Below are 115132 nucleotides of genomic sequence, written 5' to 3'. Positions count from 1 at the left end.
AGTCTATCTCGATGGGGCTAGCATCACAATTGACTCTATCCCAAGTGAGCTTCAAAGGTGAAAATCTCAACACAATATCAGTGCCTTCATGTTTAAATGTAGCATGCCCTAGGGCATGATAGTGGTTACAAGTGGAGGCCATTAAGAAGATCAAGGGCAAGGTCGTGTGTGCTTCCAACAATAAGATGGTGGTGTTGTGGAGGTGGTGGGTCTCTCCAAGCACTCCAAGTACAAGAAGCACATTGAAGTACCACTTCCATGACGAGGAGAATTGGTGCCAAGTGGGGGCATTGTCATCAACTATCAACAAGATCAAGGTGGCATTCATGGTGGGGCATGTCACACTCATCAACTACACCCCCATCAATGAGACCAAGGTGAATTCGTGGTCTCCAAAATTTCACCAAACAAAAAATATTCCAAGAAGACGACCTCCTCCCCCTTCGAGTCAGCTTTCTTTACATCTAAGCCTCCGAGTATGTGCCCTCAATAACTTCCATTTTGCTATTAGGGTTTTGTGTTCTACTTTTGGGAGTCAAGAGCCTTTTGTTTCTTAGGCTGAATTTATACTTTTAGGTTTTTTTTAGCTCTTCGCATTTTGAATGATTTTAGAGTTTTGGTTTTCTATGCTTTTTGCTTTAGGGTTTTTGTCAGATTTTTTGTTCTACTTTTAGTTGGATTTTCTATTTTTTTTTGAATGAATGACAAGTTTGAGGATGTGATAAGGCTTGTAGATGTCATAGCATCTTGTATAATAGCAACCATTGTTGAGGGCCAGAGACACATAGCAGAGAACTCTTCCTTTTTTGTCTACCACATCAAAAGATAGATCACCATGTTGGGCACTAGCCTTCTCACTCTTAGTTAGCCATCCCTCACCAAATCTTCATAAGCACTATATATATATATATATATATATATATATATATATATATATATGGGTAGTTTTTCTTTCTATCCCGTACAAAATTTTGAGACACGGTTTTTTGGAGTGCACTCATCTTAGGCTATACATAGCTTGGTGGAGGATGCACTACATTGAGACACTCTTTTCACAAGATGCAACTAGAAGGTATTTGACAAACTTGGCCTCAATAATCTCTTCACTCAAATCCACATCAACCCTTTTTTTAAATTATTTTATTATTTTCTTGTATTTTTCTATCACCCTCTCTCTCTCTCTCTCTCTCTCTCTCTCTCATCTATCTTTTTACAAATTTTAGATTTTATAATATAGACAATAAGAAGAAACTATGTGCAAAATAAAAGGCACAAAAAACAAGACGTTCAAGTCTATGACAATGTAAGTACAGTGTTCCATGTTATGCACTATTGTGAAGAATCCATTCTCTACACTTTTAACAAGATGTTCCAAATGGGGGAAGGACACGTTCCTCTATGTTTATAAATTTAAGGAGAGAATTGTGTCACATCTCTGCCCGTATGGTCTTTTTCTTTTTCTTATTTTCCCATTCACACACATATGTACAAAAGATATGTTTATAAATTTAAGGAGAGATTTGTGCCACCTCTCCGCCATACCTTAAAAAGAGTAATTATGATTAGGGCTTATAGTTTACTTATATACTTGGACCCTTGTTTCACACTCACTTATTCTTTGGCCTCTATACATGTCTAGCCTCCTATATCCATGATTAGGGCTTATAGTTCACTTATATACTTGAATCCTTATTTACACTCACTTATTCTTTGGTCTCTATGCATGTCTAGCCTCCTATATTCACCTTGGCCTTTGGCCCCATACACATAACCTAGGTTAGATTTATGCATGCCCATGGGCTACCACATTGCAATCCTATTGCCCACAGCTTGGGCATGCATGGGTAATTGTTGGTGAGCTATGTGTATTGGGTTTCCGCCCATTGGTTTGTTTTGCTCATGTTTTAACCTATAACACAAATGTTTAGGCTTCATGGGTAGGGCTGTGTGTAAAGGTGGGTGCCTAATTTGATAGCTATCCATTCTTATCTTATTGCCCACAGCTTGGGCATGCATGGAGGGCTATTGTTGTCTATCTCTATATTGGGCCTTAGTTCATTGGTGCTACTAGAATTATTTCTTCTATTGATGTGGCTAGTGATGATGTCATTGCTCTTTAGTCAATTGATGTGGCTAGTGATGGCATCATCATGTTCTATAGGTTTCTTGCTGCACCCTTTGTAAGGCCTCTACAAGGCCAAATGTGGCTAGTGATGGTGTTATCACGTTCTATAGGTTTCTTACTTGGTGATTGCAAAATGGCATGCTAGTGAGCTTTGTAAGGTATCTATAAGGTGATTGCAAATGGTGTGCTAGTGTTCCAATGCTAGAGTGAGGGGAGGTGCTTCCCATGTCCTCTATGCACTTGCTAGTCATGATATGTGCCTTTCATTTTTACATTCTTCATCCTCCATGGGAGTCATGCCTATGTAGATTAAACTACCAATAGGAGCTCCTTTTTGTATATTATTTTGCCGGCACCACCTTCACGCTTTTGATCCTTATAATTTTGCATAGAGTCGATGCTATGATAAAGTGAGCAGGCATTAAGAGCAAGTAGAGTGGTGCTACACCAAGATAGCTATGACAGTCCATGTAACGCCAATGGGATCAAGAAGCCAGCAAGTCTATCTCGATGGGGCTAGCATCACAATTGACTCTATCCCAAGTGAGCTTCAAAGGTGAAAATCTCAACACAATATCAGTGCCTTCATGTTTAAATGTAGCATGCCCTAGGGCATGATAGTGGTTACAAGTGGAGGCCATTAAGAAGATCAAGGGCAAGGTCGTGTGTGCTTCCCCCCAACAATAAGATGGTGGTGTTGTGGAGGTGGTGGGTCTCTCCAAGCACTCCAAGTACAAGAAGCACATTGAAGTACCACTTCCATGACGAGGAGAATTGGTGCCAAGTGGGGGCATTGTCATCAACTATCAACAAGATCAAGGTGGCATTCATGGTGGGGCATGTCACACTCATCAACTACACCCCCATCAATGAGACCAAGGTGAATTCGTGGTCTCCAAAATTTCACCAAACAAAAAATATTCCAAGAAGACGACCTCCTCCCCCTTCGAGTCAGCTTTCTTTACATCTAAGCCTCCGAGTATGTGCCCTCAATAACTTCCATTTTGCTATTAGGGTTTTGTGTTCTACTTTTGGGAGTCAAGAGCCTTTTGTTTCTTAGGCTGAATCTATACTTTTAGGTTTTTTTTAGCTCTTCGCATTTTCAATGATTTTAGAGTTTTGGTTTTCTATGCTTTTTGCTTTAGGGTTTTTGTCAGATTTTTTGTTCTACTTTTAGTTGGATTTTCTATTTTTTTTTGAATGAATGACAAGTTTGAGGATGTGATAAGGCTTGTAGATGTCATAGCATCTTGTATAATAGCAACCATTGTTGAGGGCCAGAGACACATAGCAGAGAACTCTTCCTTTTTTGTCTACCACACCAAAAGATAGATCACCATGTTGGGCACTAGCCTTCTCACTCTTAGTTAGCCATCCCTCACCAAATCTTCATAAGCACTATATATATATATATATATATATATATATATATATATATATATATATATATATATATATATATATATATATATATATATATATGGTTAGTTTTTCTTTCTATCCCGTACAAAATTTTGAGACGCGGTTTTTTGGAGTGCACTCATCTTAGGCTATACATAGCTTGGTGGAGGATGCACTACATTGAGACACTCTTTTCACAAGATGCAACTAGAAGGTATTTGACAAACTTGGCCTCAATAATCTCTTCACTCAAATCCACATCAACCCTTTTTTTAAATTATTTTATTATTTTCTTGTATTTTTCTATCACCTCTCTCTCTCTCTCTCTCTCTCTCTCTCTCTCTCTCTCTCTCTCTCTCTCTCTCTCTCTCTCTCTCTCTCTCTCTCTCTCTCTCTCTCTCATCTATCTTTTTACAAATTTTAGATTTTATAATATAGACAATAAGAAGAAACTATGTGCAAAATAAAAGGCACAAAAAACAAGACGTTCAAGTCTATGACAATGTAAGTACAGTGTTCCATGTTATGCACTATTGTGAAGAATCCATTCTCTACACTTTTAACACTTGAAAGAGATGTTCCAAATGGGGGAAGGACACGTTCCTCTATGTTTATAAATTTAAGGAGAGAAATGTGTCACATCTCTGCCCGTATGGTCTTTTTCTTTTTCTTATTTTCCCATTCACACACATATGTACAAAAGATATGTTTATAAATTTAAGGAGAGATTTGTGCCACCTCTCCGCCATACCTTAAAAAGAGTAATTATGATTAGGGCTTATAGTTTACTTATATACTTGGACCCTTGTTTCACACTCACTTATTCTTTGGCCTCTATACATGTCTAGCCTCCTATATCCATGATTAGGGCTTATAGTTCACTTATATACTTGAATCCTTATTTACACTCACTTATTCTTTGGTCTCTATGCATGTCTAGCCTCCTATATTCACTTTGGCCTTTGGCCCCATACACATAACCTAGGTTAGATTTATGCATGCCCATGGGCTACCACATTGCAATCCTATTGCCCACAGCTTGGGCATGCATGGGTAATTGTTGGTGAGCTATGTGTATTGGGTTTCCGCCCATTGGTTTGTTTTGCTCATGTTTTAACCTATAACACAAATGTTTAGGCTTCATGGGTAGGGATTCTTATCTTATTGCCCACAGCTTGGGCATGCATGGAGGGCTATTGTTGTCTATCTCTATATTGGGCCTTAGTTCATTGGTGCTACTAGAATTATTTCTTCTATTGATGTGGCTAGTGATGATGTCATTGCTCTTTAGTCAATTGATGTGGCTAGTGATGGCATCATCATGTTCTATAGGTTTCTTGCTGCACCTTTTGTAAGGCCTCTACAAGGCCAAATGTGGCTAGTGATGGTGTTATCACGTTCTATAGGTTTCTTACTTGTGATTACAAAATGGCATGCTAGTGACCTTTGTAAGGTATCTATAAGGTGATTGCAAATGGTGTGCTAGTGTTCCAATGCTAGAGTGAGGGGAGGTGCTTCCCATGTCCTCTATGAACTTGCTAGTGTTCCAATGCTAGAGTGAGGGGAGGTGCTTCCCATGTCCTCTATGAACTTGCTAGTCATGATATGTGCCTTTCATTTTTACATTCTTCATCCTCCATGGGAGTCATGCCTATGTAGATTAAACTACCAATAGGAGCTCCTTTTTGTATATTATTTTGCCGGCACCACCTTCACGCTTTTGATCCTTATAATTTTGCATAGAGTCGATGCTATGATAAAGTGAGCAGGCATTAAGAGCAAGTAGAGTGGTGCTACACCAAGATAGCTATGACAGTCCATGTAACGCCAATGGGATCAAGAAGCCAGCAAGTCTATCTCGATGGGGCTAGCATCACAATTGACTCTATCCCAAGTGAGCTTCAAAGGTGAAAATCTCAACACAATATCAGTGCCTTCATGTTTAAATGTAGCATGCCCTAGGGCATGATAGTGGTTACAAGTGGAGGCCATTAAGAAGATCAAGGGCAAGGTCGTGTGTGCTTCCAACAATAAGATGGTGGTGTTGTGGAGGTGGTGGGTCTCTCCAAGCACTCCAAGTACAAGAAGCACATTGAAGTACCACTTCCATGACGAGGAGAATTGGTGCCAAGTGGGGGCATTGTCATCAACTATCAACAAGATCAAGGTGGCATTCATGGTGGGGCATGTCACACTCATCAACTACACCCCCATCAATGAGACCAAGGTGAATTCGTGGTCTCCAAAATTTCACCAAACAAAAAATATTCGAAGAAGACGACCTCCTCCCCCTTCGAGTCAGCTTTCTTTACATCTAAGCCTCCGAGTATGTGCCCTCAATAACTTCCATTTTGCTATTAGGGTTTTGTGTTCTACTTTTGGGAGTCAAGAGCCTTTTGTTTCTTAGGCTGAATTTATACTTTTAGGTTTTTTTTAGCTCTTCGCATTTTGAATGATTTTAGAGTTTTGGTTTTCTATGCTTTTTGCTTTAGGGTTTTTGTCAGATTTTTTGTTCTACTTTTAGTTGGATTTTCTATTTTTTTTTGAATGAATGACAAGTTTGAGGATGTGATAAGGCTTGTAGATGTCATAGCATCTTGTATAATAGCAACCATTGTTGAGGGCCAGAGACACATAGCAGAGAACTCTTCCTTTTTTGTCTACCACATCAAAAGATAGATCACCATGTTGGGCACTAGCCTTCTCACTCTTAGTTAGCCATCCCTCACCAAATCTTCATAAGCACTATATATATATATATATATATATATATATATATATATATATATATATATATATATATATATATATATATATATATGGGTAGTTTTTCTTTCTATCCCGTACAAAATTTTGAGACACGGTTTTTTGGAGTGCACTCATCTTAGGCTATACATAGCTTGGTGGAGGATGCACTACATTGAGACACTCTTTTCACAAGATGCAACTAGAAGGTATTTGACAAACTTGGCCTCAATAATCTCTTCACTCAAATCCACATCAACCCTTTTTTTAAATTATTTTATTATTTTCTTGTATTTTTCTATCACCCTCTCTCTCTCTCTCTCTCTCTCTCTCATCTATCTTTTTACAAATTTTAGATTTTATAATATAGACAATAAGAAGAAACTATGTGCAAAATAAAAGGCACAAAAAACAAGACGTTCAAGTCTATGACAATGTAAGTACAGTGTTCCATGTTATGCACTATTGTGAAGAATCCATTCTCTACACTTTTAACACTTGAAAGAGATGTTCCAAATGGGGGAAGGACACGTTCCTCTATGTTTATAAATTTAAGGAGAGAATTGTGTCACATCTCTGCCCGTATGGTCTTTTTCTTTTTCTTATTTTCCCATTCACACACATATGTACAAAAGATATGTTTATAAATTTAAGGAGAGATTTGTGCCACCTCTCCGCCATACCTTAAAAAGAGTAATTATGATTAGGGCTTATAGTTTACTTATATACTTGGACCCTTGTTTCACACTCACTTATTCTTTGGCCTCTATACATGTCTAGCCTCCTATATCCATGATTAGGGCTTATAGTTCACTTATATACTTGAATCCTTATTTACACTCACTTATTCTTTGGTCTCTATGCATGTCTAGCCTCCTATATTCACCTTGGCCTTTGGCCCCATACACATAACCTAGGTTAGATTTATGCATGCCCATGGGCTACCACATTGCAATCCTATTGCCCACAGCTTGGGCATGCATGGGTAATTGTTGGTGAGCTATGTGTATTGGGTTTCCGCCCATTGGTTTGTTTTGCTCATGTTTTAACCTATAACACAAATGTTTAGGCTTCATGGGTAGGGCTGTGTGTAAAGGTGGGTGCCTAATTTGATAGCTATCCATTCTTATCTTATTGCCCACAGCTTGGGCATGCATGGAGGGCTATTGTTGTCTATCTCTATATTGGGCCTTAGTTCATTGGTGCTACTAGAATTATTTCTTCTATTGATGTGGCTAGTGATGATGTCATTGCTCTTTAGTCAATTGATGTGGCTAGTGATGGCATCATCATGTTCTATAGGTTTCTTGCTGCACCCTTTGTAAGGCCTCTACAAGGCCAAATGTGGCTAGTGATGGTGTTATCACGTTCTATAGGTTTCTTACTTGGTGATTGCAAAATGGCATGCTAGTGAGATTTGTAAGGTATCTATAAGGTGATTGCAAATGGTGTGCTAGTGTTCCAATGCTAGAGTGAGGGGAGGTGCTTCCCATGTCCTCTATGCACTTGCTAGTCATGATATGTGCCTTTCATTTTTACATTCTTCATCCTCCATGGGAGTCATGCCTATGTAGATTAAACTACCAATAGGAGCTCCCTTTTGTATATTATTTTGCCGGCACCACCTTCACGCTTTTGATCCTTATAATTTTGCATAGAGTCGATGCTATGATAAAGTGAGCAGGCATTAAGAGCAAGTAGAGTGGTGCTACACCAAGATAGCTATGACAGTCCATGTAACGCCAATGGGATCAAGAAGCCAGTAAGTCTATCTCGATGGGGCTAGCATCACAAATTGACTCTATCCCAAGTGAGCTTCAAAGGTGAAAATCTCAACACAATATCAGTGCCTTCATGTTTAAATGTAGCATGCCCTAGGGCATGATAGTGGTTACAAGTGGAGGCCATTAAGAAGATCAAGGGCAAGGTCGTGTGTGCTTCCAACAATAAGATGGTGGTGTTGTGGAGGTGGTGGGTCTCTCCAAGCACTCCAAGTACAAGAAGCACATTGAAGTACCACTTCCATGACGAGGAGAATTGGTGCCAAGTGGGGGCATTGTCATCAACTATCAACAAGATCAAGGTGGCATTCATGGTGGGGCATGTCACACTCATCAACTACACCCCCATCAATGAGACCAAGGTGAATTCGTGGTCTCCAAAATTTCACCAAACAAAAAATATTCCAAGAAGACGACCTCCTCCCCCTTCGAGTCAGCTTTCTTTACATCTAAGCCTTCGAGTATGTGCCCTCAATAACTTCCATTTTGCTATTAGGGTTTTGTGTTCTACTTTTGGGAGTCAAGAGCCTTTTGTTTCTTAGGCCGAATTTATACTTTTAGGTTTTTCTTAGCTCTTCGCATTTTCAATGATTTTAGAGTTTTGGTTTTCTATGCTTTTTGCTTTAGGGTTTTTGTCAGATTTTTTGTTCTACTTTTAGTTGGATTTTCTATTTTTTTTTGAATGAATGACAAGTTTGAGGATGTGATAAGGCTTGTAGATGTCATAGCATCTTGTATAATAGCAACCATTGTTGAGGGCCAGAGACACATAGCAGAGAACTCTTCCTTTTTTGTCTACCACATCAAAAGATAGATCACCATGTTGGGCACTAGCCTTCTCACTCTTAGTTAGCCATCCCTCACCAAATCTTCATAAGCACTATATATATATATATATATATATATATATATATATATATATGGGTAGTTTTTCTTTCTATCCCGTACAAAATTTTGAGACACGGTTTTTTGGAGTGCACTCATCTTAGGCTATACATAGCTTGGTGGAGGATGCACTACATTGAGACACTCTTTTCACAAGATGCAACTAGAAGGTATTTGACAAACTTGGCCTCAATAATCTCTTCACTCAAATCCACATCAACCCTTTTTTTAAATTATTTTATTATTTTCTTGTATTTTTCTATCACCCTCTCTCTCTCTCTCTCTCTCTCTCATCTATCTTTTTACAAATTTTAGATTTTATAATATAGACAATAAGAAGAAACTATGTGCAAAATAAAAGGCACAAAAAACAAGACGTTCAAGTCTATGACAATGTAAGTACAGTGTTCCATGTTATGCACTATTGTGAAGAATCCATTCTCTACACTTTTAACAAGATGTTCCAAATGGGGGAAGGACACGTTCCTCTATGTTTATAAATTTAAGGAGAGAATTGTGTCACATCTCTGCCCGTATGGTCTTTTTCTTTTTCTTATTTTCCCATTCACACACATATGTACAAAAGATATGTTTATAAATTTAAGGAGAGATTTGTGCCACCTCTCCGCCATACCTTAAAAAGAGTAATTATGATTAGGGCTTATAGTTTACTTATATACTTGGACCCTTGTTTCACACTCACTTATTCTTTGGCCTCTATACATGTCTAGCCTCCTATATCCATGATTAGGGCTTATAGTTCACTTATATACTTGAATCCTTATTTACACTCACTTATTCTTTGGTCTCTATGCATGTCTAGCCTCCTATATTCACCTTGGCCTTTGGCCCCATACACATAACCTAGGTTAGATTTATGCATGCCCATGGGCTACCACATTGCAATCCTATTGCCCACAGCTTGGGCATGCATGGGTAATTGTTGGTGAGCTATGTGTATTGGGTTTCCGCCCATTGGTTTGTTTTGCTCATGTTTTAACCTATAACACAAATGTTTAGGCTTCATGGGTAGGGCTGTGTGTAAAGGTGGGTGCCTAATTTGATAGCTATCCATTCTTATCTTATTGCCCACAGCTTGGGCATGCATGGAGGGCTATTGTTCTCTATCTCTATATTGGGCCTTAGTTCATTGGTGCTACTATAATTATTTCTTCTATTGATGTGGCTAGTGATGATGTCATTGCTCTTTAGTCAATTGATGTGGCTAGTGATGGCATCATCATGTTCTATAGGTTTCTTGCTGCACCCTTTGTAAGGCCTCTACAAGGCCAAATGTGGCTAGTGATGGTGTTATCACGTTCTATAGGTTTCTTACTTGGTGATTGCAAAATGGCATGCTAGTGAGCTTTGTAAGGTATCTATAAGGTGATTGCAAATGGTGTGCTAGTGTTCCAATGCTAGAGTTAGGGGAGGTGCTTCCCATGTCCTCTATGCACTTGCTAGTCATGATATGTGCCTTTCATTTTTACATTCTTCATCCTCCATGGGAGTCATGCCTATGTAGATTAAACTACCAATAGGAGCTCCTTTTTGTATATTATTTTGCCGGCACCACCTTCACGCTTTTGATCCTTATAATTTTGCATAGAGTCGATGCTATGATAAAGTGAGCAGGCATTAAGAGCAAGTAGAGTGGTGCTACACCAAGATAGCTATGACAGTCCATGTAACGCCAATGGGATCAAGAAGCCAGTAAGTCTATCTCGATGGGGCTAGCATCACAATTGACTCTATCCCAAGTGAGCTTCAAAGGTGAAAATCTCAACACAATATCAGTGCCTTCATGTTTAAATGTAGCATGCCCTAGGGCATGATAGTGGTTACAAGTGGAGGCCATTAAGAAGATCAAGGGCAAGGTCGTGTGTGCTTCCAACAATAAGATGGTGGTGTTGTGGAGGTGGTGGGTCTCTCCAAGCACTCCAAGTACAAGAAGCACATTGAAGTACCACTTCCATGACGAGGAGAATTGGTGCCAAGTGGGGGCATGGTCATCAACTATCAACGACAAGATCAAGGTGGCATTCATGGTGGGGCATGTCACACTCATCAACTACACCCCCATCAATGAGACCAAGGTGAATTCGTGGTCTCCAAAATTTCACCAAACAAAAAATATTCCAAGAAGACGACCTCCTCCCCCTTTGAGTCAGCTTTCTTTACATCTAAGCCTCCGAGTATGTGCCCTCAATAACTTCCATTTTGCTATTAGGGTTTTGTGTTCTACTTTTGGGAGTCAAGAGCCTTTTGTTTCTTAGGCTGAATTTATACTTTTAGGTTTTTTTTAGCTCTTCGCATTTTCAATGATTTTAGAGTTTTGGTTTTCTATGCTTTTTACTTTAGGGTTTTTGTCAGATTTTTTGTTCTACTTTTAGTTGGATTTTCTATTTTTTTTTGAATGAATGACAAGTTTGAGGATGTGATAAGGCTTGTAGATGTCATAGCATCTTGTATAATAGCAACCATTGTTGAGGGCCAGAGACACATAGCAGAGAACTCTTCCTTTTTTGTCTACCACATCAAAAGATAGATCACCATGTTGGGCACTAGCCTTCTCACTCTTAGTTAGCCATCCCTCACCAAATCTTCATAAGCACTATATATATATATATATATATATATATATGGGTAGTTTTTCTTTCTATCCCGTACAAAATTTTGAGACGCGGTTTTTTGGAGTGCACTCATCTTAGGCTATACATAGCTTGGTGGAGGATGCACTACATTGAGACACTCTTTTCACAAGATGCAACTAGAAGGTATTTGACAAACTTGGCCTCAATAATCTCTTCACTCAAATCCACATCAACCCTTTTTTTAAATTATTTTATTATTTTCTTGTATTTTTCTATCACCCTCTCTCTCTCTCTCTCTCTCTCTCTCTCTCTCATCTATCTTTTTACAAATTTTAGATTTTATAATATAGACAATAAGAAGAAACTATGTGCAAAATAAAAGGCACAAAAAACAAGACGTTCAAGTCTATGACAATGTAAGTACAGTGTTCCATGTTATGCACTATTGTGAAGAATCCATTCTCTACACTTTTAACAAGATGTTCCAAATGGGGGAAGGACACGTTCCTCTATGTTTATAAATTTAAGGAGAGAATTGTGTCACATCTCTGCCCGTATGGTCTTTTTCTTTTTCTTATTTTCCCATTCACACACATATGTACAAAAGATATGTTTATAAATTTAAGGAGAGATTTGTGCCACCTCTCCGCCATACCTTAAAAAGAGTAATTATGATTAGGGCTTATAGTTTACTTATATACTTGGACCCTTGTTTCACACTCACTTATTCTTTGGCCTCTATACATGTCTAGCCTCCTATATCCATGATTAGGGCTTATAGTTCACTTATATACTTGAATCCTTATTTACACTCACTTATTCTTTGGTCTCTATGCATGTCTAGCCTCCTATATTCACCTTGGCCTTTGGCCCCATACACACAACCTAGGTTAGATTTATGCATGCCCATGGGCTACCACATTGCAATCCTATTGCCCACAGCTTGGGCATGCATGGGTAATTGTTGGTGAGCTATGTGTATTGGGTTTCCGCCCATTGGTTTGTTTTGCTCATGTTTTAACCTATAACACAAATGTTTAGGCTTCATGGGTAGGGCTGTGTGTAAAGGTGGGTGCCTAATTTGATAGCTATCCATTCTTATCTTATTGCCCACAGCTTGGGCATGCATGGAGGGCTATTGTTGTCTATCTCTATATTGGGCCTTAGTTCATTGGTGCTACTAGAATTATTTCTTCTATTGATGTGGCTAGTGATGATGTCATTGCTCTTTAGTCAATTGATGTGGCTAGTGATGGCATCATCATGTTCTATAGGTTTCTTGCTGCACCCTTTGTAAGGCCTCTACAAGGCCAAATGTGGCTAGTGATGGTGTTATCACGTTCTATAGGTTTCTTACTTGGTGATTGCAAAATGGCATGCTAGTGAGCTTTGTAAGGTATCTATAAGGTGATTGCAAATGGTGTGCTAGTGTTCCAATGCTAGAGTGAGGGGAGGTGCTTCCCATGTCCTCTATGCACTTGCTAGTCATGATATGTGCCTTTCATTTTTACATTCTTCATCCTCCATGGGAGTCATGCCTATGTAGATTAAACTACCAATAGGAGCTCCTTTTTGTATATTATTTTGCCGGCACCACCTTCACGCTTTTGATCCTTATAATTTTGCATAGAGTCGATGCTATGATAAAGTGAGCAGGCATTAAGAGCAAGTAGAGTGGTGCTACACCAAGATAGCTATGACAGTCCATGTAACGCCAATGGGATCAAGAAGCCAGTAAGTCTATCTCGATGGGGCTAGCATCACAATTGACTCTATCCCAAGTGAGCTTCAAAGGTGAAAATCTCAACACAATATCAGTGCCTTCATGTTTAAATGTAGCATGCCCTAGGGCATGATAGTGGTTACAAGTGGAGGCCATTAAGAAGATCAAGGGCAAGGTCGTGTGTGCTTCCAACAATAAGATGGTGGTGTTGTGGAGGTGGTGGGTCTCTCCAAGCACTCCAAGTACAAGAAGCACATTGTGAAGTACCACTTCCATGACGAGGAGAATTGGTGCCAAGTGGGGGCATGGTCATCAACTATCAACAAGATCAAGGTGGCATTCATGGTGGGGCATGTCACACTCATCAACTACACCCCCATCAATGAGACCAAGGTGAATTCGTGGTCTCCAAAATTTCACCAAACAAAAAATATTCCAAGAAGACGACCTCCTCCCCCTTTGAGTCAGCTTTCTTTACATCTACGCCTCCGAGTATGTGCCCTCAATAACTTCCATTTTGCTATTAGGGTTTTGTGTTCTACTTTTGGGAGTCAAGAGCCTTTTGTTTCTTAGGCTGAATTTATACTTTTAGGTTTTTTTTAGCTCTTTGCATTTTCAATGATTTTAGAGTTTTGGTTTTCTATGCTTTTTGCTTTAGGGTTTTTGTCAGATTTTTTGTTCTACTTTTAGTTGGATTTTCTATTTTTTTTTTGAATGAATGACAAGTTTGAGGATGTGATAAGGCTTGTAGATGTCATAGCATCTTGTATAATAGCAACCATTGTTGAGGGCCAGAGACACATAGCAGAGAACTCTTCCTTTTTTGTCTACCACATCAAAAGATAGATCACCATGTTGGGCACTAGCCTTCTCACTCTTAGTTAGCCATCCCTCACCAAATCTTCATAAGCACTATATATATATATATATATATATATATATATATATATATATATATATATATATATGGGTAGTTTTTCTTTCTATCCCGTACAAAATTTTGAGACGCGGTTTTTTGGAGTGCACTCATCTTAGGCTATACATAGCTTGGTGGAGGATGCACTACATTGAGACACTCTTTTCACAAGATGCAACTAGAAGGTATTTGACAAACTTGGCCTCAATAATCTCTTCACTCAAATCCACATCAACCCTTTTTTTAAATTATTTTATTATTTTCTTGTATTTTTCTATCACCCTCTCTCTCTCTCTCTCTCTCTCTCTCTCTCATCTATCTTTTTACAAATTTTAGATTTTATAATATAGACAATAAGAAGAAACTATGTGCAAAATAAAAGGCACAGAAAAACAAGACGTTCAAGTCTATGACAATGTAAGTACAGTGTTCCATGTTATGCACTATTGTGAAGAATCCATTCTCTACACTTTTAACAAGATGTTCCAAATGGGGGAAGGACACGTTCCTCTATGTTTATAAATTTAAGGAGAGAATTGTGTCACATCTCTGCCCGTATGGTCTTTTTCTTTTTCTTATTTTCCCATTCACACACATATGTACAAAAGATATGTTTATAAATTTAAGGAGAGATTTGTGCCACCTCTCCGCCATACCTTAAAAAGAGTAATTATGATTAGGGCTTATAGTTTACTTATATACTTGGACCCTTGTTTCACACTCACTTATTCTTTGGCCTCTATACATGTCTAGCCTCCTATATCCATGATTAGGGCTTATAGTTCACTTATATACTTGAATCCTTATTTACACTCACTTATTCTTTGGTCTCTATGCATGTCTAGCCTCCTATATTCACCTTGGCCTTTGGCCCCATACACATAACCTAGGTTAGATTTATGCATGCCCATGGGCTACCACATTGCAATCCTATTGCCCACAGCTTGGGCATGCATGGGTAATTGTTGGTGAGCTATGTGTATTGGGTTTCCGCCCATTGGTTTGTTTTGCTCATGTTTTAACCTATAACACAAATGTTTAGGCTTCATGGGTAGGGCTGTGTGTAAAGGTGGGTGCCTAATTTGATAGCTATCCATTCTTATCTTATTGCCCACAGCTTGGGCATGCATGGAGGGCTATTGTTGTCTATCTCTATATTGGGCCTTAGTTCATTGGTGCTACTAGAATTATTTCTTCTATTGATGTGGCTAGTGATGATGTCATTGCTCTTTAGTCAATTGATGTGGCTAGTGATGGCATCATCATGTTCTATAGGTTTCTTGCTGCACCCTTTGTAAGGCCTCTACAAGGCCAAATGTGGCTAGTGATGGTGTTATCACGTTCTATAGGTTTCTTACTTGGTGATTGCAAAATGGCATGCTAGTGAGATTTGTAAGGTATCTATAAGGTGATTGCAAATGGTGTGCTAGTGTTCCAATGCTAGAGTGAGGGGAGGTGCTTCCCATGTCCTCTATGCACTTGCTAGTCATGATATGTGCCTTTCATTTTTACATTCTTCATCCTCCATGGGAGTCATGCCTATGTAGATTAAACTACCAATAGGAGCTCCCTTTTGTATATTATTTTGCCGGCACCACCTTCACGCTTTTGATCCTTATAATTTTGCATAGAGTCGATGCTATGATAAAGTGAGCAGGCATTAAGAGCAAGTAGAGTGGTGCTACACCAAGATAGCTATGACAGTCCATGTAACGCCAATGGGATCAAGAAGCCAGTAAGTCTATCTCGATGGGGCTAGCATCACAAATTGACTCTATCCCAAGTGAGCTTCAAAGGTGAAAATCTCAACACAATATCAGTGCCTTCATGTTTAAATGTAGCATGCCCTAGGGCATGATAGTGGTTACAAGTGGAGGCCATTAAGAAGATCAAGGGCAAGGTCGTGTGTGCTTCCAACAATAAGATGGTGGTGTTGTGGAGGTGGTGGGTCTCTCCAAGCACTCCAAGTACAAGAAGCACATTGAAGTACCACTTCCATGACGAGGAGAATTGGTGCCAAGTGGGGGCATTGTCATCAACTATCAACAAGATCAAGGTGGCATTCATGGTGGGGCATGTCACACTCATCAACTACACCCCCATCAATGAGACCAAGGTGAATTCGTGGTCTCCAAAATTTCACCAAACAAAAAATATTCCAAGAAGACGACCTCCTCCCCCTTCGAGTCAGCTTTCTTTACATCTAAGCCTTCGAGTATGTGCCCTCAATAACTTCCATTTTGCTATTAGGGTTTTGTGTTCTACTTTTGGGAGTCAAGAGCCTTTTGTTTCTTAGGCCGAATTTATACTTTTAGGTTTTTTTTAGCTCTTCGCATTTTCAATGATTTTAGAGTTTTGGTTTTCTATGCTTTTTGCTTTAGGGTTTTTGTCAGATTTTTTGTTCTACTTTTAGTTGGATTTTCTATTTTTTTTTGAATGAATGACAAGTTTGAGGATGTGATAAGGCTTGTAGATGTCATAGCATCTTGTATAATAGCAACCATTGTTGAGGGCCAGAGACACATAGCAGAGAACTCTTCCTTTTTTGTCTACCACATCAAAAGATAGATCACCATGTTGGGCACTAGCCTTCTCACTCTTAGTTAGCCATCCCTCACCAAATCTTCATAAGCACTATATATATATATATATATATATATATATATATATATATATATATGGGTAGTTTTTCTTTCTATCCCGTACAAAATTTTGAGACACGGTTTTTTGGAGTGCACTCATCTTAGGCTATACATAGCTTGGTGGAGGATGCACTACATTGAGACACTCTTTTCACAAGATGCAACTAGAAGGTATTTGACAAACTTGGCCTCAATAATCTCTTCACTCAAATCCACATCAACCCTTTTTTTAAATTATTTTATTATTTTCTTGTATTTTTCTATCACCCTCTCTCTCTCTCTCTCTCTCTCTCATCTATCTTTTTACAAATTTTAGATTTTATAATATAGACAATAAGAAGAAACTATGTGCAAAATAAAAGGCACAAAAAACAAGACGTTCAAGTCTATGACAATGTAAGTACAGTGTTCCATGTTATGCACTATTGTGAAGAATCCATTCTCTACACTTTTAACAAGATGTTCCAAATGGGGGAAGGACACGTTCCTCTATGTTTATAAATTTAAGGAGAGAATTGTGTCACATCTCTGCCCGTATGGTCTTTTTCTTTTTCTTATTTTCCCATTCACACACATATGTACAAAAGATATGTTTATAAATTTAAGGAGAGATTTGTGCCACCTCTCCGCCATACCTTAAAAAGAGTAATTATGATTAGGGCTTATAGTTTACTTATATACTTGGACCCTTGTTTCACACTCACTTATTCTTTGGCCTCTATACATGTCTAGCCTCCTATATCCATGATTAGGGCTTATAGTTCACTTATATACTTGAATCCTTATTTACACTCACTTATTCTTTGGTCTCTATGCATGTCTAGCCTCCTATATTCACCTTGGCCTTTGGCCCCATACACATAACCTAGGTTAGATTTATGCATGCCCATGGGCTACCACATTGCAATCCTATTGCCCACAGCTTGGGCATGCATGGGTAATTGTTGGTGAGCTATGTGTATTGGGTTTCCGCCCATTGGTTTGTTTTGCTCATGTTTTAACCTATAACACAAATGTTTAGGCTTCATGGGTAGGGCTGTGTGTAAAGGTGGGTGCCTAATTTGATAGCTATCCATTCTTATCTTATTGCCCACAGCTTGGGCATGCATGGAGGGCTATTGTTCTCTATCTCTATATTGGGCCTTAGTTCATTGGTGCTACTATAATTATTTCTTCTATTGATGTGGCTAGTGATGATGTCATTGCTCTTTAGTCAATTGATGTGGCTAGTGATGGCATCATCATGTTCTATAGGTTTCTTGCTGCACCCTTTGTAAGGCCTCTACAAGGCCAAATGTGGCTAGTGATGGTGTTATCACGTTCTATAGGTTTCTTACTTGGTGATTGCAAAATGGCATGCTAGTGAGCTTTGTAAGGTATCTATAAGGTGATTGCAAATGGTGTGCTAGTGTTCCAATGCTAGAGTTAGGGGAGGTGCTTCCCATGTCCTCTATGCACTTGCTAGTCATGATATGTGCCTTTCATTTTTACATTCTTCATCCTCCATGGGAGTCATGCCTATGTAGATTAAACTACCAATAGGAGCTCCTTTTTGTATATTATTTTGCCGGCACCACCTTCACGCTTTTGATCCTTATAATTTTGCATAGAGTCGATGCTATGATAAAGTGAGCAGGCATTAAGAGCAAGTAGAGTGGTGCTACACCAAGATAGCTATGACAGTCCATGTAACGCCAATGGGATCAAGAAGCCAGTAAGTCTATCTCGATGGGGCTAGCATCACAATTGACTCTATCCCAAGTGAGCTTCAAAGGTGAAAATCTCAACACAATATCAGTGCCTTCATGTTTAAATGTAGCATGCCCTAGGGCATGATAGTGGTTACAAGTGGAGGCCATTAAGAAGATCAAGGGCAAGGTCGTGTGTGCTTCCAACAATAAGATGGTGGTGTTGTGGAGGTGGTGGGTCTCTCCAAGCACTCCAAGTACAAGAAGCACATTGAAGTACCACTTCCATGACGAGGAGAATTGGTGCCAAGTGGGGGCATGGTCATCAACTATCAACGACAAGATCAAGGTGGCATTCATGGTGGGGCATGTCACACTCATCAACTACACCCCCATCAATGAGACCAAGGTGAATTCGTGGTCTCCAAAATTTCACCAAACAAAAAATATTCCAAGAAGACGACCTCCTCCCCCTTTGAGTCAGCTTTCTTTACATCTAAGCCTCCGAGTATGTGCCCTCAATAACTTCCATTTTGCTATTAGGGTTTTGTGTTCTACTTTTGGGAGTCAAGAGCCTTTTGTTTCTTAGGCTGAATTTATACTTTTAGGTTTTTTTTAGCTCTTCGCATTTTCAATGATTTTAGAGTTTTGGTTTTCTATGCTTTTTACTTTAGGGTTTTTGTCAGATTTTTTGTTCTACTTTTAGTTGGATTTTCTATTTTTTTTTGAATGAATGACAAGTTTGAGGATGTGATAAGGCTTGTAGATGTCATAGCATCTTGTATAATAGCAACCATTGTTGAGGGCCAGAGACACATAGCAGAGAACTCTTCCTTTTTTGTCTACCACATCAAAAGATAGATCACCATGTTGGGCACTAGCCTTCTCACTCTTAGTTAGCCATCCCTCACCAAATCTTCATAAGCACTATATATATATATATATATATATATATATGGGTAGTTTTTCTTTCTATCCCGTACAAAATTTTGAGACGCGGTTTTTTGGAGTGCACTCATCTTAGGCTATACATAGCTTGGTGGAGGATGCACTACATTGAGACACTCTTTTCACAAGATGCAACTAGAAGGTATTTGACAAACTTGGCCTCAATAATCTCTTCACTCAAATCCACATCAACCCTTTTTTTAAATTATTTTATTATTTTCTTGTATTTTTCTATCACCCTCTCTCTCTCTCTCTCTCTCTCTCTCTCTCTCATCTATCTTTTTACAAATTTTAGATTTTATAATATAGACAATAAGAAGAAACTATGTGCAAAATAAAAGGCACAAAAAACAAGACGTTCAAGTCTATGACAATGTAAGTACAGTGTTCCATGTTATGCACTATTGTGAAGAATCCATTCTCTACACTTTTAACAAGATGTTCCAAATGGGGGAAGGACACGTTCCTCTATGTTTATAAATTTAAGGAGAGAATTGTGTCACATCTCTGCCCGTATGGTCTTTTTCTTTTTCTTATTTTCCCATTCACACACATATGTACAAAAGATATGTTTATAAATTTAAGGAGAGATTTGTGCCACCTCTCCGCCATACCTTAAAAAGAGTAATTATGATTAGGGCTTATAGTTTACTTATATACTTGGACCCTTGTTTCACACTCACTTATTCTTTGGCCTCTATACATGTCTAGCCTCCTATATCCATGATTAGGGCTTATAGTTCACTTATATACTTGAATCCTTATTTACACTCACTTATTCTTTGGTCTCTATGCATGTCTAGCCTCCTATATTCACCTTGGCCTTTGGCCCCATACACACAACCTAGGTTAGATTTATGCATGCCCATGGGCTACCACATTGCAATCCTATTGCCCACAGCTTGGGCATGCATGGGTAATTGTTGGTGAGCTATGTGTATTGGGTTTCCGCCCATTGGTTTGTTTTGCTCATGTTTTAACCTATAACACAAATGTTTAGGCTTCATGGGTAGGGCTGTGTGTAAAGGTGGGTGCCTAATTTGATAGCTATCCATTCTTATCTTATTGCCCACAGCTTGGGCATGCATGGAGGGCTATTGTTGTCTATCTCTATATTGGGCCTTAGTTCATTGGTGCTACTAGAATTATTTCTTCTATTGATGTGGCTAGTGATGATGTCATTGCTCTTTAGTCAATTGATGTGGCTAGTGATGGCATCATCATGTTCTATAGGTTTCTTGCTGCACCCTTTGTAAGGCCTCTACAAGGCCAAATGTGGCTAGTGATGGTGTTATCACGTTCTATAGGTTTCTTACTTGGTGATTGCAAAATGGCATGCTAGTGAGCTTTGTAAGGTATCTATAAGGTGATTGCAAATGGTGTGCTAGTGTTCCAATGCTAGAGTGAGGGGAGGTGCTTCCCATGTCCTCTATGCACTTGCTAGTCATGATATGTGCCTTTCATTTTTACATTCTTCATCCTCCATGGGAGTCATGCCTATGTAGATTAAACTACCAATAGGAGCTCCTTTTTGTATATTATTTTGCCGGCACCACCTTCACGCTTTTGATCCTTATAATTTTGCATAGAGTCGATGCTATGATAAAGTGAGCAGGCATTAAGAGCAAGTAGAGTGGTGCTACACCAAGATAGCTATGACAGTCCATGTAACGCCAATGGGATCAAGAAGCCAGTAAGTCTATCTCGATGGGGCTAGCATCACAATTGACTCTATCCCAAGTGAGCTTCAAAGGTGAAAATCTCAACACAATATCAGTGCCTTCATGTTTAAATGTAGCATGCCCTAGGGCATGATAGTGGTTACAAGTGGAGGCCATTAAGAAGATCAAGGGCAAGGTCGTGTGTGCTTCCAACAATAAGATGGTGGTGTTGTGGAGGTGGTGGGTCTCTCCAAGCACTCCAAGTACAAGAAGCACATTGTGAAGTACCACTTCCATGACGAGGAGAATTGGTGCCAAGTGGGGGCATGGTCATCAACTATCAACAAGATCAAGGTGGCATTCATGGTGGGGCATGTCACACTCATCAACTACACCCCCATCAATGAGACCAAGGTGAATTCGTGGTCTCCAAAATTTCACCAAACAAAAAATATTCCAAGAAGACGACCTCCTCCCCCTTTGAGTCAGCTTTCTTTACATCTACGCCTCCGAGTATGTGCCCTCAATAACTTCCATTTTGCTATTAGGGTTTTGTGTTCTACTTTTGGGAGTCAAGAGCCTTTTGTTTCTTAGGCTGAATTTATACTTTTAGGTTTTTTTTAGCTCTTTGCATTTTCAATGATTTTAGAGTTTTGGTTTTCTATGCTTTTTGCTTTAGGGTTTTTGTCAGATTTTTTGTTCTACTTTTAGTTGGATTTTCTATTTTTTTTTGAATGAATGACAAGTTTGAGGATGTGATAAGGCTTGTAGATGTCATAGCATCTTGTATAATAGCAACCATTGTTGAGGGCCAGAGACACATAGCAGAGAACTCTTCCTTTTTTGTCTACCACATCAAAAGATAGATCACCATGTTGGGCACTAGCCTTCTCACTCTTAGTTAGCCATCCCTCACCAAATCTTCATAAGCACTATATATATATATATATATATATATATATATATATATATATATATATATATGGGTAGTTTTTCTTTCTATCCCGTACAAAATTTTGAGACGCGGTTTTTTGGAGTGCACTCATCTTAGGCTATACATAGCTTGGTGGAGGATGCACTACATTGAGACACTCTTTTCACAAGATGCAACTAGAAGGTATTTGACAAACTTGGCCTCAATAATCTCTTCACTCAAATCCACATCAACCCTTTTTTTAAATTATTTTATTATTTTCTTGTATTTTTCTATCACCCTCTCTCTCTCTCTCTCTCTCTCTCTCTCTCTCTCTCATCTATCTTTTTACAAATTTTAGATTTTATAATATAGACAATAAGAAGAAACTATGTGCAAAATAAAAGGCACAGAAAAACAAGACGTTCAAGTCTATGACAATGTAAGTACAGTGTTCCATGTTATGCACTATTGTGAAGAATCCATTCTCTACACTTTTAACAAGATGTTCCAAATGGGGGAAGGACACGTTCCTCTATGTTTATAAATTTAAGGAGAGAATTGTGTCACATCTCTGCCCGTATGGTCTTTTTCTTTTTCTTATTTTCCCATTCACACACATATGTACAAAAGATATGTTTATAAATTTAAGGAGAGATTTGTGCCACCTCTCCGCCATACCTTAAAAAGAGTAATTATGATTAGGGCTTATAGTTTACTTATATACTTGGACCCTTGTTTCACACTCACTTATTCTTTGGCCTCTATACATGTCTAGCCTCCTATATCCATGATTAGGGCTTATAGTTCACTTATATACTTGAATCCTTATTTACACTCACTTATTCTTTGGTCTCTATGCATGTCTAGCCTCCTATATTCACCTTGGCCTTTGGCCCCATACACATAACCTAGGTTAGATTTATGCATGCCCATGGGCTACCACATTGCAATCCTATTGCCCACAGCTTGGGCATGCATGGGTAATTGTTGGTGAGCTATGTGTATTGGGTTTCCGCCCATTGGTTTGTTTTGCTCATGTTTTAACCTATAACACAAATGTTTAGGCTTCATGGGTAGGGCTGTGTGTAAAGGTGGGTGCCTAATTTGATAGCTATCCATTCTTATCTTATTGCCCACAGCTTGGGCATGCATGGAGGGCTATTGTTGTCTATCTCTATATTGGGCCTTAGTTCATTGGTGCTACTAGAATTATTTCTTCTATTGATGTGGCTAGTGATGATGTCATTGCTCTTTAGTCAATTGATGTGGCTAGTGATGGCATCATCATGTTCTATAGGTTTCTTGCTGCACCCTTTGTAAGGCCTCTACAAGGCCAAATGTGGCTAGTGATGGTGTTATCACGTTCTATAGGTTTCTTACTTGGTGATTGCAAAATGGCATGCTAGTGAGCTTTGTAAGGTATCTATAAGGTGATTGCAAATGGTGTGCTAGTGTTCCAATGCTAGAGTGAGGGGAGGTGCTTCCCATGTCCTCTATGCACTTGCTAGTCATGATATGTGCCTTTCATTTTTACATTCTTCATCCTCCATGGGAGTCATGCCTATGTAGATTAAACTACCAATAGGAGCTCCTTTTTGTATATTATTTTGCCGGCACCACCTTCACGCTTTTGATCCTTATAATTTTGCATAGAGTCGATGCTATGATAAAGTGAGCAGGCATTAAGAGCAAGTAGAGTGGTGCTACACCAAGATAGCTATGACAGTCCATGTAACGCCAATGGGATCAAGAAGCCAGCAAGTCTATCTCGATGGGGCTAGCATCACAATTGACTCTATCCCAAGTGAGCTTCAAAGGTGAAAATCTCAACACAATATCAGTGCCTTCATGTTTAAATGTAGCATGCCCTAGGGCATGATAGTGGTTACAAGTGGAGGCCATTAAGAAGATCAAGGGCAAGGTCGTGTGTGCTTCCAACAATAAGATGGTGGTGTTGTGGAGGTGGTGGGTCTCTCCAAGCACTCCAAGTACAAGAAGCACATTGAAGTACCACTTCCATGACGAGGAGAATTGGTGCCAAGTGGGGGCATTGTCATCAACTATCAACAAGATCAAGGTGGCATTCATGGTGGGGCATGTCACACTCATCAACTACACCCCCATCAATGAGACCAAGGTGAATTCGTGGTCTCCAAAATTTCACCAAACAAAAAATATTCCAAGAAGACGACCTCCTCCCCCTTCGAGTCAGCTTTCTTTACATCTAAGCCTTCGAGTATGTGCCCTCAATAACTTCCATTTTGCTATTAGGGTTTTGTGTTCTACTTTTGGGAGTCAAGAGCCTTTTGTTTCTTAGGCTGAATTTATACTTTTAGGTTTTTTTTTAGCTCTTCGCATTTTCAATGATTTTAGAGTTTTGGTTTTCTATGCTTTTTGCTTTAGGGTTTTTGTCAGATTTTTTGTTCTACTTTTAGTTGGATTTTCTATTTTTTTTTGAATGAATGACAAGTTTGAGGATGTGATAAGGCTTGTAGATGTCATAGCATCTTATATAATAGCAACCATTGTGGAGGGCCAGAGACACATAGCAGAGAACTCTTCCTTTTTTGTCTACCACATCAAAAGATAGATCACCATGTTGGGCACTAGCCTTCTCACTCTTAGTTAGCCATCCCTCACTAACCATAAGCTCTCTCTCTCTCTCTCTCTCTCTCTATATATATATATATATGGGTAGTTTTTCTTTCTATCTCGTACAAAATTTTGAGACACGGTTTTTTGGAGTGCACTCATCTTAGGCTATACATAGCTTGGTGGAGGATGCACTACATTGAGACACTCTTTTCACAAGATGCAACTAGAAGGTATTTGACAGACCTGGCCTCAATAATCTCTTCACTCAAATCCACATCAACCCTTTTTTTAAAATATTTTATTATTTTCTTGTCTTTTTCTATCACCCTCGCTCTCTCTCTCTCTCTCTCTCTCTCTCATCTATCTTTTTACAAATTTTAGATTTTATATATAGACAATAAGAAGGAACTATGTGCAAAATAAAAGGCACAAAAAACAAGAAGTTCAAGTCTATGACAATGTAAGTAAAGTGTTCCATGTTATGCACTATTGTGAAGAATCCATTCTCTACACTTTTAACACTTGAAAGAGATGTTCCAAATGGGAGAAGGACACGTTCCTCTATGTTTATAAATTTAAGGAGAGAATTGTGTCACATCTCTGCCAGTATGGTCTTTTTCTTTTTCTTATTTTCCCACTCACATACATATGTACAGAAGATATGTTTATAAATTTAAGGAGAGATTTGTGCCACCTCTCCGCCATACCTTATGTATTGTCTTTTTCTTTTTCTTTTTTTCCCACTCACACACATATGTACAAAAGACTCCTTGTTATAGTTAAAATGCTTAACTTGATCAAAGAATGATGTTGGTTAAATGGTTGGGTCAGGATTATGTGTGAGACTTTTTCCATATTCTACAATCAAGCATCCACAGTCTTCCTTCCTCACAATAAGCTTCAAAAGTCTAATAGGTGCGTGCATGTTTCCATAAAATTGTCCATGTTTCTTGATCGTAACACTAAGATGAATCGTCTGCTTGTTAGTGTCGTATGAATATGGATTGAAATATCCAAACATAATTAACACAATACAAGTGATTTCATTGACTAGGCTAGCTAGGTCGTGTGCTTTCATACCCCTAATACGATACACTTACACAAGACCCATATGCACAACTCCTAAGGGTGTTTACACACTACGGGCCTGCCCACGAAAAAGGTTGAGAGCTGTGGGCAGTACCTTTTGATAAAAAATTGCTGGGCGACAATACCCTTTTGACTAGGCTAGCTAGGTCGTGTGCTTTCATACCCCTAATACGATACACTTACACAAGACCCATATGCACAACTCCTAAGGGTGTTTACACACTACGGGCCTGCCCACGAAAAAGGTTGAGAGCTGTGGGCAGTACCTTTTGATAAAAAATTGCTGGGCGACAATACCCTTTATAGATTACGGGCATGCCTACGGAAAAGGCATCTTTCAACTGAGAGCTGTGGGCAGGCTATTCCGCCCGGAACTGGAATGGTGGTTGTTAGGCTCTAGTCAGCAAACACATCAGCGTTGAGGGTGCATGGGCATGGTCACAGCCTGTAAAGGAATGTCAGACGGGTGGGTGATTGTGGTGATCTGATTGGTTGGGCAAAACTTTTTAGTGGACCACCCAAGTGTGTAAACACCCTAAGATTTACACGAGAGTCCATATGCACAACTCCTGAGAGGAGGTGCCGCACTATGCAGTGTGGATTGGCGTGCATTGAGGAGCTTTAAACACAGCCGGAGTTTAGGCTCTGAGGTATCTGCTACACAATGGAGGCAGAGGGATTGGTAGCAGAGGAAGCGATGCAAGCGCTGGCGAACGTGGCGCAGGAGCTTGCGAGCGCGGAGCACCAGCTGCGGACGCTCCTGCCCCTCCTCCACCATCCCGACAGCCTTGCCGCTCTCTCCCCTCTCGACCGCGCAGCCACCTTCCTCTCCCTCTCCAAGGCGCTCAACTCCCTCTTCTCACGTAAGTAAGTCTCTTTGGAGAGAGAGAGAGAGAGAGAGAGAGATCCGAAGCGGAGTTGTATTAGTACTGTAAAAAACCGGCAGCCTCTGAAGTTAACCAATATGTCAAAGCTACGATCTTTCACATGCTGATGTGAAACATGGGACCTATAGCCATGTAACACCAAACAGCATGGTGTCTCTTCACGAGGGCTCGCATGGGGGTAATTATAAACAGCTAGCACAACATCTCTAAAAAGCCTTAAACTGAGCACATTTTTCTGGGCTTTTCAAGGCTGATGAGCTTCACCCCTTTCATGAAAATTTTAGGAAATTGTTAAGAGAGACGCTAAAGATATATAAATGAGGAGCACCCCGCCCCCCAACCCTCTTTGCCTCTCCGTCTGTCCATGCTGTCACCTCTCCTTAGATATTCCCTTGGAATATCCGAGGGCTAGGTGGCACCTTTTGCAAGAGGCGGAAGGAGGTTTTGTGTGAAGAGCTTCAGAGGACCCTAGTTGGGGAGACCTAGAGGTCCTCATGATAGAAGAACAACACTTGACCGCAAGGAGGACCAAATGCCGTATGTAGATTATCCCCGGTGCAGTCACGCTTTTTAGTCCTAGCTTATGGACCCCTGGTAAACTAGGGCCGAGTTCCCATCTCCATTTGCATCCACCTCTTCTCCCAGCAGGTGGATTGTGTTGGAAATATTTTTCATTCCCAGATGGACTCCTTGCATGCTTATATCTGGCTCCATTGTTCTAGGTGCAAACCTCGAAACCTCGAAATGGTTTTTAAAAACCTGGAAACCTCTCCAGAACGGCAGTTTCACCCAAATTTCAGGTTTCGTTCTCTCCCTCCCCAATTTTCTGGGATTTTTGTTTTTCTTCCATATTCTCCTCATCACTTGCCTTCCCTCTTCTTCTCTTGCCTCCCTCCTTCCCTTTTCCACCTTCTGCTACTTCTTTCATCTCTACTCCTTCTTGCATTCTATTCTTCTCTTTTTCTCTTCTTCTCCTTTCTTCTTTTCCCTTTTTCTTCACACACCATTCTTCAATGTCTTAAATCTTTCCCAATTTCTACCTTCTCTTCTTCAATTTCTTAAGAGCACTTGATTGAACCACTTGTGGCATCTAATCAAGCAAAATTGCCATAATGTCTCACCAAAATAAAGATGGTTTCCCAAATGTGTGAGAAGACCCATTTTTTCATCATTACACTATGTTTTTAGATGGCTACTAAAAGTTCTTTAAGTATTTATAATTTATGAAATTATTGATTTTCAAAACCTCACGGTTACTTAGCCAAGAGACTAAACCTTTCGAAACAAAACTGAAAAAACCTCGAAACAAAAAAAACCTCGAAACATTTCTTGTGACTATGGCTGGGTGCTTCTCCGTTGTTTTTGCACTTCTAGAAGACCTCCCCAAGCCTTGAAAATTTTCCTCTATTTTTTTGGATTTTTTTTCACATTTTTGGCACCTTTCTTTGGCATGTTCCATTTTATGCTCCAGTCAGCTTGCTTTATGTTGGCCGATTGGGCTCTCTAGGTGCTTTATAAGCATGGGCCTTGCCCTCATTTGTATCATCTCATTTTTTGCATATTGGCTCGTGCTGTTGACTCCAGCTTTGTAACCACCTTTTGGTGTATATGATCTTTCTTTATTTCCTGTGCACTCTATATTTATGAACTTGAGTTCTCTTTCATTGTTTGGCACTTTGTCATGGTATCAGAGCGGGTGCAGGACTGAGGATTTGTTGGACAACATCTTTATTTGTTTCTTCCCAAAGGAGGTCGGTTGCGTTTTTCATGTGCAGTCTGCATAGAAGCCAGGTATGGGACGGGACGTATAATACGACAAAGTATAATACGCGTACTGGACGTCTTTTACGGCAGATTGAAATATAATACGCCATTTTGTTAAAATGTATTTTTAAGGGCCTAGGGGTATGGTCTTGTCAAGTAGATCATAGATGATAAATATTAAAATCATAGATGAGTCTATCTTGACTTCTAAGGGCCAAAACAGTACTCAAGATTTAAGAACTTCAATCTTCAAAGAGAAGTCATGTAAACATTGACAATTGTATTTATGCACATTGCATGCAGCATAAGACTATAGCGCAATAACATTAAAATTGTGAATGGACATTTGAAAAATTGAATGACAAAGTAAAAAAGCTTCGAATTACACTTAACATGTAACACCATTGATTTCAAGCATGCATGATCCATGGTTCATAAATCATGAATTACAATCAGGACTCAGGAATCATGATTCAACATTCAAGAATTAAAATACCAAGCCTCTAATTCAAATGACATAAATAATAGAGCTATAAAGGTAGCTCTTGAGAAATATCATAAATATCTAGATTTCAAATTCAAAAACAAAATGAGTCAAGACTAGAAAAGCTGCTCTTCATTGCTGATTCCTGTTGCAAATGCAAAGAGTAATCAGCCAAGGGAACCCCTACCCTCGATTGGTTGCGACTCTTCGCCAAAGGATGTACCTCTTCATTGAATAGCCACATCCCTTCGACGAATGGTTGTATCCCTTGATGAATGGTTGTGCCTCTACATCGAATAAACACATCCCTTAGCCTAAAGTTGTATCCTTTCATCTATGGTCATGTCCTTTCGTCAAAGGACATGCCTCTTCAAATGTGTCGCTTCATCTCCTATATAAGAGACCTATTGTACACAGTTTAATCAATTCAATTCAATCTTCTCTCAAGTGTTCTCTCAAGTGTTCTCTTGAAGTCTCTTGTTCTCTAAGTTAAGTACTTAAGCAGTAATTAGTACACAATATGAGGGATTAACAACATAATTCTCACAGTGGTATCAGAGCTAAAACCTTTCCTACCCGTGGGTTGTGAAGCCCTCATCTCTCCGCGGCACTTCCTCTTCCATCCCTCTTCTCAGTGTTGTATGGAAGCAGCGGAGCGATGGTGGACTTGGCATAAAGCTTTGCCCATGGTGATGTAAAAAAATTAAAAATAAAATAAAATTCCACACCCACACATGCACCTTGTGTGTCTCAGAGAGGGAACCCTTTCTGCATACCTAGATTACCCCCTCCTTGCTGCCAGTGGTGGTAGCCGTTCGTTGCATGTCAGGAACTCTCTCTGCTGAGTATGGAGCACCCCGCTTCGTTCGCTGCAGGCCATAAGCCCCCTCCTCGCTTCGTGCAGCTGCCGGCCCTTAGCCCCCCTCGCTGCTGAGTATCGATCGCCCCCCTCTTCGCATCGTGAAGGTGCAGCTGCTTGCGGTGCCTTTTCGAAGAGGCGCACCCCCTCTTCTGGTCGGGTACGTGACGATTCCAGGCCACCGTCACCCTTAGGCCATAAACATTTTTTTTTAGGGGCACGCTACGTGGCATTTGGGCCTCTAATCAAAAAAAAAAAAGAGTGTGCGCGAGTGTGAAGCGCCCCCCCCCCCCCTTCGTTGGCGATTCGACGCTTAACCCCCCTGGCTGTCAGAATGCCGCCGACTGCACTTTCGCCTTTATCCTCTCTCTCGGCTCTGCCCACGTCACACTGTGTGTGCGCTCTTGCCATCCACGTGCATGCTTCATGGATAATTTTTCGGAGGAGCCCTACATGCACATCCCCTACCTGAGTTACATCGACGAGATCCCCGAGGCTCTCCTTCTCGAACACAGCCCTCTTCGTGCCCCCACTCTGGAACCAGTGCCACTTTCCGCCGATGCTGGGTGGATTCCACGTCTCCCGGACTCTCCTATCCCAGTATCCCCAGCCTCACAGGTGTACCACATACATGTCAGTATCCCGCATGTAACCGAACCCGACACTTGGGCGATCTGGACTATTTTCCTCACCTGCGAGCCATTGCACCTTGCTCATTTCGAGTACTTCCTGTCACGGTTCCCTCAGGTGGCACACTTTCTTCCAGAGTGCAGTGTGGATGGCCTTCGCAATATCTCCTCCACGCGCCCTCGTGTGACATTCCACTGCGAGATCTTCGCCCCCGATTATACTCCATTATCTCCGATGCCCAGCCCTTTGGCGGAACCAAACGAGGAAGTAGAAGCAGACGAAGTAACCTCTAAAGACGATCCTGAGGAAGTGGAGGACCCCGACTTCAAGTACGCTCGTTACTGCCTCTCCAGCAGCTGTTCCTTCCATCCTACATCCCGGGTGGACCTTTCCTGCTTCACCTCAGTACTCTCTCTGAGTTCTCCAGATGTTGACCTCGCATGACAACGTGCCACCCGCCGATCCTCAGATGGAGGCCTTGCGGATGACCACTCTTCAACAACAGATGGAGGACTTGCAAAGGGCCCTTTTCGACGTTATGGCATCAATGCGATCACAAATGGAAGACATGCAACAACAGCACCAACGCCAACGCGAGGGATCCAGGAAGTCACAGCGAGCGCGTCGATCGCGTTCTCCAACATCATCATCATCCTCGGTGGGCCAGCAGGACGATCCCTCAACTCCTCCTGATCCGACCGTTGAGGTAGACAATGTTGAACTCAAACTTTTGTATAAATTAATGACCACAGCACAGACAAGAAAGATGGATATCAAGTTACCTGAGCCCTACAATGGCCGTCGCGATAAGCGGTTAATCGATCACTGGCTCTACAAGACGGAGGTTTATTTCTCAAATACCGATTTGCCCAAGAATAAAAAGGTGGCATTGGCCAGTATCCTCTTGAAAGATACCGCCTTCCTTTGGTGGTGACGCAGGATTTCAGATGGCAAGTCTACTCCGATGTGGGATAAATTCCGGCGTGCTCTTCGCAAGGCTTTTGAGCCTACAAATGCGAACTTTCATGCCAGGTCTTCTCTCCGCCGCCTGAGTCAAAGTGGCTCCGTGGCCGTGTACATCTCAGAGTTTCAAAAACTGGCTCCTCTCGAGATAGAGACACTCAGCCCCGCTGACTAGCTTCACAGCCTCATTGACGGGCTTGAACCCACGATCCAAGACAAAGTCCATAAGTACAATCCTGCCACCCTGGATGAAGCAATCTCGTATGTCTAACGCATTAGTGATTACAAGCGTTCTCCCAAGAACTTTTCCTCCGGCGCCTGTTCTTACCAGCGAATCAACCCAATGGGACTAGCCAACCCCAACGTCCCAATCCTGGACAACCAAACTCTCGGCGACCATATTCTGGACAACAGTCCTTCCGGTCGCGCTTCTCCGGGCAAGCTCCCGCGTCAAACACAGGATTCTCTCAGATCGAATCCTCTGGCAGCAGAAACCGAGATCGGTCCCGACAGGACCGTCGCAGCAATGATCGCGCAACTTCAAGTGAGAAACCTCTTCAGGACAGCAAACCTCTTCATCGACTGCCACTTCATCCCAACCTAGTCGTCCAGGCCTCTGTACAATTTGTTTTGGCGATCACCGGTGGTATGAATGTCCTCAGCGCCCTAAACCCTGCAACACTGAGCGCAATTCTCAGGTGGACAGTTGCCACCATGCTGATCATGACCCGCCTCCTGTGAGACAAAAACGAACAAATAGCTTGCTCTGTTCGCGTTTCTGAAGTTGTCAGTACCCTGATGCTTAATGGCCAAAGTACCAACCCTGTTCCGGTGAATCTTTCCAAGTAGGTCCTTAGTCTTCTGGGTTTCATTGGCGACCATCCTATCAATGTGCTGGTGGACAGTGGCTTTTCCACTAATTTTGTGGGCACTTCTTTGGTTCACAAGCTTCGCCTACAGACCCGACATTTTGTGGATGCTTTTCAAGTAGAGCTTGCTGATGGTTCCTTTCTTAATTGTAACAAAAAGGTGCAACAGCTGCAGTTCCAGATTCAAGATTACCAAGATCACCTTAATTTTTCAGTGATGCCGTTGTCACATTATGACATGATACTGGGACAATCTTGGCTGTATAGATATGATCCAGTGATCAGCTTTCGTTCTCATTCAATCCAGTTATACCATGATGGTCGAGAGTTGGAACTTCGTGGCCTTTTCAATGCCAAACCCATCACTGTTGTTTCTGCCCTGCAAGTCAAATGCCTCGTCCGCAAACGTGATTGTATAACATCCTTGGTCATGTTACGGGAGATTGAAGCAGAAATTAGTGAGCAATCTCAAGCCTCGTCATTAACAACTGCTTACTTGGAGCAACCCTTCTTCAGGCCTTTTCAAGATCTGTTTCTGAATGATCTTCCGACGACATTGCCTCCTCGTCGTCCTGTGGATCACCCGATTGATCTTATCCCAGGTCAACCTCCTCCAACCCGAGCTCCATACCGTGTTTCTTACTCTGAATCTCAGGAGATACAAAGGCAATTACAGGAGTTGCTGGACAAAGGTCACATCCGCCCTAGCAAAAGTCCCTTTGGAGCCCCGGTTTTGCTTGTCAAAAAGAAGGATGGATCAATGCGGCTTTGCATTGATTACCGTGCTCTCAACAAGTTGACAATCAAGAACAAATTCCCTTTGCCTCGCATCGATGAGTTGTTCGACCAGCTGCTTGTTGCAAAGGCGTTTTCCAAGATTGATTTGAAGTCCGGCTATCACCAAATTCGTATCTGTAATGGTGATGAATACAAGACAGCCTTTCGGACAAAATATGGCCATTATGAATTCTTGGTCATACCTTTTGGGTTAACCAATGCCCCGGCCACTTTCATGACCCTGATGAATGAAATTTTTGGGCTGTACTTGGACAAGTTTGTGATCGTTTATCTCGATGATATTCAGGTTTTTAGCCGATCCATGGTCGATCACAAAGAGCATTTACAGATTGTCTTTGAAGTACTACGCACCAATGTGTTGTACATCAACAAGAAGAAGAGCAAATTTTTCAAGAACCATGTGGAATATCTTGGTCACATCATTTCTGCTAATGGGATTGCAGTAGATCCTAAGAAGATTCAGGCGATTGTGGATTGGCCTTTGCCTCTCACCATTTCAGATGTTCGATCTTTCTTCTTGGGACTTGCTAACTTTTATCACAACAAGGTGCATAGGTTTTCAGAGATTGCTGCCCTTTTGACAGAATCGACAAAGCTGGACAAACTTCAGTGGTCTTCTGAAGCTGAGCAATCCTTCAATGATCTCAAGCATGCCTTGACGACAACCCCGGTCTTGGTCATTGCAGATCCCACCCAGCCCTTTGATGTAATGATAGATGCCTCAGATCGTGCTTCTGGTGGAGTTTTGATGCAGAATGATCGTGTCATTGCTTTTGACAGAGCAAGAAGTTTTCAGCCATTCAAAGCAGGTATCCTGTGTATGATAAGGAGTTTTTGGCAATCGTGCATGCTTATCGGACTTGGAGACATTATCTTCTTGGAGCAGATTCAGTTGTACGTACAGATCATCAATCTTTGACGTACATTTTCACTCAGCTTGTTATGAACTCTTGACAAGGCCGATGGGTTGAATTCTTGGCTAATTTCCACATGACTATCCAGTATGTTCTTGGTCTTCAGAATGTTGTTGCAGATGCTTTGAGCCGCATGTCTCGAGCCACTAATTTTGCCATCACAGATGTGCAAATGGAAATCCTTGCTTGTTTCAAAAATGAGTATTTGAGTGAGAGAGATTTTGGAGATGCGTTCCGTGCTCTGAAATCTTCTAATCCCAGTCTTGCAGAAATGAACATGTTTGCAGCCTACACCATCATAGATGAATTGCTGTTCTTTTCTGATCGCATTTGTGTGCCTCACAATACTTCATTGCGGAAGATTCTCATTCAAGAGCATCATGAAGTTCCTTATGCTGCTCATCCTGGTATCAACAAGACATATCGGCTTTTGTCTGCTACATACTTCTGGCCTCAGATGCAACAAGATGTTATCAAATTTGTCAAAGCTTGTCATTCGTGTCAGATAATGAAAGCCTCTCGACAACTTCCTCAAGGGTTACTTCAACCGTTGCCAGTTCCCAATGAGAGATGGGAAAGTATCGGTATGGATTTTATTACCACTTTGCCTCGTTCATCCAAAGGCAATGCTCAGATTCTTGTGGTGGTTGATCGATTTTCCAAAATGGCGCATTTCATTCCTTGCAAGAAAGCTGCTTCAGCCCCAGATGTGGCGTCATTGTTCGTGCAACATGTCTTCAAATTGCATGGTTTGCCGAAGACCATCATCTCTGACAGAGATCCAAAGTTCACTGGACATTTTTGGACATCTTTGTTCAAATCTCTTGGCACGAATTTGTTGTTCAGTTCAGCCTATCATCCTCAAACAGATGGACAGACTGAAAGAGTCAATCAGATTTTGGAAGAAATGATTCGACATTACATTCAATCCTGTTTGGCATCATGGGAAGATTATTTGCCACTCGTGGAATTTGCTTATAATAATTCCCATCATTCAGTAATTGGATTAACTCCATGTCAAGCAGCATATGGGCATACTCCTCTTGTGCCTACAAACTTTGTTTTACAACACAAAGTGGCGTTGGAAGATCAATTGGTTCAGGAGATGCAAGATGTGCTTGTGCAAGTTCGAGATAAATTGGTCCATGTGCAACAAAAATATCAAAAACAGGCCAACAAGCATCGTTGACATGTAGATTTTCAAGAAGGAGATTTGGTCTTGGTGTATGTGGCACCTGACCGCTACAAAACAGTGAAGTCAGTTTTTCCAAAGTTGCGACCTCGCTTCTATGGGCCTTTCAAGATTCTTAAGAAAAATTCAGTTGTCAGTTACAAGTTAGAATTTTCACCTTCATGGGGGAAGATTCATCTGACTTTTCACATTTCTTGGCTCAAACAGTATGTTCAAGGAGATTCGCCTGTTCCAGACTTATCTTCATATGTACCAGAAATTGAAGATGACCATATTATCCTTATTCCAGAAGTAATTCTTGATGTACCACAGTAGGAAACAAGAAGAAAGTTGACTACAGAATTTCTTGTGAAGTGGATGGATTTGGATGAGTCTGATTCCACTTGGCAAACAGATGAAGACATGCAGCAGTACCCTAATCTTCTTCAGGAGTTCTTTGACAAACGGATGTCTATCATTTGACACATGGGTTTTATTTTAAATGGGAGGGAATGTCACGATTGTGACGTATGTATGTATCAGATCCTCTCTTCATTGTTGATTCTTGTTGCAGATGCAAAGAGTAACCAGCCAAGGGAACCCCTACCCTCGATTGGTTGCGACTCTTCGCCAAAGGATGTACCTCTTCATCGAATAGCCACATCCCTTCGACAAATGGTTGTATCCCTTGATGAATGATTGTGCCTCTACATCGAATAGACACATCCCTGAGCCTAAAGTTGTATACTTTTGCTATGGTCATGTCCTTTCGTCAAAGGACATGCCTCTTCAAATGTCTCTTCATCTCCTATATAAGAGACCTATTGTACTCAGTTTAATCAATTCAATTCAATCTTCTCTCAAGTGTTCTCCTGAAGTCTCTTGTTCTCTAAGTTAAGTACTTAAGTAGTAATTAGTACACAATATGAGGGATTAACAACATAATCCTCACACTCAGCTCCTGGCTGTGAAACCATCCCCAGGGAGCTGGAGTGCCGCCTGAGCATAGCCTGAGGTAGCGACTTCGTGAAGAGGCCCGCCGCATTGTCCTCGGTCGAACAATAAAGTAGCAAGGTGTCACTAGCCAAGATCTTCTCACGTACAAAGTGATACTGTATCTCTATGTGCTTGGTCCGGGCATGGAAGACCGGGTTCCGAGCAATAGCTATACAACTCTGGTTATCACACTGGATGACTATGGGCTCCTTCTGTGGAAACCCAATCTCGCCTAGCAGCCTCCGCTGCCACACAACCTCGCAAGCAGCACCACAAGCAGCCCGGTACTCTGCCTCTGTCGAAGATAGGGCAATAGTTGGATGCCTCTTACTGCTCCAAGAAGCTGCTCCTGAGCCGAGGGTAAAACTTTGACTTGAAGTAGATCTCCTCGTGTGTGGATCTCCTCCCCAATCTGAGTCACTCCAACCTTGGAGTGTGACTCCATCCCCTCCTGTGTAGAAGAGTCCTAGATCCTTCGTACTCTGCAGATACTGCAAGATCCGCAATCCTGCGTCCCAATGAGACTTCAATGGTGTCTGCATAAAAGAGCTCAACAGTCCCACGGAGAAGGTCAAGTCCTATCTGGTGTTCAACAACCAGATCAATGAACCAACCAGCTTCTGATATTGCGAGGCATCAATTGGCTCACAAGGATCATCAACTAATTTTGTATTCGGGTCCATCGGCGAAGTAATAGGCTTGCAGTTCTCCATCCCAAAGGCCTCAAGCAACTCAAGAACATACCGTTGCTGAGAGACGAAAAACCCCCTCTGGGTCTGCCAGATCTCCAATCCCAAAAAGAAGTGGAGTAAGCCTAGGTTGGTCATCTCAAACTCCTTTGACAAGGCAGCCTTCGTCACGCCAATGTGCTCCACATGACCGCCGGTGAGGATGAGATCATCCACATAAAGGATGATAATCGTAACCATGCTGCGTTCTCGAAAGAGATATAGGTTGGGATCTGCAACCGATCTCTGAAAACCAGTCCGAACAAAGAAAGAATCAATCTTCTGATTCCAAGTCCTAGGCGCCTGTTAAAGACCATACAAGGCCTCACGAAAGCTGTAAACCATCCCTTTTGATCCTAGAACAACAAAGCCTGGAGGCTGTTCAACATACACCTCCTCCTGCAGGTCACCATTAAGGAACGCAGATTTTACATCCATTTGATACACAGGCCACCTCTGAGAAGAAGCAAGGGCAAGAACGGTCCGAATTGTGGTCATCCTTGCTGTCGGTGCAAAGGTATCCTCGTAGTCGATGCCTGGCCGTTGAACATAACCTTTAGCTACGAGTCTGGCTTTGTGTTTGTCCACCGACCCATTTGACGCATATTTGGTCTTAAAGACCCATTTGTCACCAATGACTGACCGCTTCGATGGCCTCAGAACCAACTCCCATGTGTTGTTCTTCTCGATGGCATCAAGTTCCACCTGCATGGCTTTCCTCCAAGTATCCTGTGAAAGGGCTTTCTTAACGGAAGTGGGCTCCTTGTCCCGCATGATACGAGACATCAAAGCATAGTTTACCTGAAGAAGCTCCGCTGAATTGCTTTTGTCGCGGACTCTGTGCCATCTTCGAGGGCCGTTCTCTGTGGTCCACTCGGAGGGAAGCTCCGTGACACCTAACTCCCGAAGGGTGCCAATCAACCACGTGGGTACTCGAACAGATCGTGGAGCCTCCTGCTGCTGTGGGGGCTCTACCCCAGCTACGGGCTCAACGTCCTGTAGTGATTGTGGTTGACCAACTGGAACAATGGACTGGGAATCATCATCAGACTCCTCTGGATCTCCAAGAAGTGGCGGCTTCTCGACAGTGGAAACTGGAACATGCTCATCACAGACCACATCCCGGCTGAAACAATCTCATTCCTCTCTGGATCATACAATCTGTATCCCTTGGAAAGAGAATTATACCCCACAAATATAAGCTTACGGGATTTGGAGTCAAGCTTCCCCCTCTACTTCTTCGGAATATGTACATACGCATCGCTCCCAAAAACACGGAAGTGGGAGACATTAGGTTTCTTGCCAAAGTATGCCTCAAACGGAGTCATATTAGGTACTGAAGTCGTTGGAGACCGGTTGAGGGTATGGATAGTCGTTGCCACAGCCTCTCCCCAAAGTGGACGAGGAAGATCACCTTGCTCCAGCATGGTCCTCGCCATCTCCACCACAATCCTGTTTTTGCGTTCTACAACTCCATTCTCTGAAGGCGATCCTGTATTGGCCAGTTCCCTCTTGATGCCATGATCTGCACAAAATCTGACGAAAGCATTCGAAGAGAATTCACCTCCTTTGTCAGCCCTGAGAGTCTTTACCTGCAATCCAGACTCTTTCTCCACCATCACGTGCCAATCCTTGAACTGTGCAAAAGATTGGTCCTTCTCTGAAAGAAAGCAGACCCATGTGAATCTGGTACAGTCATCAACAAGCAATATGAAATATAGAGAACCTCCCAATGATGGTGTCTGCTGAGGTCCACACAAGTCAGTGTGAATCAACTCCAATGGTTTTGAAGCCCGCTTGGAAGCTTGCTTCGGAAAGGATTCCCTATGCTGCTTACCACGTATGCAAGAATTGCAACGTCCTTGCCTGATGCCAACATCCGGCAAGCCAACCACCATTTGATCCCGGAAAGCTTGTTGCAGTGCATCCACATTTAAGTGGCCAAACCGGAAGTGCCACAGATCTTCGACCTGAGAACCTATTAATGAGGAGAGTGCGGAGAGCTTGTAGATACCATTCTCCACACCGCCTTCCCAAACAACTTGGCCAGTCTCACGGTCCCATAGAGCAACTGAATGCTCCTCAAATTCCACCCGAAAGCTAGTCTTGCATACTTCATGCACTGACAGAAGATGAAAACCAAGAGCAGGGACGTAAAGAACACGGGAGGAATGCTTACCCCCCTTGCCGTCGGGAATAATCTCCATCCGGCCCTCACTGTGTATCGGAATGGTGGAGTTGTCACCAATAAATATGCGACCTGACTGCCGTTTTAAATCCAAACAGAAGTCTCAGGAAGGAGTCATGTGCCTGGAAGCACCACTGTCAAGAATCCACGCCCCGGTATCCTTTGCGGTGAAGCCAACTGCCTCCTTGCTTGAAGATGAAGCATCTGAGTCCATCATCTCGAAGTGCACAAATGCTGGAGTCTTTGCAGCTGAGGCTGAAGAATCAGCACTCTTTCCAGTCCGCTTAGGACACTTCCTCCAATAGTGGCCTTTCTGGCCATAATCATTGGAGGACCTCTCGGTCTTCAGTTTCTCTTGATCTGTGTCAAGCTTCTTCTCAGAAGACTTCTCCGGTAAAGCCTTCCCTTTGCCCTTGTTGTTATTCTGGCCTTTCGACCGTTGGCCAGTTAAGGCCTCCGAACCTCTGCTATGAGGAGGGTTCGTGAATCGTTCCTCCTGGTCCAAGACCATGGGCACAAGCTCCTCCCATGTAATGGTGCTGAGCCTGCCAGTAGTAATCAAAGAGGAGTAGAAAGCGGAATACTGAGAAGGCAAGTGGGACAGCAAAGTAATGGCCATATCTTCAGATGATATCTCCATCCCAGCCTGGAGGACTTCCTATTGAAGGGCCTTCAGCTTGTTAATATGCTCCCGCATCGTCGATGACTTTGCGGGGTTCATAACCCGCATCTGTACTTCCAAGGAAATCCTCTTCATGGGCGATACCCTGTTATAAGAGAAGCCAAGTGCTGCCATATGCCTCTGGCTAGCGTCATATGCTTTACATGATTGATTACTTGCGGTGTGCAGTTGAGGAAGATAAATGAATGGACCTTGGCGTTGACACAATCCCGTAATTGTGCCTGTGCCTCGCGGTCCTTTTTGGTTGACTGTAACTCCCCTTCCTCTGCTTTCGGCCGTGGAACCCCGATAATGATGAAATCAGCAAGGTCATATGACTCCAGCACAGATTCCATCATAACCTTCCATATGCCGTAATTGTTCCCGTCCAACTGACGGTCCACTGGCAACGTGGGGAGTGTTGGGATCTTCACATGCTTCTCAGCCATCTCTAACAAATCTGCCATTGCGGGGATGTAACTGAAAAGGGTGGGTGGGTGGGGGAAAAAAAACTTACACCTGCAAGTGGCTGTCCAGCAATTCAGCCTGCCGCCCTCTTGCTTCTTCTCTTCCCGAACAGTCCCGAACAATCCACCAATCAACAACGCAACACCCCCCCCCTTGCTCACACAACTCCCAAGATCTATCAAGAGCCTAGGGCTCTGATACCATGTCAAAATACGCAGCGGAGATGATAACCAAATCTGAGACCACAAGAGCAAGCAGAGTGCAGAAAATAGACAGCACAAGACGAGAGAGATAGGCGTGTAACTCTTCTCTATATACACGATCCCGGAATGATACAAGATGATAATAGCAAGGGGTGTGGGGGTCCATTATATATGGACCCCAGGCAGCAGTCGGCCTGCTCTAGAGGCAGCCCGATAGGGTCCAATCCTCCACGACCAGCCACAAGGGCCAGTCGGCCAGGACTGTACATAAGTCGGGTACAGTTTGGCCAGAGGAAAAGCGCTTGCCAGCTCATGACTGCCCCCCCAAGCCATAGATAAATGGGAAAAATACGGGGAGTGAGGAAGAATGAGAAAAGCACCTACAAGGGCGGGCACACCCACAACAGAGGCTCCTTCTCAGTAAGGACAGGAGATGACTTCTAACAGGTAGCTCCTTCTCATTCTCTTCTACCTCCGCCTTCAACTCCTTAGTGCGAAGAGTCTCATAGGATGGGGGCTTAAAAGAGGGTCTTGCATCTGCTACTGCACTCATCATATTCAAGAAGACAGGCTTTTTGTGTGTGGTCAAATGCCACATTACACTCAAAGAAATATTGCCTCACTCTTCGTTTAGCATTTTCATACTTGAGCTTGCTCCAACTTTGTTGTAGCGGCCTATTTGACACATTTGGAATGCTTGGAGATTGACATGCATGTGTGACATTACTTCCATAAGCACTCTGAGGATGAGATGTGACATGAGCCCGAGAAGAAGTAGCAATCGATGGAGCTTCGTCTTGGGGCGAGGTTGGAGGAATCTCCAATGGAAGGTGGCGCCGCTTGTACCTCAATGTGGGCTCTCTTTGCAGCACCCGATGGTAGCTGGATCACCACCCATTCTTAAGATTACATCATTTGGAATATCCGCCGTGCAACAAGCAACAGCTTGCCCGGGAATGTTGAGAAGATGGGTTTTCACTCACGGTGGAGTCCCTGTGTAGACATTGTTGCAATGCTTGCATCTCCAATTAATGACGTTGTTTCCCTCCTTGTTTTCAATCACCTCCGTCCAGCCAAGGGATTTTTGTCTTCCCATGATGAAAGATATTGGGGGCAATTAGGGGAAATTGGAAAAAATTAAAAAATTAGGAGAAATTGGGAAAAAAATAAAAAATTGGGAAACTTGGAAGAAATAAAGAAATTAGGAACAATTGGGGGAAATTCGAAAAATTTGGAAAAATTTAAGAAATTTGAGAAAACTGGGGACAATTGGGAGACATTGGTTCAATTTTAGAAAATTGGCAAATTGGGGGTAGGAAATTTGGGAATATTGGGGACAATTGGGAGCAAGAAATTGAGGGAAATTGGGCCAATTTTAAAATATTTTAGAAATTGGGGGATTTTGGGGGAATTAGAGAAATCTGAGAGAAATTGACAAAAGAGGGAGGAGAATGGAAGGGGAAAAGTAGAGAAGGAGAAGGTAGAGAGAGAGAGAGAGAGAAATGAAATGAAATGATATATTAACGTCTTCAAAAGGCCAAAATGACCTATGAGACCAAAAAGGTTACAACAATTGGTGGATCTGATACAATGTCTGTGTAAGAAAAGCTAAAAACAACTAACTGAAACTGAAATAACTGTGAGGAAAAGTACGGTACTAGGAGCTCCTAATGGATAACATCTGGGAGGAAAACTCCAGCAACAAAGGTAAGCATCATACACATCACTATCCAAAGAAGTCTCTCATCGGTCGATGGCGGATATCCTCAATGTCCTCCATGGTGAGTACTCTGACTGGACGTCTCCCATGCCGTGCTAGTATGGTCTTGATCCTGTGTTGTAGTCTCCGCCGGTGTCGAGATGGGCCTCTCATCTTGGGGCGCCTGGACTGCCCCAGCTCTATAGCCCGATCAATCAGTGTACCTCTAGTGCGGCTATACTCTGGGGCTAGCTGCAATGCCTGCTGGCCTGATTGCTCAATCTCTGGTCGAAAGAAGTCTGTAATCTGCCTCTGTAGGTGTCTCTCCCTCTCTGATCCCCTCCCTCTCAAGAGACCCTCTCTATGTCTACGAAGCTCCAGCAAGTATAATCCGAGGCATCTCTGATCCTGGTATCTCATGACTCTAGAAAGTGGTCCGAAACCCTCTCTAAACAGGCAGTGAAAACGGCCTCGTATCTCATAATATACTGGACAGTGACATATGTAATGTAACTCTGTCTCTGGCTCCATCTGGCATAGTTGACAAATCCTGGCCTCAGCTGCTGGTACTCCTCTGAATCTGCCAGTCTCAATCTCTAGCTGGTGTGAGGATGTGCGCATCTGACCAATAGCACACCGTATCCCATGAGAAAGATGAGTATCCATGTAGTTGGGTCTAATCACAAACCCATCCTGCGTGAGCTGGAGAAGATGATCTCTATAGAAAGCCATCTTCGTACCAAGCTCCTGTGTCGGCTGTATCCATGTCCTCCTAGTGTCCAGCTGAATCAAGTCCTGCCTGATAAGTCTGGTAATCTCTGCCCGTGTGAGAGAGAGGGAGGGTGCATCCAGGGAGTACTGAAATGGAGGTAGCTTTTCCATACTAAAGCCATGCAACTGGAACCAAGCTGTCATCTGTGCATACCAACATGATCTGTCTCCCTGTGATGCCAACTGTTGTGAAGACTCCAGGGCTAAGCGAGCATATCTGTCTCTAGGGAGAGCCCAAGTGCTATGTATAAAGGAGACTAATCGAGTGAGTGCCTCTACTACCAATGGGGGGGCAGCCATCTCTGCACGTATAATATCATGTGGTACGGAGGCCTTGGCCCTAATCATCCTGGAAATCATAGAAACCAAGGGCCTCTCCATATGTCTCCATCCATGAGTGCTACCAGCTCCGCTATGGTGATCTACTGAGGGTCCCCATATCTCCACTCCATACAGCATGGCTGAAGTGACCAAAGTGTCAAAGAGCCAGAGCTTTGTTCGAGGTTCCTGAAACTGAACCTGCGAACACATCCTCTCTAGTCTCCCCAATGCTGCATAAGCTCTGGTCAATCTGGTCTCCGTTGCTCTCCTCAAGGAAAATAGTGGGCCACTGAAAACCACACCAAGGTAAGTATATGCATCTGTATACTCCACTGTCTCCTGACCATATGTAAAGGTGGGTACTGACCTCCTAACCCACTGTGCTGTGGTGTTAAACACCATCACCTTGGTTTTACCAAGGTTAACAGACAATCCACTGTCCTGTGCAAAGGTGTGCAATGCATCCAAATGGCGCTGCATCCCCTCTGGAGAATCTGAGATCAGCACAATATCATCAGCATACAATAACAGCGGAATCCATGTCCCTGCTAGCTGTGCTCCTCTGTCACCCTCCCGCTCTACATAGTCTGAAACCTCATCCACGTACATCCCAAATAAGGTGGGAGAAAGGGGGCAGCCCTGTTTCACCCCAATAGTGGAGTGAACCATCTGAGATATACCCTGAGTAGTACGTACCTGCCCCACAACTGTCCTGTATAAAGCCATGATTCCCCAAATCAGCTCTGTGGGCACTCCCATTTCCTGTCGTCTGCGCATCAGTCTGGCTCTCGGTACTGTGTCAAAAGCTTTGCGGAAATCCACAAAGCAACAATAAATCCTCCTGCCATATAATCTGCCCTCCTCAATAATAGCTCTGAGTGTCAAGATATGGTCAAGAGTGGAGAAACCTCTCCTGAACCCTGCCTGCCCTGATGCACGTATGCCCTCTCTCTCTGCCCATCTACTCAACTCCTGCTCAAGAATAGATGCATATAATCTAGCCAATGTGTGACCAATCATGATGGTACGATAATTCCCAGGAAGCATGGGATCCCTTGACTTGAAGATAGGCACAATCGTGGACATATTCCAAGTCTCAGGAAAACCCTCACACATGGCTCGGTTAAACATCATAGCAATAAGCTCTGCAAGCATATCTCTGGCATGAATAAAGTGCTCTGCTACCAAACCATCATGATCATATGCTCTCCCAGTCCTCATCCTGTCAATAGCTTTCCTTACCATCTCAGCAGTAAAGAAAGCACATGTCTCTGGGCATGGCTCCGATGGGTCTGGCAGGGGCGGCTGTCCTGCTGCTGTGTACAGGGATGCTGCATACTCACCCCAAATCTCTGTGGAGGTAATGGGTGGTGATGGTGAATGCTCATGGAATAGTCTCCATGCCTCGCCTGAGTCCTGACTCATAAATAACTGATACAAATCCCTCTCTAACTGAGCAAGATAAGCCCTCTTCTTGGGTCGCACTAGGTGCCGGAAGGTAATCCGTGACTGTCTGTGAGTGGTAACACCCATGAGCACCTCTCTCTGTAATCTGATCCTCATCTCTCTGCACTCCTCATCATACCAACTGTTCTGGGGCATGTTCCCAGATCGTCTCCGTGTAGGCTGACTATGGGGATATGCCTCTGATGCTGCAGCATGAAGCGTATATATCAATATCTGAGTGAGCTCATGTAATGGCCGTCCTGGCTCCTCGGCACATAAGCGTCTGTATATCTCATCCGTGTACACGGTGTCAGTCTCCCTCGTAGAGAGAGAGAGAGAGAGAGAGAGAGAGAGAGAGAGAGAGAGAGAGAGAGAGAGAGAGAGAGAGAGAGAGAGAGAGAGAGAGAGAGATTTTATTAACGTCTTCCAAAAGACTGAACTCGGCCTATGAGACAAATCAGTGTACCTGTGTGGGGTATCCTCTTTCATCCCAACAAAATGAAAAAGTACTGAACTAAAAAGCTGAAACTGGGTGTGCAATAAGTACAATGAGTGGGGGAGGGGATGGAGCTCTACTACTAGGAGAATGCAAAGCTATATGCATGGGGTACTATGTCAAATGCCTTGCGAAAATCCATAAAGCAGCAATAGAGCTTTCTCTTCCTCACACTGGCCTGATCAATCATACATCTCAAAGTGAATACATGGTCAGTGGTAGAGAAAGCTCTCCTAAAGCCTGCCTGCCCTGATGAGCGTAAACTTGCTCGCTTAGCATATAAGCTAAGCTCTTGCTCCAACACTGCACCATAGAGTTTGGCCAACCATAACCGTCCTCCCTATAGTTGCTCGGATCGAGCATATCCCTTGTTTTGTGGATCGGCACAATGGTGTGCATTGTCCACTCCGCAGGCAAACCCTCTGCTAGTGCCCTGTTAAACAGGTGTGCAAGAAAAGGAGCCAAAGAATCTATTGCATATATGAGATGCTCACCCTGTAGGCCCATATGGTCGGTGGCCCGTCCATGCTGGAGGCGGCGGATAGCTTCCTTTACTATCGAGTGGGTAAAGAAGCTAGTTGTGGTAGGTCGAGGCTCCTGTGGCTGAGGTATAGGTGGCTGCTGTGGGGCGTGGTATAGGCCCTCAGCATATGTGTGCCATGTCTGTGGGTCGAGAGAGAGCGAGCGAGGAGGGGAGAGAGAGAGAGAGAGCTTCGCTCGCTTGTGCATAGAGAAGACAACGGCCACACGAACTCCCAACTGGCAGCAACACGACACGCATCCAACCTTATCAAATCGAAATTTTTTTAACGACTACAAAGGCTCACGTATTATATCAGAAAGATGTTTTTTATTCAAAAAAACGTGACATACAGTACTCTAAATAAAATACGCGTACTTTTGCTTCTATGGCAGGCTGTATTTGTGGGCTGCGTTTCCTCCCTACCCCGGACTAGTTTTTCATATGCAAGCTGCGTTTCCTTCCTACCCCGGACTAACTAGAACGTCTGTGTTTATGGGTTGCGTTTCCTCCCTACCCCGGACTAACTAGAACGTGAGGTTCTAGTTGCCACTCCCACCCAACCTTTATCGCGTGAAACCGGCCTTCAGAAATCTGACGGGCGGTGAAAAAAACACTCGCACACAAAACACTTCATCACCCATGGGAACCTGGAAAAGGAAAACAAACAGGGGAGCTAGAATGCTCCTGCAAATAGTACAAGAACACCGATTGGCCCCAAAACGCAGTGGCGCCCCTTGCGGTATTTCTTTACTTGATCAAAAATGAGTACATAGTACAACTTGTCGAATCCTTTACCAGTAGGATCCCTTTTAGCTTTTCACCCAGGACTTTCCAAATAAGAACCAACAAAGCATTCCATAGAGAAGGCACACCTGTACAACACCTCCCTGCTTGAAAAGGTCTTCTCCATCTCAACCATGGATCCCACAACCCTTTCCCAAACAACAGTAGGGCTGTACCAAACCACATGTCCTTCCTATAGTCACAGCTTGCATGTAACCTAGAGAAAACTAGAACCTGTTCACATGAATCCAAAGACATGCTTTCCACTCGAAACCAGAGACCTGTATCTGATAAACCATAGACCTGTATCCCATAACCATAGGCCTGTTTCCTCGATACCAAAGTCTTGCTTCTTCTCGAAAGACCAATGTCCTGTTTCCATGACGGATAAATCCTCATATGCACCATCCAATCATGATGCCAAAAACCCATAGACCCGCTTCTATCATGCTGGTCTAAGCCTGTCCAATCTAGTTGTGGAGATGCCTCAGCGATGCAGTCTGCTCCATGATGCAGGGAACCACCCGCCTGGCTGTCACATGCAAGTAACCTGCCCCACGTCCACCAGTACCTGGCCAAATTTACTGTTGTGTGCCCATCCTCTGCACCGCCTTCCCACACCTGACGTCTACCTAATTGCTCAACTGGCTGTCCGCCTAACTGATCGCTTGCTTGGCTGCCCACCTATCTGGTCGCTGGTTGTTGTTCAACTGATGCCTGTCCACACTGTGCATCCCGTGCCCGTGCGCGTGCCCGTGCCCACGTGCTTGTTGTCCAGAGGGAAAAACACAGGGTCGTAACATCGCGCATCGGGAGGGACTTCCGTCTGCACTCCTCTACTCTCACCTCAGCATATGCTTTGGCTAGTGGTGGTTGGTTTTTGGTTGTGTTCTCATGTATAGGCATATTTTTGCTGAATTAACAGCCTCTTCTACCATTCTTTTTCCCACCCTTTTCCTCCCTCTTACTTATGAACCCTCTCTCTCTTTCCTGCCTTCTTAGATCTATGGGCTGCGTTTTCTCACGCTTTAGAGGAGGAGTTTTCATGCAGAGGATGGCTTCAAATACTTTCACCTTTTTCTAGTTGGAGAAAGACTCCAAATTTTAATGGCTCCAATTATCCCCAGTGGAAGGATGCCATCTTTAACCTTCTGGTGGGTCTTGATCTTTGGCGGTTCATCAATGCTTCTACTCCAAAGCCCGACCCCGCAACTAACTCACCAGAGACTGTGAATTCCAGACCAACTTTGGATCACTTACTTCCACGCGCCGATATCAGTCCTCTTCAGTGGAACTGAAGAGGAGGTGTTGGAGGGGTCATCTCCACTGTTCTAGGTGCTTTCCCGCTCTTTTTGCACCTCTAGAGGACCTCCCCCAGCCTCAGAAATTTTCCCATATTTTTTTCTAGATTTTTAAAACATTTTTGGCACCTTTTTTATGACATGTTCCATTTTATGCTCCAGTCAGCTTGCTTTATGCTAGCCGACTGGGCTCTCTAGGTGCTATATAAGCATATGAGCCTTGCCCTCAGTTGTATCATCTCATTTTCTGCATATTTTGGGATCTTAGCTGCACCTAAGGTGTGCCTCGTGTTGCCTACTCCAGTTGCTTTGTAACCATCTTTTGGTGTATATGATCTTCCTTCAGTCCCTGTGCATCTTGTATTTGTGATTCTCTTTCATTGTTTGGCTTTTTGTCAATTTTTGCACCATTTTTTGGGTGCCTTTTTAGCATTTTTCTTTTGGGAATTTTTGGGTGCATTTTTTATAGCATTTCTTCAGCATTTTAGGCCGACCAGCTCTTGAGGACCTATATAATAGGTGCCTCAGCCCACATCATTTTTATCTCCCTTTTTAGCATTGACTTGTACATACCAGCACTGATGGGTCTCCCTCACGCTGTACCTTCATTCATATTCAGGTTTTTGATCATTTGCAGTCTACTGTCTACACATATATGCTGTTTTATTTTCTGTTTTCAGATTTACGGCAATAGCACATATTTCTCACATGGTATTAGAGCTTAGGTAAACCAAGAACCAACTGTCGGGAGGTGAGCTTTGTAGCCTTATGGCGTTTTCTCATTAACTAATAGAAGGATCGTTTTTCCGGAAAAAAAAAAAAAAGAACCAACTGTCGGGAATAAATTTTTTGCAAAGCAGAAATAGGTATATGACCAAAGCGTGAATGCCAAAAAGAGGTATCATCAACGGAGATTAAGGCATGAGAAGGAGAGAATAATTGATGGATATGAGAGTCGGATGAGGGAATGTGCGAGGAGATAGTGGTGATTTTGTAGAGGCCTCCATCATGAACTCCATTGGCCACAACTGAGAGTGTCTTTTTATCAATGACCTCAACCACCTCATCATCAAAATAAACTCCAAGTCCCTTTTGAGCAGCCATGTGAACTAAAAACAAGTTGAGGCACATGTAAAACTTCATGGAGAGTAGCAGAGGAACCAAGAGAAACATTACCAATACCAAGAACATGTAAGGAAGACTCCAATGCGAACGGAAGAAGAGAGTAGCTGGTAATCCTCCAAAATATGAGAATGTTTGGTCATATGGCCAGAAGCACCGGTGTCACTAACCCACTCAACCTCTGTTGGTGTGTCACTTACCTATGTGGAAGAAGTTATATCTGTGATCACGAGGAAAGTATCCTGTGGAGAGGTGGGGGGAGAATCTGGAACTGCCATGTATGCCACTTTGGCATTGCCCTCGTCCTTCACCTTTTCCTTGCCTTTGTTCTTATCAGAATCTTGAGAGTTATCTTTGGCTTTTGCTTTTGCTTTGGCTTTGGCTTTGGCTGCCCGAGAACTGTCACGTCGAGCAAAGCATTGTTCCTTCGTATGGCCTGATCTGCTACAAAAAGAACACTCCATAGTTTTGTTACCTTTGGCCTCTGTGGCATTCTTCTTGCCTTTTCCTTGGGCAGCTTTGTTTTTGTTGTTGTTGTTACCTCCTCGTCCTTCTTTGTTCTTGCCCTTATCTTGGGCAACAAAAGCAGATTTCGACTTTCCTTAGCCTCTCATTGAACACTGGTCATGTAGATAACGCACAACTTCTTCGAAAGATGGAAGAGGCTGGCGAAAGTAAATATGATCTTTTAAGGAATCAAAAGAGAGGCAATTTACCAAGTAGCTTGTGGATCGGGTTGTTGATTGCTCCCATATTCTTCAAGTTGCTGCTTGATGCGAGTAAAGTCCGCAATCTTATGAGTGATATTGTCAGATTCACTGATGGAAATCTTCTCCAGATCCGCCTCCATGGAGCTTAGCAATCGTCATGGAAGCAACAACACCAAACCTCCTCTCAATCTCAAGTCACATCTGTCGAGCATTACTCCTTGTAGAAATAAATTGTGCCTGTATAGCAGGAGTCATGCAATGAATGATGAGGCGTGCATGAGCATCCAAAACCCCGTAAAGTTGGATCCACCAAGGCAGGTGTCATAACTGATGTCCAAACACGAGCACCTTCAGTAGCAATTGGGTATAAAAAGACCAAGTATGATAATTGGTGGTTGTAAGCTTCATGGAATCACTGATTTGGGGAGGAGTGTTAGGATGGAACGTGAGAGAAAGAAGAGGAGAGGTTTTGTGGGAGGGGAGAAACAAGAGAAGAAGTGGTTGCAGGAAAGGATTTGGGGACCACCACAGGTGTGGAGGGAGAGGGTACCAATGAAATGGTAGCCTGAGAAGTAGGGGATAGGATTCCCTGTGAAGAGAAAAGAAGTCTAGAGAAGTTAGAATATTGATCCCCTGAAGCCATATCCTCCAAATGCAGAATCCTCCTCTTCAAATAGGGCTAGAAGCAACTAGACCTCCTCTAAAACTGAGCATAGTTAGTATGAGGATGAAGAAAGAATGCAAGGTGGGAGGGTGGGAAAAAACCAAAAGGGCAGAAAAGGAATGGTTCTCAAAGGTTTAATGGCACCACAGATGCTGAAAACATAGCTCTGTGAAGAAAAACACAGCCTGATTGAAGAAAACGCAGCACCACTGAGAAAACACAGCTTTTTGATGAAAAACGCAGCTCTTAGATCTGAAAACTTAGGTCTTTATGTGCTGAAATCTGTAAACAACAGGGTCATGAAGGAAAACACAGGTTCTAGAGAAGTTTTAGGCTTTGATACCATGATGGGCAAACATCACAGAGATGCTTTTTCAGAGGAGGCTACACAAAAGCTGGATACTCCTTAGCAGAATGGAGTAGTTGAGAGGAAAAATTAGACTGTGAAGGAGATGGCGAGATCTTTATTGCATCATACTGGTATTCCTCCCGCGTTTTGGGGAGAAGTTGTGGCTATTTTTGTTTATTTGATAAACCGCTTACTCACGAAGGTGGTTGACAGGTTGACCCTAGAGGAGGCATTTTTTGGAAATAAGCCATGTGTATCATGTGTATCACATTTTTGTGTCTTTGGTTGTGTTGCTTTTGTTCATGTCCGAGATACTACACTTGCTGGTAAGCCCAAGAGAATGATTCGTGGTCAATCCAAACATATCGAAGTGCATTATCATTTTGTTCGAGACTAGATTGAACTTGGTCTTCTTTGCTTGGTGTATTGTTGTATCAAGGACAACCTTGCAGATCTCTTCACCAAACTGCTCTCTCGTGCTTCTTTGGAGGTCTTACTTCAGTGTGTTGGCGTTGGTCCACCCATTTGGCGCCGAAGAGGACTACCACTTCGATATGTTTGGGCTCTCTGGGCTGAAGGGGTCCTGCCACTCCAACTCGTATGGATCCCACTGGTCGCGAGTCAGAGGTTTGGTCTCCCAGAGCCCTAGGTGCTAGGAACTGTCGTGAGCCACCTTGACCAGAGGAGGGTAAATGTGCCACTAATGATCATGAAAGCCAAGAATCCGCAGCCGTTGAAGAGAGCCACCATTGTAGTCCTTTGTGGGAGGGAGGGACAGTCGATCATGGGGACCAACTTTGAAAATAAGTGCTGGCCCTCCATTAGAGCCGAGGATTGTTAGAGGGAAATCATGGCGAGTGAAAGCCACTCCAGGGGGAAAGGATCGTGGAGGGGGATTCACAATTGGTCGGGAGGGAAGGGAGGCTGTGTCGATGACGAGGGTAATTTGTTCATGGCCCTGGATCCCTGTGAGGCGTCTGTCTTGAATCTCTTGGGGGAGCCTCCTGGAGCTGGCCCACTCTCTAGCGGCTGAGCGGGACCAGTGCTGAGGGGCCCCCATGCAAAGTGAGAGCGACTGCCCAAGAGATGACCACTAGGCACTTTGAAGAGGGAGGGTTGGCAAAGTCTCTCCTTGTAGCATGCAACTGGTACGATGGTATAACACACAGCAAGGCCTTCTCTATTCCTTTATGTGTGAGTGAGTTTAAGCAATCCACTTTAATTCTTGAACAAGGAGTTAGAGCTATAGAGATAGAAGATGGAGAGTCAACACCAGATGGGTCCCAACTACCCACTTAAGGGCCCCCTCTTGCAAGCATGAGTATTTACTTTAATTTGGAGAACTTCTTTACAATGCAGACTTCACCAAGAACTTACTGACGACGTTTGACTATGGAATGCAAAACGCAAGGACAAAGAAGACCAAACGTCGGCTGAACCATCATGTGGTCTAAAGGCACTTTAGGAGCCAATATGCACACCCATATCTATTGAGGGAATGCAGGACTGATGGCTGAATGCTGAAGATGACGTCTGGATGCCTTGGACTGTAGCTCGCTGAGGGTTCTCTGCTGAAGATATGCATGCACAAGTCTTGGGACTTTTATACACACAGTAACTGCTTTGTTCACTTCTGAATTATGCAAGAGTTGATTATTAAATGAACAGGAATGAGAGCGGCTTATATAGGCACACCCACAAGAAGTCGGCCTGTTTAGGAGGACACACCCGACTTGTAGTCGGCCCCTTCATGTGCATGTTGGCCTGATGACACCTGCCCATGACAGGCTGAAAATGTTGCTTATGCAGGTGCTTTCATACACGTGGCTGCGGACCTTTTGCTGCCGGCCAACTGGGCATAATGTCAAGGGCTGGCCAACTGGGTGTAAGGCCCATGAATGGCCCTTTGTGGCTCTTGGGCAACCCATATGGGAGCCCACTTATGGTGGCCCTAAGGCTAAGCCTAACGCCCTTTATGTCTATGATACCTAATGCTTCTACATGCTTGTTATAGACTACTACTACACTAGGATGACCTCCAAGTGATTGTTCTCCAAGTGGGTCAAGTGACATACCGACACCTAAGGCTTCAGACCAACCTACGTAGCTCGTGCTTGGCATGTCCTTGGACTAGGGCTCACAATGGGGTCATGGCATATGGCAAAATAAATCGCTAGAGAGGTCTACTGCCGCACAAATGTAGCACTGATGTTGAGCTAGTGTCACATAGCACCTTAGTGCATGGGTGCATGTGACATTCCCTCCTGTTTAGCTTGGCGATACTGCATGGCTTTCAAGTAGTCAGCCAAAATCTGGGGTACTCTGAGAGTAACACAAGACATAGAAGACGTTCCCAGGAGGTTGGTTGGTGGTGTTCCACTAGACCCGAGGAGAATGGTAGTCCTGTGAGTCAAGTGCCACTCGTGGACTCATGGAAGGGTTGTTGACCCTAGTGAGTTATCTGTGCAAGGGTAGTTGCTTGAGTATTGTATTTGGATGCAGCATGGGTGGTGTCCATGGTCGCGACTATTTTGGCGTACAAGCTGGCAATTTGGGAGATTTAATCCAAATCATTGTGCACAAGCATTTGCTTGTGAAGTGCACTTGCATGCGTGACTTGTTTTGTTTGCTTGGACATTGCTTGGTATTTTGCCTATGAATGTCCACAGGCATCGGGGACACCTAAACACTCTGTGGATGCGTGTGTGCACACTTGTTTGGGAATAAGGCAGTGATTTTGTGTGTTTTGCAGGCATAGTTGTCACGGTATGAAAATACGATACCGTACGGGAATTTTTGGTGTTTTCGGATACCGTACGATAAAATACGGTTTTTTTTTTAACACTTAACTACCTATGGAGCTTCAAGCTTGAATGTGAGGGAAGGTTGGGAGGGGAGGAGTCTACAGTGCTTGAGGAACCAGAACATGGATATGTGTCTCTCCCAGTTTGATCTCCCGATTGTCTCCAAAAAAGAACCTGGATGGGTAATGCAATACCAAAGGTCTCCCAGTGTAGCGTTTATGACTAAGGGACCGTCCTTGCACAAATACGAGCAGTGCATCTAGGGTGATAGGTTTAGGGACTCCTCTCTAGATCAAAATGGCCATGTCCAAATCTTCTTCCTCGTACATAACTTGAGAATCTAACTGTTTAGCCTACCTATACCAGGGATGTCCAAGTGATGTAGCAAGATTCTCTCATCCTACCAATCAAGTGTACACTACCAGTCTACCTTGCCAGATTTTTTAGGTCTCTCAACAACCCCATATGGAATACTGAGTGGACACGAAAGTTGTGAAGTATTGCGGGCATTTGGGATCTTCGTTAAGCAAGGTTTCTATATTTTTTAAAAACATTTGGAATTATTTTTTCCAAAAAAATTTTGGGAGGGGGGGGGGGTGAAAAAAAAAAAAACTCGTACTGCACGATATCGTACCGTACGGTACGGTACGAATGGGTTCGTACCGGTACGAGAAACAACTATGTTTGCAGGTGGTAAGTGTGCACACTCAACCTTATTTAATTATTATTTCCTTTGTCTACTAAAGTTACGATTGCAGGTTCAAACTCATTAAAGTTTGGGCTATTCTGGGAAGATGTGTGCTGAACAAGTTAGGGCAGCCAAAAGGAGCAGGTTGACTTCTTCTTGAGAGAGCTTAGGGCTGTTGGACAACAGAAAGAGAAGTTTGAAGCTGGCCGACTGCTCCTGTTGATGCCAGATAGCTGGTTGATTGCATACACATGTATTGTATGGCTGGCCGACTAATTGAACATGTGCTGCGTGGCTGATCGACTGCATAAACAAGTGCTACAGGGCTGGTCGACAGGGAATTCTCTCCGAGTTGTATACAGGCCACAAGAAGCCAGATGAGCTGCACATGGGCACTCTAGGGCTGGTCAACATCCTCTCTTGCTTCTCTACAAGCTGGATGTGCTGATTTACAGCATGATTCTGAAGGACATCAAGGGTTTCTTGGGTCGGAATTGATACAGCTTGTGCTTGGCTTCAACCCTACTCTTTGGCTGCTAAACGATTTGGCCAAAGTGTTGATTTGGGCCTATTTGGGGCTGTTGGTTTGCACAATTGTGTGGACAGCCCTGAAACTAAGAAAACAGTTGGTGATTGTTTAGCGCTGGCTGGTGACCGAGGGCTTGGTTTCATTGGAAGGCAGTTGGTGACTTGGTTGGTGATCGAGGGCTTGCTTTCTTTGAAGAGCAGTTGGTGATTGCTTCACCCTGGTTGGTGACCGAGGGTTTGGTTTCTTTATTGAGCAGTTGGTGATTGCTTTTTCTTTGGTTGGTGTACGAGAGCTTGTATTTCTTTGTTTATAATAGATTTGGATAAAGTTGGTGTTGGTAGAGGAGTGGAACTCCTGGGCACCGCATCTTGTACAAGAGAATACTCTGTTGGTAATAAAGATACCTAGGGGGGGGGGGGGGGGGGTTGGCGCAACTTTAGCCCCTAGTGCTGTGTCATGTGCAAGATTATCTTATGTGGTTTTAGGATGTATATGTTTATGATGCTTGTGTGACAGATGTATTGATTTAAGCTCATGTTGTTATGGATGTTGAATGTATGTTGTGATTTGGGCCACTGGTTTTTGTATTCACGTGCTTGCCTGTGACAGTTTTTCAGTGAAAAGGTTACCAAGAAGGGAAGCATGAAAGGTTTGGGAGTCCAGGAGGAGACAAAGGGGATGATGACAACCATCCAGGGTCAGAGGTTGGAATCCCGTCATCAAGTTTAGTAGAGGGGGATGTCATGTGCAAGACATGTGCATGCTCATTCTAGGAGCTAATCTCTGATAGGCAGCTGGAAAAGACAGAAGGTTAGGGATTGAGCGTGGCTTAGTTGGGTGTAGGAGAACCCTAGAATGGAACAAAAGCCTGTCGACTGTTGCAGCTACTGTTGCTAGCTGACACAGATGATAGGTCGGGTAGAATAGTTCTATTGGCCGATAGCAACAGGTTGGCCAATCTTGCTGCTGTCGGCCAGTTCCCTTGCATAAATTGAGCCTATAAAAGGTTGTTTCAAGTTCATTGTTGATTCATTTAGTCCTTTATGGGCTAAGTCAATAGACTAGGGTTTAGATAGGTGTTTTTCCACCTTTATGGGCTAAGTCAGTAGACTAGGGTGTAGATAGGTGTTTTTCCACCTTTTCAAGGTAGCCTATTGTCACGTGGATCCTGCACTTGGATGCCACGTAGACATATATGTATAGAAGGTGCAGGACTTGGGATGGAAAATGGTCCCATGTGAGCCCAATTCGGGACGAGTCAGCCAGGGTTCCACTCCAGTCGTTCTAGGTCAGGTGTGCATTGTCCTGCACATGAAACAATGCCAGTCCGTGCTGTGAGTCTCCCGCTGGAATGATGTCAGGTGCTCTGTGTGTTTGGTCGGCGACCAGATGCTAGACATCTGCGCAGGCATGTTGGGTTTTGCATGTAGAGATGGGGCCAGCCCATAGGGCTACCCCAAGACCATTGGTGTGGGCATGGGGGAGGTGTAGTCCCACCCGTAAGGGGCCAGGAGGGGCCCGGCTGTGCCCACCACCCATGTGATGGGCTGGAAGGGGCTGTTGGCCAGCCTCAGGGCCTTGGGACATCAAACCGACTAGGCAACAAGGCCTAGAATGGCTGCCTGCCAAGTGTGGGACAGCCCACACAGGCTGCCCAGTAGTACAGTACCCCTGCACAGGGCTGTCCAGCAGTCAGGGGTACTGTTCTTGGTTCATGCGCAAGATGGCCAGCCCATTGAATGGTGTGAAACCATTTATTTACACTTTTTCCAAAGACCTAGTCGTGAGGCTCTTTAGTAGTTGGCCGACTGCATACAGTAGAGGGTATAAATACCCAAGGATAAATCATTTCATTTATCTCATATTTCACCAAGTGCTAAAGCCAATCAAAGGGCCAGGTCAGCCAAGGAGAAGCTAACGCAAAGGGGTGAAGGATTGAAGGTCAAGGGCAGAGCATTCTCCTTAGCCAAGAAGGTTCAGGTTCAGTCTTTTATTTCAGTTTTGCATCATTCTAATAAAAGCAAATACACCATCCATGGTGGGGGCCCTACAAAGGGTATTTGGGACCCAACACTGTGTCCTCTTCTCCCTCTCTCTCTCTCTCTATTTTTCCGCACATCTACATTCAGTTATGTGTGTTAATTTCGTCGTGACAAGTGTGCTAATTTCTGAGCATTGAAGTTACCGATCTCCCCCGAAGCTTCCGCATGTTACACCTATGGCTTGCAAGATTTGTACTTCCTTTTTTTGTATTGTGTGAATATACTGAAACTCAGCTATATCTCTCTCTTCTCTCCATCTTCTGGATGCGTTTCGCTTCAAGCATGTTCCAGGATGGTGTTTAGGTTGAAATAAGACTCCCAAAGCTTCCGCGTGTGAGAGTTGCTTTGTGGAAGCATTGTTTCTTCTATGGTGTATAACAAAGGGGATTTTAGGATGTGCATGCACATGGGGGATGGACCTAGGCACATGAGCCTTAGGGACATTTACACGTGGTGTTAGGGGCATGTGGGCCTTGGGACTATAAAAGGCACTAGCTCTAGGACTATTGTACCTTTTGATGACCTTTATGACCTTTTGATATCATTTGTGATATTATACATTGGACCTTTCTTGGAGCTTATGCTTCTATGGTTGAATCATGGGAGTCTTTCCATGTTTAGGTGACTACTTCCTCTGATGAGTGGACCCTTGGCTCTCATGGGAGCTAGCTCATGATCGCTCATGTGTGGATTATCACATGGCTTTTCATGGATATGGCTTAGATCCATTCCCAAATCTCAGCCTAGTTATGTCCCTTCTTTACACAGTATGGGTCTGCATGATGAATGTATGTGTTTTGATTGCTTGTTTTCCGTGTTGGTTATAGTGTGTAATGGAGCAGCAACTTTAATAGTTAGCTTAGGTTTATGGTCATATAGCTTTAGGTTTATGGTCATAGGACTTAAGTATAAAAGGGGTTCATGGACCCTCATTTATATCTTTTGATCATATGACTTTTGGAATGTACATTTGAAGCCTAGAGTTACCATACCTTGGCTTATGGAAGGCTATTTCCATCCTTCGGCGAAAAGCTAAATCACTTAGGCATTATGTGTGATTCTTGCTAATTGCATGCTAATCAACATAATGATTTGTCCCATATCTTAGCTTTTAATCTTGCTTAATCTTACATTAGTGATGCTTCATTTTAATTGGTAGCAGAGCTCTTGGCTTGATCCTAGCCTATTTGAGCAAAATTTTATGGAATGCATGGGTTCTTGATTTTCTTGAAAATCTTATTTCATGCATGAAATACTTCAAGATAATCTTATATGGATTAGTGGGGCATGGAGATCATGGAGCTTGACTAAGATTTGATCTGATTTTTGAAAAAATTACATCAAATTTGGAGCAAGTTTTGTGGAGATTTGGAGATCAATAAGCACAAATTGATTGCAAAAGTGCTTGGTAAGGCCTATCAAATATGTAAGCAATAATTTCTTCAAAGCAATGCTTTAATTTCTTGCCACTTTTGAGATTAGGGTTTCCATGGGAAAGTTAGGGTTTCTCTTTTTTTTTTTTGAGAAATTGATTCAATAATGGATTTCTCTCTACTCTCCTACACCCTTACATGTGATTTGTGCTTGCAAAAGTTTTGAATGCATTGTTTCTTGTCCTTTCTTGCATTGAAAAATTAGGGTTTTCTTTACTTATTTTTTGAATCCAGGGCATTCATTCTCTTCATCAAGCCTTCCTCTATCTATCCGTACTACTCTTACATCATGATGAATAGGGGATTAGGGTTTCTTGAATGGATTAGGGTTTTGGGAGTTTCTTGCTCAAATTCGGGATTTCTATGGACATTTTGCATAATTTCATCAACACATGCATTCTTGGCAAAGTCAACCTTGCTTGAGATTCCATCATGCATACTCTTGATAAGTCTTGATCTTGCATTGGTTTGTCAAGATTAAGAATCAATTTCATGGATCCTTTATCCTCTATAAGCCTCTACACATGCTTCTCCAAGAATTGCAAATCTGAGACTGAGAAAGGGGCTGATTGGGACTGTTCTAGACTATGTATGAATGCTGAAAAATATGGAAATAATATTGGATAAATATTGATGACTGCTAGATGATATATGAAGGCTTCTACAATGGTCTAGATGGCCTACATGCATATGGAATGAATGCTATGCATAAATGCACACATGTCCGAATGCAAACTCTAAGGCTTCTACTGACTCTACATGCATGAATGCATCTCTTCAAGTGGGTTAAGGGATTGGACTGAGTGGCTGACTGACTGACTATCTAAGGCTGAGAATGACCTACGTAGCTTGTGCTTGACTTATCCTGGACTGAGGATTACAATGGGGTCACGGCGTACGACAATTATCATCCTAAAAAGGTACTAATAATGTACAATGTTGCACTGATGATGATGAGCCATCTTGTCGCCATGCACTATAGTGCAGAGTGCATGTGACAGTGGATGGAACAATAGAGAGGAGATGGTAGGGAACATGGGCACTTGAGTTGGGTAGTGTGAGTTGCAGATCTTCACTAACAACCATATTGTTTGCAATATTGTATTCATCTGCATTGGTATGGAAATTTGGTCAAAAATGCCCATGACACTATGTACTTGATTCCTCCAAGATTAATATACACTATTTGAGGGAGGGTTGGCCGTTCTGGGTCATTGTGCGTCTCTTGTCAATTCAACAAACTACATCTTGTATTGTGCTATTCCTCATATGCTTGGTATCTAGCTACAAGCCGAACACTCGGAATACCTGTCATCATTCTAGAGGGTGACTCATAATACGGACTGGCACTGCTTCATGTGCGGGACTTGCACACTTGACCAAGACCATGTATGGGACTTGTACACTTGACCTTGAATGCTTAGAGTGGAACCTTGGCTAACTTGTCCTGGACTGGGACTCACAAGGGACCGGCTTCCACTCAAGGTCCTGCACCTGCTGTACAGATGATGTGTCCACGTGGCATCCAAGTGGAGGATGCATGTGACAAAACTGGAATTGCATGCAACTTCGTGATGAATCTTGACACAAGCTGAACAATTTTGTATATATCTTCAAGATGTTCAATCTGCACCAAACTTTGTTAATTCTACACACTTGCACCATGATTTCTTTGAAATGCATTCAGCACAACAATGTCTTGCACAAATTTGCACTGAAACTGCATATTTTGTGTTTTCTTGATTGAGAACATGCACCAAACACTGTTGTCCACTGTTTTTTTTCTTCCTTCTTAAGAAACTTTGCACTTTCTTTGTCACTGTTGCTTGCTAAGCAAGCTTCCTTGCACAATATTCAAGAAAATGCAAAATAGAATGAGATTAGAATTAAAAATGTCTTTTTGTTGCAAGTTTGCACAAAACTTTGGTGAATCTTGATCACAACACCAAGATTTGTTGAAATCTGCACTTGTTCTTGCAAGCTTTACAAATTTGCACCAAGAATCTTGTAAACTTCACTCTGCACAGTACACTTTGTCTAAATCTGCAAGAGAATTGGAAACTACACATAACTTTGCTCCAGTATGCAACAAACTGTAATCTACACACCTTCTTTATGAACTTACAATTCTACACACCTTCTTTATGAAGTTCAAGGACTGCTGTACCCATGAAGCCATATGGCTCGATGAAGAGTTCTTTCCAGAGTACCCCCAGCTCTTGGCGGACTACTTAGAAGCAATGAACTTGCTGCCAAGCTAAGCAAGAGGGAATGTCACATGCACCCTGCACTCGAGTGCTATGTGACACACTAGCTCTACACGAGTGCAACATTCATACGATAGGAATACGATAAGAATATGTGGCTAGAAAGCCCAGTCATCCTGGACTAGGTTTACTTCTGCTTTTGGCTCCTGCTGCTTGTCGTCGGAGGTAGAAGAAGCGGAGTTTGCAAAGTCTTCATTAGCTTTAAGCTTTGCAAGCCTCTTTCGACACTCGTCAATGTAGTGTCCTGACTTGTGTCAGTAATTACACTTTCGTTTCTTCTTCTTGGTGTCACCCTTGTGACGAGTCCACTTTGCCTCTGTCCCTAGAGAAGTAGGCTTGGTCTCCTCTGCTTGCATCATCCCTGCATCTGTACTTCCTTGTCTTCTCCTTATGGAGAAGTAATCCAACCAGCTCCTCAAAGAATATAGGTTTGCCGCCGCCTCTCATAGAGAGATTCAGAGAAGTATGGAAACGGTGATAGGACTTGTAAAGAGTTAAGAATGGTGGCGACCAACTTTCTGTTATCAACTACCTTACCTATACTCAGCAGCTGTTCTTTTACGTTTGCTACCTTGGTAAGTTGATCTGCAATGGAAACACCTTCGTTCATGGTCAAGTTGTCCAGCTCCCGCATCAGGTACATGACTTGTGCTTCATTTTAGGATTGGAACATGGTCTTGAGGACCACCTAGGTAGCCCTTGCAGAGCCGCAGGATCGAATGTGAGGTACAATTGATCGCTTGACTAAAAGAGCAGTCATGGCCATTGCTCGAACATCACGAGCATCCCACCATCTTTGATCTTCAATGGGTCCGAGAGACGTGTTGAGATACTTGACACAACTTGTGCCACAGTTTGAGCCCCCCTTGATGTTGCCGAGGAGGTGCCAAGAGTTGGTGCTATAGAATGAGGCTCTCGCCCTATGACAATCTCCCATAGTCCCTTGACAATTAACAGACTCTTCACCATGAAGCTCCATAATGAGAAGTTGGGACCATCAAGCCGATCGTGAGTTGTCATGAATGCACTAAACCCGCAAAGTCTAGTGGAAGCGACTCTTTGTGACATCCTCACAGTTGTATTGAATTTCCCAAAGCTGGAGAGAGAACTAGGAACAGGAAAGCCCCCCCTTGATGTGAGCTCTTGGGAAAATAAGAGAAAACGAGAGTTACGGGAGTGTGCACATAGGCACCGGGATATGACGGGATTGAAGGTGCGATCGCTAAAGCATACCAAAAACAGGGTGTATACTTGAATGAGCCAACACAAGACTTTGGGAGTGTTGCACAGGAAAATGAGTGCCTAGATGATATGCACACGTACAAGAGTGCCCATGGATGCTTCCACTTTACAAAACTTTCCCTTATGAACAAGAATACCCAAAAATGTAGTAGAGAGGTGTAAACCGGCGTGACGGGCGATGAAACAAACACTCGCACATAAAACACTTCAACGCCATTGAGGAGCTAGAAAAAGAAAACAAACAGGGGGAGCTAGAGTGCTCCTGCAAACAGTACACGGACACCGATTGGCCCCAAATCGCAGTGGCGCCCCTTGCGGTATTTCTTTAATTGATTATAAGAGCTTTGATTACAATATAAGGCTGGGAACTCAGCCGTCACAGTAGAACCCCTGAAGCCTGCAAAGAACCTGCATCTGGCTTCTTGTCCACTCGGCATCCACAAACAAGTCCAGCCAATGTTCACATCGAAAGACTCTCTCACATTGAGTCTGCATACATAAGCTTTCTCCCATGATCAAGGCGGCCACAACCATCCATAGCCTCTCACACTATGAACAGCATCACACCCTGACACATCCAGTGCTCCTGCATCACAACACAGACTCCCAAACTGTCTCTCAAAAGAGTATCACAGCACAGCATACCATACAGTCGACACACCTGTACCAACCCTCGCTACCTTCCAAGGGTACTATCCATCTCTGTCATGGATTCCCTGTCCCCTGTCTTGTCAGTAGTAAGGCTGTACCAAACATGTGTCCATTCCTGTACCCTTTGCCTGCATGTGACCTATCTCCTGGAGAAACCCAAAAACATGTTTCCTCGAGAAAACCTACGACTTGTTTCCACATGAAATCCTTAGGCCTATTTCCCTTTGAAACTTCTGTCCTGTTTCCATACATCTAGTTACCTGTTCCCTCATGAAACATCTGGCAACATAGAGATGCCCATAATTGTAGGTCCCACTGTTCCTTTCTAGCAGGAAGAAAACAATCTGCTCCATGAGCACGCAGCCATGCGAGCTTGCTTCACTCCCATGCCAAGAAACATAACCAAATGACCTGTACTTGCAACCGGAAACCCAAGTACATAGCTGAATTTGCAGCCAAGCAAAAACAGCCCATAAACAGTTTCAAAACAGTCCCGAACCCAAAGCAAAGAGAAGCTGAAAGTTCCATCAGTTGAACGCCATCGACATGATGTCTATGTTCATGAAAAACCAGCCCCTGTCCACCTTTATGTCAAGAGAAGCCAACCCCTTTCCACTCAGGAGAAGAGCACACACTGTCTGTCCCGCACCGCCTGCATCTGCTCGTTTGCCAAGGGAAAGAGAGAGAACTTGGCAAAGAGAGAGAACATGACTGTGCCATTGAGTGCAATCGAGGACGCTTGCCATTTTTCAAGAGGGGGGTATGTCATGACCCTGTGTTTTTCTCTGGACAATATGCAGGTGTGCACGGGGACATGGTGGATAGTGTGAATGGCATCAGGTGGGAGTGAAAATGGAAGCCCATGTGTGGAAAACCCCAAGTGTGAAGGGGGCAAAAAGATTTTAACTTAAAAGGTTTCAAAAACCTTTAAAAATCATTATAAAGCCCTTCATTAAAGAAAACGTGGCCCATATGCTATTTTGGGGCCACGTGTGCTTTTTGGGAAAAAGAGGGGCTGGCAGGCAGAAAGGGGCGCCTAACTCTTGTTGAGTGCTGTGCTTTTTAGCTGAGGAGGGCTGGTCGCCTGAAGATACATGGGCTGGCTTTTTCATTGGAAAGCAAGCTGCTTGGCTGGGCGCACAGAGCTGCACGCTGAACACTCTCTCTCATGCTCGTGTGAAGGGCGGGGCAGGAGATACAGAGGCTACATGCGGCTGCAGGACAGCAGACGCACAGAGCTGGGCGTGCTCTCTCTCTTTTCCTTGCCAACAGGTGGGCTGGACTACAGGCGCAGCATACAGGAGGGCTGGACTGTGTGTTGGTTGGGCAGTTTTCAAGGCACCTTTTGATAGGAGATAAAGCGCATGGCTGCAGGCGCTTTTCTATCTTTTTCTTGGTGCAAGAGCGGATGACTGGACTGAACATGCGCTGGTTTTCTCCTGTGCACAGAGACAGCTGCTGGATAGATGAGCACACGTGGGCTGGTTCTCTTTCTCAAGGACCGTAGGCTCTACAGGCTCTTGATGGTTGCAGAAGGGAAAGTGTTAGGTGGCTGCTGGACTGGCTGCAGGTGGACTGAATAGCCACTGCAGGTATGGGTGTCAGCACGTAAAGCATCTTATGAGCAAAGACACCCCATACGACAAAAACAATGGCCTTCCAATGCCTCTGGGTGATAAAATAATCATCCTGCACAATAAGCCACACTGTCACGCCAAAGTGACAAACACCTTTTGCTTGTTCCTTTAGAACCTACAGCAAAAGTCTAAAATCAAATGGAAACACGTTAACTGTGTTAGCCAAAAACAAAACCATGCATCATTCTACGTATGGCACACATATGCATGACACACACATGCATTCGCAAACAATATGCTCCTCAAGTTGCTCTACCTCCTCTAAAGGAACAGTCTAAGGGCTGCTTGCAAGCCTTACGCCCATGGGCATCCCGCAGGACCCATGACTGATGGTACAACATGAGCATATGAAAGCACTCAATGCATCCAAACACTACATCCACTAAGTACTTTCCCACATATGTTTCATGGCCATCCCGCAGGAGTCACGCCCATGAACATAATAAAGCACTTGATGTATCATACCAACATACATGCAGCACATGACACAATGCAGAGTATTTCCCAATGTATTCTCAATGGTACCAGGATCCAATGGCACCAGAATACAAAAATACCTCTACCTCAAAAAGTGAATGCATACATGCACAAACAGAGTTCGATCCATATTTCCATGAACCAAACCAACTCTAGGACTGCTCGCAAGACTTATGCCCTCCATAGAGTTATCCATAGTTGCAGTTAGAGTTCCAGGTGCGCGCGACTGTGAACCATACTCAACCATCATCTCATGTGTCTAGAACACAAGATTATAGAAGTCCCATAAGCAGATGTACTGTCAGCCTCAGTACCTTCGGGTGAATACAAAGATGTCACCAAGCGACTCCTAGATGACAACTGAGCCTGTCTGTAACAAGGGAGCGGAGGTGCTACCCCCCTCTTGAGCATCAGGCAATGCTCCAGACCTATGCTCCGCTGAACCTGAATGAGCCGTAACAAGAGTCGACTCCAACTCAAAGGCATCAAGATAAAGCTGCAACTCCTGAGGTGAATCTGCTAAGTCACCCTCCTCCATCCACTTCGCATCCATCAGTGAACCTCCTCCATCCACTTCGTATCCATCAGTGAACAGCTCTTCAACTTCACAGGATAGCGACGGGAAACTTTACCATGTACCTTTCTTTCCTTATGTGCCAGTATTTGCTCGGGAATAAGAACCTCGTCAAGTTCCTCCACTTCCGTCTGAGCCTCATCTGATACATCCTCAGGCACCCAAAACCTGCTTGCACTCCACCCAAGTGGTAAGCACAAGTCCTCGATGAAGCATAGTAGATCACCACTAACATAGAAAGAAACTGTCTTCCGAACCCATGAAGCCTCTATGAAGATACCACCGGTGACAAACTGTCGAAAGCCATAGCCTTCCACGCATCTCCTGCACCATAACACTTCAACTGCTTCTTCTTCCTGGCCGACTACTTCTTGTCCTTGGTGTCTTTTCTCCTGAGCTTCATCTTTAGCTCTTGCTCTTCACCTCATATAGGCAAAGACACAAAATCTTGTACTGTGTCCTGCACTTCCTTTTCACTTTCCTCATGTTGAAGCTTTTGATGTGACTCTCACGAGACAACCATGAGCTCGCCCCCTTAGGAAAGTTGGCGATTGTCCCGACCAAAACAACCACGGACTCGCCTCCTTGAGAAAGTCGACGATGTGTCCCGGCAACGGAACCTTGTAAACTGGCGTGACGGGCGGTGAAACAAACACTCGCACATAAAACACTTCAACGCCATTGAGGACCTAGAAAAAGAAAACAAACAGGGGAAGCAAGAGTGCTCCTGCAAACAGTACACGGACACCGATTGGCCCCAAATCGCAGTGGCGTCCCTTGCGGTATTTCTTTAAATGATTATAAGAGCTTTGATTACAATATAAGGCTGGGAACTCAGCCGTCACAGTAGAACCCCTGAAGCCTGCAAAGAACCTGCATCTGGCTTCTTGTCCACTCGGCATCCACAAACAAGTCCAGCCAATGTTCACATCGAAAGACTCTCTCACATTGAGTCTGCATACATAAGCTTTCTCCCATGATCAAGGCGGCCACAACCATCCATAGCCTCTCACACTATGAACAGCATCACACCCTGACACATCCAGTGCTCCTGCATCACAACACAGACTCCCAAACTGTCTCTCAAAAGAGTATCACAGCACAGCATACCATACAGTCGACACACCTGTACCAACCCTCGCTACCTTCCAAGGGTACTATCCATCTCTGTCATGGATTCCTTGTCCCCTGTCTTGTCAGTAGTAAGGCTGTACCAAACATGTGTCCATTCCTGTACCCTTTGCCTGCATGTGACCTATCTCCTGGAGAAACCCAAAAACATGTTTCCTCGAGAAAACCTACGACCTGTTTCCACATGAAATCCTTAGGCCTATTTTCCTTTGAAACTTCTGTCCTGTTTCCATACATCTAGTTACTTGTTCCCTCATGAAACATCTGGCAACATAGAGATGCCCATAATTGTAGGTCCCACTGTTCCTTTCTAGTAGGAAGAAAACAATCTGCTCCATGAGCACGCAGCCATGCGAGCTTGCTTCACTCCCATGCCAAGAAACATAACCAAATGACCTGTACTTGCAACCGGAAACCCAAGTACATAGCTGAATTTGCAGCCAAGCAAAAACAGCCCATAAACAGTTTCAAAACAGTCCCGAACCCAAAGCAAAGAGAAGCTGAAAGTTCCATCAGTTGAACGCCATCGACATGATGTCTATGTTCATGAAAAACCAGCCCCTGTCCACCTTTATGTCGAGAGAAGCCAGCCCCTTTCCACTCAGGAGAAGAGCACACACTGTCTGTCCCGCACCGCCTGCATCTGCTCGTTTGCCAAGGGAAAGAGAGAGAACATGACGTGCTGACACCCATACCTGCAGTGGCTATTCAGTCCACAGTCCAGCAGCCACCTAACACTTTCCCTTCTGCAACCATCAAGAGCCTGTAGAGCCTACGGTCCTTGAGAAAGAGAACCCGCCCACGTGTGCTCATCTATCCAGCAGCTGTCTCTGTGCACAGGAGAAAACCAGCGCATGTTCAGTCCAGTCATCCGCTCTTGCACCAAGAAAAAGATAGAAAAGCGCCTGCAGCCATGCGCTTTATCTCCTATCAAAAGGTGCCCTGAAAACTGCCCAACCAACACACAGTCCAGCCCTCCTGTATGCTGCGCCTGTAGTCCAGCCCACCATTTGGCAAGGAAAAGAGAGAGAGCACGCCCAGCTCTGTGCGCCTGCTGTCCTGCAGCCGCTTGTAGCCTCTGTATCTCCTACCCCGCCCTTCACACGAGCATGAGAGAGAGTATTCAGCGTGCAGCTCTGTGCGCCCAGTCAAGCAGCCTGCTTTCCAATGAAAAAGCCAGCCCATGTATCTTCAGGCGACCAGCCCTCCTCAGCGAAAAAGCACAGCACTCAACAAGAGTTAGGCGCCCCTTTCTGCCTGCCAGCCCCTCTTTTTCCCAAAAAGCACACGTGGCCCCAAAATAGCATATGGGCCACGTTTTCTTTAATGAAGGGCTTTATAATGATTTTTAAAGGTTTTTGAAACCTTTTAAGTTAAAATCTTTTTGCCCCCTTCACACTTGGGGTTTTCCACACATGGGCTTCCATTTTCACTCCCACCTGATGCCATTCACACTGTCCACCATGTCCCCGTGCACACCTGCATATTGTCCAGAGAAAAACACAGGGTCGTGACAAGAGGCTTTGAATTTGACAAAAAGGTGTATGAAAAAGAAAGCTTCAAAATGCATGTACCTCTGTAAACAGGATGCTGGTTTGACTTTATCTTCTTGTTCTTCTCTTTTTCCCTCAAATGCACAAGGAACAACAAGGTTGAGTAGGAGCTGAAGTTGTGGGCAGACATGAAGCTAAGGTAGTCTTAGAGCTGGCTGAGGCGGCGTAGAGTGGGCATAGGCGCCAGTTGAGCGGAGGCAAAACTAGGCGTTGGCGCCAGTTCGGCGGAGGTAGAGCGCATGACTGGGCGGAGACGGAGCAGAGGCAGTGCGCTGGCTAAGGTGGCGCGCGCCGCGTGTGTGGTGGCGGGTGTGGGATGATCAGTGACGGCGGTGGTTGGCTACGCACTAGCGCCGTCCATGTAGTGGTAGCGAACTTTGAAGCGGTGGCTCTGGGTGGCGGTGGGCTTTGAGGTGGTGGCGAGAAGTGCTGTGCATGGAGCTCCACTGGCTGCAACTTAGACAAAGGGAGCATAGGCTCTAATACCAAATGTTGACGAATGCCTAGAGTGTTAACACACAGCTGGTGGGGAGAAGAGAGAGAGACGATAACCAACAAGATATTCAGCACAAGCTTAAAGGGATTGAGGGAGTACAAGATGTAGTGGAAAGCATAAATTCATTATAGACATATGTTCTTTTTATAAGAGAGATCCCATTACATATTCTAAATCATATGCGAAATATGATGCCACGACATATGCCAAATATGATGCCGCCACATATGCCTTCTAAGAGGCTGTTCCCACACAAAAGTCTTATACATTCTAGTGGTTGTTCACACACCTCGGAACTGCTTTATTTAAAGCCTACATACAGTGCTAGCTTGGTGCTAGGTTTCATTATGGCTAAGTCTGCCCTGCATCTCCGGAGGTTTGACAGAAACTCAGTACGAAGGCCTTTGTGTGAATATATGCTCTCGTGTGTGTGTGTGAGAGAGAGAGAGCATATCTTGATACAGAGTTCTATTGTACGGAGTTGATATTGTGCTTATTCTTTCTATCTTTAGCGGTGCATTTGCCCTATCAACTACTTATTTGTTGTACTAATTCTTTCTATTTGCTACTTCCCTTAGTGCCCTATGAGGGCATCATCTTTTGTAGGACATCTGTACTGTATGACTTTCATTGACGATTACACTCGTTTTTGTTGGGTGTATGGTTTGAAAGCTAAATCAGATGCATTTTCAGCTTTCCATCAACTTCTCCCTATGGCTGAAAATGCTTGTAGCCATAAGCTCATGACATTGTGTACAGATCGAGGGGGGAATATTTGTCACATGAGTTTACAGCTTTTATGCAGTCACGTGGTATTTCTCATCAGTGTACTACTTATACACCATAGTAGAATGGTGTTCGTACACTTATGGAAATGTTGAGATGTATGCTTCAAAGCAAGAATTTGCCATCCAGATTTTGGCTTGACGCAGTCATGTGCGCCAACTATGTGTTGAACTGGTGTCCCTTTAAAGCATTGAAATCTATGATAGCTTATGAGGCTTGGAATGACAGAATCCGTGTAGTCACTCATATGTGTGTTTTTGGATGTCTGGTCTACATGCATGTACTGGCACAACACAGACAGAAACTTGAACCGAAGGCATTGAAATGTATTTTTATGGGGTATAGCAGTGAGACCAAGGGATACAAGCTGTATGTACCTTACACCAGGAAGATTATTGTATCCAGTGATGTCCTCTTTGATGAATATGCATCTCAATCCATGCTTTCATGTAGGCTACAACCATCAATTGATGTCCTAGATGTCTTTGATACATTTCAGCCATTATTTGGTACAGGTGCCTAATTTTTCTCCAAATCAGCCTCTTGTTGCTGCCGAAAATCAGCAGCCCAACATTCCCCCTATTGCTCCAGATCTGCCACACTTTGATTAAGATGCCATGGGTGATGCATTGATTGAAGAGGGTGCAGCCATTGGTGACTCACAGAGAGTTTCCCGTTGGCTCATTGACACCTTGCGTGAGAGCAAGCTGCCTACACTTATGCCAGGTTGTACATGCGCTTCCTCTCGACATGCATCTCACTTTGTTGACACAGCTCTCGTTGCTACCGCATGTAATGATGAGCCACTTTCTCATTTTGATGTATTGGAGAATGATAATTGGGTTACAGCCATGCGTTCGGAGTTGGCCTCCATTGAAAAGAATGCTACATGGGAGTTATGCGACTTGCTTGTAGGCAAGCGTGCTATTGGCACAAAGTGGGTGTATAAATTGAAACACAATTTTGATGGCTCGATTGATCGCTATAAGGCTCGTTTAGTCGCCAAAGGGTATGCCCAGCGAGAGGGCATTGACTATGATGAGACTTTTGCGCCAACTTCATGTATGACTACCATACACACTATTGTTGCATTGGCTGCACATAAAGGTTGGGATGTGCATTAGTTGGATGTCAAAACTACATTTCTGAATGGTGATTTGTAGGAAGAGATTTATGTATCATAGCCTCTTGGCTTTGTTTAGAAAGGTACAAAGCATAAAGTATGCACATTGCATAAAGCACTTTATGGCCTTAAAGAGGCTTCTCGTGTTTGGTATTAAAAGATTCATGCGTACTTGACTAGGCTTACGACTATCACCAAGTGTGGTTCGTGCTCCAGTAAAGATTTACTATAAACCAAAATATCATCAATAAAATCCACCACGGATTTACCCATGAATGGCCTAAAGACATCAGACATCATTCATTAACATCATAAATGTGGCTGGTACATTAGTAAGCTCAAATGACATTACAAGATGAACAAAACGAGTATGAAAAGTAGTCTTAGATACATTTTCATCTTTAATACAAATTTGATGATATCCACTTTTTAAATCTAGTTTACTGAAGACCTTAGCTCCACCTAGAGTGTTTATCAAATCATTGATCCTTGGCATTGGATATCGATGTTTTTTTAACAGTAATTTTATTTAAGGCTTTGTAATCAATATACATTCGATAAGAACCATCTTTCTTCTTTACTAGCACAATCGGAGAAGCGAACGGTAAGAAACTCGGACGAATGAGTCCTTTTGCTAGGTACACCTTCGACACGTCATTCTCTTCGACTAAACTCATTTGGTACGGAGGTCTATTGACTGTAGTTGCACCACGTACAAGCTCTATTTGATGCTCCACATGTCTGCGTGGAGACAAAGAAGAGGGCAGGTCAGATTTGAAAACATCAAAAAATTCCGTCAAAATTTTCTCTTGCAAAGATTTTGTGGCATTACAAGTTGGAGTTGCACTTTCATGCATATCTATAACACTTGGAACTTTTTGAACCCAACCTAAAAAAGAGACTTATAAGATATTTTACACATTTATGTAGTAGTAATTAATGCATTCTTGGGTAAATTTGGCTCACCTATATTGTGATGCATCCTCCCCTCATGCATAAATCGATAGGCATGCATTGCGAAGTCGATAAGAGGCTTCTTTCGTGCATGCCATTCTTTCTCTAGCACAGTATCAAAACGTGCTGGTCGAGTAATATCAAAGTTGAGCTCCTCGAAGTAAGATTGAATGGTGAAACCAAGGCCTACAACTTGTTGATTCCAAACCTCTGTTCCTTTGCCATCTGCTAGCTCAACTGTGTACTGATATGGCAATGGTTGAGTTTTCAACTTTAACTTCTTGACAAGTTGAGAACTAACCACATTCTGTCTAGAGCCCGTATCCAAGAGTATCTTCAGTGGTTTTCCTTCAATCGAATCCTTCATGACAATAAGTTCTCTAACCGGAAACTGGTAACCACGACTAGCCTTTGAAGATAAGACTGTGTGGGTACCCATTTCTCAATTAACATTGAAAGTATTCTGGTAGAATGCTAGGGTGTCTGCTTTGGAGTATCATCCAATAAATCTTCCTTGAGATCATCCTCGTGATCTGAATCTATAGGCTCAGTGGTCATATTTGTAGCTATGCGCTACTTCTTCAATGGACAATCACACCTTTGATGCTTGCCCATACAAGCATAGCACAAGCCTTCATTCTTTGCTTTCTTAATTTGCGCTTAAGTGAGAGAAGATCTGTTGTCATTCTTCATTGGTGTCTTTCTCTTAACACCTGCACGAGTCTTTTTAGAGGAATGTACACTAGACATGGATGCTTTTCCCTTTTGCTAGTGTACATCGAAGCTTTATAAGTAGGTCACATAAAATGAGACTTGGAAACTTGACCCGTTGTTTGACTTTGAACCTTTCAACCATCTTCATAAACTAAAGCCATTTCTATAGCTTTGGATAAGGTTTGCGAATTCTCTCTACGTACTAATGATCAAAGTTTATCATTTAATCCCAAGGTGAATTTATGAATCTGTAAGAAGTCTAGTAAAATTTGGGGAATTTTCATAAGCACCTCTCGATACTTGTCTGCGTACTCTTGAAGAGTAAGATTCTTTTAAGAGATGAAAAACCAAGTATCACAAGGGCTCTACACTGCTCATCTGGTGGCACAAAATTCTAAATAAATATATCCTTAAATTCCTCCCAAGTATTTGGGATTGTCTTGTTCTTTTGAATTTTCCTCCACAATGATGGGCCACATCATGTAAATTATATGCAGCATGTTGAATTCTAATGTGCTCGTCTGTGATATCACATAATATAAAGCATTGTTCCCACTTAGAAAGCCATTGATCTACTGCATTAGTCATGCGAGAAGGTAAAGTGTCAGTGTACTTCAATGGTTTCAAATCCTTTAGTGCAAGTTTTGGCTTTAATCCCTTTTCCGGTGTACCCTCACAATGACCCAAGAGATGGGTATCCGAAGTTGATGGCTGAGGGACTATAGGTGTTATCATAGTGCAGATATCATTCATAATTAAATTCATTTGCTCCCGCAAATCATGCATTTGTTGACAAAGAGGGACAGATTCCAGCGATTGTGGGGCAGAGTGATTGGATTCCATTTTTAATCAATAATGTGCAAAAAGCACCAAACGACTAAAAATAAAAGAGAAGGGTTAAGTGAGCCCCCTGGTCGTATGGATGTCAAAGCCGATGAAGATGGAAGCCGTGTAGAGCTACAGCTTTGTAGATCGGGCCAAGTGCTTCAAGAAACAGACCATCGGAAGGAAAGATTGTTGCTGAGATACACCGCGCGTGAAGTCCCTCCAAGAAACCTTTGAAATAAAAACCTTAGGCTTTCTCTTTTTTTGTAATAAGGTTTTTTTTCTTGGTTGTGATAAAAACCGTGGGGTTTTTTTTTTTTCTGTGTTGTCGATTGGTGACCATGGCGATGGTGGTTGCTTGCTTGTGCATTGCAAGGGCATGAGAGAGAGGCGAAGGCTTGGCTGTTGTGTAAGGAGTACCACAAGAAGAGGCTTGTGGCATAGCCACACCTTGGTGTGATGGCTATAGCCTGCTGACAATAGTAGCAACGGACGGCAGCACGACGGAATGGCGATGACAAAATTCCAGCAGCGACGAAAAGAAACCCAAAAAAGAGGAGGATGGTTGCAGCTCCACGCTTCTCCATGCCTTTGCAAGCTCAAGCGTCTTCCCCCATAGCCAAGAACAAATCCCTAAGCTGTGATACCAAATGTCAGGCCTCTATGCAAGAAGTTCTAGACCTCTGTTTCACGCCTCATGCAAAAAATGTGAGAGAGAAGAAGACGAACTCAAGAATAGCAAAAATAAACCTAGCTCGGCATATCATGTTTAACCACCTAAGCATTATATATACCAGTGACCCTGGGCATCCAGTGTGTACCTTGCTAGCCACACACCATACTCACGCGTCCCCTGTGTCCTTGCTGGTGCCCCCATGCTACACATCACTAGGGCTTTGGCCTACCACCACCGTCACCCATGAACGTTATCCGTTCACACTTATTAATATAAGCAGTGATGTGCAGTAGTATGCTGCCATTGGTTTACCCACGCAACGTTTGTGTGTCCCATGCATTACTGGCATGTAAATCCGGCTTGTCGGTGTGTACGCGTCCCACGTGTAAGGGTCGTAACATGAAACATATGACACCATCGTGGGTTGGCCACCAAAATCATCCACATGCACCCCGAAGTTGCTTGTTGTTCCGCCATGGAGTAGACGATGGAGAGATTCTCAGCAACCATGCAGGAAATCAAAGAGTGTAGAAAGCTTAAGATGGCCGCCTTGAATGGGTAGAGTACTGTAGCTTCAGCTTTTAGACTAGATACAACTCATAGAGGTTGACTTTCAGCCCACGCTTCAAGCATGAAGGCTTTTTTTTTTTCCGAGAAAAGATCCTTTCATTAGTTATATAAAGACACCCGTAGGGCTACAAAAGATCTCTCCTGCTCCTAAGAGAGAGAAGAGCAGCGAATACATCATGGCAGCCCGGGAGACTCTCCCTAGGTGCTGCAAAATACAAGCATCAGTATAAAGAACTGAGTGGCTAAATCATACAATAGGGGGGGGGAAGAGCCAAACAGGTGGCCTGTAGTGCCAAAGGGGGGATCCCGTGTGTAAGGTGTAAAACGGGCCACAGCGCCAAGTGGTGTGAAAGGCCTGGCACCGTAAGATCGCCTCATCCGAGTCTCCCCGGATGCGGTCGTACTGTCCTCGCAGGGTGTGGATCAACTCCTGCCAAATCCCCCGAACAGTCTCTGCTGGTGGCTCCAATCTCCCCTCAAAGGCCGTAAAGCACCGGGCCCTCCAGGTGAACCAGATGGTGAGGTTGCTGAGGAGCTCCCATCGTAAATCCCTCTCCTGTGTCCAGCTGGCGGACGAGAAATCCGGTGCCGGAACTAGGCGAGGCTGGCCCCTAATAAATCTGATGGCCTGACTGCCCTGCTCCATCTCATAGCCCATAGCAGGCCCTGACGAAGTCGACCAAGCAGCGGCACCCCACGTAAACATACCCTCTGGAGAGAGGGGGGCCAGAATACGTAGCATCTGCAGCCAAATCTGCTGTGCCTGAGGGCAGTCCCAAAGGCAATGTCTCTGTGTCTCCATAGGGTGGCCGCATCGGACGCAGGCCGCCGGAAGACCGCTGTAAACAAGCCAAGTGCCAACTCTGCTGAGCCCCTGTGGGCGACCAGCCACTGAAAAGCCGAGATCCTGCGGGCCTGCCGACTAGCCCAGAGCCGAGCCCAGAAATCCTCTAGGAACTCTTGTGAGAGTCCCTGCAATCGTTAATGCCCCGCTGCCGCTGGAGAAACCGTCCTCCTCGCCGTCAAAATATGCCGTCCTAGCCGAATAGTATACTGGAAAAAGGTGATCTCTGTGGCCTCAAGGGATGCATAAGGATCATGCCACTCGTACTCCCCGGGGTCCCACTGTAGCCGGGCCAAGGGGCGCGCTGCATAAGCCCATATGCGCCAATCCGGGAGCACATCAGCAGGGTTGGGGTCAATATGCCACTTCCGAGAAGCGGCAACCACTACCCGAATCCTCTGAAAGGTGCACTCTGCAACCAAAGGCGACTCCACCTCCACTCTCTGGAGTCTGCCCTCATCCTGAATCTCATAGTAGAGGCATCTGCCATCCTCAGTGCTAGCTCTGACAGCAATCAGGATCTCCAACTGTGTAAAGGCTCCCATCCATCATGGGGCCACTGGCTCGAGAGGTGTGAACCACTCCTCTGTGAGTGCCTCCTGAATATCATCCCTCATAATCAACCCCCCTCTGAAGTGACTCAGCCTCTCCACCTGGATCTCCTCTGGTAGACTGCAGAAAGCCTGCCAGTCTCCAAAACTACGAGCTGGGCCTGCCGCTAAAGGTCCCCAGGCTAGACGAGGCCGAGAACCCAGCATATGACCCTGCTCCGTACGAACCGCTGGGCTCCAGATGAGCGGCTGCCTGGCCCGCTCCTCAACACAAGAAGGAGGCCGCTGAGAGAGCCCCGGTCTCAGCAGCTCCCAAGCTCTCAGGATACTCAAAGCAAATCTGTCCTCCCATCCTCTACTGAGGCCTGTCCTCCTCATCTCTATGAAGATCCAGCGAATCTCTGGTGCCCAAGAACCCCCTGCATGCAGGGGGCGCCCGAGCCTGCAGTCGCTGCAAGAGGAGCTCTTTCCAAGGCTCAGCGCCTGGAAGCAACCCCCGAACAATAAGCTTCCCCAATAAGGCTCTACTCTGATCGACTGGATCTATAATGCCCAAACCGCCCTGAGCCAGCGGAAGTGTAATAACTGCCCATGCAACCTTTGCCCGAGCTGGCTGACCGTCCCGCCCAGACCACAGAAAGTTCCTGATCAGCCTCCGTACCTGGCTGATGCAAGAGCTCGAGAAAATCCAGCAAGACGTAATGTACCACATGGTCGCTAACAGCACCTGATTTGCCACCACCACCCTCCCAGCCAAGGATAGTCGAGCTGTACTCCAATACAATAGCTTCTTCCGAATGCTCAGAAGAAGCGGGGCAATCTGCTGCTCAGGTGACAAATCGAGGCCAATCTGGCATCCCAAATACCGCACTGCTGTGCCTGGAGGAATCCATCTAAAACCGGGGTCCGGGCTCCATGCCGGAGTGGGAGCACTACTGATCCAAAAGGCCACTGTCTTGCGCCAATTGATCAATGCTCCCGAAGCTGCACTAAAAACCTGGAGCGACTGCTCAGCCCGAATAAGATTGGCCTCTTGGCCATACAAAAATAAGCCCGTGTCGTCTGCAAACTCAGCATCAAGCAAATCCTCCCCCCGGACTGGGAGCTGAAGTCCTCTCAAACCAACCTCCTCTGCCGTCAAATACATACTCATAGCCTCCGCAAAGAAGAGAAAAAGGAAAGGGGCGAGAGGACACCCCTGATGACGGACTGATCTGGTCAGCTCAAAACTCGGCCCCCGTCCTCCTGCAATCAGCACCTGGTTGCGAGCTGTGGAATACAGAGCTGCCACCCCTCTGATCCATCCTGGCTCAAAGCCCAGGCGAAGCATAGTGCCCTCTAAGAATCCCCAATCAACTCTATCGTATGCCTTCTCAAAATCGAGAAGCATCACGACCAAGTCCTCGCCAAGAAATCTAGCTCGGGCCGTCGCCTCCCAGAAAGTAAAGATGTTGTCAAGGATACTGCGCTCCTTGACAAATCCTGTCTGAGTAGCATGAATCAACTCCCCCAGGAAGGGCTGGATCCTCAAACTCAAGGCCTTTGCTAAGACCTTGTAGACAGTATTGAGGATCGTAATAGGCCTCCAATGCCGAATGTCATCTGATACTCCCTCCCCCTTGGGGATAAGATAGATCAAGCCCTCTGAAAAGCTCTGCGGCATCACCCCAGTGTCCAAAACATGCTGAAAGCCCCTGCGGAGGCCTGGTCCCAAAAGGTCCCAATAACGCATAAAAAAGGCCGGCGTCAGTCCGTCCTCCCCTGGGCAACTATGTCGCGGCAGGACCCTCAAGGCCTCGGCAAGCTCAATCTCTGACAGAGGCGCACCTAGAACTGTACGCATATGGTCTGTGACCCTCCTCTGCACATGGGCCCACACAGTCTGTCTGCAAACATCTCGATCCTCAGTGGCTGGCTCCGCTGAAAACAGGTCACTATAAAATGCAGTGGCAATGGCTCTGATCCCCCCGAGCTCAGTAGCTACCGATCCATCCAGTCTACCAAGCTGGCGGACTCCTGCTCGCGCATGACGGGGTCCAGTGATCTCAAAAAACTCCCCAGTCACTCTATCACCAAGCTGCGTCCACTGAGAGGCCTGACGACGATAGTAAAACTCATGTCTCTGCTCCTCTACCTCTCTAACCTCCTGACGTGCCTGGCTCAGCTGGGACGCCACCCACTCACATGCAGGCTGCTGCTCCTGAAGGCGCTGTAGCGAAGCAAGGCTGCGTCTCAGCCGTTGCTCCCGCTCGCGAATCTCTCCCAGTCGTGTCAAAGCTGCAGCGTGTAGAAAAGAGCTAAGATCAATGAGTCCCTGGGCACACTGGCCCGCTGCATCCTGGTCAGAGCACTGACTATCATGCCAGATCCTCTCAATGTCCTCAGCGAGACTGGGATCTGCAAGTACCCTCTCTGGGATCCTCAACTGCAAGCTGGGCTCCCGTGTCCCCTTCTCCAATGTCAATATAACTGGCGCATGATCTGAAAATGAGGTGCCAGCGAGAATGCCGACGGAGCCCGCTCGCTCCCCTAACCAGTCGCCCACATAAAAGCGATCAATCCGTGATAGATTAGTCCCTCCCTGCCGGCGATCCGACCGAGAGAAACTAAGACTGTCCTGAGACCGGGAGAAAGCCCCATGCTGCCATGCATCAGTGATCCTCAGTGTCATGCAAAACCGGTCCCAAGCTGCAAGCTCCGTGCCGTGCACTGTAACATGACTGCCTCCCACCCTATCTGCCGGGTCCTCAAGCAGGTTGAAGTCTCCCCCAACACACCAATGTGCGGCCTCTGGCAATGCATCTGTAACCTGAGTCCAGAACTCTGCTCTGGCACTAGCATGATTGGGCGCATAGATGTTGAGCACACCCAATAGCTCATCATGCATCCTCAGAATGACATACTGTGCTCTACCAGGCACAATGATCCCTCGATCCACAATGGCCTGCCGCCATACATCTGCAATAACCATGCATACTCCTCCCTGTCCACCCAAAGGACCAAACCCTGCAGACCAAAAAGTGTCCCATCTACCAGGCATCACCGAACCATATCTCGGGATCCTGCTCTCACCCAAGTGGTGCTCCTGCATCATCAAAATGTCAATGCTGCCACCAACCAGGCATCTCTGAAGCTCCTGCCTCAAGCAACCTCGATAGCGTATAAAGTGTGCTCCGCCAAGGCCCTGTACATTCCATGAGATGATCCTCATGGATGCCCTGCTGAGGTGGATGCTGTCTCAGCCGTACGGCGGGCCTTCGCAAGCGTCTTGGATGGAGAGTAGTCCCCATCCGAACGGCTGCGAATCTGCCCACCCAGTGTACTGCAAGAATCTCGGATCAGGCGCCAGTGGCTGTGGCCCATGGCGATTGCCTCCTGCTCTGACAGAGAAACCTCGTGTATACTCACATATCCAGGGTCGCGTGCCAAGTCTGCCACTATGCGCACGACCAAATGCCGAATCCCTGAGGTATCCACACTCCCGGGATCCAAGAAAAAATGAGCCAACTCCCAAAGTCGGCCTATCACATCTGTCACCTCCAGATCGCTCATGTGGTGAGAAAACTCAACTGCCTGAGTCTTCAAAGTGCTGAGAGCGAGCTCTAGAGTCCACTCCCGATCACAAGGTCCACATAGAGGGAACGAGAAGGCCACCGTTGAGTCTAGTGCCTCCTCCCCGCGGGCCGGAGGTATCACTACATGAACTCGAATGGGTGCTGGCTCATGGGGGCCCTCTGCTCCAAAAAGCCGTGTGAAGGTATAATCAAAGGCCTCTGAGCGCTGTCTAATGCCAAGGCGACTCAGCCGACTGCGGATAGATGAAATCCGTGAGGCCCTAATCGGCATAGGTCTCCTCTGTGCTGCTCGAGCGAGGTCAGTGCTCAGCGCTCTCCGGACTGCAGGTGAGCGCCAGGGAACTGCCAGGGTCTCCCGGGAAGGTGAGGCGGGCGGAGGGGGAGGAGGGGGAGGCGAGGGAGGTGGAGAGGGAGCCGCTGCCGAAACCGGACGGGGGCGGGAGGAGGCGATGGTGGAAGCGAGGCGGTGGGAGGGGACGGGGGTGGGGGGGGTGAAGGAGGGGGAGCTGGCATCTCCTGGTCCTCGGTCGCTGCAGGGGTCTCCTCCTGAAGGGGAGCAAAGCTGTTCCTCACGGGAACCCAGTGAGGCTGAGACTGTGGCTGCTGCTGCAGCGGTCTCTGGGCGTGCTGCTGTGGCTGTCTCCCTCGGCGGCGCCCCTGTCCAGGCTGCCACTCCGAGGTCTCTGTGGCCTGAGTAGGTGTCCCTGAGGCAGCCTGCCGAGCCGAATCTGTGGGCGGGCCATCAGTAGCCTGCTGCTGTGGTGAGGGTCGAGGTCTCCTGCGAGGGCAGGCCTTGGCCAGATGACCGACCTGCCTGCAAATGAAGCATTGGTTCGGGAGCCCCGAGAACTCCACTCTCTGATCTATCCACCCCCCCCCCCCCCCCTATCCTAGGTAGCTGAATGACCTTAGGAAGGGAGGAGATGTCAGACACCAACACTCTGACCGAAGGTAGCCCAGCTGCTCTGGCCACCACTGAAGCTGCTGAGGGGCCCGTCTCTAGTACCGAGTCCACCAATGCTCCGAGCCTGGAGAGGAGCGGAAGATACTCCCGGCGGAGACCAGGGAAACAAACTGTAATATGGAAGAGGCGCTCTCCCTGCTCCGCCGCTGCTGGGTCAAATCCATGCTGCCAAGGTCTGAAGAAAGCCCGAGCACCCCTGATGTCCAGAGGACTCATGGCAAGGGCCTTGGCAACGCTCTGGGCGGCCTCGAACTCGATCTGATAGTGGCCCCGGCCCAGGAGCTGTACATCCAAGATCTTGCCCACATCTGCAAGAAGGCGAGCCTGAAGAAGATCCCTGATCTCCCCTCTGTTGGGGCGAGTGCCGACTATACGGCAGATGGTGGAATGAGCCTGGAGGCGTTCCACCTCTGCGGTGAGGCTCGCTTCCTCTTCCGGCGAAAGAGAAAGCCTGATGGGGATGTCCTCGGGGGCGGGCGAGGGGGCTGCGGATGAGTCCCTCTGAGGCGAGGCGGGAGGAGTCTCCATCAGAGTCTGAAGCTCAGGCGAAGGCGAGGCGAAAGCGGAAAACCTGCAAGAAACGGGCTGCACACAAAGAGGCGGAAGACCGGATGGAAATGAAGAAAAACAAAACCCCCTGGGGGTGAAAAACAGCACGAAAGAGGAGGGAGGGGGCGAAAAACGAAGGAGAAGCCCTGAGGGGGGGGCGGCAACAACGCGAAAGGGAGGGGGGGCGGGGCGCTGCTGAAGGGAGGCGGGCGCGAACAGGCGAAGAGGAGGGGGGCGAACAGGCGACAATGGGAGGGGGGGCGAACAGGCGAAGAGGGGGGGGGGCGGGCGAACAGACGAAGAGGCTAGGAAGGGGGGACAAGATGGCGAGGAGGGGGGAGGCGCAGCAGCGAGGAAGGAGGGGGCGCAACGGCGAGAAGAAGGGGGCGATGGCAGGCGGGGGGTGGAAGGAAGGGACGCGAGGGAGGGAAGGCGAAGGGCGCGCAGTGCAGGGTGGAGGCGGGAGCTTCAGCGAGCTACGAGCAAGATCCAAAAACCCCAATTCACATCGGGAATGGCCAAGCATGAAGGCTTTTATGATCTTGTACCCCAAAAAAGCAAGCAAAAAAACAAGTATAGCCCCAAAATAACAGGGCGCCCAGCTTTTCAGCTTTCTGCTGCCCTTTTTTAGCATTAAAACTACTTATGGCTAAACTTGCCCAAAACACTCCGTGCACTTGCTTTTTTTTGATTCTACACCGTGTACCCCTGCAGTGAAACCATGGGCCCATGCCTGCCGCCTGCTTCAGCCCTGCTGTCACACCCATGTGTCTCAAGCTGCCACACCCGTGTGCCTTAGGCTCTCATACACATGCACTAGGGTTTTTTCCCCTCCGTCGGCAGCCCATCTGAGCTTGCACTTTTTGCAGCTATATACTGTTTAAGCTTGCAGAAGGTTCCAAAAAGCATGAACACCTGGCACAACCAAAAGTGCATAGGTTTCTGCCTTTTGTAGAACTTGACCAGCTGTCTGTTTTATATAGCCGGCAGCCACCAAATCTCATGAGCACAAAAAACGATTAAGTTCTAGGGCTACACCCAGAAACATGTTGATACGAGGATTGTCAGGGAACAAGCAGCACACACCAACACAACAAAAGCTCTTTTTCCATAGATACGCAACGATTCAAAGAACCGTATACGCACATCTAACCATGGCGTGTTCCCCGTTCATTTGTGACTGCCCCATCCTCCACCCTAAGTGTCCCATACCACCAGGCCTTGGAAGACAAAATGCAGCCCACAGATAAGAACCCGGAAGATCCACACGATGGATTTTCTCCTAGATTACAACCCGGAAGATCCACGCGATGGATTTTCTCCTCTCCTTTTGGAGTGTTCTCCCACTTAATTCTAGCAGATGTGGCTCTGATACCAATGTGTTCACCGCCCAACCATAGAGCCATTCAGGCTCTCCCTGAGCACAGGTGTCTCACTCTGAACTCGTAGCATACTGCCCATCGGGAGTGCGCACTGCGAGACGACACCTGTAGGGTGTGACCTGGTGGTATGGGATGCCAGGTCTTACTATGGGGGAGCTCTGCCCTGCATATGCATTTTCCAGCCTTGTAGATCCAGAGGGTTTCTGCTCTCTAATCCTTGGCCCACAGCCAAGTACTCATAGAAGGTACGTGAGGTGATCACTTTCCGATCTCTCATTGTGTGCATGACAGGGCTGCCCTTTAGCTCCCTTCCTCTTCCTTTTTGTTGTGGGGGCGAGGAGTAGCTTCCTTTGGCGCAGGACACAGGTTCACAGGGCCTTCGTCTTCCCATGCCCATGATGGGACCCCATTGCTCGACGTGGCACTTCAGGCCTTGAGTCCATCGAAGAGCCGCCAGCCGAAGAGGTAGCCCCTCCCTCCACCTTGTTTTCTATTAAGCTTGTACCTCACTTGAGGGATGTACTTTGTTGCTTCACATGAGAGCTGTTCTGTAGTTCGCATTTGTAGAGGTTTCCTTTTATGAGTAGGGAGAAACAAGAGGAATTCGTATTTTGTTTTCATTTTTATTTTAACTATCAAGTGCTTCAGGTGAAATTATCTTAGCCAAGTTTTGTTTTCATTCTTATTTTTACCATCAGGTGCTTCAGGTGGCATTACGGTAGCCAAGTTTGTAACTATTTCATTTTGGACATTTTGGAAACCTTTTGTTTTAGAATTGAAACTGTTTCAGATAACACTTGAGGGTTCCTCCCAGTACGAGCTTGAGGTGTGCCTAGCTACATCTAAGTTTGCTTCTGTGACTTCATTTCCAGCTTTTTTGCTATGTGTGTTTGGATTATGTACACTGTTCATAAAGATGTTAGTCTTCTAAAATAGTTGGTTTTAGGACCTAGGTATTGTGCTGTTCTCTCTCTCTCTCTCTCTCTCTCATCCAATTATTCATGGATCATATGTACTCATTTTCAATCTTATAAACCCTTTGGATCTTTTATAGACGTTTAATATAATGACGTACACAGTCATAGACGTACACGGTCCATGAGGAGGATGACACATGATGAGCCTGGACACATGAGGTTCTTCTGCTGCCTACTTTGTACACACAGGGTCTATGTAGTACATTGATCCTACCTATCCTTTCGGCAGCTAGTCTTTTAATTTTTTCCTGTCTATCCTTTTGGCAGCTAGTCTTTTAATTTTTTTCCTGTTGTCTTAACATCCAGTTTACTCCTAGATCACATGTAACAGCTTTTTGGTCTCTTAGACTCTTTGGGTCTTTCGTAGACGTATAATTAATAACCTCTCTCTCTCTCTCTCTCTCTCTCTCTCTCTCTCTCTTGCCAATAATATTGATATTATTAAAAGAGGCGGCATACCTCTGACCAAAAGGACATGCCTTTTTGAGGAAGACAACTCAAGGTTTCAGAAGTTGAGTGGAGGGGTCATATTTTGAACATCAGCAAAGACCATTTGATTTTTTGGGTTTGTATGTGACTGGGAAGAGTGAGGGAGAGTGGTGTTTTGTTTTTGTTTTTTTGTTTTGGGTTCAGGAAGAGTAAAGGAGGGTGTGTGTTGTTGGTGGGGGATATTATTGTATTTTGACACTTTTTTCACATGTGGCAGTGCATTTAAGATGCAAAGGACTCTCTCCAGATGACCATTTGGCAAGCTCTGAAGTGGTATTTGAATTCAACTTTCTCACATCCTGTTAGTAATTCATATCCTGCAAATGCCATCTGTTCATATCCTTTCCACACCATGTCTCCTGTCCTGAGTTTGAGCTTGGAACAACTCAGTCTAGAGTATTCTTAGGATTTGCATAGATTCCTTGACCGAAGGTTCTATAGAAACTGAAGGAAGTCCATTTGATGTTTTCATGGGACCTTTTTCAAACGAATGATCCCAATCTTTAGGTGTCTGACAGGTGCTTTCACTTGAGACCAGAAAATCGTGAGGGAAAGTTTGGAATTTATGTGGATGTGCTTCTATGTTTGGTTTTGAGCTGCTGCTTTTTTACCATCAGGAGCGGGTGAGCTTATACGATAGCAAAGTTGGGCATTTCATTGACAATATCAAAGGTACGGTCTGTATTAGTATGATGTAGCAGAGCTTTTAATTGAAAACATATCTAAATTGCTTTGATTGAACTGATCTGACCTCTCTCTTCGGCAGCTCCCAAGCATCGAACTACTGTTCTGGATGTTCAAGCTACCAACCGCTTTATTGAACATGCTATTCCTGATCTGACAGATGGTATGTAAGTCCCTGTCAGTACTGCTTTTACCTATTCCCTGAATGTGGTCTGCATGTATGGTGATTTATTTGATGCAGAACAAAGGAAGGATATTCAGAACATCAATAGGCAGTATTGTGAGTTGAAGCATGGATCCAGGAAATCCAGGAATCTACTCAGCATGCCAGTTAGGCCAGACCGAACACAATCTATTACAGAAGCTGCAGCAGCATTCTTGGAGGAGGCAAAGAAAGAGTTACTTGAAGGACAGAAGAGAGACGGAGAAATAGAATAAAGGTAGTTTTGTTTCGTTTCTTGAGGTTTCACTCTGACTAAAGTGGGTCTACTGAATTTTGTACGTATCATTCAAGCATGTTTTAATTGTGCTATTTTCTTTCTCACGATCTTATATTTTGTAGTAGAGAAGAGTTTTTCCCAAAAATCAGGTAGTTGTGTGCTCTGCAAGTGAGGTGATGAAGAGCTTCTTTAAGAATCCATCAAAGTAGACCCAGGATGAATATTGAATGCCAAGTATCCGATCGTAGACTAGACCATCACTGTACATGAGGCAGCGTGCTGCGCATGCTTCTCAACTTATATTTTCCAATTTCATTTACAACAAACTGATTTATGGGGTTTGCGTGCAAGTTGGAAACGGTTAACCTTACCGAAGAGTGTGCTTTGACATAAAGTCTGAGTATCATTTTGCTTCTATAAGGGCCTGTTGTCACAAATATATAGCTCATCTCATGCTAATGTCTCTAGTCCCGATTAAGTTTTTAGTTATGCAAAATACTGAATGTCACCTGGTGACGTGTCATTGGTATACGCTTGCATGCTCATTTTCAGAATGCTGCTTTTATGTGGTGTATGCATTATGTGGGCGTACTTATAGTTGTGCTTACTGGTCCCTTAAGGTATTGGGATCACCCAATATTGCCCGGTTTTGATTAGAAGATCACACTCTGAAAAACATAGGCTTTTGGAGCCATTGGATGTGTTTGATTTTGATTTGAAGTTCATTTTGTATTAGGGCATTCTTTTTTCATCTATAATAGAGAAAAATCGTAGTTCTTTGGTGAATTGTATGAAATTAGAGCCCAAGAGGCTTAGATTTCATTGCTTTAAGCTAAGGATTACCTTGGAGATTGTGATTAGGAGTGAAATCTACTCCAAAACAACGAGCATTGAGCTCTATCAAGTTGAATTAGATTAGAAGCATGCATTTTCATAATTTGTCCATGCTTTATCGGAATTGATAGATTAGAAGCATGCTAAAAACAATAAAAATACATGTAATTCGTTTTATTTCAACCATTACCAAGACTATGACCATTAATCACATCCCATCAAGTCTAAAAGAACTATAAAAAAGGAGGTCAAGCAGTTTTAGTTTTGAGTAAGATACCCGAGTCGACATTCTTGTGCAAAACTAGAATGCTTGGGTAGTCTTATTCGCTTGTACAAGTGTGCTTGAATAAACATGAAGTTGAATTCATATTGTTAGCAGAGGTGATGAATGTAATCTAGAAGTAGTGGTATCATACTTGTTTGCCTGGTCATATACTTTTTTGCAACTTCAACGGCGTATTTGTTTGTAGTATTATTCAATAACGATGCACTTGTTAGCTTTATATTAGTTGTACAGCTTTCACTTTTAGTACAATGTCACCTTGCTAGAAATGAACAACCGTCGCATCCAGGACATAGTGCAATGTTGCCGGCAACAATATCATACTTAGAACGCCATTGCTTATATAACATCTCCACGTTATACTACGTGGAAGAATTTGACATTAGCAGTTTTCTTTTTCTTGAAGTCCTAATTTTTGTAGAGCACGCGTCTTTCCCAAGTTTCGGTTTGTTGTGTTACTTGTAGCAAATGTTTGGTGGTTTTGATTGACATATCTCGAAGGCGAAGTTTAAAATTAAGAAATATACCGTGTAGTTTTACTTGTAAATATTTTGAAGTGATTGAACAAACACGAATCTGTAAACATACTTGAAAAGAGCGCTAGAGGTATGTCTGCTCTATCGATGAATTGTACACTTGCGCTTACGATCGATGGAGTACCAAAAAGGATAATTACGAATTGCTTAGCACATCTGAATTTGAGTTACACGTAGTCGTTCAAGTTATATAAATTTTGTGCTTGTTTGTGCGAGTGAAAAAAAACCATACATAAAGTATGGTAGGGAGTTGACACAGTTCTTCCCAAAATTTTATGAATATAAGGGAATGTGTCCTTTTTTTGTTTCCCAAATAACACTCTTGGTATCGAAAGTGGACCAAAGATACACCTTCAATGTTGAAAGTGGTCATTAGTTTGCTCGAATATAAAAGAGAGAATACCTTTGTCAGTCTGCAATACTAAAGTGGATGATGCGACGAGTCTTGTGTGATATTGCTTCACGATCGTTGATTAATGTAGAGCTTCAACCGTTGTCGGTGCACATGAGTTATCTTCAACCTCATAACCAAAGCCGCATTTTGCAAAAAAATTCAAATCAGGAACAAAATTAAGATGTAGGCAAAGCTTTCCCCGTAATTGGCTATCAAGGTAGCTTGATTAAATAACAAAGCCTAAAGAGGGGATGCTTGAGAATCTTCTTTCTCAAGATGTCTCTTTGGAGTGCATTGATTTGCAAGATGTGTACATCATCGCCAAGCGTGGTGCTTTGGTGAGAGCACCACACATGGCATACATATCAAGCATAGTCTTGCCAAGCACCATATCATTTCCAAACAACCCTTGTCTAGTAATCCTATCATGAATTTCGTTCTCTTTGTCAATTGGCCTAATGCTGGCACAAGCTTTCTTGATGCAAGCAAAGGTCATTTCATCCGGAGAGTGGCCTTCATGGCGTGTGCCTGCTTTTTTCACTGTGTTGTGCGTTTGTGCTTTTTTTTAATCTACCCTCACGACTTCATTGTCTAATAAAGCATGCGCTTTATTTTCTAAAATATTCAATGTCACGTGGCTTATATATATGCGCCTTGGGAGCTTGCCACGTGACCTATTGTAGTTGCTTGCTTTCTACAAGCAGCTTAGGCTACTCAAGGTAATAATTTGACCTCCAAACAAATAAATGTCTGCCATAGAGGAAGTGGAGCTAATGAGAGAAGACTCAAAAAGGATCAACAATCTCGACAAGGGAGATGAGGAGGTAACCCTGGGCTCCGCGAAAGTTGCCAGTGCCACCCACAATGGCCACCTTGGTCATGTTGGAGACCTAGACTTGGCCCTAGATTTGAATGGTGCTATCGTAGAGGCCGTCGCCGTACTCGATAAAGGCCACCTCTAGCACATGTGTCTTCATAGCAACGTAGTCGGACTATATGGTGAAGCCCCTTGCAAACCCAAGGTGCTTGGAGGTGCGAGAAGGCCTGCTGATCACATTGAATGCGAAGAGCATCCCGGCTCCAAAGTTGCCATGGAAGTTAGTGTTGAGGGGTGGCAAGAAGTTGATGGCCAAGTCTACACCACCCAGCTCTAACAGCGTACAATACTTCAACTGAGGCTTGTTCTTGAAAGGATATTGTGGATGCCTAGCCAAGGCTGCATTAACAACAAGAAACCCTATAACCATACAAGAATTAAACAATACCCTAAAGCTTTTCAGAGAACCCATAACTGCAAACAAACAAACAAATGTGTATAAATGCTGATTTGTCAGATTGAATTGCGAGATTGGAAAACCCCAAGCGCATAAAGAGATAATTTTGATGGGCAAGGAGAAACTGCCCAAGCACCTCTCTCTTCATAGGGTGAAGAAACATGCCTTCTAAATTAACACACATTCATGGGAATTAGGCCGCCGACCCCGGCCCGAAAGAAATCAAGGCATTGAGCACTCTTCTCATCCTTGCAGCTACCACATCGATGTGCTGGAGCCCGTATTGGCTATCACAATCCCTTCCTCTCTGGTGGTTCCCATAGTGGCGCTAAGCTTTCTGCCCTAACAGAGTGAGCAGCTTCATCAAATGTAGTACGACAATGGCTCATGCTATCATCATGATCCGTAGCAAGCGCAAGAGCAGTATCGGGGCATGGTATGACGATATCGGCGCAATTGTTGAACTCGAGGCGGAACTGGTTATTAGCAGTGTTCACGATGACCCATGGATGTTGCAAGATTTTCTTTAGGGGTGAGCCTTCACATAGGGTCCTTCCTTGTAGAGCATACCTACGAGGATGTCACAGGCTCCAGGAGAGAGGATGAATGAGTTGAGGTGGAGGTGATTATGGAGGATGATGGCCTTGTAGATGTCGGCTTCCGTTGGTGGTTTTGTCCAACATGTGCACGAAGGGTAGCAAGCCGATGAGGAGGAGGTGAAGGGTGATGTCGAGGCTCTAGATGTCGGCGCATTGGTTCGTGCAGAGGCTCTACCCTAGAAGGATGTACGCGGCGAGGCCAAAATTTGCTAGCAGGAACTCCTCATCCTCCCGTCCTTCCTTCAGAACACGTTCTGCGGTTTTATGTCCCTGTGGACAAGGCCTAGCTGGTGGCATGAGGTGCAGACATGTGCAATTTGGCTAATAGTTTGGCGGCCTTGCGCTCACCAAGGTTGCATTCGGCAGCGAGCAGGAGGTCGCCTCCCTCGCAGTATGTTGTAAGCAGGTGGATGTAGCCATCTTCGCCCTCCAATGGAACGATACCCAGTTGGCTTCTCAACCTACCTAGCACCTCGGCCTCCCATCTGATCTAGCCGTCTTTCTCAATGAACGCCTTTCTCCTTCTTCTTCCCATACAATTTCCTCTTCTTTATCTTTCTTGTGAACCAACACAGTCTTGCAAGTGACCAGCCTCTTGCTAGCCCCCTCCTAACACAGCATCACGATGCCTTGCCCATGCACACCGAGCTCTCTCATTGTTTCATAGCTCTCCTCCAACGCGCTGTAGCAGTCCTAACCCCTTCGTTTCTTCTCCATGGTGGTGTCTTCCTCTCTCTCACCTTCCTTACCTTTTATCATTGTGAAATCTGCACTAGGAACAAGGACAAGAGCTGAGGCTTCGTATCTATTTTTTATATACTTACGCTTTTTTACTAGCGTCTGTTTTTATCACGCTTGGGTAGCACGCTTTTTTTAAAAGCTTGGGTAGCCTGCCACGTGGTCTTCTCTCGATGCTTGCTTTTGTGCAATCATCTTAGGCTACCCACGGCAACGACGCGTGTCCAGACACATGAGCGCATATGCAGATGTAAGCTTGGACACTTGAGCCATGAGTTTGGACACTTGAGCCGTTCTGGATATGTGAGCTGTGATGTTGGACACCTAAACTATGAGTCTAGATATGTGGCTAATGTGCTAAATGGGCACTCGCAAGGGTGTGGAGTCTCTCGGCGAATACCTCTTTCCCAGAACAGGTGAAGTAATCTTTCCTCCCCTTGGCCAACACTGCATTTCACGGACTATTCCGTTTCGTATATTAGTTATTTCGTATGTCTTGTACCTCGGGCCTCCAGGCCAAGGCAGAGCCAAAGAACCTGGACACGTGAACCTATAGATGTGATCTTGGAGACGTGCGTCTAGAGGTAGGTATACCTAATATAGTATGTGCCAATTATTACAGATCGTGAGCTATCAGTCAGGATACATGAACTTGCAGACGTGCGCTTGGAGACGTGAATCTAGATATAGGTATACTTAATATAGTATGGACTAATTATTACGGCTATAAAGACCCGTACAGACAAACCTACCCATCCTTGGAAGATTCTCTTATCATACAATCTATACCTGTTTAAATTTTAAGGAAAATTGTAAGTATTGAAAAATAAAGTACACTTATTACCAATAATTGCACACCAACCTTGTCATGGATCCAATTTCTAGATTTTTGTATCCCAAGTAGGTTCTTATTATACAAGGAAAGTACATGAGCTGAGTTCATTAAAAAAAAGGCGTGAGCTTGCATACGTGAACTTGCAAGCGTGAACCTATACATGTGAGTCGAGATGTGAATTTGCAGACGTGTGCCCAGACACATGATCCTGTAGATGTATTCCTAGAGACGTGAACTTAAAAACAAGAGAACCTGGAGACATGAGTCTAGTAGCAAAAAATAAAAAGAAAAAGAAAAAGAAAATGTCTAATTTTTTAATGTGACTTGATCCAAAAATACTAGGGACCTTTGATCCCACACAGCCATAACCCTAATCCACCTGTGTCCACACTTGGGCACCATCCATGGTCCTTTTTGCCCACACTCAAGGTCCCAAAAGACTATAGGCCTTTCCTAGCCATCTATGGGTAACTCGAGACTTCAAATGTTTCACCGTCCTCGATGAAAAGACAACAAAAGAGGTACAACTCTTAGGTTTACAATGATAAGCAAATTGTAGACCATCATTAACCAATGCATGCTATGAAATAAATCTAGTTACTCCTATGAAGAAAACGAGTATCCTAATGGGCATGCACTAGTTCTTGTTCTTCTATGTGGCATATCCCTATGCACTAGTTCTCGTTCTTTTTTAATGAGCAACTAGCTCCTATGGCTAAACACCACCTCTCTTCATACAAACACCAAGATCAATTTTATAGAATAAACCAAGTGCCAATGTATACAATGAAACCATCAGTACAATACTATGAAGACACCATCATAAGCATAACGTTGAGGATGATGTTGCCAATGGAGTTGAACCACATGGAGAGGCTAGGGAGAAGGGAGGGGGATAGAAAAACACACGTCTCTAGCACAAATAGGAGGGGGCTCACACGCACAAGAAAGAAAAGAGACTCATCATAATTTATAATAAGGAGAGAAAGAGAGAGGCATACACACAGCTAGAAATGACACCAAGACTCTCCAAGGGTAAGGATGAGACTTTCACCCATATCCTCCACACTTAGGTAACACGATCTACTCAGTCCACACCATTTTCACACACGTAGAGAAAGAGAGTGAAAGGAGGGACATACATACACAAGAAATGATGCTGAGACTCTCCAAGGGTAGGAATAGGACTTTCACTCATGTCTTCCTACAGTTAGATAACTTGGTTCACATCATTTCCAAAAACACATAGATAGAGAGTGAAAGAGAGACATACACACACAAGAAATGATGCCAAGCCTCTCCAAGGATAGAAATGAGAATTTCACCCATATTCTCCTACATTTAGGTAAGGTAACTTGGTCCACACCATTTCCACACATATAGAGAGGACACACACCATCACACACAAACACGTGTCATACCAAAAGACAAAATTGGGACTTGAACCCACACCGGAAGAGAGACAGAGAGATTGCCAACAAAAGACACACCATTTTAGAGAAAGAGGGTGAAGGTGATTTAGTTTTTCAAAAAGTGGGAAGGGAGTAAGAAAGAAGAGGGGAGATTATTTTTTAAAAAAGTAGTGGAGAAATAGGAAGGAGGTGAAGGTTTTTTCAAAACTTTCCAAAAAGGGAGGGTGTGGGTTGGTTAATTTTTTTAAATAATTATTTTCTCTTCTTCTCTCCGTGCAAACGGCCTGCTGCTCGAGACCCAAGCTCTGCTGCAACAACCACCCGCCTCTTCTCTCTCCTGCACTTGAGAATGGCCGTTGGCTTCACTAGTGCCGGCCACTACAGCCTTCTGTGCTTGAAGATGACCGTGATTTGCTTCCTCTTCTTTCTGTGTGATGCTACGCTACGCGATGGCCATAAGAGACTGTGGCCTTGCTGCCCTTGATGGCTACGCTTGACAACGACCATCGAGCTCTGATACGCTTAGGGCCTGTGCAGTTGATGGTCACGACTGATGGCCAGCTTTCCGACAGCCACGAGATTGAATCTTCTGTTGTGGTTAACGGCCAGTGAGGGCAAGCGATGGCATAGGCCGTGTAGTCGAGCAAGAGACTGTGCACTGGCCGTGGCCAACCGTTGGGGGTGGGCGACCACAATAGCCAGCCCGCAGCACTGCAAAGAAGGAGGTCGGCCAAATTCTGAGACACTGACCTGCAAACCTGCTACAGTTTGCTGATGTGGCAAATAGTGATTGGTATTGATGCTTGATTGGAATCTGACATTTCTGTACTGATCTCTTTCATTCCAAAACCTGACATGTACTCCTCCTCGCATCTTTTGTCCTGCCGAGGCCATGACGGGGCCGGGAGGACCATTCCAGCCGCAGGCTCCCGGCTATGCCAGTCGCCTTACCGGTTGGAATGGTCCTCCCCGGGACCATTCCCTACTCCGTCATGGTCGCCGGTCGAGGGAGGACCCAAGCCATACATTCAGGACGCATTATTTTGGAGAAAGGTCTCAGATTTCCGCCAACACATGAGCAGGCAGAATCCATTCTGCAGAATGCTGATGTATCAAAAAAAAAACGCGCGATCTCTTCTATAGAATGTTGATGTGTCGCGATCTCTAGGTTGCCTCTTGTCCCAGCAGCCATGATGATCGGGGAAGGCCATCGGTCAGCCTTTCTTAGGGGAAGATGGGTCACCAGCTATAGCGTTGGCTTCCTCCTGGGAGGGCCTAGCCTTTCCCTACTCCGGAACAGGCAAATAGGAGCTCCCGATAGCCTTTCCCTACTCCGGGACAGGCAAATAGGAGCTCAATGGGGTGATGGAAAATGGAGGTGTCATAGGGAAGGTAGGTAGTACCGCGTGTTGCAATAGCAATGGCGTGCAGCTTGGCCTGTAACTTTGCTTTTAGTGAAGTCTAGCAAAAAAAAAACAGGTCATGGTGAACGACAGATGGAGGTAGAGATGAAAGTGGAAATCAATGTTGAAAAACACTTTAGAAGAGCAAGGAAGAGAGCAAGTAGGGGAGGGGGAGGAGGAATGAAGAAAGCAAGTGGTAGTCGGAGTGAAGAGGAGATTGGGGAAGGGGAGGGGAGAATCCATCCCCAACTACCAAAATCTACATCTGTAGATGAACTAAGCCCCTTGATAATGAGGGTTAAGAAGACTAATAAACAATGCTGAAAATGCTTAATCCATGGCTAAAATACTTGAAAAGAGGCTAACCAAAAATGCTTAATCCATGGCTAAAATACTTGAAAAGAGGCTAACCAAAAATGCTAAGCACCCATTATGAAACATAAACAAGAATACAAGAGTAAGCCAAGACTAGATTAAGAAGCAATAACATCCGCACACTCATTTGCTCTTGCACGTCACGTGTGCACCGCCCCACATTCACCTACACATGTATACCCCATCTGCACTTACACACACCCTTACACCATTGCCCATTCAATTACAATTGTATGCACACGCATGTGCACCCCCACTCTTGCATACTTACATTCACACGTACACATGAAATCGACTCATTTACATCGCATGTGCACCCGTGCACTCCACCCCCCTTTGCATCTCGAACATTGCACATGCACTTGATCACATTCACTAGCACCTACACGCACACACACGTGTACACACATGCACTCACCTTTGCACATCACACACATCATGCACTCCCATCCATTTGCACAACCTTGACGCTACACATCATCCACACCCCAACGTGCGCATAAAGCGGTCGACTATTAAGCAAGAGCGAGAGATCGACAATATGTGGCAGGTGACCTTTCCTTTCCTTTCTCAGATAATTGAAAGGTGATCCCTTTGCTCAGGCAAGCCCTCCGCTCCGCTTGCTGGTGATCGGTTTGGATTTCGGGGATCAGTTGTTGATCCAGATCTATTTACTCAACTTTTTTTGCATTGTAGAAAACTTACTTGTTAGGGACTTTACCCTTCTTTTGTAGGTTTTTTTTCCCTTGTCCTTCTCCTATATTACTTTGCTATATACACATAATTTGAAATTTTTTGTTATACTTGCACTCAATTTTACAAATTTAGACAAGTGAATCAAGCAAAAATTTCAAGTACATCTCACTCTAGGACGAGGTACTCTCGATTGATTTTTGAGATCTTCTATCCTCTTTTGACTTCCAACATCAAATATGTGATCCCAATTCACATTTTCAAGCTTCTCTTCAATAGAAAAGGACATGAACATGAGCATATCTAAGGTTTTCAAGCTAAGGCAAGACCTATCGTGACTTTATTTTGTTTTGTTTGGAGAACCCTCTTTCGCACATGACAAAACTAGCAGGTATGACAAGGACAATTTGCCATAGCTTCAACATTTCGGGAAACATTTGCTTCCATTCAATCTCACTTCTACATTGTATCCAAGAGTCAAATATACCCTTAGTGGGATAAGACTCCACTAATGTAGGCACAAAATGAGCAAGTTCTTTTTTGCATAGCTCTTTGTCGATTAATGAAGATAAGCCATCACCATCAAATCGATTGCATAATCTATATAAAAATTAAAATCTTTCATCAAAACTTGACACAAGTATTTGAATGGACTCCTTTGCCAAAACAATACACCCTCCCATGTCTCCTTGTTGAGTACCATTTGGAAGACTTTTATACTTGAGAACATGTGTGTTTCTCAAGCCTTCCTTGCCTTCCTATTCTAATACCCCACCCTTAGATCTCTTTAAAAAATCTTGAAGATGTTTTGAGTCATGACCAAATACACTTCCCAAATAGCTATCTTTTAATGCCTCAATCACAATATTACGTCTCTTCCGATAGTTGTGATATTTACATTTTTTTTTGAATTTTAAGTTCAAAAAATCCACTTCTATCAATACATCAACCAAATAATAATAAGAAATTGAACTTGAAATATCACCCCTTGTGCATAGAGTCTCTCATTCTTTTGTCGCCAAAATGAAAGAAGTGCAGACATTGTTTTTACCAATCGATTCATTACCTTTCCTTTTGAAAGCCATCTAACAAATCTCAAAAATTTGATAATGCTTCATATCAAATGCATCATAAATATCAATTAGCTCTTCTCGTCGTAGGGTAGACTCACCTAACCATTCTCTCACCTTGTTAGAAAACTTATCAAGATACACGAACTCTACAAAGGTCTCACATGCATCTTTAACAACAAGATTCTCGCAGTGTGCAATGCAAAGCACACCCACAAGATGGGAGACATCTCGTCTAAGCTTTGCAATAAGTCCATTCATGCTAGCCATGGCAGCACTAGCTCCATTTGAAGCAAACCCAACCATCGTATCCTCTCTTAATTGCATATCTTTATGGAAGTATTTCACTCCTTCATTCATAGAGTGGGCCTTCCCATCACGTATGTGCACAAGCCTAACAAATCGAGTTTTACACATACCAAATCCTTCATTAGATAAGTACATGTTATGTAAATAATTAAATGTTTCTCATAACGATGATCCATGGTTTCATCCACCATTATGGAAAAGAATGAACTTGCATGAATTTTGTCTTTGAGAATCTTCTAATATACTTCATAGCTTGCTTCTAGAAACTCCTTCCCCAAATTGTGAATTAGTATAAGAAGAGTATTCACTTTTTTGACAAAGACATATTAGGTGTATGTATATACATACGAATTTGATATAATTCTTGGAATGATTCCAACAATATGTCATTTTGAGCAACAAACCATGTAATTTGCATCACACTTATTATGCAACTTTTTTCTGTAGCTACCATTAAGTCAACATGTTTTTCAATTACCTTAGATGGTGCCTTTGCTTTCAACTTCAATCTTTCCACATATATTTCATGGAGTTTAGAAAATTTTGGTGGATTTCAAGAGCTTGTTTTTGAAAAGAGCTTGTTTTTGGTGGATTTCAAGAGCTTGTTTTTGAAAAGTGCTACTACCCTCTTCAAAAATATTACCCACTTTCATTTTAGTGCACACATTACATTTAATATGTTCTTTTTCATTATTATCTATGATAGGATAAGCCCATGGGAAAGTAATTTTCCATGCATGAATAAATTTTCTCACATATATTTCTTTTTATTATTTTAGTAGGCATTTCTTCAACCTCATTTTCAATTAAGGCACCATCTAAACTAGAATTGAAAACAAGGTTTGATCAACTTCCCTTGTACTTGTGGTGTCTCCGAATATTGCAGGAATAGAGAATTGCCTTGAATCCTTTTTGGGTTGTTCCCAAGTTCTCTCAATGCTAGCTTGAATGAGTTGATGTGAGTAGTATGTCGATCTATGACATTGCCATAAAAAATCAGTCAATAATATGCATTGGCCACAAAAACACTCACATCAAAAAGTAGAGAAGACATCAAGAGAGAAGGTTTTGAGAGTAAATTGAAAAAATATTAAAATAAAATTTCAAAAGTTTGAAGCTTACCAAGTACTAAGTAGTAACAAATGGGCGGAATCATGAATCATGAATCATGATTAGTTGGGCGTGAATTGTGATTAGTTGAGAAACAAGTTGGGCGTTGATAAGGTAACTTACTTGTAAGATTTGTAAGATATATCATACAGTCATTGGTTAGTATTAACTATTAAGTAACGACTAACTTGGAAGTTGATACTAACCATTAAGTTAGTCGACTTGGAAGTTTATTAACCATTAAGTAACGACTAACTTGGAATAAACCCTCTTAAAATATTCCGGTGGTTTGTCTTCCTCCTGAACTGGTTCATTCGTTGGAAACTGATTACATAGCCTGTTGTTTAGTTGGGCTAATGTTTGGGCCAAGACCTCCAGTAGATTTCCTTAGGGGGTGGGTCAAAGATAACTGGATTTTCATTGGTATTGAAGTAGAGATCATCCAAGCCCTCCCAAATGGATACTACCTCTTTCTATTCAAGGACCCAAATATGGCCCTTAAGGTCCTAGGTTCAGGGCAATGGATGTACAAGAACATCCCATTCTGTTTTTTGAGCTGGACCAAGAACTTTAACCCTCAAGGTCCTAAACCCTCAGCTTGCCTGGTGTGGGTAGAGCTTCCTAACCTGCCCTTTTACCTGTACCCTTGGCTAAAGAAAATTGTCTCCCCTATAGGGAAAGTGCTAGGCATGAGACCCAAGAATGATTACAACCCCGCATGACATCCTCAGGTCCTTGTGGAAGTGGATCTAGATAGGCCCCTTATTGATGAGATTGAAATCAGTTGCGATGAGTACAACATCTAGCAAAGCATTCTTTACAAGCACCTACCCAACGCATGCTTCCATTGTGGAAAGCAAGGACATGTGATCGGAGAGTGTCCTTCCAAATACCCCAATTTGAGTGCCACTAGTGCCCCGATTCTTCCCCTAGCCATCCACCAAGCTCAGCCTACGGGAATGAATAAGAATACGACGGTGCCTTCTCCCCTTGTTCCCTCTACCTCAAAAGAAAAGGGAGAAAAGTTTACAGTGCCCAATAGGAAGAAGACCTTTAGACAGAATAGGGCGAGAAACCAGAGGGCATTTGCCAACTCCTTTGCCTTATTAGACAGCTTATCTGACCCGGATGACTCGGTTGGCTCCCAAGAGATCAGTCATTCCACACCGTTGGATAGATCTAGAATTCTGGCCGAAACTAATCAAATGGACCATGATCAAGTGCTCCTGCCCCACGTAATGATGGCTGGCCCGTTGGGAGATGAGCAAGACAGGGGTGAGCAATCTCTGTCTGATGCAGAAAATGGCTTGCCCAAAGACATGGAGATAGTCAAGGAATTGAAAAGAATGCATGCACAGGTGGGTTTCACCACATCTCAATCTGCATCCAAAGTGGGACCTAAAAAGGTCAACTCCCAGAAAAAGAGCAAATGAGATGCACCACTTTGAATGTCAGGGGGTTGACTGATCTTTCCAAAGTCCAACTAGTGAAACAATGGCTAAGGAAACAAGGAAGATTTGACTTTATAGCTCTAACGGAAGTCAAAGTTAGCGGGGACGAGCTTGAAAAACGGCTGCTCAGCATCTCTAAAGAGCACATCTGGATCTACACAGCACACTGTCAGGGATCTGGAGGAGTGGCTATAAGGATGCATGTGGACCATCAGAATGATCTGAAAGACGTGAGGATTGATACGTTTGATCAATGGGCTGCCTTTGAAATGACAACCTTCTCCTTCATTGGGATTTATGTTGGAGGTCCTTAGACGAGTAGAATCAGAACTTGGGGTATGCTGAGAAGCGTCCCTGATCTCATCATTCTAATGGGAGACTTCAATATGGTAGAATTAAAAAATGACAGATTAAGAGGACTGGGACAAGTCATCAAAGGGGCAGAGCTCTTAGCTTGGGAGTGCACCGTGGATCACTTTGAGCTATGTGACGTGGGGAATAGGGGAGACTTCACGTGGCAGAACTATGCCCATGGGGAGTTGACCAGGAAAGCGAGATTGGATAGAGGATACATTAGCAAAACCCTCGGTAACACCTACATCAGATGTGAATGTAGAACTGACATCTCTACTTGCCTCTCTGATCACTACCCCCCGTGATACTAGTGCTGGACAACCATGATAAAAAGGTCTCTAATCAATGGTTCCACACGGATCTTGCCCTGTTCAAAATGCCTATTATTCAGGAGGAAGTCAAAAGAATCTGGACTGATTTCTTTAGCTGTGGCATTACTCCGGCGAGGGCTTGGAGTCTGGCCATCAAATCTACCCAAGCTCTTTTGATTTGCATTAGGAAAGAGGTAACCAGAATCAGGAAAAATAGAAGGGATCTGCTTTAACTGAAACTTAAAGAACTGGAAACTGCAGCCAATAAGGAAGATGCGGCTATTCAAGAAGCCATTCTTGGTACTAGGGCTGAAATTAGGAGAGAAGAGGAGGTAACCCAGAAGCAGGCCCTTCTTTTCTTTAGAGATTGGTGGGTTGGGAAAGCTGACCTTCCCACCCCTGAGATGTTCAAAATGCTAAAAGTCAAACAATGTAAGGGTGCAATCCCTACACTGTATGATCCCAACCATCTAGACGTCGCCTCGGAGGAAGGGAAAAGATCAAGAATCTTCCAGTACTTTAACAATATATTTAGTAAAGGAGGAGAGGTGACCAATGACCAACTCAAATGCATAGCTCTCATAGGGTAAGCCAGGATGCCAACCATACCTGATACACTTGCTAAAGAGCTAGAAAACAATATCTCCAAGGAAGAGATTGGCAAGGCCATAGACTGCCTAAAGGTAAGGAAAAGCCCGGGGATTGATGGCATGCCCACTGAATTCTACAAGACGTTCAAGGATCTCTTACTGTCTCCCTTACTGGCGGTGTGGCAGGAAGCTGTCTCTTTTGGGGCGTTGCCTCGCCGGATCAATGAAGGGTGGATAAAACTTATCCATAAAAAAGGGGAGAAGAATGACTTGAGCAATTGGAGACCGATTACCATGTTAAACTGTGCCTACAAAATATTTGCCAAGGCTCTTGCGCTGAGACTGTCCAATCATCTAAAGAATTGGATTAGACAAGAGCAGAAGGGATTCATCAAAGGAAGGTACATTCTGGATTGCATTATCACCTTGTGGGAGGGCATGGAGTATGCAGAAGAATCTGAACAGGACTACATCTTCTTCAAAATTGACTTTGACAAGGCCTATGATAGGCTCGCATTATGTTCTAGAATCCCTTAATCACATGGGTGCAGGTCAGCACTTCATCCAGATGGTGAGTACTCTTTTTGGAGGGTGAACGTCAATGGGGTACTCTCTGATGCGTTCTCCCTGACCAAATCTATCAAACAAGGCTGCCCTCTAGCACCCCTCCTCTATGCTATTGCTGCAGATGGTCTGAACTGGCTGATTAAAGACAGGATGGAAAAAGGGAAAATGAATGGTATCTCTCTGCCCAACAATAAACAGATATGCACCCAAATGTTTGCTGATGATACTAATGCCATGGTTGCCAATATTGAGATAAGCATTAAGTGCTTTTGGGAGTGCTTGGACATCTACTGAGCAGGGCTTCTGGCTTAGTCATTAACCATAAAAAAACAGGTATAGGTCCCTTATTGACAAGCCTCCTGATTGGCTGATTCAAGATGGCTGCCAAGTCCTGGAAGAGGGAGTAATTTTCAGATTATTGGGCATTCCCATGGGATTCAAGGTCACCCTGAAGCAAAGATGGAGGTGGGTGTTAAACAAGGTGGAAGAGAAACTCACCAGATGGCAAAAAATGCATCTAAACTTGGGGGACAGAAAGATGGTAATTAACCACTTCATTATCCCTTCTATCATCTACTTTCTTAGCTGCTGTGGAGACCGCCAGATTCTGATCTTCAGCAGTTCATAAGGTTATGTAGGAACTATCTATGGGGAGGGGACCCCTGGATTAGAAAAATCCCTAAAGTCAGATGGGAATGGTGCTGTTTGGAAACAGGTAAAGGGAGTCTTGGAATCAAAGACGTATCCAATCTGGCTAATAGAATGGCTGCCAAGTGGGTGCTGAGAAGCTTTCTCTACCCCTCTGAAGACTGGGCATGGTTGATCACCAGAAAGCTGGAACATTTCCAGCTTAATCAATTCCCCAAGTGGAAGAAGCCCCCCCAATTGGTCTATTCGCTTTGGTCTGCTTGGAATGCTATCAAGACTGACCTTATCCTATCCGAGAAGCCTAGCTACACATGGGGGGTACACGGGAGAGACTCTATCTGGTGGCCGTGCATTCCCCTCCCCCCAATTGACAATGCCCAAGTTGAAGCGGCTTTGAGAATGCATAGGAAAGGAATATGCTGTTGGTGGGATATTTGGGACAGAGACATCAATGCTTGGATGCCCAGAGCTGATCTGATCAGAGATTACAATGTCTCATATGCAGAACTAGACCTTATTGGGATAAGAATCAGTTTATGGCACCAATCGGACACTTGGCTGCTTTCGATTAAAGATTTGCCAGCACACAAAGCTTTCCAATGGAAGAATAAAAAAGGACTTCTCCCTATTCCCCCCCCAAACAAAGGACGGATCCTATCCATTGCACTCTAAACAAGAGATGGGGAATCCTCCTAGACAGAGTGCAATGGTATCTTCTGTTTGACAAGCTATGGAATAAGTATGTGGAACCAAAAAAAGCGTGCCTAGCCTGGTTGGTCATGCTCAAAGCTATTTGGACCCAGCTTAAAGCCTTCAGACTGAACATATAGGGGATGGGAAGTGCCACACATGCAAGGAAGTGGAGGATGACCTGCACATTTTCATGCATTGCCCTATTGCTAAGAAATGTTTCGAGTCATTGGCCAAATGCAGTCAGCTATGGAATGGCTACACCCTTGGCTGGAAAAACTTGATACTTGGAGAAGGCATCGGGTGCACCCTGGAGCTATGGGCTGTCCTGAGAACGGAAATGTTATGGTGCTTATGGTTAAATAGACTTGATGCCATTTTTAATAGTATGCATACTAACAATTTCACGCCGAAAGAGAACTTGATTCATGTAGGTGAGAGATGCATACAAAGAAGGTTGAAAGACATAGACTCCAAGCTTCATTGGCTGCAGGAAAAAGCTAAAGGAAAGCAAGTGGATCAGATAACTCAGCAAATTCAGGAAGTGCGAAAGATGAGAGAGGCCATCATCTCCAAGGATGTGGTGCTCATCAAAGCACTATATGCCCTTTGAAAGCCACACTCACGAAAAGAGGAAAAAGCTGGGTCACAGCTAGAGAATCTTCTCAACTAAGTCAAAGGCAAGCTCAGGGCTTGCGGATCTGTATGTAATGTGCATAGACTCTGGTCTCGGTAGATTTGTCAACATGTTGTAACCTCTTACTTCTTAATATAAACTGCCAGTTTTTTGAAAAAAAAAATAATCTTCAAAAACGCTTCATATGTAGCACTATCATTTAAACTTCATTGCACAGTTCAGCAAGCTTCAAAGTTCAGCTGCTTAAGCAAGCTTCGCCACGCCACGCCACGGCCCACTAGGCGCTGCAGCACCTTCGGGGCCCAGGCTTCGCTGAACTTTGAAGCGGTGGTTCATCTACCTCTTTCCCACAGTTCATCTACCTCATCTTCTGCCTCCTGCTCTCCCTCGCCTCTCCCGGCTTCTCTTATCTCTTCGTACGTCTGGCGTCTGGCCTTCCTCAAGGGTCCTCCAACATGGCAACTATTCCCTGTCATCCTCATGTGCGTTGTTGGGGCCTGCTTGACATTGAGATCCTCCTTGTGAAGGTTGACGAGCTGCTGAGGGTGTCCAGGGAGTGCATTCGTTCCCAGCCTCACAGCTACGCAGGGAGACTCTCTTTTGCAGCCTCTTTCAACGCCTATGCTTATCGTGACTCGTCCTTGCTGTTGTCTGTTTGCCCACACTTAGATGTCATCCACCTTCTTTGCAGCTCCTGAAAACCAGACATATCTAATTTTCTAAATTTATAATATGGAAGGGTATTTTTCATACTCGTCTTTCTATTGAAAATTTGTAAAATTCAAACCTTTTCATAGGAGACGGATTTATCCTAAGGCGGCTTTTCTTTTACAAGCTAAACTTTTTAGAACCCGTTACTGAAAGGTAAAATGGCTTGAGAAGGGCCCCGAAGGCTTCAATTTTGTGCCCGGTTGGTTCATAAGGTTGGCTCGTGAGTTCATCCTATGGTCTTTAGGTACTTGACATCCAATCCTGTGAGAAGCTTTGAAACCTGAACAAACACACAGTACTTGTATTGTATGAAAATCAAACCTGCATAGGATCCCGAAACAAGTGAGACACAGTCGACATGCCTCTCATTTGTGGGGAAGTAATTGTCAGGCTATCTGGGGAATGTAGCTTTAGGATCACCAGCATGGATAATGCGCTTACTCTTGTTGAGCATGTGAGTTGCATGGGAATAGTTATACAACCCTTGAACTTTTTGAGGTGATGTAAGCAATAGGCATTAAACGAAATGATGGTTTGCTCCTGAGTGTCTTGAGAGCTTGTGCCAACGTTGCAGCAATAGATAAGGCAAGTGGATACATAATCTGCTTTTCAGGATGGAGCTTAACTTAGATGCTGGCACAACTAGCACCCTTGTCTACATGTATGCAAAATGTGTATGCAAAATGCGGGAGTGTAGTTCTGGTACAACAAGTATTTAAGAAAAATGCTAGAGCATGAGGTGATGTCATGGAGTGCAATGATTGGAGGTTATGCTGATCATGGATCGCTCTTTCACTTTTCGTGGTCTTTTGAAACCACGTAGCTTATCTTATTTTATGTACATACATGGTGTTGGGGGTCAATCTGGCTTGCAAGACAGCACCCCAGGTCAGAGGTACTTCTGTCAATGCCTAAGCCCAACGGGTTCATAACTCACTGGCTATCAGCTAAAATAGATTGCGTGCACAGAACCATAAGACTCTCTCTCTCTCTCTCTCTCTCTCTCTCTCTCTCTCTCTCTCTCTCTCACTTAGATAGTACACAATGAAATAATGCTCAAGGGCTCTGTATTACTATTAGACTTGTACATTGCTACATGCTCCAAATTCACTCTTTGCCTACTGATCCCTTCTATCTCTCTATATATCTATCTTCTAACTGCTATAACTACTTGCTTCTTTGCTATCTTGGAAGAACCTTCTTCTTGTCCCTCCAACCGTTGCCTACTATTACAAGACTCATTTTGTTAACAGACTCTTATAGGAAAGTACATATGATCACAATGGGCGCGTGTGTGCGCTACCGTCTCTACCGGATGTTGGTGTGCTGGCCTTTTACTATTGGCATGTGCCTTCTCGCCAGTTCTTCAAGTCCCACACCAACCAGCTCCTATTGGATGCTCAACACCTGCTGGCACACCTGGTGCCTCTGCACTAGTATCTACCTGAGAGGTGGATCGGAAGGTGTGATGAATAGGTGGGCTATTGGATGCTCAACACCTGCTGGCACACCTGGTGCCTCTGCACTAGCATCTACCTGAGAGGTGGATCGGAAGGTGTGATGAATAGGTGGAGGTGGTTGGGGGTTTGATCGGGCTAACCCTTTATTTTGTCTCACCAGTATCTGTCTGCTTCCTGTGGGTCACATCCTAAACCCCCCCTATTATCTTGGGGTTGAATCAAATCAAAAATTCTTTGGGCATCAGCATGGGCTACTTCGTAATTTAAAGAATGAAAGAATAGTGTAGTAGTGATTTGTAGTTGTGGGCTAGGGTCCCAACTGCTCTGCAGGGTCCCTCGTTCTTCTTCACAGATGTCTGGTTCTTCTTCATCTTGCCCTGTAGTAGTAGCTACACACCATTATTTTGGATCTGCTATGCTAAGGATCATGGGACTGGGATGTTGATCGTTCCTCTGGCTTGTACTTGCGGAGTCCAGCTTGTAGGGGTTGACGGGCAAGTCCCAATCATCATCTTCATACTGTTGTTTGAGTTTTGCAAGCAAGTAGGTGGCATATTCCAGGTTCTGTGCTATGGCCTTTAGTTGTTCTGCTGCATGTGCCTTCTCTCCGCGTTGATGCACCTCCCGAAGATTAACCAGCTATTGTTGGAAGATGTTTACTTGATTGTTTGTGGCAGCTATTGTTGGAAGATGTTTACTTGATTGTTTGTGGCAGCTTGTGGGGTTGCTAATCACAACTGTTGCTTGGTTGCCAGCTACTCCTCACGCAGCTTCCGGTGTTTGCTTTGTTCCTACATGAGTTGTGTATGGAGCTTTTGCAGCTCCATGGTTTCCTGGGTCTCCTTTTGCTTCTTTGGTTTGAGAGTGGTAATGTGCCGAGAACATTCAAACTTCCTCTTGAGGGAGTCCGTTTTGGAGGATTCTTCTTATGTTGTTTTTACAGCTTCTGTGGCGGCAGTGTTTACTTTGTTATTGGTTGTAGATTTACCTGCTGCAAGGCATTTTTGTTCTACCTCTTTAGCTAGCTTTTGCCTGTCAGCTTCCTCCACTTGGCAAGCAAACAGATCATGTCTAGGTAAAATCTAAATTGTCTTTGCCTGTCTGGATCACAACATGTGGCAACAGAGTATTCTTATCCACTTTTGCGAGCTCCTTGTCAATATCCACTTTTGAGAGCTCCTTGTCAATATCCACATCATAGGAGTCGACATTAGTGATGCTTTCCGCATAGGAAGATTGAATGCCTTGGCAATGTTTTCTGGTGTCACCGGCACCGCCTTTTGTCCTTCCATCTGGATTGTGTTGTTCTTTTAGCTGTGCTTTGGCTTCCAAGTTTTCTTGCAGGCTCATCCAGTTCTTCCCTGCAAACCTGAACAACCCAACCTTCTCCAGCCATTCTTGCTGAAATACAGGGTCTAGGATGGTGTTGCAAGAATCAAACTCCACAGGCTTGCTGCTGCTAGCCATGGCAAGTTTTGGTTGCTGATTTTGGCAAGAAGAGAGAAGGATGGTTGATAGCGAGGGGGCGTGAGAAGGCGAAGCAGTGGGAAAGAGCGAGAGCGCGATTTATAAATGACTCAGGGAGAACAAGGGTGGGAGAATTTGGTTGTGGTGGGGTTCCTTGATTGGGGTTTACACTTACAAGGTGTTTGCACCTACCCATGATGATTTCCCCAAAAAATGAGGTAGCCTCCCAAGAATGTCATGATCCCCATGTGTGTGTTGTGTGTCGTATTTTGCGTGCTACATTTAGTGCTCTTTGCTCCATGTTTTCATACCTTTTCTGGTCATCATGCATTTTCTCTTTGTTCAATATGGTGCCCATCGGAGTGTTGTGCACGTGTCTTTATCTAGTGCACTGTATAGGTGAGGATCGACATCATCGTGCACTGGGTTGTTGTTGTTGCAATATATGATGTACAAGTGATAAAAGGGTGAGAGAAAGAGAGATATTGAAGTCGTGCGCTCGCTCTTGAGCTCTCGTCGACTACACCCCTTGCTCCCCCTGCACTCGTACCTGTGTCCACCTGTTATATGTACATTATGTGTGCTATGTTATATACACATTATGTGTGCATATACTAGGAGGCTCTAACACACATTAGGCTTGTGAGCATGGGAGCATGGGGACAAGCTCTAGTGGAGCATGGGTTAGGACTAACCTTAAGGGTTAAGGTAAGGGTCAGGCATCCAAGGGTAACACATGAGGAATGGAAAGTCAAGAGTCACTTGAGGGCCCTCCTATATAATAGGGGCATGAGGCACACTCAGGGGAGTTGGGAGCTAGGAGCTTGAGGGCTTGGAAGCTTATGCTATGGTCTCTTGTGTAGAGGTCCATATCTACTCACCTACCATTTCACACTATAGCTACATTATAGCTACATGCTATTGGATTGGAGTTATACCTCTTGATGGTATGGGACATCAAGGTAGAGGTATGATGTATTTCATTATTATTCATGTGTGCATCCCTTGGGCTCGAGGGTGGTTGGGTGGTTGGGTGGTTGAGTTTATGCCTGATTTATGCATGTTTATGCATAACAATTATCTAGAGAGATCTTAGGGTTTTAACAGTGGTATCAGAGCAATCTCTATTTAATTGTTGTTGATTTTTTAGTAAATTTTAATATTTACTAATAAAAATGTTATTTTGTTGATTTGTGTTGATGAATTGCACGTGGATCATCGATATGGTGATTGGAACGTGTGTTACTACAATTCAATGGATGAATCGATGTTGTGGGGAAATTCCGTGAGTTAATGCTATTTTTTCTTATTTTTTATGGTTTAAATCAAGTATTAATGGAATTTTTTACAAAAATACCACATATTTTATGGTGGATATTTTTGGTAGAATGGATTCCTTGAATTTTTAGATTTTTTAGATTTTTTTAAAAATTTTTAGGAATTTTTTGAGCATTTTTATGATTATAAATATATTTTTATACATTTTTGCGGGTTTTTTCCGCGGGAATGCGATCAAATTTCTGTCAATTTTCTACTGAAATTTAGTAGGGGACAGCGTGTTGATGCAAGAGATGCTCTCCTGTGTGTGTGGGACTCTCTCCGCCTCTCAAATCTGATTTTACCTTCTTTTTTCTGTGAGAAAATCTCTTAAAGATGATTTTTTTAAACATTAATCATAATTAATGTTAATTATGATTAAAAAAGTTTAATTAAAAACATTAATTAAAGATTAAGCTAATCTCTCTGATTGAGAGAGAGAGAGAGAGAGAGAGAGAGAGAGAGAGAGAAGAGATTGGAGAAGATAGATGGAAATGGAGAGGAAAGGGAGGAGAGAAGGGAGAAGAGTGAGTCCCTCTCTCTTTCACAAGTGCAGGCGACCGCCCGCGGGGGGGGGGGGGGGGGTGCGCTGCAGCCGGGCGAAAAAAATCGCCCCCTCCTTAGAAAAAATCAAAATGGTAATAAGCTAAAAAAGCTTTTTTTTTAATTTTTTTAAAATATAAGTTTTTTATTATTTCATAAAAAAAAGCTTTTGAATTTATTTCAAAAAAAGCTTGGAAAAATCCTGGAAAATAGTGGAAATTGCTGGATTTGAGAAAAAAAAATCTCTGAAAATTTCATCTTGAAAATTTTTGGCTTTTCAACTTCCGGAAAACCTTTGGCTTTCCGTTTTCCCAAAACCTTTTGGCTTTCCGAATTCCGGAAAAACTTTTGACCTTCCGTATTCCGGAAACCTTTGACCTTTCACATTCCAATTTTTTTTTCTTTTCATTTTCCCAAAACTTTTGGCTTTCCGTATTCTGGGAAAACCATTAGAATTCTGAAATTTTTTGACCGTTCGTATTCTAAATGCGTTCGGGGTAATTTAAAATTTTTAAAAAATTCTTAAAAATTAGTGGAAAATTAGACAAAGGTAATTTTAAATTTTGGAAAAATTTGGGGTTGATGTTTGGCATGTGGTGTGTCCATTCGGGCGCCCGTGACCATTCAAATTCCTTTAAAATTATATTTTTTGATCCAAAAAAGTAGAAAATCCATTAAAATTAAAAATTTTCATTGGATTTGAGAATTGTCTGGCAGAATTGGAAATTTCGTGAACGATGGGATTTTCAGGAAAAATTAGGAATATTCTAGATATTATTTTTTAGAAATCTTAAAAATTGGTATTTTTAAAATATCAATGGTATTTTGGCAAATTTAATTGCTAATTTTTTTTAAAAAAAATATAGGTTTGGAATGCCATAAGATAGGTTTGGTGGAATTCATAATTATTATATTTTGAGGCCCTAGAAAACTAGAAAAAATTAAGAAAAAATCATGATAATTCTTTTTCTTGAGAATTTAATATTTTCAAGGGTTATTTAATGTTGAAGTATGTTTCCTCGTGCTGACATTAGATAGATGCGGGTTATTCGCATATTATTAATACGATCATATCTCGTATTAATGGATATTTATGTTTGGATTAATTTTAAACGATGTATTCATGATTTTTTACCATGATTTAGCCATTCTTTTCGGACATGTTTCTTAATTTCTTTTGATGGCTATAATTTACGTTCAAAGTGTGTTTCACCTTTGACACTTTTCTATGATAACTTATTTTGCACTTTTTTAAGTGTGGTTTGTGCTTAATTTCTTAAGCCTCTATCATGGGTTAGTTGATCGGTTTGTTTTGGTGGATTTTTATTGGATCTTTTCCAAGTTTTATATGGACTCATCAGGTCTGCCTAGATCACTTATGTCTAGGGTTTTCTTATTGAGTGTTACACACATGTGTTTCACTTTCTTACTTTGGAGTTTTATTTGAACAACACAATGTTCATATACTCCGGATTGATGAGTTAACCACCAATTTTAATGCTTCTTTTGGCATGATTTATGTCCATTAGATGGTATGCATTGATTTTTATGATCAACTATGGTTTTCATGGATTTAAGGAGCTTCTATGCTTTTATCCATGGTTTTATAAGGATCTTTTGATCTTTTGGATAATTTCATGTGCCTTGAAGGTAGCATTTGCCTTCGTTTTTTGCACATAATTTTGGAGTATATTTCTTATACTCTTGTATATATTCCAACTCGGATACTTAGTTGCTTATATATTTAGATGAGTTATTTTTCTACCCTAACTTATTGTGTTTTGGGTAGTTATCATTAGAAAGGCGCCAATAATTCAATTTTTTTTCTAAATGATATACGATTGCCATCTTTGCCTGACTATTGGTGTACCGGTCTTTTACTGTTGGCATATGTCTTCCGGCGAGTTCTTCAGGTCCCACCAACTAGCTCCAGTCGGTAGACGCTCAACACATGGGTGTGTGTGTGTGTGTGTGTATGAGAGATATTTTGAGAGAGACATTTTGAGAGAAAGTGGTATTGTGTGCGTGTGCGAGCGAGCAAGAAAAGCCATTGGCCACACCACTGTAACAACCCCAAGAGTTGGACTCTTCACCAACATAAACCCCAGTCTCTAATTCAAAGCCGCCAGTGCAATTGCAAGCAACTACCTAGCACACCAACCTTGACACCGGCAAACAAGGCTACACCGTTTGCTAACAAGGTGCCAGAGAGAAGCAACAGCCTTCATTCGACTGCTCTACTGACATTTTGAGCAACGATTCAATGCGATGTCGATGCCCCCATTCATCTCGACAACTGATATAAGTGCATGTAAAACCCCTCACCCTCCTTTCATCATCACTCCTTATTTTGGCTCCCCATTGAGTGGGTAGAGTGCTACCCATGGAGGGTAGAGATGGTATAACTGGGATTTTTGCAAGAACATTGTTTGGATAGCCCAATTGCCAAATCAAGTCCAACAGAGAACTTTGGTAAGACCAAACCCTTCCACTTATAACTAAATCCGGATATGTTTTTGGTGTGCATTCAACCTTGGTACATTTTCGGTGTGTAGTCAACCCTCTTCACTCACATTCTTTCGCCACTAGTACTTCCGCACATAACTATGGACAATCCTTCCTACCTTGTGGCATGTTCGCATGCACCCATGCCTTCCATCGATCACACCAAATGGTCTAAACCACACCTTATCAAGGTACTCTAACAGCATATCCTATTCTTGCACATAACATCCATGCCCCCATGGCAACACTTTGCATGCTTGCCTTTGATCCAGTTATCTTGTCTTGTCTTCATTCATTGAGTCTCGTTCTTGCTTAGTCCAGCTCTCTTTCCATCCATGACTCACCATTTTGGCGTCTATATACTCACAAATGCTACTAGCCTTCCATGTGTGTATGACATGCTGGGACTTCATGAAGATGCCGTCGGACAAATGGACATCCCAATCGTGCTCTGTGGAGCTATTGGATCCATGCACTCAATTGTAGCTCTTCACACACACCGATGATTCAATTAACCATGCTTGGCACCCCCCCTCCAAGGCACAAAACTAGTCTACATTTGTGCTAATCAAGCAAGGTCAAGATGCCCAAAAGGTTAATGCAACGCTACATGACGCTAAGGTCAGCTGTGTTTGATATTTCAACATTTCACCCCCAAGCTACCTGCTAGTGCTCTATAATACTTCCCTTTTGTCTATCGAACTCGCCATGCTTCTAGCAAGCGAGCTTAGAAACCACCCGGATCCCTTTGGCCATGTTCGGTAATCCACCCATAGTTTGTGGTTTATACCTACTAGATTGGGTGTCCTAAATTCTTCCATTCTCATGATAACCCAATCTCATTTCCATTTAACTTATATCGGCTAGCCTCAGTACATATCAACTACCAATTTCCTATCTCAAATCATGTGTAAGAGTCAAAGAAAGCTAACAGAAAAGTGTCGAAGAAAGCTTTTTCCCAATACGCATGCACGGCACTTGAAATATATACACGGGCTCTACATGTTATACACATAGGTAGTGTTTATACACAAACTTGTAGATAGTGAGCCTTGTCAACGATAACCCATCGCTGGACCTTTCCCAAATCAGTAGAAACTTTCATGACCGCATCTTTGACCACACTTCCCATTCAACCTACTACCCCTACTTCTATCCTAAGTGCTCAACAATGCCAAATTCCTCGAGCCATGGAGGCCACCCAACTCCATTATCACAGTTATGGGCATAGTAGCCTTGTGCAAAGTCCCTTGCCATGCCCAAAAAAAATAAAAAAATCTTGACTCCCTAAGAAAAGGACTGTCAAGTAAATGTCTAAGAAAGCAACAAGAGAGAGTTGAAGAAAGCAATTGAGTTGGAGAAGTCTTCATATTGAAGAAGTGTACCCACATGGGCACATCTTTTGCCCACTGCCCATGCACGTCACCTCCATATTTCACTATGAGCATCAATTTTTTTTTCACTTCTCGCATCTCATAGCGCATGCAAGCACATGCATCTACAACTAACCCCATCAACACCAACTCTCCAAGTACATCTCGAGATAGGGGGACTATGGTGAGCACAAGCTTAGCCCATGGTACAACCTATCACTGTGGAGAACCCTTGACCTTGCAGGTACCTTCAACAATCTTCTTTTTATAGAACCCTTGACTCCAATTCAACACCAACAATACCTTGGCCTCGCCAATGTATTATTCATCAAGCAAAAGCCTAATCTCAGACATCACGCTATGAGATCTGAGCATTATACCCTATCATCATACCAAGATGTCCTGGACGTCCATCTACCCATGCCAATCATTCCATAATGTCCTTGCACTAATTATGCCAATCACAGGTGCGGACCACCTCTACCAGAGCTACCTCATATTGAAGGGTTCACACCACTTCCACAACCAATGGAGATCGAGCACGAAGAACCTCTACATCTCCCTTCACTTTCAATGCCATGTCGACAAGATGCCTGCCATCAGGGCTACCCAAAGCTCGCCATCACTGTGCCCTACATTTGGCTATGGATTGGGTCTCGAACTATACCATTTAACCTTGGTCGCCAACTTCATGGCATATCTTGGACCACCCACACTTTCCAACTCGGTAGCAACTTCACCACCGACTTTGGTGCCATGAGGGCATGGAAAGGGGCGTATATCTGTTAGTTAACATGGTTTTACCTTTTCAACCTACCTTAAGGCCCTACCATAAGGTGCTTTGCCATCTTACCCATGTGAATGGACATATATATTTTGTAAGAGGATACTAGAACAAACATATAAAGCAACCTTACCATATGCGCTTATTGTCAAATAGGAAAAGTCTATAGACTTCGTGTACATAGGTAAATTCTATGGACTTTGTGTACATAAGAAACTATCTTCACTTTTTCTATCTTGTAATTGTGCATTCTCTCAAGCAATACAAGCATTAATGAAATAATACAATCGTGTTCTTCTTCTTACTATCTATGCATCACCATGTGTGTGTGTGAGAGAGAGAGAGAAAGAGAGGCCACCCCAATTCCAACAAAGTGGTATCAGAGCGATGGTCTTTCTCTTTGATTTTGGATAGTCATGTGATTGGTGTGCGCATAAAAGTCTAGCCCATCACGGTTATGCCTAAAGCATACGCAGCAATGGAGTAGTCAAAGGCCTGCAAAACAAGAAGTTACCATAGCCTGTAATGGTCTAGCATAACCAGCTGAGTGAACAAGAAGCATTTGATGCTCTAAGGATGTTCGATCGCTATCTTCACAGCAAAACCAGCAAGCCTTGAAGAATCCCGTCATCAACATGCTCAATAATAAGTGTCCCTTCAAGGTCTTCGTATACTATGTGAGTAAAAGGCATCAAAAGCTCAGTCCAGAGCTTGACAAATGCAGCCAGTGTCACTCTTCAAGGCATATTTTACATGAAGAGGATAGTATGGTGATACAAATGTGTTATATACTTGTGTCTCTAAGACGTAATTTTTGCTAAACATACTCTTCTTATGCAAAATCTCACATGGTAGTATTCTTCACTTGATGAAGACGAGAATTAGAAGAAACTCATATACCATGATTGATCATACAACACCTTATCAAGCCTCAATAATAGGTTCATAACAATAAGATTAAAATCTATAACATCTTTTATAATATACTATACTATGATAGAATATATAAATTTTAAATTATTTAGCATTAAAAGGCAACCAATGATCACCATGCCTTGGCATGGAAGTGGTGTTTATTAAGCCTACATGCCTAGTAAAATTCCTTGGTTCTAACCTAGTTTTTGTGTGGGATGTATATAGGTGAAGTAGGTGATAATTCTTTAAATATTTAAGATTTTTATCAATCTCTTATAATGTGAAAATTTGTGAAATATTTTTGTTTGGCTTACTATACACACATGTTCTAAAAGCAATCTCGGCAAAAACGAACAAGTTTACGTGTAAGAGATCAGGCATTTGCTGCCACTCAAAATTTAAAGGTAAAGCCTTTTCTGAGGGTACCTATAAGACAAGGTAGAATCAGTCCAGTCTTCTGGAAAGGATTCCAAGAAGGGGGATGATAAGCTTAAGAATGAAGCAGATACAACTACTATCAGAAGCAAGGCCATTATATGAATGTATAAAAAGTCTGGAGAAGGAGAAGAAGAAAGAGTCTGGCATGATGCATCAATACCAAGTCTTGAAAAGGAGTCATCAATGAGCTATGCATATGATGATTGGGCATTCATTGTGCACTGTAGTTATGATCTTTCTATCCATGATGTGTGCATGTCAAGGCAAATTAGCATATCTGGTACTTTGATAGCACATTACCTAGCGAGATTTATTCCTCATTTGAGTCCACTCCTCAAGAAGGAATAGTTACATGTGCAAACAACTCATCATATCCAATAAAAGGAGTCAGTAAGGTTGTTCTCATTGCTATAAAAATGGTCGGATAATCACTCTCTCAAAAGTCTTGTTTGTGCCAGGCATTAAAAAGAACTTGATGTCACTGTCTCCCATTGTTAGGTCGGATTTGTTGATGACGTGTGTACAGTTCAGGATCGGAGTGATGGAGACATCATTGTAGTATCTCGTTCTCTAAGCCATGGGCTTTACACATTGGATAGGTATTGTTAAAGCTCTCCTAAAGACAAAACATCTACCTAATGATAAACTAATTCTACATTAATCTAAGGTGGATAGAAATGAAGAAAACTCATTGTGACGAGTGTGTGCTAATTAAGTTTAGACTCAAGTTCAGTTAGGTTACAAGATGGAAACTTGTACTCATAAAAGGACTTGAGATGTCCTCGTATTCCATTGCTTGTTGAAATGTCCTCCTTTTATATGAGGAGAGTACAATTAGCTTTTCTCTTGCATGTGGGATAATTCTTACTTGGTGATGTGCCTTCTCACACTCACTCCATACTTTTCTTGTGCTCCATGGCACCATTTTTCTCAACACCCCCCCTTGGTGCCAAATCTTTGGGCTACTTACGGTGGTTAGATGTTGGTTACAAAATGTTGTTTGACTTTTTACTTTCTACATTCCCTTATGTGTTGTGAGCAACGTTGGTACTTCCCCCCCTTGATGGTGGTGACTTGACCTATCTTTGAGGCCTAGAGGTTATCTCTAAGAGTGTGGTTACAAATTTTAGCTATTTTTTGTACCTTGGCTACATCATCAATGCCATAGGTTAGGTACAATAACTTTTTGTAAGAAGTAGGATTTTTTACCAACACATTTTTGTTTAAGAGATGGATAGTGAGAGGATTTTTGATTGCATGCTCATTTGGCCACTTACAAAATATATGAGATTTTTTTTTTGATGATGAGATAGCCAACGTTCGTGGGCTTGTATTGATTTTGTGAATGATGATGCACAAGGGCATAATGTGTAGTATGAAAAGATTTTTATACATACATGATGGTGTCAAAGACATCTGTGATGCTCGTGTTAGTCTAGCTCAAGGACAAATGATGAGCCCCATATGAACAACCCCTTAGAACCCTTAGAAGAGTTAAGGTTTGCTTCTTTAAACCTTAGATTTTTTTTAATTATATTATTAATTTTTTAGCCTTATCTTCTGCTTGTTCGGGGCTACGTGTCTGTTGGCGAACGACTTATGTGCGACTGGTCATGGTGAGGCCCCTGAGGGTTAGCAGAGTGCATATCGGCATTCACAGGCGAAGAAAAGAGCAGTGGCTTTACAGGTTACCACAGAGGGAGCTTGCTCACAGACTTCACACATCCACACTCTGTCATGGGGCGAGAGGCAAGCTTGTTGGCATGATGCTAGCGGCGACATCTTGGCCACTTCTTAGATCTGTTCTTTCTTCTCGTCTAAATGCCGTCTTCTTCGCTTGCTACTACAACAGGTTGGATAGGAGTTGGCCGACACCTTATTTTCGCTAGCTCTGGTACACGCTGAAGGAGTCACCGCTTTGGAGACACGACTGTTGTACGCTGGTGCTGACACGGCTGCTCTGCTGTTGAGACAGCACGATTGCTTGCTAACATACTTATGCTTGCTGGTGCCTCTCTGAGCCCTCTTCTCTTTCCTTCACAACGCTGCTGCCCACGTTTCTCTCAGTTCTCTGGTCTTTTCTCTAATGTACTTTGTTCTTCTCTACACCATCTACACTCATTGTTCTTGCTAGGGATGGCTCTCAAGCACTACCAATAGTTATGCACGCTTTATGCTACAACTTGGAGCCATGTTTAGAGAAGGCTTCAGATTCAACCTTTTTCCTTCCTTTGCTCTCCTTTACTCTCTCTCTCAAGGGTGATAGACCTTACAACAACAAGGGGACCTAATCACTCAATGGCCTAAGATAAACCTAATCACCTCCTAATGTAAGAGTGTTGATCCTAATACGATTTAAGAAAGTATCTTAAGCTAATCACTTGAGATCTAAACCTAAACTA

The 115132-nt window shown here is 43.7% G+C and overlaps 1 protein-coding gene across 2 annotated transcripts; it reads left to right on the top strand.

Annotated features, from left to right (window-relative positions):
• Positions 1 to 26256: 26256 nt before the first annotated feature.
• LOC147630683 (Sas10/Utp3/C1D family) lies at positions 26257 to 84633 on the top strand. Of its 2 annotated transcripts, none has more exons than XM_086810639.1 (6): positions 26257 to 26572; positions 83198 to 83253; positions 83598 to 83652; positions 83747 to 83827; positions 83906 to 84104; positions 84230 to 84633. In XM_086810639.1, exons 1-5 carry the CDS (start codon positions 26374 to 26376, stop codon positions 84100 to 84102), a joined length of 588 nt encoding a protein of 195 aa, XP_086666765.1. In that variant the 5' UTR covers positions 26257 to 26373; the 3' UTR covers positions 84103 to 84104; positions 84230 to 84633. The 2 variants fall into 2 exon arrangements, with proteins under 2 accessions (XP_086666765.1, XP_086666764.1); XM_086810638.1 differs by having other exon boundaries at positions 84227 to 84633.
• The last annotated feature ends 30499 nt before the right edge of the window (positions 84634 to 115132 follow it).

Source organism: Cibotium barometz, chromosome 16, assembly GCF_041138505.1.
Source record: "Cibotium barometz isolate CiBa-2024 chromosome 16, ASM4113850v1, whole genome shotgun sequence".
Classification (NCBI taxonomy): Eukaryota; Viridiplantae; Streptophyta; class Polypodiopsida; order Cyatheales; family Cibotiaceae; genus Cibotium; species Cibotium barometz.
The sequence above is the reverse complement of the archived record's forward strand: the minus strand, read 5'-3'. Positions and strand labels throughout refer to the sequence as shown.

Bases quoted from the DNA above. Each gene is read 5' to 3' on its own strand.
- LOC147630683 (XM_086810639.1), top strand. From the start codon at position 26,374: ATGGAGGCAGAGGGATTGGTAGCAGAGGAAGCGATGCAAGCGCTGGCG. The intron at 83,653-83,746 runs GTACGGTCTGTA...TCTCTTCGGCAG, and splicing joins TTTCATTGACAATATCAAAG to CTCCCAAGCATCGAACTACT. The intron at 83,828-83,905 runs GTATGTAAGTCC...TATTTGATGCAG, and splicing joins TATTCCTGATCTGACAGATG to AACAAAGGAAGGATATTCAG.